Below are 144179 nucleotides of genomic sequence, written 5' to 3' on the forward strand. Positions count from 1 at the left end.
ACTAAGTCAGCTAGGACCTGGCCCTTTATAGAGGTCCGAGGCATGTATTTGATGTCAAAAGCTTCTAGAATTGTGCTTTATATGGCAATCCTTTCAGTGTAATTAGCGGTTCACAGTACAGACTTCAAGGGTAGTTGGGTTAAAACAACCACTGTGTGGGCTTGGAAATAATGGGGAAGTTTTTGCGTAGCGTGGACCATAGCCAGTATGGCTTTCTCTAGGGGTAGGTATCTGACCTCGGCTTTATGCAGCGACTTACTCACGTAATAGACTGACTTTTGGATGCCATTGTCATCCCGTATTAGCACCAAACTCACAGCATAGGGGGCTACAGCAATGTATGCATACAGAACTTCATCGGCCTCGGGACTGGACATGATAGGTGGCCGGGATAGGTAATCCTTGAGTTGCTGGAAGGCCACAACATAGTCCTCGGACCACTCAAACTCTTTCCACTTGTTGATCAAGAGATAAAACAACCTACATCTATCCGTCGACCTGGAAATGAATCGATTGAGGGCTGCGATCATCCCAATAAGCTTTTGGACCTCCTTCGCATTTTGTGGTGGTTTCAGGTCGTTTATGGCCTTAATCTGGTCGGGGTTAACCTCGATTCCCCTATGGGTAACCATATAACCTAAGAACTTGCCTGACCTCACGCCAAATGAGCATTTGGAAGCATTTAGGCACAGCTTATGTTTCCTCAAGATGCCAAAGGTGCTGTCGAGGTCCCCTAAATGCTCGGACACCACTTTGCTCTTCACCACCATGTCATCGACGTAAATTTTGATGTTCTTGCCCTACTGTGGTTCAAACATTCTTGTCATCATCCTTTGATAAGTGGATCTCGCATTCTTCAGACCGAATGACATTACCTTATAGTGGTAATTCCCAGTTGGTGTCATAAAGGTTGTTTTCTCCTGATCTTCCCGCGCTAGTGGTATTTAATGGTAGCCTTGAAAGGTATCTAAGAAGCTCATCTGAGGATGGCCTGCTGTCGCGTCCACCAGCTGATCTATCCGAGGCATTGGGAACGGGTCCTTAGGGCACGCCTTATTTAAGTCTGTGAAGTCTACTCAAACTCGTCATTTCTCACTTTTCTTCTTGACCACCACAATGTTGGCCAACCATTCGGGGTAGAAGACTTCTTTAATAGCCCCAGCACGCTTAAACTTCACCACTTCGTCCCTAATCACATCGGCATGCTCTTTTGACGAGCGATGGGGTGGTTGCTTCTTAGGAGTGATGGCCGGATTGACATTGAGGTAATGGCAAATGAAGGCTGGGTCGATTCCAGGGGCATCGCAGGCATCCCATGCAAACACGTCAATATTTCTTTTAAGGAACTCAAGCAGCTCCTCCTTCTCCTGAAGAGGCAGCTAAGCCCCTACTCGGAAGAATTTCTTTGGGTCGCTGCGAATAACCACCTTTTCCAGATCTTCGCATTTCGTCTCCTCGGCAGGATTGTTAGGGGGTGAAATCGGGGTCTGTAGTTGCTATAAGTTCTTCTCAACGGAGGCCGGGGACTCCGCATCGAGCTAATGTGAGACGGCCGCTACTACGCACTGCCTCGCCTTGGGTTGGCAATCGCGGATTTCAAAAACTTGGTTCCCCGACGAGAATTTCACCTTCTGGTGCAATGAGGAAGCAACAGCTCCTAAGGTGTAGAGCCAAGGCCTACCGACGATGGCTGTATAGGGGGAGTAGGTGTCCACCATGATGAAGTTCACCTCCACTATCTCTGGGCCGGTCTGAATAGGCAGTCTAATCATGCCCATTGGGATGACAAGCTTTCCGTTGAAGCTCATCAGAGGGGAGTTGTAAGGCATCAAATCCTCTAGTTTTAACCCCAGCCCCTTGTAGAGGTCAGGGTACATAACCTCGGCCGCGCTGCCGCAATCTACCATTACTCTTTTCACATCGTAGTCCCCAATTCTAAGGGTGATTAGCAGCGCATCGTCGTGGGGCTGAATGGTCCCGATCTTGTCTTCCTCTGAAAAACTCAAAACGGGATGAAAGTTCATTCTGGCTCTCTTCAGCCTTGGTTGGGACTCCTCGGCAAACAGTTGAGCCACCGATAACACTCGTGCAGGGCGCGTACCTATTCTCCCTAACGCGGCCATGATTATGTTGATCATTCCTGCGGGTGGCCTCAGGGCAGCATCCCTCCTGGCTTCTTGATGTCCTTGATAACCACTGGAATGATGTAGAAGGTGCTTCAGCTTTCCTTCCTAGACTAGCTGGTCCAGGTAGTTCCAGAGATTCTTGCTGTTCTCCGTGGTATGGCCATGGTCTTGGTGGTACTGGCAATAAAAGTTCTGATCGCGCCTCGAGGATTCCCCTGCCATCTTATTCGGCCACCTAAAGTATGGCTCGTTCTTGATCTTCTCCAAAACCCGATGTACTGGCTCTCGGAATACGACGTTGACAGTCTGCGTGTCGGTTATTCCGAGTGGCCCTACGAAGTCCTTCCTCGGACGATTGTTGTTATACCGATCTGACCTGAAATCCCTCCTCTCCTGAGGGATAACCTTCTCTTTTCCTCTTCCTTGCAACTAGTCTTCCTCCACTCGCTTATACTTGTCGATCCGATCCATCAGTTGGTGTATGCTGATGGCGGGTTTGCTAGTTAGAGACTTCCTCAGACTGTGATCAGCTGGGAGACTATTTTTGAAAGTGATGATGGCGACATCGTCGAAATTATCTTCCATCTCGTTGTATGTCTCCCAGTATCTGTCCGAGTAGGCCTTTAAGGTTTTTTCGTCATGCATGGATAACGATAACAAAGCGCTCAAGGGCTGAAGAGCTTTGCGGTTCATAACGAAGCGGGAGCCGAAAGCTTGGGTCAGCTGCCTATACGAATCTATGGAGTTTGTCTTTAGACCATTAAACCACCTCATCGCCACCGGTCCCAAGCTGGACGAAAAAACCCTGCACATCAGCGCCTCGTTCCTAGAATGGACAGCCATCATTTGGTTGAATTGGCTTTCATGCTCTACGGGGTCTGTTTTACTGTTGTAAAGGGCGAAGGTTGGCCGCTGGAACCATCGAGGAAGTATGGCCCCTTCTATGTGATGCGTAAAAGGAAACCTGGAGAGCTGATCCAACGCCCTGCTCATGGCATCGTTTCCCAAGCCCCTAAGAGATGGGCTTCTGTGTCTACGTCTCCGATAGTGTTCTTCTTCGTGGGAGAAGGTCTCACTTGGGGGAGTCCTCGATCTTTGTCTATAGTCATCGTCACTTTCATCGTCGGAGGGCGCGTCAAGCCTGGAACGAGATTGCCTTTGCTGTGCATGGTGTAGTTTTCTCTTCAGATCGTCTATTTCTCGTTGCATGGCCCGCTTATCATTCTGTTTCTGAGACATGTGACTCCTAACTTCTTCTTGTTGCGGGGCCCGGTTGTTATTTTGTCTCTGAAGCACGTGGCTGCCCGTGCGAGAATGGCTCCTGTTGGTTTGAGTGGTGTTTACGCTTCTCTCTCGAAACCTTCCATTCTCTTCATTTCGGTCACGTTTGGGGTTAGGGAAGTTACCCTGTTATTGGGATTTGGCTGGTTCGAGCTAATAGGAGCCTGCTTGATGAGGGCCTGATCCTACCATGTCGGATCGTTGTCCTTACTAACACACAAGTTCTTCCCACAGACGGCGCCAATTGTAGGGGGTGGGTTTGAGCTCTCCTTCTATTGGACGAAAGGTCTCAAGCCCAACTGGCCCAATACAATGAATTTTTAGAGAGTGGGTTTAAGAACTAGGTCCTAATTTGAACCACAATCATTGGACAAGGTTAGATGCGGGCTGGGCAATAAGGAAATGGATTAAAGTATGAAATTTTGTCCTTGAGCATTTCGTCCGAGGAACTTAGTGCTCTTCTTCTTCTACTTTCAGTACACAGTTACAATGGTTTTCAAGACCATGTAGATTGACACCGCTTTCTCCTTTTTCTCTCCTCCTACTCTCTTTTCCACGATCCCCCATTCTTGGAGGGTCTCTCACATTATATACTTCTTTCCAATCGATCTCGACCCTCCACTTGTTTATCGTGCAGGTCATCACTCAAGTGCTCATCCCATCAGCCACTTTCCCAAACCCTCTGTGAGTTGCGGCAACCAGGGCCACACTGTTCAGGGGTCCTTGCCTCATTAATGCAGCCAGAACGTTAGTTGGGTGCATTCAATGTGGAGGTGATAGCTTCTCCTTGAATTGCTCTCACACCATACCCCCGTGTATGTCCTTCTATGCTCGTTCTTTCTTCTGGGGGTGCTCTGGAAAGATGCCTTTGATGGCGTGCTGTCCTTTCCTTCTGGGGTCTGGAGTGTCGAGGATAAGATCGTCCTCGGCATCGTCTCTAGAACGTTTGGACTTTCTTCGTGCGTCCTCGAGTATTTTTCCCTCCTCGGCGCGGGCCTTGGGTCCAGTACAAAGTGGGCCAGGGTTGCTAAGTTCCTTAGCCCCACATAAGCGAATCCCAAACAGACCTATAATATTTGTAACATATTTTATTTAAAGAGTGACTCTAGAAGAAAAAAAATTCACAATCTTTTTCACAAATTTCTAAGGTGGCAAATTATATTTGGTATGTAACATCATTTCTCGCTAATGCTATTTTTATTGTGCACTAATTATAACATATTATATATATATATATATATATATATATATATATATATATATATATATAAATTTTTTGAATCATTTGACTTGGTGATATTTTAAAGCAATCACGTACTTCAGCAACCCAGCCAAATTCCAGCTCATCTCTAAACTTATCCTATTCTGCTTCAGCTAAATGAAGCCCAACCTTTTTAGCTAGCTAGGGTAAGACTTTCTGATTATTTGGATGGGCTTGCCACCATGAATTTTAAGCTTTTTGAAGACGACGTCTTTAATACAATAGCTTGGGCCTAAAGGGTACTCGTATTTTTTGACAGTTGATTTTTTTTGTTTTTTAATACCAAATTTTGTTTGCATAGTATTAGAGTATGATATGCAAACAAAATAAGTTAATATGCAAACAAAATTTGGTATAAGTGTATATATATATATATATATATATATATATAAAATTCACAATAGTTGGGGAGATTGGAGTTTAGGTAAGACTTTTTATGGTTTATCTTTTCATCTTCTTGCTTCACTTGTCTTGATGGATTTATTTATTTATTATTATTTTTTTTTTTGGAAAATGACTTGTTTTTGGGATTTTGGTTGGGATTTGAAAATGAGTGAGAAAAAAATTTTGTTGTTGAACTTACAATAAATCATTAACATTTCTTGCAATTTCAAATCTTTACATAAACAACTCCCATTCACAAACACATACTAATATTTACCTAAAAAAATGTCATTTAGGAGCCTCCAAAGAGAAAGCATAAAGATGGCACGAAAAGCAACAATGTGAGGAAAGAGTAGTAGAGAGGTGGATGAGGTCTAAGGGAAAATGAGGCAAATTAGAAAAAAAAAAAGAAAAAAAATAAAAGAGAGATAATATAAGGCTTTTTGTTTTTTGTTTTTTGTTTTTATGTTTTATTTTTTTTTCTTCAGAAGAAATAAAATTAGGCATTATTTATGGTTTTTTTTTTTTTTTTTTTTCAGAGAGGTTTAATCTATGGCGTCCGCTCCTAAACTAATGATAGCTCATTAGACGGGAATTAAACCTCAAATCTCTTATTTAATCATAAAAAACTTTACCAATTGAACTAATTGAAACTCATAGGATTTTGCTAATTATGAGGGGCATTAAGAGTATTTGGGCCAAATCTTCATTAATTACATTTCATCTTATATAAACTCCCAAATAAGTATATGAAAGGAATATTATTTAAAATTTCTTTTCAATCTATCATATTCTTTTATCCTAAACGAAATGCTATTTTATTTTAGTTTATGGTTTTATTAACAAGAGAGTAATAACCAAAAAGATTTTTTATTCACATCAAAAAAAAAAAAAGATTTTTTATTACACTCATTCTATTATTTTCCTTTATTCTTTTTTGAAACAATATTTTCAATATATTAAGTCAATTTTACGAACTCAATAGTCTAGATGGGTCATAACCACAGTAATCTTTTGAGTCAAATGAATAGGTGGGAAAAGTCATTGCCTTAATAAGTAGTAATTTAACCTTAAGTACCAATGCAATCATTCTAAAACCAAAATGGATTAGTTTGGAGCTATTTCTTCCAACACACTATATGACAATTTATAAGATTATTCATATGTACTATCTAAACAATTCATGAGATTTATTAAAAAAGTTATATAATTAAAACTACATATAGATGATTTTTTCAATTGTCATATAATAGGTTGAAGGAAAATAACTCTAAACCAGTTTAGAGCACAACTTTTTTAAATTAGAATTACCTTAAAGTCTTAAACTCAGTCCTAAATTTCCTCACAAGTATCTGAACTAAACAAACTAAATGCATAATCCCTCTTCTCACATGAAAGTGAGTAGACCTTGAATTTAATTAGTGAAAACTAACTATTTATATATATATATATATATATATATATATATAAAGAAGTGAGCACACATTTATTCCACAATCAAAGCTATTTTTTGCTAAATTTTGTGTATTTGCAAAAAAAATGTTAGTACATTTTAAATTAAATATGTTAAAACTCAAAATAACTGAAGATGAATAAAGAGATGAGTTATAATAAGAGTTGTGAAAGAAAGAGTTGTTAAAGAAAGAGTTACTTGTATGTAAGTTAGATTAAATAAATTAAGAGAAGTTTTCTAAATTAATAAATAACATGTAGGTTATGTGAAGGGTTGGAAGACTATATATACGGCTATGCTATGGACTAATTTCATATCAAGAGTGAATGAAGAAAATAGTTAAAAGAAAAGAGTATTGTGTGAGAGAGTGAATTCAATAATATTCCTAAATACTTGAGAGGTTTCGGGCCAAAGACAGGTGTTCTTCTGGTGGAGTTTTGGGCTTGAACACTTTGTGCAGAAGCTGTTCTAACCATACAACATTTGTTGGGTTGTTGTATCCTAGGGGAGACAAGTCAGAGAAGGTCTGCACTGATTACAAAGATTAACCAACCAAGGGCTTGAATCTCCTTAAAGAGAGCGAGTACAGCGTCTCAGTCCAAATAGTGTTGTGTAATTTTTCTCATTGAATTAATAATATTCAGAAATACTATTCAGTTTCTCATTGTGTTATTTCCATTATTATTTTGTTTTCACCAACAATTTTAAGGAGATTCAACACATGGAGCCTACACAAGAGAAACCAAATGAACCTGTTGGAGATCTCAACAAGCCCTTTCGCTTTAAGGGAGCCCACTTCAAGAGGTGGAAAGGAAAGGTCCTCTTCTACTTGATTCTTCTCAAAGTCTCCTACCTCCTCACTGACAAGAATCCATCAAAAGTTCCTACCGATGAGATGAGTGAGGAAGAATATAGTCTCCATCAAGAAAAAATAGATAAGTATACAAAAGATGAATATAATTGTCGCTCTTATCTTTTGAATTGTCTTGCCGATCATTTCTATGATTATTATGATACAACTTACAATTCTGCCAAGAAAATTTGGAAAGCTTTACAAAGCAAGTATAATACCGAGGAGGCTGGTGCAAAGAAGTATGCTGCTAGTAGATTTTTCCGTTACCAAATGGTTGATGGAAAATCGGTGGTGGATCAAGCACAAGACTTCCAAATGATCGTGGCAGAATTGAGATCCGAAGGCATAAAGATTGGAGACAATTTGGTGGTAGCTGGCATAATTGATAAACTACCACAATCTTGGAGGGAGTTCCAAAAGACTTTGTGACACAAACAAAAGGAGACATCCTTGGAGACTTTGATCACACGCATCCGTGTGGAAGAGGAGGCTAGAGGACAAGATGCACTCATGACACAAGAGAGCAATGGTAATTTCACCACAAAGGTAAACCTTATTTCAGCCAATAATAATATGCCCAAAAATCATTTTCCTAGAAATTTTCAATTGAAGCCTAAAAAAAGAGCCTTTAAAAATAATAATAGACCTCAACGAAGGGGAAACCCAAATAAAAATTACAATAAGAACCAAAGACCCCCTTCATAAGATCAATTTAATAGATCTTGTTTTGTCTGTGGCAAGAGTGGGCATATTGCTCGATTTTGCAAATTTCGGAAATGTGAATCTGTCCCGCAGGCTAACGTAACCGAAGAGTTTTTAGTGGCTATGATTACAGACATCAATATGGTGCAATATGTTGAAGGGTGGTGGGCAAACTTTGGTGCTAATAGGCACGTCTGTTATGACAAAAATTGGTTCAAATTGTACACTCCTTTTGAAGAAGAAAAAACTGTTATGCTTGGTGACTCTAGCAAAACCAAGGTTCTTGGGAGTGGTGAGGTTGAATTGAAATTCACTTCTGGACGCATGCTAACATTGAAAGATGTTCTTTACACTTCGTCCATAAGGAAGAATTTGTTGTCAAGTTTTTTGCTTAACAAGGCTGGCTTCAAGCAAACTATGGAATCTGATTATTATGTAATCTCTAAAAAGGAATTATTTGTGGGCAAGGGTTATGCTTGTGATGGAATGTTTAAATTGAATGTTGAGAATAATAAAGCATCCACCAGTTCAGTTTATATGCTTTCTTCTATTATGCTTGTGATGCAATGTTTAAATTGAATGTTGAGAATAATAAAGCATCCACCGGTTCAGTTTATATGCTTTCTTCTATTAATTTTTGGCATGCTCGTTTATGTCATATAAATAGTAGATATGTGGGAATCATGAGTAGTTTAGGATTAATTCCAAGATTGTCAAAAGATTTTGAAAAATGTGAAACTTGTAGTCAAGCTAAGATTACAAAAGAGCCTCATAAAAGTGTTGTAAGAAATACCGAATTGCTTGAGTTAATTCACTCTGATTTATGTGAATTTGAGGGAATTTTAACTCGTAGAGGAAATAGATATATTATCACTTTTATTAATGATTTCTCAAAATATACAACTATTTATTTGTTGAAAAATAAAAGTGATGCTTTTGAAAAATTTCAAGATTTTTTAAAAGAAGTTGAAAATCAATTCGGTAGAAAAATAAAAAGAATAAGAAGTGATAGAGGCCGTGAGTATGAATCAAATGCATTCAACTCATTTGTTTAGTCTTTGGGAATTATCCATGAAACTACTGCACCATATTCACCTGCTTCTAATAGTGTGGCTGAAAGAAAAAATAGAACTTTAATTGAGTTAACAAATGCTATGTTAATTGAATCTAATGCACCTTTACATTTTTGGGGTGAAGCTATTTTAACTGCATGTCATGTTTTGAATAGGGTGCCACATAAAAAGTCACATACCACACCTTTTGAGATGTGGAAAGGGCATAAGCCAAATTTGAGATATTTAAGAGTATGGGGTTGTCTTGCTTATGTAAGGCTTACTGACCCTAAAATACCTAAATTAGGTATAAGAGCTACTACCTGTGCTTTTCTTGGTTATGCGATTAATAGTGCAGCCTATAGATTTTTTGATCTTGAAAACAAAATAATTTTTGAATCTGGTGATGCAATTTTTCATAAAGAAAAATTTCCTTTTAAATTGAAAAATAGTGGGGGTGAAGAAAATATTTTGTCGCAACCTAGTTCTTCTACTTCACATTTGCAAAATCAAGAAAATTTTGAAATGGAACCTAGAAGGATTAAAAGAGCTAGAGTTGAAAAAGATTTTGGTCCTGATTATTATGTTTTTAACATTGAGGAAAATCCCCAAAATTTAAAAGAGGCTTTAACATCACCTGATGCTATATTTTGGAAAGAGGTTGTAAATGATGAGATGAAATCTCTAATTTCTAATAGAACTTGGAAATTAGTAGATCTTTCATCGGGTTGTAAGACCATAGGTTGTAAACGGGTCCTTAGAAAAAAGTTGAAACCAAATGGATCAATAGATAAGTTTAAAGCTAGACTTGTTGCAAAAAGCTTTAAACAAAAAGCTGATATTGATTTCTTTGATACATTTTCTCCGGTAACAAGAATTACATCTATTAGATTGTTAATTGCTATTGCTGCAATTTTTGATTTGAAAATTCATCAAATGGATGTAAAAACTGCTTTTCTAAATGGGAACCTAGAGGAAGAGATTTATATGGACCAACCTGAAGGCTTTGTAAAGCCTAGACAAGAAAGCAAGGTATGTAAGCTAACTAAATCCCTATATGGCTTAAAACAAGCACCTAAGCAGTGGTATGAAAAGTTTGATTCCTGCATGATTGAGAATGGTTATAAATCAAATGAATGTGATAAATGTATTTATTCTAAATCATGGAATAATCTACATGTTATTATTAGCCTCTATGTGGATGATATGTTGATTTTTGGTTCAAATATGCATGTTATAAATGAGACAAAAAATATGCTTAAAAGCCATTTTGATATGAAAGATCTTGGTGAGGCTAATTTTATTTTGGGCATGAAAATTACAAAAACATGTGATAGAATATATCTTGATTAATCACATTATGTTGAGAAAATATAATTTTCATGATCACAAAAGTGTATCTACTCCTTTTGATTCTAGTGTTCATTTATTTCCTGTGAATAATGATGATGAGATTTTTAATCAAAAGGATTATGCTAGTATCATTGGTAGTTTGCGTTATGCTACTGATTGTACTAGACCTGACATTGCATATGCAGTAGGAGTGCTTAGCAGATTTACTAGCAAGCCTAGTAAAGATCATTGGCTAGCTATTGAGCGAGTCATGAGATATTTAATTGGTACCAAAAACTATGACATATTTTATAAAAAGTACCCTACTGTGATTGAAACTTTTAGTGATGCCGATTGGAATACTTTGTCAGGTGATTCTCTCTCTACCACTGGTTATATTTTTACCTTAGGTAGTGGTGCTATTTGTTGGAAATCTAAAAAGCAAACAATAATTGCTAATTCAACAATGGAAGCTGAATTAATAGCATTAGCTTCAGCCAGTGAAGAAGCAAATTGGCTTAGAGATTTGTTATATGAAATTCCACTTTGAGAAAAGCCAATTCCACCTATATTAATTTATTGTGATAGCACTGCCGCAATTGGTAGAGTTAAAAACTGTTACTACAACGGTAAATCTAGACTTATAAGAAGAAAGCACAGTACCGTGTAATCTTATTTGAGTAGTGGCATCATAACTGTAGATTATATTAAATCTAATGATAATCTTGTAGATCCATTTACCAAGGTCTTGGCAAAAGATAGAGTCTGGAATACATCGAGGGGGATAGGACTAAAGTCCATAGAATCATGAGCCATGTATGAGGATACCCAACCTAAGGATCAGAGATCTTGAGAATTGGGTTCGATGGGAAAAACGAATCATACGATGGTCGTAAGAAATGCACTATTCATTTTTTTTAATTATTTATTCTGTAAATAATTTTTTAATTGTTCATCCCTATGATGTAAGTGCATTTATCCTGTAATGTAGAGAGGTTAAGTAAAAAACTCTTAATGAAATTTGTAACTCGTATGAGTGGGGTGTCAGAATTACAGGAGCACCCTTAACAAAATTTCACCTATGTGAATGTGGGGGTGGGGCCGCTCCCTATGAGATTTGGACTTAATCTCAAATACACTCATGAAACTGGGATCAGCACACGGCCATAAAGTGCTAGCTATAAAAGCTCAAGTCGGAGACTACTACTGACTCTGGAGTAGAGATTGTTGTTTCACTAAGTGAAGGTTCAATGCAGAGCACACCTTCATGATGCATAATAATCCCTCTTTGCCCGGTAATCTCTCATTTTCCAAATTTAATATTAAAATGAGTGGGGGAATGTTAGTACATTTTAAATTAAATATGTTAAAACTCAAAATAACTGAAGATGAATAAGGAGATGAGTTATAATAAAAGTTGTGAAAGAAAGAGTTGTTAAAGAAAGAGTTACTCGTATGTAAGTTAGATTAAATAAATTAAGAGAAGTTTTCTAAATTAATAAATAACATGTAGGTTATGTGAAGGGTTGGAAGACTATATATACGGCTATGCTATGGACTAATTTCATATCAAAAGTGAATGAAGAAAATAGTTAAAAGAAAAGAGTATTGTGTGAGAGAGTGAATTCAATAATATTCCTAAATACTTGAGAGATTTTGGACCAAAGAAATGTGTTCTTCTGGTGGAGCTTTGGGCTTGAACACTTTGTGCAGAAGCTATTCTAGCCATACAACATTTGTTGGGCTGTTGTATCCTAGGGGAGACAAGTCAGAGAAGGTCTGCACCGGTTCCAAAGATTAGCCAATCAAGGGCTTGAATCTTCTTAAAGAGAGCGAGTGCCGTGCTTCAGTCCAAATACTGTTGTGTAATTTTTCTCATTGAATTAATAATATTCAGAAGTACTATTCAGTTTCTCATTGTGTTATTTCCATTATTATTGTGTTTGCACCAACAAAATATATTACTAAAAAACCTCTACTCGAAGTTAGTTTGCTATATACCCTTTTTGGAACTTGAGATTAACTCGAGTTTCAAGCAGTGGCGAAGCCAGAATTTTAGTTTGGGGGGCAAGATTAAATATAAAGGTACATGTAAATTATATTTTGTTCTCGTATTTTTTCAATTTTTTTTCATGCCTAATGTAAGAGTTGAAATTTAATAGTCATTGTTATCCTTAAGGTATTCTAAATTCTAAGGTGATTATAAGTTTAAGTAAATATTTTAAACAAGTAAAACACATAAACATGAATGAAAAAAGGTAAATTAATAGAGATTTTTCATGCTAAATCTGTATTAGGGAACAAAAAATGGTGATCCAACTTTTTAAAATCTCTTATTTATTTTGCTACATTTACTTACAGCCTGCTTATGATTGGTATATCATAAAGGAAAGAAGCAATTTTGACTTAATAACGTTAGAAATATTATTAAAAAAGAAAAGAATACATCTAGGTGTACAATACAAAAAATAGTAGAGATAATAACTTATGTATGACAACAAATGCATAACTGAGTTTGATGTGGGGCTTAGGGTGGGGTAGGGGTAGGGGTGGGGGGGGGAGGGGGGGAAATTGCCCCCCTCGCCCCCTCTAACTCTGCCCCTAGTTTCAAGTCAAAATCGAGATTAGCAAATTCAAGTTCCAAACAGATAGATTCTCATGCGAATTGTCTGATGTGGTATTTTCAATTAGACAATCCATGCAAGTGGCTATCTACTTGAAACTCGAGCAAGCTAACAAAAGAGGCTAACTAACAAATTAACTTTGGGCGTAGGCTTTCCACTAATATATTCTTTTGCAAAAATTTAATATTTGGCAAACAATGCCCACTATCCAAGTATACAAACACAATAGTATACACCCTAAAAACGACGCCGCTTTAAGATATTCCATCGCCAGCTCCAAATAGGCAAATACCACAACGCAATACAATACATACAAGCAACATTCGCAAGAAAATTCGATTCCCTTCAAAACCCTTTTCTTTCTCTGACTTTTATTTTTTCAATTTCAAAATTTATTTTTATTCTTTCTCACAGTCCCTTCTCAGTTCTCACAGCTACACCAATTTCAACAGGTTCGAATTTCTTCTATTTATTTTAATCTTTTTTATTTAATATTTTTTGTGAATTATAACATATGTAGATGTATTATAAGTGAATTAGGGTTTTCAAAGATTGTGAATTTCGAATTTTTTGTTGTTGTTGTTGTTGGGTTGGTAAGTTTGTGTTTGGATACCGAGAAAACAGAGGGGAAAGTTTGCTCATTTATGTGCGTGTGTGTGTTTTTAGGGATCTTTAATTCAATGGAATCAAATAATTCGAATTCTATGAGAGCAGTAGTAGTTTGGATGGTGCTGAAATTAGTGGATTTTTTGGTCCTCTAGGTCACAAACTCAAGTGCTTTTGAGGGTTGGTAGCTAGAACCAGTAGATTCTCTTATGGATCTAGGTCTCTAATTCAAAGCGAATATGTATAATTATGTATGCATGTTTATGGGGGGTTTTTCATGATTTTAGGATTGGTAGCTTGAATCAGTAGGTTCTCTTATGGATCTAGGTCTCAAACTCAAATTGAATTTATATGTATGTATGTATGTTTAGGTTTTTCGTGCTTATAAGGATTGGTAGTTAGAATTGATAGATTCTTATGGGTATATTAAATTTTGAGCTTCCAACAGGATTAATTGGAGGTAGGTTGGTTTGGAAGTTCAATTGCAACCATAAGTTTGATGTGGGTTCTTTTAATGAGGTTTCCAGAGGTTCTCATTAGGTTTTAGTTGCGGTTTTTATGGAAGAGCATTTGGTATAGTAAAGTTCCTTAGAAAGTTGTCTTCTTTCTTTTTCTTGGATGTGCCTTGGGAAATATTTTTTTGGCGGATATGTGTGTGTTATGATGTAAATTCAATCGTGCGATTTATTTTAAGTGTGCTCGTAGTTAATTACATTCTTAGGGTGCATATATGATTGTGCAATTATAGAAAGACTCATTTTATTCAAGCTTGATTGAGAGTGGTAAATTTTGTAAATTGCTATAGCTGTATTATACCAGTATTTTGTAAACCTAAACATCCCCCTTTCCCCTTTTCTTTTTGGTGTTTTTTAGGTTAATTTGGTATGGCAGGAAGAAACCGTGGTCCCCGTGAAGCATTTAATGACCGTCGTGGTTACCCACCTGAAGGACCTTTCATCCGGGGTCCTCCAATGCCGAGGCCTCCTCCTCATCCTGCTTTATTGGAGGAAGAGCTTGAAATGCAGCACACTGAGATCCGAAGGCTCTTGGGTGATAATCGAAGGCTGGTTGAAGACCGTATGGCACTGCATCGTGAACTTGGCGCTACCAAGGAGGAACTTCACCGCATGAATCTCATCATTGCTGACATTCGTGCAGAACAAGAAATGCGCTCTAGGGAGCTTAGGGAGAAAACCATGAAGCTTGAGGCTGATCTTCGAGCTACTGAACCATTGAAAAATGAGGCTGTACAACTTCGCTCAGAAGTTCAAAAGCTGAATAGCCTTAGGCAGGAGCTTTCAGGGAAAGTTCAGAGCCTCACACAAGACCTTTCAAAATTGCAAGCTGATAATCAACATATTCCTCATTTAAGGGTAGAGATTGATGGGCTGCACCAGGAGGTTATGCATACTAGGTCTGTGCTTTAGGCTACCTATGAAGCTTTCTTTTCTCATCCTAAAGCCTATTGTAGCATGTAAACTTTTAGCTTGAACTTTGCATATTAATTGAAGACTTTTTTCTGTAGAGCTGCGCTTGATTATGAAAAAAAGGCAAACATTGAGCTGATGGAACAGAGACAGACAATGGAGAAGAACTTGGTTTCCATGGCCCGTGAAGTTGAGAAGCTACGTGCAGAACTTTCAAATGCTGATAGTAGGCCATGGGGTGCGGGTATGATCTTTCTATCTCACCTTTCTCTAGGGACAAGTTAGATTTTTCATTGGATCTTTGGAACTTTATTGTGATAATGTATTACATGCAGTGGTCTCTTTATGGACACCCATATCCTAGTAGATGCATTTCGCACCTATATTTATGGAGAGTCTCAGTTTTAGGCTTTTAGCCTTTTGTTGTTATTTTTTAGACTTACAAAATAGCCTAGTTGCAATTGACGAAAAAAAGAAAAGAAAAAAAAGGTCCACAGTCCACATTGTGTGGATGTTGGACCACTTGCTATAAAAAAGCTCTCTTGCTTTTCATCCTACCTATAAGCATGTATTTTTATAATTGTCTTGGCAATTTGACGTCTTCCTTGTTCACTTATAAAAAAAAGAAATGGTGTCTTCCTTGTTCAATCATTTGCTATTGTTGCACGCAACAAACCATCTCAGTAAAAACGTTAGCAGTTCTACTTGGAATACATAAATATGTTATAATTGAATATTCTTTCTCATGCAACAAATCAACCACTATCCAAGCATAAAAGTATGAAGGCATTCCATGTTTGAATTTATACATAAATATAGAAGGTACTGAGGAGTATAGAAACAATTACTTTTGTTATGTGAACTTCCAATTATATTCTCATTTATTATATGGGAAGAGACAAAGAGGGTTGGAAATATTGAAACATCTATAATGAGGAAAACAATGGAGAGTTTGTACATGTTACAGCTTGTAGAGGATAAGTTCTGCAGGAGGAATAATATTGTCTTGTTTCCTATCATGGATGGAGAACTTATTCTTATTACCATAGCCTGGGGTCTCTCTTTACATTTTTTTTTTTTTTTTTTTTGCACATTCTCTATGACTTTCCCAATTTCCAGGATCATTATCTTCTTCTATTTTCAGTAATTAACCTGCCTTCGTATATTAAGATTCTCCTTCATATGTGGAAACATCAGATTCCATGTCAGTGTAGCATTGGTTGGTTTAGGCCTCTCTCTCTCTCTCTAATGCACTTTTCTTTTTCTTTTTTTTCATTTGATTATAAGTCTCTCTTATGCACATACATGCCCAAAGAAATAGATGATGATCCTATTATCTTTCTGTCTTGGGAAGTAGAAATCCTTATAGATTTAGACCTGATGAACTGATTAGCAGTACTTCTCTACAGCCCTTGTATATGGTGGTACCATGCTCAATTTATGTTTGTTTACTCGTATGCTAAGATTGGTTTTTGAGCAGTTGAAGTTAGAGAAACTGGTGTCTTACTACTTGTTGGGAACAACTTTTGTCTATAATTTTTTCACTTTTCGAAGCCAAACTTTAATTGTTCTCTTGCTTGGTTGGTGTTTAGAATCATTATCCAGCTGTCATACAATTCAGAAATTTAGAAGAGCGGGCACATTATATCTGTGACTATTTGGAGTTTCATTGTTGTGTTACACTTTGCTTTCAATATCTTTAATGATTTATGGTTTTTGCAGGTGGACCATATGGGATGAAATTTAGCAGCTCAGATGGCGTTTTCCCTAATCCTTATGGGGATGGATATGGAGCTCATCTGGTATGTGTGTTCACATGATGAGGATTATATTTATTGGGTTTTGTGGTCATTTAATTACCTTATTAGGTTCTTAATGTTTATTTTGGTTTCTTTATGTTAACTGTTTTGTTTTCTAGGGTGCCGCTGACAAAGGTCCTCTGTATGGTCCGGGTCCAGCTGCATGGGGAGGACCTGAGAAGCCTCGCATGACTCGTCGTTGAGATTTGGGTGATTACTGTTCAAATGGAGCTATGCCTTATCTGTCTCTTTCGATCTCCGTTATCCGAATACATTGTTAGTTATGTGTGCATGCCACATCAATAGTAATTTATCTGAATACATTCGTAGTCATCCTGATCTAGCGTTTATAAGGTTTTAATGTTGCTTTAAAGTATAGTATTGGAATAACTGGTTCTATCTTTTGCTGATAGTTTCTGTCTTCTTATTACCATTATAACTTGTCTTGTTGAATTCTCTTCTTTTTTCTGGGCACTTTTTGTTGATTAATTTTATTTTTATTTGTTGTCTATAAGCTTATTATTTTGGAATTTTGTGGTATTGTATCACAAATACATGAATTTCAAATTTTGGCTGTATTTGGTGTGTCTGGAGGAGGAATTCTATTAGAATCATATGGAAATGGACAGGAAAGATACGTCATGTTGCCTGACTGCAGACAAATAATCTGATCTGCTGTTGTAGTTGATTCTTTGTTTTGAAGTTCTAATGTGATTTATGGTGTGCATCATGGACAATGCATTTGAGGTGTTATCAACTTGTGATTTGGTATTTGGTTTATTAGGTGTGATTTGTTTTTTTTCCTTGGAAGTCTGTACTGAAGATATTAAGTAATGCTTCCTGGACCTTGGAGGAGAGCGCCTGTTATATTGTTATGCATGTCATTCTCTTTGGGAAAATAGAATCCGGAGTTCATATTCATTTGGATATTATAGAGTTAGATTGACATTTTTTTCATTATAGAAAATGATGAACAGATCTTATTGCCATGGGATCAGATTATTGGAAACACTTTTTGCACTGGAAGTGCTCATGTACTGTGGCTTCCCATTAACAACTGCCTTTTCTAGATATGCAGTTCAAGCATGTGTTGAGCGTACTACACTAATCAGGAACAGTGATTTCAGAATGACATGTATCTCGCAGTGCAATGTTTATAAATAAACGTTTAACAAGCCCAGGAACAATCTTTTGGTTGGATTGCTAGGAAATAATGTTTTGGAGATATTCAGGCTTCTATCATCTGTAGATTTGGTGATTAGGAGTCAATTTCCATATGTTTTTGTGAAGTTTTGTTCCTTGGATGAAATTTGTAGCACTGTTTTAGTATCTTAAATATGTCACCGCAGTGGATTTTAGTGATTGCACAGCTAGGTAAACCAAACATCTCTCTTTTGTTTAGATTGTATATTGAATACAAAGTAATTGTCCCTTGCATTTATTGTTAGTCAAAACCCATTTACTTAAGGTAGCTTTAGAAGAATCAATGGTGGGAGTGTTTTCAGCTTATCTGTGGCAATCTTTTAGTAATTCTTTGGTGTAATGTTGGATTTCTGTTTTTGTCTTTTATGATTATCTGTCATCCATGGGGTGGTGTTGTGTGGTTAGCATGAGTTGACAGTGTACCAAAGGGCACTAAACTTTATGGTACTATGGTACTCAGTTCCATGGGATTTGATTAAAGCTGTTTTGGATGGAGAAGATATAATTCTACGTATGCTTTATACCGTTCTCTGTTATCAATCCTGACAGTTTAAATAGCCAAGTTAGGTTTTATACAATTCCAAAGATGAGTGAGGTTTAGCGAGATATGAAATTTTTTATGCCTGATCAAATTTAGTTTGGAAATGGAACTTTGTACCCAAAATGGAAGATGGAGCATGCTTCTAAATTTAGCTAGTTTTATTGGAAGCAGATTTTAAGGTTATGAAGGATTGGTTGGATCTGGATGATATTGGATGTAGGATGGCACAATGGAGGTTGAATATATATATCCATACAAAAGGAGGTAGATTTTCGTGGACAGCCTTCTCATGAATGTTCTTCTGTCATGGTATATTCCCTCTTTCCCTCTACAAACAGGTGTTGAAATCCAGGAGTTGCAGTTCAGCTATCTTGTGTCATTGCGAAGTTTCTCATTCTTTATTTGTATTGTAATCCTTTAAACTCTTTCAGTGGTCAAAATATTCTGGCCACTTCCATGATAAAGAAGTTGCTCCAACCATTGAAATGACCCTGGAATATCTGAAGAAATGATGGTGACCATGCCATGTGACAAGAAGCCATGCTGATTTGAACTTCATAGGCAAGTATTTTGTCTCTTTTCAATGGTTGTATGGGTCTGGAATTTTACATTTTGTTTTTCTAACTAGACTTTGTAACTGGCATTAAATAATGCTCATGGGTCCCTTTGATATCCTAAGTTTAAGGTTTATATGTTGCTTTATTCTAGAACTCTACTCTTAAGCAGGCTCTAGGTTTTTGTTCAATCTTTTGGTCTCTCTTAGTATGATATTTTAGCCTGTATAATTGCTATATACCTATTGAATCTCTCATGGAATGGGGATCAACCTTGTAATGAACTTCACCAACCATTTCATGCTACGTTCTGTGCTTGCTCCTCATCTTGCTATTTTTTAGCCTGTGTGGTCATCAGTTTCACTACGGACCTGTAAAGATAGCTTCTAGTTTGTTTTGTGCCATGTCATGAGATGAGACTAAGGCGATGTTATTAGGTTTTGAGAAGTTAGTCTTTAATCTATTAAGTAGTAGAATCGGAATAGCAGCTGACACATCGCTTCTTTAGAATAATATGATATATTGGTTGGTTGTGTAAATTGTTGGATTCTTAGATATTTAGAGATTTTAGTGATTGTTTGAACTCTTATAAAAGGGCTTTTTTATTATTGAACTTATTTCTGGGAGTTCGAAAAGTAGTGCATGTTTGAAGGAGAAATGTTGTGACTTTTCTGGGGTAGTCAGGAAGGTCATTGTCTTACAAGGACTCTTCTGGATGGGTATGGCACAGTGTAGATTCTGAGATTAAAATGGAAGACTAGGGTGACTTTGATGGTTTATATAATGGCCTTATGTTTCACATTGGTTCTCCTATTTCATTTAGATCCTTTAACAGTACTGTTGGAGTTATTGAAAATGGAAGATGTCTCTTTGAAGATGTCCATTGGATTTTTATCTTATTGGTGGAGACATCTCAGGTGAAGTTTCTCTCTCTAAGTTTGCATCAAGAATTAGCATTAAGTCCTTATATCTTGCACTGGTGATGGATAAGCTCACTAAATCAATTCAAGAGGAAGTTCCTTGGTATATGCTTTTTGTAGATGATATTGTTTTTGTAGATGAAACTAAACATGAAGTTAATGTTAAGTTAGAAATTTGACATGATGATTTAGAATCTGAAGGCGTCTGATTAAGTTGGATTAAAACAAAGTACATGGAGTGTAAATTAAATAAAAGTAGAAACAAGGACCAAGGGGCTATAAGACTTGATGATCAAGAGAAAGAAAAGAACAAGTACTTCAATATCTTGGACCATTTATTGATAAAGATGGAAAGATTGAATTATCGGACGAGCATGGTGGATGAAGTGGAGAAACACATTAGGAGTATGGTGTAATCCTAGAATACCTATTAAGTTAAAAGGAAAATTTTATAAGACTTCTATAAGATCAACTAGATTAAATTGCAATAAATGTTGGGCTGTTATGAAGCAAGAAGCAACATATTCATAAATGAGTACAGCTGAAATATTGGAAGGTGAACATTAGATAAATAAGTCAAAATACGAGGAAAAATAGGATTTGAAATGAGGAAATTCTCTTATAGATAGGGGTGGCCCCTATTGATAAAAAGATGAGCAAGACTCACTTGAAATGGGTTGATCATTTTATGACGAGAGTAAGTAAGAAAGTAACAAAGAGTATGACTTCAAATTGAATAGAATTGTGAAAAAGAATACGCATGGTTGACCCTGAGTAGTCTGTTCAAGATCATAGCTGACCCTAAAATTTTGGGATTAAGGCTTGGTTGTTGTTATTTTGGTGGCTGGAGAAAGCATCAATGAATTGCTCTAGTTGCCTGGAGTAAGCAGCTGCGATAGGAGCAGAAAACATTCTGTGCAAGTTTTTTTCACAGATGCCCTGAGATCGTTCCAGTTTTATCGAATGCATGAGCCTACTTTAATGAAAGAAATGACTGAATGTGGAAATTAAGATCATAATTTTTGTGTGGTACAGCTGTTGTTCAGCACACAGACCTTAAATATTGGTAAGAGAGTTCTTTCTGAGTATACATCCCCATTACATTGACTTGATCCCTTAGGTAGCTCAACTGTAACTTATAGCTTGTTATAGTTTGATTTTTTTTCCTGTTTGGAATGATGGTGTCATTGTTGCTTCCTAGTCTGCTGGCAATTTGCAATTCTTTTTCTGGTGTAATAAGTGCAATGTTGTTTAGAAGACAGAAATGCTTTTCTGAAGGGTAAATTAATAGGGGAGTGGCTTCATATGGTAACCATGTATTTGTCTCATCAATGTGATCTTAGTAAAATTATATGCATAAAGCAGTTTTTTCAATATACATCTTTCTTACTTATCAAAAAAAAAAGAACGAGGAAAAGTTAGCACTTGGTATTAGAAATATTGATGGGTCCTTGAGGCTCTTTGCATTGTTGGACACTTATGGCCTGCTGACATGATTCAGACAATTCAGTATAAATTTAAGCTGTTAATATTACTGCTGGTATGAAGCATGGGGTGTTGTGCGATTGTCTGGCTGCCAAGTCGGCTGCAATATCATTTGTTATATTGTACTTCTATAATATTTTTTTGTGAAATATATTTGATGGTTACATAAACTTGTAACATTTTTATTACATTTGTTCTCTTATATATGTATTTGTATATCTTGATATTGCCAATTTGTTGATTTTGACTAATTTTATTCATATTGTGTTCTGCAGATGGTATGTTGGTGCCTTTTGTGGATGATTAAAAAAGAGAGAGAGAAAAGGATGTCACATGAACTTATCCAGTGCCTAGTTAAAGGAAATTCATGTTTGGTGTTGCAGTTGGAGGGTTGAAAGCAATTTTCATGTGTTATTGCCCCCTTAAGGAGGTGTTCTGCAAGGTGCTGCAAACCCTTTTAGTGAGAAGCATTCCATTTTGACCACATTTCTGGAGAAGCAGCAATTAGCTGCTTCTGAAAATTGCTAGTCTTAATGAATTTTCTTGAGACCCCAGTTTCACCTTCGTCCTTTTTTGTTAAATGAAATCCCACACAATTACCTACACAATACCCTGTTCTTCCACCGTCCTGTATTTTTCCCCTTGCCAGCATCTTTTTTGTGCGTGCACCGTTACTGATCCCACCGCTTCATTTCTGGATTTCAATGCCATAGAATGAAAAACGCCTTTGCAAGAATATGTCAAACATTCTGAAGATTTGATTTCCTAGCTTGTTTGTGGAATCTATATTATTTCTGAATCCAATGTGATACTGGAGTTGATCATAAACATGAGTTGTTATTTTGTTCTGAAGTTAGAGATGCTTCAAGAAGGGAAGAGCACCGGTAGCAATAATATTGACTATTGAGCCAAAAAGACGACAATGGTGATACCAGCTAGTGCTGTTGTAAGTTGGGAGTGTTTTCAATTGGTATTTGAGGAGGTCAGGCCCTTGGGTGTGGTTTTGACGATGAGAGGTTTGCATGGGTGATCACTGATCAGGCTGTACAAGCACTTGGCTATGGTAGCTATGGTTCCTGACATTAATGTTCGCTTTTGTTGGGTTTAGTTTTTGCGGATCTTGAACTTAGCGGAGGGATTGGGAAGCTTGGGTTGAGGGGCTAATTTAAAAGAAAAGTGATGGGCTTCAGTGGTTACCATTGGCGGAGGAATATTGGTAAATGTTGTTTGTTTTATTAGTGGTTCACTCTTTAAAACTAATAGAGTCAATTTAGAATAAATAAATTATACAAATTCATGGTCTATTTTTTTAGCACATTTGTTTTTCAGTTGGAAAGACTTTATCTTATGAGATTGAGAGATTACAATAATGCTAATACCACACTTGGCCACAAATGTCCCACATAACAAACTATGATTAGTTGTCTATCATATCAAATGAACTTACCATTTTTTCTTTACCACTCATGGTTGTGGCATGTGTGGTAATTGAAGAGATTATGCTAAATTGTCAATAAGTTGAGTTAGAAGGGAATATTATTAGGGACGACAAAAGGACAAGATAAAGTCAGATCATCCACCCTTAGGGGTGTGTTTGTTTGGAGGTGAAATAGGGTGGATTGAAAACTTTTGAGAGAAAATGAAAAATAAAATTTTTTTGGAATGTCTTTGGTTGAGTGGAATGGAAGGAAAATAAATAGTAGGGCTTGGGTGTTTTTTCCTTGAGTCCACCAAAAAGTTTTCTACCCAAAATGGAGAGAAAACTAAAGGGAGAAAATGAGGCTGTTTAATAAACAAAAATGCTCATGTCCAGTTTTTTTTTTTCTTTTGGACATGTTGCCTCTTTTTTTTTTTTTTTTTTTTGGCTTGTAGGTAGGCATGTTCTTTTTTTTCTTTTTTCTTTTTTTTTTTCTAGACAATACTTTTTTTTTTCTTGGGTTGTGGGTGTGATAGTTGTTTTGTTTTTGTTGTTTGTTTGTTTTGTTTGTTTTTTTTTTTTTTTTTTTTTTTTTTTTTTTTTTGTGTTTAACTTGACATGAATTTTATTTTTTAATAAATTAGGTGATTGCATTTTTTTTTTTTTGGTTGTCTGTGACTTTTTTTGTTTTAATTGGCCATCATTTTTTAATAAGGGTGTATGAATAAATTTATACAAAATCACTTTTTTCATCCCTCTACTTTTCCACTCCCAACCAAACAAAAATGAGAGAAATTAAAATCTTTTTTAACCTTCCACTTTTTTTATCTTTCCACAATTTTCTATTTTTCTACTTTTTCACTCTTCCAACCAAACGGACCCTAAAAGGAAGTGATATTGTCTCAAACTTCTCTTGCCTCGTTGGTTGGGGAAACCTTTCTTGTCTAATTCTTGCCCTACAAGACTAAGACCCAGCAAGACCCAAAAAAAAAAAATCCTGGCTGCCCTGCATTTGATTTTACGTCAAAAAAATTCTCGTCACAACATCTTCCACTTCTTTGCTGTCATCACATATTCCATTGAGAGAGAGTACTTACAGTTTTGTGTGGAAAAAATATATTGAATGGGGAAAATGATATCAAATTTATACAAAATAAAATGGGTAGAAGAAGAGTCAAAATATAAGAAAGATGAATGAAGTGTAACGGTAAAGTAGAGGGAAGATAGAGAGGCAAAAAGGAAGAGAAAATATTGGAAGAAGTGTAGCAGTAGATGTGAACTGATAAGGAGAAGAAGAGTTTTTTTTTTTTTTTTTTTTTGAAGAATAGGGAGAAGAAAAGTTTAAATAGAGAAAAAAAATATAAAAAATAAATGGATGATGGGGCTGTTGATATGGCTCAATAAGATTGTAACAACAATAAATGATATGTTTCAGCTTTTAGATATACTAATCGCAGACCTGTGCAATGCATGAGAAAATTTGACGTCATATTCTTTTTTGCTAAGTAAAGAATGAGAATAGTAATTGAAAATTATAAGTAACAATCTCAAACTTATCTCACAATAATGTGATTACATTGTAAATATATAATATATTTTATGCAAGTAAAGAAGTCTATATCTTGATTTTTTGTATAAATATATTTTTTTTGGCAAGTAAACATGTTGCATTTTACTTTCAATTATTATATATGACAAAATATTTTGTAGTACGTTATAATAAAGTGAGATATGCATCAAAACACAACACAATTAATAAATGGAAAATGTATAATTTTTATTAGAACATAAAAATGAATCTTGATGGTTCCATATGAAAGTTAACATTATTTTGCATTTTTTGAGAAGTTAATGAGCAATTTATTCAAACTTTGTTTCCATTTTATCACATAAGAACTATTAAACAAAGTTATAACAATTAATATATTCATAATCACTAAACTCATATATGAGAATCAATTATTACAAAAAAATTTCTCCTCAAAACATATACTAATTTCTATTTGGCATAAATGCACTTTTAGTCCCTACATTTTACACCTTTTTCTATTTTGGTCCTTACATTTTATTTTTATTACTTTTAGTCCCAAAAACAATTAATGCCCCACATTTAAGTTCTTACCGTAAGCCAACTAATGGGGAAAGCTAATGTGGTTGATGGAGAACTGTAAATCATTTAAAAATATTAAAAATCCACCTCTGTCTTGCCACGTGGCCTTCCGCCTAACTTACTCACACGCGTCCCTCACGTGACCACCACTACCACGTTAATCTCCCAAATCAATACCAGAAAACCCAAAATCCCCAAAATCAGTACCAGAAACCCTAACAACAAAAACCATTCCTCACCTCCCCCAACATAGCTATTCCTCGAAGCCCAGACTAGAATGGAAGCAAGCTGTTCAACAAGTTCCGACGTGAGGAGGAGAGCACCAATAAGGTGCTACTGTAATAAAAAATCTGTCATAGTTGTGTCATGGACATTAGACAATCCTAGCAGAAGATTCTACGGCTGTCCAAACTACTAGGTAAATTGTTAGTTATTTTTAGTTAAAAGTGTTGATTCAAAATGTGATGGATCTAAGCTTATATGAATCTTCTTGGTGTAGTATTATATTTTGTGAAAAGAGCCGGCGTGAATTTAAGCGAAGAGTCAAGACTCAAGAATTTAGTCGAAATGTTACATGCCTATTACATTTTCATTGTATATTAAGTTCTAATTTGAAGTACAATGGAAAAGCAAATACAGATCCCATGGGTCAAATTTTAATTCAGTTTTGCCCTCTCCTTCAAACAAGAAATTTCTATTTGTGTACTAATAGACACTTGATATTCTTCATGATTTTTAGATGAGACTAACTATTTATGTCACTATGTTGTTGTGTCTATTTATGTCACTATGTCTGTTGTATCTGTGGATGTTCTTCATGAATAGCTTACTGAGTGAATAACCCCTGTTTGTATATTAGTAGCTCTGAATAAAACAAAAGGTTCAAGTACTTTGGTGCTTCCATGAATTCCATGTTATGTCTATATTTTGAACAGTGTATGCAAGGGTGAGACTGATATATTTGGATTTTTTGAATTTTTTATGTTTGACTCTTAGTTTCTTTTCTTGGGGTAAGGGGGTTAAGGAAAAATCATATGCATTGGTAGACAATCTACACTACATTGCATTGCTTGGTAAAGTGTCTTTAGTGTTACAGAATGCTAAAGGTTGCTTGAAATATGTGAAGATTCTCCTTGCACCCCATTTATCTACATTGCAGCCACTTGATTTAGTAATATTATTAGAGAATTATTGATTACTACATTAATTAATTTCAATATTTTGTTTCAATTTGTTGCTGCAATAGTTTATAGGTTTTCATTTTCTGAGCATTATTTGCATTTCAGGTGGGGCTTAAATGTAGGTTTTTCCAATGGCATGATGATGAGATATGTGCTCGTGGTAAGGTGCTTATCCCACAGCAAAGGCAAAGGATCATCACACTTGAGGCTGAGGTTGCAAGCTGCAAGAAGAAGGAGAAGTTTTTAGTTGTGGCTGTGGCATTGTTAGTGGTGATGTGTGTAGTTTTGTGTTTGGTTAGGTAATGTATGTAGTGTAGGGGTGAGTAAATTGTTGCTGTGTTTAAGCACCACTTGCTGTGTGCAAGCAACAAGTGCTGCTGCTAGTGTGTGCTGCTGCTGGTGTGTGCTGTTGCTGCTGATGCTGTGTGCTGTGTTTGAGCACCATCCTTTTCTTTTTCTGCCTTGAGGTTGGGTTGTTGCTGTTGGAGCTATGATGTGCACCTGACTGGTGTGCAAATTGAGTGGTTGACCCTATCCTGGATTGGGATGGAACACTTGGTCTAAACTGGTATGGTGCACTTGGAGTGGATGGGCTATGCATGGTGGCCTGGTGTGGTGCAAATGGTGTGGCTGAGGCTGTCCTGGTCTGTGATGGTGCACTTGTGGTTCTGTTGGTCTATAAACAATAAATTCACAAACAAGGTTAATAGTGAGTATTGAATAGCAACTGTTTCACCCTAATGTCCCTTTATTACCTTATTATATGTGCTGGTTATGTTTGTGGTGCCTGGCAATGAAGAGTTTCCTCTAATCTCACCCTTGCAACTTCTCCTATTGTGCCCTAACTTACCACATGCCTTACACTGCTTAGAGATGCCAGCTCTCTTACCACTTATTGGCTCATTAAGTGCCCTTGCTCTCTTCTTCTTAGACTTGCTAGGTGGTCTTCATTTGATAGGAAGCTGAATTAGGGTCACACCACTTAGTCTCCACATATTCTGCCCATTGATTGTTGCTATGATTGGCTCGTAGCATGCTCTGTATGTAGATACATGGTAATAGGGGTGAACATACTACTTAGCATCTTGTCTATTGAAAAATATGCAGGAGATTGCATGAGCACATGGTATGCCAATTATGTTCCACTTCCTACAATTGCAGTGTGCTGTGGCCAACTCAACATTGAAACTCTGTAGACCATTTTTCACTTCAAACTGTGTCCGCTTTGCCCAGTAAGCTAACCACTTATTGGCTGCCAGCTTTTCCTTATGCAACCTCTTCATCACCTTGATCCAAATATTTGACTCTAGCCTCACACCCTTCTCTCTGTTCTCTTGGAACCTAGTTATTAGATATAGTCTGATGCACTCAAGCTACAATCACATACAAGTACAATAAAACATTAGATATTAATTACAACAACTGCCATAAACAATACTAAACAATCACTATAATTATCTGTAGGTGATCATAAATACTCATACCATGCTAATTATGGGCTTACATCTGAATTTAAGAATCTTGTTGTTGAAGCTCTCACACATATTATTGAGTATGGTGTCAGTCAAGCCATCCTTACTAAACATGTGTCTAGCCCATTTTGTTGTTGAATGAGAATCCAACCACCTGTGTGCATCAGCATCAATCTCCTTCAGCTCATCCATCACCCTATCAAACTCTTGTTTGTAAGTTGCCTTGGCTACCCTACAAAATATATCTCTAATCAAAACACCAGGATGATTCTTCCTGAAGTTGTTATAGAGGTATCTTAGCAAATCCTGTGTTCATACTGTGGTCAGTTGTCAATGAATGTTTACACCAACCCTTGTCACAAACAGTATCACAGGCAAGTATGTGAAGTTAGTGGACCAAAAGTACAATGACTAAATACAAATTAAAACAACTAATGGAGAATTAACTACACACCTTTTGCTGGTCTGACATAAACACCCATCTCCTATTCTGGCCTATGTCTGCAAGTAACAAATTGATGAACCAAATCCAAGAGTCCTTGGTTTCAGCCTCTACCACTGCATATGCAAGTGGAAAATACTTTTCATTAGGATCTCTGCATACTGCAGTAATCAAGTGCCCCCCTGACTTGTTTTTCAAATGGCAGGCATTCAAACCAATGAATGGCTTGCATCCAGCCAGAAACCCCTTCTTGCATCCCTCCAAACATATGTATAGCCTCTCAAAATAAGGCACTTCACACACCAAGTCTATCTCAGCTGCTAAATCACCATTATTGAAGGTATGTACCTTCAAAAGTATTGTACTGACAGGACTAGACCTCCTTAATTCCTCACAGTACTCCCACAGCTAGTTGTACTGTTGTGTATAAGCCTCATCCACATATTCTCTAGCCTTATCTCTAGCCCTACTTACTTTTCCTACACTTATGTTTATGGTATACTTCTTATGGACAGCTTCTTGGATGTCTCTCAGCCTGATGTTAGGCTGTCTTTTCACATTCTTCATCAACTTCTTCTCAATGTATGATGAAGTACACTTATGGTTCTTAAAATTTCTAGAGCATGTATGTTCCAAATTCAATGTCCTTAGTTGGTAGCTCCTCTTACTTGGTACATTTGCTAGATAGACAACAAACTTGCAATTTTCCTAACAGACAGCTCTTACCCTTTAAAGGTCATTGTTTACAAATTTAATCCTCCATCCACCATGAACTGCATATTCTATTATAGCTTCCTTGAATTGCTTAGGTGTTGTAAACAACATATCTTTTTCAAAAGAAATATGCGTTGCCTTAGCCACTGACTTAAACACAGGGAACTTCTTCACTTCCTTATTTTTTTGTCCCTTACCATTTCCCAGATGTGTACTTCTATCATCCTCAGCATCATCATCACTGTCATACCCAAGCTCATCATCAGATGATGATTCCACCAAACTGTGCAATTCCTCACTCTCTTAATCAGAGTTCATTACACTAGCACCCATTTGGTCTGGTTCAACAACATCATCATCATCATCCTTACCATCCCAACCGTCACTATTGTCTTCAACAAAGTCCCTAACACCATGGTCAACTCTACCTCATCATCTAGCCCACTTCGCACACTTCCATTATCACTGCCATCACTTATAATAAAGACCTGAAGTGGGTGCTCAATAATAGGTTCTTTACCTACTCTTCTTGAACTCACCTGGGAAGCAACAACCTCAATGAGAACATCAGCATTAAAAGTTTGATCAATAGCATCCACCTCAGTTGGCTCATCCTCATTGTTAAAAGTTTGATCATTAGCATACATGTCATCACTATCATAAAAACTGTAAAATTCACCCCCATCATAGTCATCATCATCACTGCCATCACTATAATAACTCATAGGGCCTTGCTCCACTGCCAATGGCTGCACACCCTCACTAACATCCTCTCTTTCATCAACTAGATAGCTCTTATCCTTTGCAAGTCATTTTTTACAAATTTGATCCCCCATCCACCATGAACTGCATATTTTGTTATAGCTCCCTTGAATTGCTTAGGTGTTGTAAACAACATATTTTTTTCAAAAGAAATATGCTTTACCTTAGCCACTAGCTTAAACACAGGGAACTTCTTCACTTCCTCATTTTTCTATCCCTTACCATTATCCACATGTCTACTTCTAACACAGCACCTAATAAAATATTTCATTCTGCATGCACAGAACACAACACAACACAACACTCAATAAAGTATTTACCAACACAACACTAATCAAATAATTTTTCACAACACAACACTGACTTCAATAGTTCTGTTATACGAAAATATACATGCATAGTTATCAAATTACACAAAAAACCCTCATACAATATTGTTAGGCTTACTTAACTCTCTTCAACAGGGGCACATAGGGAGCACAAAGAATATAGGAAACATATGGACCACAATCAAAAGTAAAATACAAAAGCATACAAAAAGCAAACAAAAACATTGTGGCCCCTACTACCAGAACCAACCAACAAGCATATTGTCAAGTTATAAATAAGGACATAGATAGAGAGAGCAAATACCTTTTCACATACAGAGAGAGAGAGAGAGAGAGAGAGAGAGAGAGAGAGATACTGCCTTCAAATGGCAGAGATGGATTTTGATGGTATGGTGGTTTCAAGTGACAGAGCTGGATGATGGTTGATAATGGTGGTTTCAGAGAAAGGCTAAAAACAAAGCAGAAGAGACTGTAGAGTCTGCTAAGGACACCATTAAATAAAGTAGCTGGTAGAGGTTGTGGTCGTGATGAGGAACTCTGAGGTAATCTAGGGATTAAAGATCAAAGATAAAATAGCTGATTTCAAGTGACAGAGCTAATTTGGGGATTTTCAGTGATAAAGTAGCAATGAATAGTGGGTGATTGACTCACGTGAGGGATGCATGTGAGTAAGTTGGGAGGGAAGGCCACGTGGCAAGGCAGAGGTGGATTTTTAATATTTTTAAATGATTTATAGTTCTCTCCATCAGCCACATCAGCTTTCCTCGTTAATTGGCTAACAGTAAGGACTTAAATGTGGGGCATTAATTGTTTTTGGAACTAAAAGTGGTAAAAATAAAAAGTAAGGGCCAAAATAGAAAAAAGGTGCAAAATGTAGGGATCAAAAGTGTATTTACACCTTTCTATTTTTCCCTTCCATAAAATTAAAAAAAAAAATGTGAAAAACTAAAAAAGCTAAATGTATAGTTGACCTTAGTCAATCAATAAATAACATAAAAGGGGTAGGGGAAAGTAAACGTATTCATGGTATAATTGTTTATATATGTCCATATTTGTTTCTGTATATATTAATACTCTTGATTTCTATAATTTTTATGTAGCAACTGTGTCTTGTTTGATCTCTCCCAAGTCTTCAGCTTTAACCCAAATCACAATATATAAACCAATGATCATGAAAAAGAACCTAGCATGATGAAGTCAAACACAATATCTAAATTTTCTAAATTTTTACGAATAGAAGATCAAGATTTTAGAGAGATCGATATGAGAGAGAGAGAGAGAGAGAGAGAGAGAGAGAGGTACCTTTGATAGTAGATATCAAAAACAAACATGTAGTGATAATTAAAAAGTTTTCCATCACAAATACTATACTTATTGGTTTTAAGAGAGATTAAAAGAGAACATATATAAATATAAAAATTATGTGAAGGGGAAAAGGTATATACAATACGTAAGTATTGAGGGAGTGGAAGGTTGGGGAAGAGGAAGAGACTTTATATGTTTTGGTAATTGAAAAATGTAATTATAACTTATATATACTCCCTCCGTCCCACTTTGTTTGTCCTGTTTGAAAAGTCAAACTTTTTAAGGGAACATCATTTATTATCTTGTCTACCTTTTAAAAATGTATAAGTTTCCAAAACTACCCTTAAATAAATTTATAAAAAAATTGAATTAGTAAATTAATAGGGGTATAATAGGAACATTAGTAAATTAATAACTTTTATTTTTAGAAACAGGACAATATTTTGGGACATCCCAAAATGGAATAGAAGACAAACAAAGTGGGACGGATGGAGTATATATATCCTTATATATAAATAATAAAAAAATTATCAAATCCAATGTGGTAATATAATAATAAGTCTAAATAAAGGACTTTTGGGCTACCATATAAGTTTATGAAAAATTTGAGACTTTCCATATTCTTTATTTTTTTTCCCAAAACTTTTTATCAGAGAAAATAATTTCCTTCATAAATAAGAATTATATAAATATAAATATATATTTATATTTATATATATATTTTTTCAATTAGATAGAAGAAATATATAGCTAGGAAACGACTTTTTCCCCCCAATTATATCAGAAGAGAAATTGTATGTAAAAATTAATTGTTTTAACTCTTGAATTTTAGGTTACTTCCACCCCCCTCCCCTCCTCTCCCAAAGAAAAAAAGATTATAACCATATAAAACTAAGTTATAATCCCAAATACAAAGAAAAAGAGAAACATCATACCATCCATACCTATTGATCATAATATTATGTTTCCTCTTCCAAGTTATCCTAAGAACTAAGAAGTTAGAAATTAGCATAGATTTAGATGAGATTAAAATAACATTAGCAAGAATTTATGTAGTATTTAGTTTAAAAATTATAAAGCCATTTAGAAAATAAAATAAACAAATGGGAGGAAAATGATCATGTACTAAATCAATAAAACGCATTCCAATTCTTAATCTTGATGTTATAACTAAATAATATATCAATAAAAATAAAAATATTGTCTATACATATTCATCTTGGGCGGTTTAATTTTAATAGTTGATAGATGCAATTATGTAAAGAAAAATTGTAAACATGAATACAAAGAAATAGACTATCAATTGAAAAAGAAAAAAAAAGGAAAAAGAAAAAAGAAAAATAAAAAAAGATACATGGTATTTACTACCCTGGAAAAGAAAATCTAGTACAAACCTTTACATTGTAATTTTTCAAAAAAAAAAAAAATGAAAATAACTATATAAAGCTAAGTTATAATCCCAAATACAAAGAAAAAGAGGACCATATGGTCCATACCTATCAATCATAATATTTTGTTTCCTCTTCCAAGTTATCCTAAGAAGTTAAAAATTAGCATAAATTTAGATAAGGTTAAAAGAAAATTAGCAAGAATTTATGTAGTATTTAATTAAAAAAAATTACAAAGCCATTTAGAAAATAAAATTAAAAAATTGGAGGCAAATGGTCATGTACTAAAACAATAAAATGCATTCCAATTCTTTAGATACAAACAATTTTAATGGGTAAAACACAATTATTTAAAGCAAAATTGCAAAGGTGAATACAAAGAAATAGACTATCAATTGAAAATTGAAAAAGAGAAAAAATAAACATGGTATTTACAACCTTGGAATAGAAAATCTAATACAAACTACAAAACATAAAAATTGCAGCAAAAAAGCAAAAAAGTTCAAAGGAAGAAAAAGAAAAACTGACCTCAAATAGACTTTCCAATTCTAGTTGTAATTTTGTGACTTATGGGGTGGAAAGAAAGCAATTCAAAATCTATATAGAGATCGAGCTATCAACCTCAAATCGATCAACACCGAGATGCTCCTCAAGTAGTGCCTGAGATCGAGCTATTAAGGTTGTTCTTGAAAATGACATCGATCTCTTTAGGATCATCATCGCCAAACCGATCACTTCCTTCATTTCCTTCGTTATGTCAAACAGTGATGATAAAGTTACAAATTCTAAAGTGAATTATACTTTGCCAAACCGATCTCTAAATAGTTCTAGGAATAAATCAAAAAAAAAAAAAAATCACTCCTAATTCTCCAATGTTTCATTTTGTTAAATTCATTTTATTTTTTCTTTTAAAAATCATTCTATTTTTTCAATGTTCTAACGTGGATTTTATTATGTGGATGTCTTTTAAAATAACAATTAAAACATTTTATTATTATTTTAGTAGCCATGTAGGCATAAAGTGTGCCAATTGTGTAATCCGTTAACCATGTAAACATTTTCTGTTAATAAGTTAACGTTAGATATCAAATTGACTGCTACCAAAATGTAAGAACCAAATTGATTATAACCCTAAAATATAAGAACCAAAATGGTATTTTTACCAAAAAAATTAAATCACTGGGTTTTAAATCAAAGAGAGACAATTGAATGTTTTGATGGGGAGATGGTGAGTTGAGAGGGAGAAAATGGGATTGATTAAAGAGAATGTGTGAAGTGGAAATGCTAAGCTAGGCTCTTCTTCAACTGCTAATAACAGTAGCAAATATCTGGTGCATCTAATTTAGTTCCTCAATATTCCACATTAAATTCAGTGTTTTAGGTGGACAGCTTGCCATCAAATCCTACCTACACGGACAAACTCTTTGAAATAGGCATTATTTCCACCTATTTAGTGTCGACGTGTTCAGGGGATCCAGAAATTGAGCATCATTTACTGTGAAGCTGCACTTTTGGGAGATTGGTGTGGCCATTACTTGATGAATTGAGAGATATGCAACTTGGAGAAGATTTATTATTAACTTACATTTAATCAATCTATTAGCTGTATCAGCACTTTTCATATATTAGATGACAACTATATTGACCACCGCATACCTTTGGTGCGATGGTCACTCCATAGGTATAAGTGCTTGTAAGGTGTGGGGGGCAAGGGCCGGGGTTCAAATCTCCATGAGGGAGTTTCACACACATATATATTTAGATTAGGCTAGAGTAGAATTCTATCTTGTTAAAAAAAAAATAATAAATAAATAAAAAAATAAAATGACAACTACATTGAAACGCATTAAAAAAAAGCAGGAACTAATTGACATAAAATATTTACGGATGACCCAAATGGAACGGTCAAAAGTGCATTTAAATTTAAAATTAAAATGTGTTACATAATAATAATAAAAAAAAAAACTTTTCTAAAGACTTTTTTTTAAAAAAATAATATCTGTTCTACCAAATTATTGTTTAATCAATTAACATACGACATATCAATCGGTATGAAACGGGCATTGCAGTTTTGTGCTGAAGCTGTGGCTTTCGCTCAGTGGAGATGGAGGCCTCTGTTCCGGGCTGATGCCTTTGTTTTTCCCAAATATATATCTAAGAGTGCTAATGACTTGATTGAGGATATTCAACCTATAGCACTAGTTTTTAACCAATTCAAGTTTTGTCATTGCCTCAAGTCTTGTAATCAAGGGGCTGTTGGCTATTGTCCCATGGAAAGGTTGAGAGTTTAGATGGGGAAGAAGATTCTGGGAACTCTAGGTGGATTGCTTTGTTGAAGTTGTATGGAAATATGGATTACTAGACAACTACTATTAAGAATGCAAAGAAGTGTTGCATATCTCAAGCCACGCAGCTAGCTAGTGGTGCAGCTGGTACTGATGAAGGAAGCACTAGCTCAGCCACAAGAGCAGCAGCCAATGCAGCATTTGCTGATGAGGTGTGCACTGATCAGACTATCAAGCTAGCATCAAAGAACAAGATTAACTCAGCAATCTTGGAAATGGTTGAGTCCATGCCACATCATGAGTTCTTCATCCAGGATCATTGAAGAAGTTAGTTCCACAAATCTAGGAGTTAGTTACTTAGCCTTGCCACGTGTACAGCCACCAGAAAGTTCGAATAACTGATTTTGGCGCCAATAGTTGAGTTAGTTATTTTACTGTGTATATAAACAGAGTAATGGTAGATGTTTATTCATTCAATTCATTTTTCATTGTAATTCATTCTCAATCAATGAAATCTCCCAATTCTATTTAGTCTCTCTGTTTTTTGATATGGTATCAGAGCCCTAGCGTGTGCTAGCTTCGCTTCTTGTTACAAATCTTTCTTGCTTGCCAAACAGAGATTACTTCAAGAGTTTCCTTGAATTCTGATTTACAAGATCTTAATCTTGTCTTTCACTTCCATTTCCAATTTCATTAGAAGTTTCATTCAAGCTTCGTGAAAACCATCAATGGCTTCTGCTGAAGGAAGTGACTCTGATCCTCCGCACAATCAATCCACACACCAAGTTCCTCAGTCTAACACAGAAATCAATTCTACCAATCGTTTTTTTCTTAGTGCAAGTGAGAATCCTGGAAATATCCTAGTCACTCAACCACTCTTGGGGATGAGGAACTATCAATCTTGGTCTAGGGCTATGGTTCTAGCATTGACTGCCAAGAAAAAGATAGGATTCGTGAATGGCAAGATTGCAAAGCCTGAAGATGATTCTCCTCTGTATGAAGATTGGGAAAGTTGTAACACAATGGTGCTTTCTTGGTTGATCAACTCTATGCATGTTGATGTTTCAGGTAGCATTATGTACTGTGAGACTGCAAGGGAGATGTGGCTGGAGTTACAGCGTGTGTTTTCACAAGGAAATGGACCAAAGGTTTATAATCTTCAGCAAGAGATTTCACAGATAACTCAGGGGCAATTATCAGTGACTGAGTACTATTCTAAATTCAAGAAGCTTTGGGATCAATTGATTCATTATGAACCTTTACCAGCCTGCTCTTGTGGAGCAATGAAAATTCTGAGCATTGCACATGAAAAATCCTATGTGATGAGGTTCTTGATGGGACTCAGTGAGAGTTTCGAGACAGTGAGGAGTCACATTCTCATGCTTGAACCATTTCCTTCAATGAGCAAGGTATATGCTCTGGTTCTTCAAGAAGAATCTCACAAAGGCATTGGCCATGGCTCTACCTTCACACCTAAGCCTGATTCAGTGGCAATGTATGCCAATACCAGGGGATATTCAGGCAATAAAGGTGGCTTCAAGAAGGAGAGACCTTTGTGTACCCATTGTAACATGCTTGGACATACTGTGGACAAGTGTTACAAGCTCCACGGGTATCCACCAGGTTACAAGCACAAAGGGAAGCCTAATTCCAATGCTAACCAAGTTTCATATCCTCAAGGTCCAGCTGTTGAGGTTCCTTCTAATGCATCTGTTCAGTGTCCTATTTCTAAGGCACAGTGTGAACAATTACTTGCTCTTTTCAATTCTGGAACTGATCAAGGTGCTAATCACCATGTTGCAAGTGTTAGTACAAGTGCTGCTGTCTCTAGCATGCTTTCTGGAGCTACTGGTTTGCCTGCTGCAACTGGTGTGCCTTCCAACTCTATGACATCTTCAGACTATGCTCAATCTACCTTTGTTGACACCATGTCAGGTATCAATCCATTGCTTCATTTTTCCCCTTCCTTGAAGCATTCAATTTTTTCTGCTAAAGTAGTTGATAGGGAAGTTTTTTGTGCCACTGATTGGGTCATAGACACAGGGGCTACAGATCATATGGTCCATTCTATTGCATATTTCACCACTATCACTGCTACCCTAAACACCTTTGTCAATTTACCTAATGGGGAAGTTGCTTCTGTTACTCATGTTGGCATAGTGAAGATATCAGAACACCTTATACTTCACAATGTTCTTTGTGTCCCATCTTTTAGTTTCAATCTCATCTCTGTCAGTCAGTTAGTTAAGTCCACTGCTTGTTGCCTTATTTTCTTTGGACATTCATGCTTTCTCCAGGACCTTGCTCATTGGAGCACACTTGGTCTGGGTAGAGAAAGCAATGGGCTTTACTTGCTGGACAAAAGCTACACTTCTCAACCAACTATTGCTGCTTCTGTACATAGTCCTCAGGTTCACATCTGGCACTCCAGATTGGGTCACTTGTCAAATGCCAAATTGGCTTCAATAAAACCAAGTGATGTACCTAGTTTCATTTCTGTTGAGAAGCTTGATTGTAACATTTGCCCCCTTGCAAAACAAAAACGTTTACCATTTAATAAAAGCTCTCATTTGTCTAAATCTTGCTTTGAGTTGATTCATTGTGATTTGTGGGGACCCTTCTCGGTTTCTACCATTGATCATTGCAAGTATTTTCTAACCATTGTTGATGATTATTCTAGAACCACTTGGGTTTATCTGTTAAAGCATAAGTCTCAAACACAATCTGTTTTAGAGCAATTTTGCACTATGGTGGAGACCCAATTTTGTAAGAAAATTAAAACTCTAAGGTCTGACAATGGGACTGAATTCATCATGAAAGATTTTTTTGCAAAAAGGGGCATCTTGCATCATTTAAGTTGTGTTGAAACCCCTCAACAAAATGCTATTGTTGAGAGGAAGCACCAACACATCTTAAATGTGGCAAGAGCTCTAATGTTTCAATCCCATTTACCTTTGCATTTGTGGGGTCATGCTATACTAGCTGCTGTGTACTTAATCAACAGAATCCCTTCATCTGTTTTGTCAAATCAGATTCCTTATGAAGTTTTATTTGGGCATCCACCTAGCTATGCACATCTTAAAGTGTTTGGTTGCTTATGCTTTGCTTCCACTCTTTCAAACCATAGGTCTAAATTTGCCCCTAGAGCTGTTAGGTGTGTCTTCTTGGGATATCCTTTTGGGGTTAAAGGATATAAGGTTCTTGATTTGTCTACTCACAAAGTGTTCCTTTCTAGAGATGTGGTTTTCCATGAAAATTCTTTCCCTTTTGCTTCCATTACACCTAACATTGCAGATCCTTTCCTATCATCTGATGTGGAGGCTTCTTGTTCAGCTGGTGTTGCTGATTTTGTTACTCCTGTCAGCATTTCTGAACCCTCTTCCATGGACTTTACTGATCCACCTTCTTCTTCTCATCAGCATGTTCCACTTGACTTACCTTCTAATCCTATTTCTTCTTCTAGTCCTATACAGATGTGTCATTCTGATGCAGTACCTTCTTCATCAACACCTGTTGCTTCAGTGCCTCCAGTGCCTCTAAGGAAGTCAACTAGGGATGTCAGACCTCCTGCTTATTTGCAGGACTATGCTTGTACTGCTATTGCACCTGGTGCTCCTTATGCTCTTGATCAGTGTCTTACATACTCTCACTTGGAGCCATGCTACCATTCTTACTTGCTGGCAGTTAGTTCTAGTCCTAAAGAGCCTACAAATTTTTCCCAAGCTGTTCAGGATCCACTCTGGAGGGCTGCCATGGATAAAGAAATCCAGGCCCTTGAACAGAATCATACTTGGAATGTGACTACTTTGCCTCCTGGTAAGCTCCCCATTGGCTGCAAATGGGTTTATAAAGTCAAGCTTAAACCTGATGGTAGTGTTGAAAGGTTCAAAGCTAGGCTGGTTGCTAAGGGGTATACTCAAAGGGAAGGTCTTGATTTTCTCGAAACCTTCTCTCCTGTTGCTAAAACAGTTTCAGTAAGGGTCTTGCTTGCCCTTGCTGCTGCCAAGCAATGGCCTTTGCACCAATTGGACATCAACAATGCCTTTTTGCATGGAGATTTGGATGAAGAGGTTTACATGACATTGCCACCTGGTTTTCACAGTAAGGGGGAGTGTGTTTCAGCTTCTTCCACTGCTCCTAGGGTGTGCAAATTAGTTAAATCTCTTTATGGGTTGAGACAAGCTTCAAGGCAATGGTACACTAAGCTGTCAACAACAATAAAGGAGCTTGGTTTTGTTCAATCTCAGGCTGATCACTCCTTATTTGTGCACAGCAAAGGCTCCTTGTTCACTGCTCTATTGGTCTATGTTGATGATATGGTGATCACTGGTAATGATCATGCTTGTGTTGTCTCTCTCAAGTCTATTCTTGATCAAAAGTTTGGTATTAAGGACTTGGGATCACTCAAGTACTTCTTGGGTTTAGAGATTGCAAGAAACAAGAGTGGGATCAGTTTAACACAGAGGAAGTATGCCTTGGAAGTGCTTGAAGAAACTGGTATGACAGGGTGTAAACCAGTCCAAACCCCAATGGAACAGCAGCTGAAGTTGTCTAAAGGCAGTGGGGACTTACTTACCAACCCAGGACAGTATAGAAGGCTTATTGGGAAGCTTATGTACTTGACCTTGAGCAGACCGGATATCACATATGCAGTTCATAGACTCAGCCAGTTCTTAGCACAGCCTAGAGCACCACATATGAAAGCAGCCTCTAGAATACTTCAATACATAAAAGGAACACCTGGTCAAGGTGTTTTCTTCCCCACTGAATCTGATCTACACCTGAAAGCATACTGTGATGCTGATTGGGCAGGGTGCCCTGACACAAGAAAATCACTAACAGGCTATTGTGTGTTTCTTGGTGATGCCTTAGTGTCTTGGAGGTCTAAGAAGCAAAGCATAGTGTCTAGGTCTAGTGCAGAAGCTGAATATAGAGCTATGGCTAACACCACCTGTGAATTGACTTGGATTTTGCATCTGCTACAAGATTTACATGTCAAGCATGATCAGCCTGTGTTGATGTACTGTGACAACCAGGCAGCAATCCATATAGCAGCTAATCCAGTGTTCCATGAGAGGTCAAAACACATAGAAGCTGATTGCCATATTGTAAGGAATAAGATTCTTGAAGGTGCACTTAAAACCTTCCATGTTTCAACTAAGAATCAGCTGGCAGATGTGTTTACCAAGGCCTTGGGAGTGGAGAGTTTTTTAAGGCTAATTAGAAGGCTAGGTGTCATTAATATTTTTGCTTCTCAGGTGGAATATCCCCATACTGGTATGGAAGATCAAAAGGCAAGAGCTGTACTCTTGAGGGGGAGTATTAAGAATGCAAAGAAGTGTTGCATATCTCAAGCCACGCAGCTAGCTAGTGGTGCAGCTGGTACTGATGAAGGAAGCACTAGCTCAGCCACAAGAGCAGCAGCCAATGCAGCATTTGCTGATGAGGTGTGCACTGATCAGACTATCAAGCTAGCATCAAAGAACAAGATTAACTCAGCAATCTTGGAAATGGTTGAGTCCATGCCACATCATGAGTTCTTCATCCAGGATCATTGAAGAAGTTAGTTCCACAAATCTAGGAGTTAGTTACTTAGCCTTGCCACGTGTACAGCCACCAGAAAGTTCGAATAACTGATTTTGGCGCCAATAGTTGAGTTAGTTATTTTACTGTGTATATAAACAGAGTAATGGTAGATGTTTATTCATTCAATTCATTTTTCATTGTAATTCATTCTCAATCAATGAAATCTCCCAATTCTATTTAGTCTCTCTGTTTTTTGATAACTACTTTTAAACTTAAATGGATATCTGATTGATGTGGAAGAAAGGCTTAGATGAAATCTTGATCAGAAATAGTTTATGCATCAGATACAACAACCACTGATCAAACACAAATTTAAGTGTCACAATGCACATAAATCATTCATACATGATACATGCATTTCATTTGCAAACACAATAAAAAAAAAACTATTAAGCGATTGAATACTTACGTTTATCTGCAAAGGTGGTATATTTCATAGGGTCACATGTTCCTGAAAACATTGAGACACAAGTTTACTAGGCACTTGGAAGTGGCAGTACTCTTCTTTATGTTTCATCAGCGACAAATAAGGCAATAGCATATTAGAGCAAGCTCATTGTAGCACTATGAAAAAAAAAAAAGAAAAGAAAAAAAAAGAAGTCAAACTGCAATGCATGTATGTGTCCTATTCTGTTGAAGCTTCTCTTGCAGCCTTAGACTTCTCTTATGCATCTTCGTTAGCCAGTTGTTCCAGGCGTGCCTATAAAAGGGAAATAGTATACCGAAAACGTCAAAATCATGGACGGGTAAGAAGGTAACTATATGAAAAACCTTTAAAAAAAAACAGCACAGAGAATCTAACACAAACCAGCATGAATGACTTCAGCAGGGGCACCATAATTAATCGGTGGTCATAAGCAGCTATCGTAACAATTTTCGTCCCTGTCTGCTCCATAGCAATAGTAGTCGTCCTGATTATAGCATCAAATTTGTAAAGCTGCAACAACAAACATACCAGGGTTCAATCATCTAATGGAATATAGCAGTCCATCAAGCAACATCTTTAATATCACACACCACACTACACAGGGAGACATTGAGTTTCACATTAAACGAATTAGACAATTTGATGAGTTCATACTTTGGCTATAACATACCCTTAAAATTATGTTATCAGTCTGCTTCTTGATCGCTAATTTTATTTTATTGTCCACACGAGTTCCTTCAAAAATATTCCATATGATATCTGATTCGAAAATATCACCATTTGTCCTCTCAATCTGTCTTCGCCGCTCTGACAAGAGATACTCGTAACTCACTGGTTTGTACCCAGAATCTTCTCTTCTCTTATCTTCTTTAACACATATACTCTCCAAATTTCGCCATACATTAAGGTCTCTCAAATACTGTTCCTTTTTCTCACAAATGTTCTGTATCCGATCAAATTCAGCCTCATAGATCTTGAAAAACTCTTCCCCAGACTAATACTAGTTTCTCCCAAACTTGTCCACAGCTTTAATTGCTCCCCAATACCAGTACTTCCCTTTAATAACCAATTCACAAAAGCGTCTTTACATTCATCATCGTTTAATTCGATTTCTGCATCAGCACTAGAAGTAACAGCAGCTCCATCATTCGTCACAACAAGCTCTCCACGCAACATTCTCTTGTCGAAAACTACACAAGAGAAGTCCTCATTAAAACCAATCTTCTCATGATAAGCATCACAAAGCTCACCTCTAACCACATCCTTATTAACACTCTTGTAGATCCTCTGTAACCCGCAAGTATTATCGAGATCATCCAACAACTCGAGCACACGATAGAGCTCTGAGATGTCAAGGAGGCACACTGAGAGTGGCGTTTGGTTCATGCAATGTTCCTTAAGCAGCTGTTCCGGGATTCGCTTCTTCAGCATTTGCATTATCAAGTACATAAACGCCCGAAAATGATTCAAAACAAAACATCTAATCTTCAAGAACACATGTAAGCTTGCTCGAATTTTATCAATGACCGCGCCACGCCAGCTATTTTGGCAATAAGGCCAATCTTTCTGGTTCACGAAAAATTTAGACTCGTGTAGGCCCTCACCTTCATGCTTATTTCTTGACAAATCTTCCATCATTTTCTTCGCAGCAACCACGTCCACGGGTTTCCATTCTCTTGATTCAGTGGTGTTGAGTAAATCAATTACAATTTCAGGCTCGAGCAATCGTAACTGATCGGATAAAGTCCTTAAATGCACACGCTTCATGTGCTCTGCAAACCATTCCTCGTTGAAAATCCTCACGTCGCAAAGACAACACGTCGAAAACTTCCAATTCTGTGAGATCTTCACATACTCCACGGCCTGCATCACCTCCTCCGCCACAGCCACAGCCTCAGCCGCCGGTGATTTATTCTTCGCAAAATGCAGTTTCAGGTCTTCTATCCGAATCCTCAACAAATCCTTCTTTAGCTCCATACTCATCGTGTTGTTCCAATAGGCCTTGACTTGTGTCTCCATCGTGTCTTTCTTGGGGTTCTTGAGCTTTCTTGAGCCCATTTCGAAGTTCTTCCTCGCCACAATAGCACTCTGTTCGATCTCGTCCTTTCTGTCTTGTACTTCTTGAATCTCATTCTTCACATTTTCCACGTATTCAGCGTCTATGATATGCCTGCTATGCATTTTGAAGAGTCTGAGTATAGTTCTGAGTTCTTCAATTTGAGACTCTCTGGTCCGCTCTTCATTTTCCAAGAAACCTTCCATGAGGATGGGGTCTTCCATGGCTAAAGCGGCATCACAAGCTTCGATCACGGGTTCAAACCTGGCATTGGCGTTGTCGTAATCAGCTAAGTCGAAGAGTGCATTGACATGGTATGACCGGAAGTAGAGGGAGTCGGGGCATAACTCCACGGCTCGCTTGGATGATTCGACAGAAATCTTGACATGTTCGAGCGTTTCGGCGAGGCTGAGGTGAGCGTCAGAAGAGTTGTTTCTGACTGAAAGGACGATTTTCATGTGACAGAAGCAGCGGAGGCCGTGAGCGACAGCGGAGTTTGGGTGGCGGAGAAGGATGTCCTCGGCAAGATTCAAGGCTTCACTGTGGTTCCCTTTTTGGAATTCATTCATGGCGTGGGTTACTTCATCGTTGATGGTATTTGGAGGTTGAGGTTGAGGTTGAAAGGGAGAAGCTTGGGTTGCATTGTGTTTCTTGCTGCTCATTTTTGGAGGGAAATGGAGAATGGAGAAAGAGTAGTTTGAATGAAATATTGCTTTTGTGAAAAAAGCTGAAATGGGTGAACCCAATGTATATATATTTGAAAGAAAAACAGAGGCCTGAAATGCCCAATTGGGGAAAAAACTATATAGGGATTAACCAATCACAAAAAAAAAGGGGGGCATTATGCCCTCTTATTTCCCCCATTATTTATTGGGTTTTAACTCTTGAGATATTTGGCAAAAATACGATCCCTATATTTTGATTTAATTTTTCATTTTGATCTTCAAGTATTCACAGCTCTCGTTTTAGTTTTTATATACTTTTTTTTTTTTACACAAGTTTTTATATACTTAAAACTTGTTATTTTGATCTTTATCGTCATGTTACTTATGAAAAACTTCTACGTGGCTAATAGACTATAGATTGCACGGCTAATTTAAATTTAAAAACAAAATTTTTTCGCAAGTGAGATGAAGATATAAAGTATAAACCAAAAAGTCTACATTTATAGTTGCATAAAGTAGAAACTGTCTCAATACTTAAAATCAATTTTGTCTTACTTAAAATCAATTTTGTCATCCATAGGAGCGTGAGGATGGAAGACACCGAGTGGACGAACAAACTCCTCAAAATCAATGACCCCATTTTTCTTGTCATCAAAATGATCAAATACCTAGGTAAGAAAGGGCAGCCATTGAAAGAATTCACTGAATCACAAATCATATCAGCAACACAACTCATCAGTTTAATCAAGTCAAGAAAATCAAGCATAAAAGTCAAAGCAAAATTACTCTGTCCAGAAAAAGATTCTCGCCTGCTGGCATTCTAAACAGTGCCAATTGGAATGACAAGCAAACAGAAGGATTATAAATTTAGAATCTGGTTACTTCTAGGACAGTAGTTCTAAAACTGCAACAAAACTCATTCATTTGAGCCAACGCAAGATTCATAGGGCACAGATGAGTAATTAATCTTTGGAAGAAAGTAAGGAAGGCAAAAAAATAAATTTCTTTTTCATATATTATAGAATTGCCTCAGAGGGTGTCTTAGTTAATCTCTCACATATGTGAATACTCTCTGTCCTATCCCCAAATAGGCTAATAATTACCACAGATCGCATGTAAATACAAAGAAAATCAATCTCAAAAGAGTAATGCAATGCATCAGAAATTCTGATCCTTACTAATATGGCTCATTAGATTTATTTTCATTTTAGCAAGATTGGTCATGACAAACAATAGGGTTACCCTCCTAACAGTGATAAGAAGGATTGTATGCACTCTCAATAAACTAGAGAAGATAGAGAAGAAAAGAAAACATACATCATCATCATATATATTAATAAGCTCAATGTATGTAAAATGATTTAAAAACCAAAAAATACATGAATAGTGAGATAAACCTATACTATACATCAAAATCCTCACTACATCCCTCAAAACTACCTAACTCTCCCCCTGTCAACTAGGTCTAACTACTCTCAAGACTACTTCCCCTTTTTGTCACAATGGACAAAGGGTTAATCATGGTGAGGTAGTCATCTCATCATTGTTGGAAGAGCTAGAAGCATCATCATTATCATCACCACTAGCTGAAGGAGCATCCAATGACTCATGCTCTGGAGAATGTGCAAACCCACCAATTCGAGACTAAGGGCTAGCTATGCGTCCAATCCTAGTGTTCATTTGACTCATATTATCAAAAAGAAGGTCAAGACGATCACCATGAGCAGCCTGAGTATCTCGAATTTCTCCAAGATCATCACGAATGAGCTGGAGCTGATCAAGGATGGTAGCTAAGGTAGCCTCAACTCCAGAAGAGGAAGAAGAAGATGGAGCAGATGAAGAGGGACGGCGAGCATAGGCAGCATCCTCTGTGGCACGTAACTCTTTCTCCTCCCGTTGAGCAGGCGTAGCATCATCTTGAGGTCGCTTGGACTTAGCGACCATCTGTAAAGAACTCCTAGCCATAGATTCCTTTCCAATAGCACCCATAAGAATGAAGTGTGAAGAGGAAGGAATAGAAACATTTTCCTGCTGCTCCTTGCTACTTCCAGTTACCTGTGTTAACTGAATGTATATTTTTGGGACATTAGTTTGCATAATCAATTCTCATTGTTTTGTGGGAATTGGGAACACTACGCAAATCTTATATCTTTCTTTCTTTCTTTTTATTTCAAAAAGGTATGTGTTTTCTCAGCCTTAATTAAACCCAATCTCAGCTGCTTTGCTATCTCTAGTTCTTAATTTATTAGTCATATCCAATTTTTCCATTCCAAAATTTAAAGAAAAAAATATTAAATTTTGTTACATTGTTGTGCAACTGCAGAGTTTATTCGCAATTAAATTGCTGCTGTGATAATCTGTTTCAGGAAGTGCTTGTTTATAATGTCTGTTGTATGTCATATGTATTAGATTGCTCCATTTATTACTCTCTCAAAGTAAAGATCCTTAATTACTACTATTCTTGTAAACTTGATCAACATTTTTATGACTTTTCTGCCTCTGAAATACCCATTTTTTTAACACTATCTTACAGTTTTTTTTCACCTTTTAAAACTCTAGCGACTACATATCTTAAGTCTTTTGCATCCAATTCAAGTATATTTCTCCAATTTCTGCCATCTTATGTTAATATTTAACATGTTACATGCTCTTATTTTCCCACTTTTAGTTCCTGCCCCTTCTCAATTTTTTCAGATGAATTTATGCGTGTGTAGCTTTAGACAAGTGTAACTACCATAAAAAAGAAACTGAACAATAACCAGTATAAAAGACTTTTAATTCCTTTGGCTTTCTTTTATCCTTTTTCTTCTTTTTTACCTTCAATTTTCTCGGTCCTTGTCTTGCATCACCACCTTCTTTGTTAGTGTTCTTCTTGTCATCAGGATCAAGTTCTGATAACGAAGCTTCTCTTGCAGCCTTAGACTTCTCTTCTGCATCTTCATTGGCCAGTTCTTCCAGGCGAGCCTATAAAAGGGGAATAGTATACCGAAACATCAAATCATAGACGGGTATGAAGGTAACTATATGAAAAACCTTTTTTTTTTTAAAACAGCAGAGAGAAACTAACACAAACCTGCATGAATGACTTCAGAAGGGGCACCATAATCAATCGGTGATCATCAGCAGCTATCGTAACAATTTTCTCCCGTGTCTGCTCCATAGCAATAGTAGTTGTCCTCATTATAGCATCAAATTTGTAAAGCTGCAACAACAAACATACCAAGATTCAATCATCCTTTGGAATATAGCAGTTCATCAAGCAACGGCTTAAATGTCACACACCACAATACACATAGAGACATTGAGTTTCACATTAAACAACTTACAGTTTGACATGTTCATAATTTGGCTATAACATACCTTTATAACTATCTCATAAATCAGCTTCTTGATCCCTGATTTTATTTTATTGTCCTCATGATTTCCTCTCAAAATAATCCATATGACAGCCAACTCGAAAATATCACCATTTGTCCTCTCAATCTGTCTCTGCCGCTCTAACAAGAGATACTCATAACTCACTGGTTTGTACCCAGAATCTTCTCTTCTCTTATCTTCTTCAACACATATACTGTCCAGATTCTCACATACATTAAGGTCTCTCAAATACTGTACTTTTATCTCACAAATGTTCTGTATACGTTCCAATTCAGCCTCATAAATCTTGAAAAACTCTTTCCCCTGACTAATACTAGTTTCTCTCAAACTTGTCCACTGCTTTAATTGCTCCCCAATATTAGTACTTCCCTCTAATAACCAATCTACAAAAGCGTCTTTACATTCATTATCGTTTAATTCGATTTCCTCATCAGCATTAGAAGTAACAGCAGCTCCATCATTCGTCACAACAAGTTCTCCACGCAACATTCTCTTGTCGAAAACTACACAAGAGAAGTCCTCATTAAAAACAATCTTCTCAAGATTAGCATCACAAGGCTCACCTCTAACCACATCCTTATCAACAACACTCTTGTAGATCCTCCGTAACCCGCAAGTATTAACGAGTTCATCCAAGAACTCGAACACAAAGCTAAGCTCTGAGGTGTCAAGGAGGCACACCGAGAGCAGCGTCTGGTCCATGCGATGTTCCTTAAGCAGCTGTTCCGGAATTTTCTTCTCCAGCATTTGCATAATCAAGTACATAAACGCCTGAAAATGATTCCAAGCAAAACATCTAATCTTCAAGAACACATGTAACCTTGCTTGAATTTTATCAATGACCGCACCACGCCTGCTATTTTTGCAAAAAGGCCACTCTTTCTGGTTCACGAAAAATTTAGACTCGTGTAGGCCCTCATCTCCATGCTTATTTCTTGACAAATATTCCATCATTTTCTTCGCGGCAACCACGTCCACGGGTTTCCATACTCTTGATTCGAAGGTCTCGACCAAATCAATTACAATTTCAGGCTCGACCAATATTCGTAACTCATTGGATAAAGTCCTTAAATGCACACGCTTCATGTGCTCTGCGAACCCTTCCATGTCGAGAATCCTCTCTCCGCAACAACAACACGTCGAAAACTTCCAATTCTGTGAGACCTTCACATACTCCACGGCCTGCATCACCTCCTCCGCCACAGCCACAGCCGCCGGTGATTCATTCTTCGCGAAATGCAGTTTCAGGTCTTCGATCCGAATCCTCAACAAATCCTTCTTTAGCTCCGTACTCATCGTGTTGTTCCAATAGGCCTTGACTCGTGTCTCCACCGTGTCTTTCTTGGGGTTCTTGAGCTTTCTTTCGAAGATCTTTCTCGCCATAATAGCACTCTTTTCGATCTCGTCCTTTCTGTCTTGCACTTCTTGAATCTCATTCTTTATATTTTTCATGTATGTAGCGTCTATGATAGACTTGCTAATTAGTTTGAAGGCTCCGAGTATAGTTCTGAGTTCTTGAATTTGAGACTCTCTGGCCAGCTCTTCACATTTGAAGATGGTACCTTCCATGAGGATGGGGTCTTCCATGGCTAAAGCGGCATCACATGCTTCGATCACGGGTTCAAACCCGGCATTGGCGCTGTCGTAATCAGCTAAGTCGAAGAGTGCATTGACATGGTATGACCGGAAGTAGAGGGAGTCGGGGCATAACTCCACGGCTCGCTTGGATGATTCGACAGAAATCTTGACATGTTCGAGCGTTTCGGCGAGGCTGAGGTGAGCGTCGGAAGAGTTGTTTCTGACTGAAAGGACGATTTTCATGTGACAGAAGCCGCGGAAGCCGTGAGCGACGGCGGAGTTTGGGTGGTGGAGAAGGATGGCCTCGGCAAGATTCAAGGCTTCACTGTGGTTCCCTTTTTGGAATTCATTCGTGGCGTGGATTACTTCATCGTCGATGGTATTTGGAGGTTGAGGTTGAGAGGGAGAAGCTTGGGTTGCATTGTGTTTCTTGCTGCTCATTTTTGGAGGGAAATGGAGAATGGAGAAACAGTGGTTTGAATGGAAATATTGCTTTTGTGAAAGAAAGCTGAAATTGGTGGACCCAATGTATATATATGAAAGAAAAACAGAGGCCTGAAAAGCCCAATTGGGAAAAAAAACTAGGGATTAAGTGATTAACCAATCAAAAAATAAAAAATAAAAAGAACGCACCAATCAACCAAAAAAAAAAAAAAAAATCCATTATTTATTTGGTTTAAACTTTTTAACTCTTTAGAAGGAGATATTAGGCAAAAAACATGATCCCTATATTATGATTTAATTTTTCGTTTTGATCTTCAAGTATTCACGGCTTTTGTTTTAGTTTTTATATACTTAAAACTTTTGTCATTTTGATCTTTATCGTCATGTTACATATGAAAAACTTTTATGTGGCTAATAGACTAATAGATTGCACGGCTAGTATAAATTTAAAAAACAAATTTTTTCGCAAGTGAGATGAAGATGTAAAGTATAAACAAAAATGAAAACAAATTTAAAAATATAAAAACTAAAATAAATATTGGGAAAACTTGATGTTCAAATTGAGAATAAAGTCAAAACTCTGAAACCATAATGGTGTAATTTTAAGAATATATTATTATTCCTTTTTTATTTTTAATAGAAAGGTTATCAATTTAATTGAAAGAAGAAGGAATTACATCATAGGAATTATATCATCACCAAAACAGAAGAGAATTATAAAGATAAATCCTCTAACTGCACCAAATGAAATATTTGTCTTAGTAACACAAAGCTCGCCTCTACTATTTTTGGAAAAAAACATTAATTCCTTTTTATAAGTAATTCTTCTTGGTTTCAGATAGAGGTGACAATTCATGTTTGCGTGTCGGGTTTGTGTCGTATCAACTCATGAGTATTCAACCATATAGGTCATCACTAACCCGACATGTTTATTAAAGATTCCTCAACCCTAACACAACCCATTTATTAAATGGGTTTATGTTTTTAAATATTTTTTTGTGAAATATGGCAATTTGATGGTTACATAAACTTGTAACATGCTTATTACATTTGTTCTCTTATATATGTATTTGTATATCTTGATATTGCCAATTTGTTAATTTTGACTAGTTTTATTCATATTATGTTCTTCAGATGGTATGTTAGTGCTTTTTGTGGAAGACCAAAAAAAAGGATGTCACATGAACTTACGCAATGCCTGGCTACAGGAAATTCAAGTTTGGTGTTGCGGTTGGAGGGTTGAAAGCAATTTTCATGTGTTATTGCCCCTAGCGGAGGTGCTTTGCAAGGTGCCGAAAACCCTTTTAGCGAGAAGCATTCCATTTTGACCACATTTCTGGAGAAGCAACAAACATTGCTAGTCTTAATGAATTTTCTTGAGACCCCAATTTCACCTTCATCCTTTTTCATTCAATCCCACACACTTACCTATATATAATACCCTGTTCTTTCACCGTCCCTCATTTTTCCTATCCCCAACATCTTTTTTGTGTGCACGCTATTACTGATCCCACCTGTTCATTTCTGGATTTCAATGCCATAGAATGGAAAACTCCTTTGCAAGAATATGTCAAACATTCTGAAGATTTGATTTCCTAGCTTGTTAGTGGAATATGTATTATTTCTGAATCCAATGTGATACTGGAGTTGATCATAAACATGAGTTGTTATTTTGTTCTGAAGTTAGATCTGGTTCAAGAAGGGAAAAGAGCACCGGTAGCAATAGTATGGAGCCAAAAAGACAACAATGGTGATACCAGCTAGTGGTGTTGTAAGTTGGGAGTTACCAATTGGTATTGAGAAGGTCAGGCCATTTGGGGTGTGGTTTTGACGATGAAAGGTTTGCATGGGTGGTTGGGTTATTCAAGCCTGACCTTGATGTTTGCTTTTGTTGGACTTGGGTTTTGCGGATCTTGGCCTTAGCAGCAAGGGGATTGAGAAGGTTGGGTTGAGGGGCTAATTTAGAAGAAAAGAGATGGGCTTCAATGGTTACCATTGGCGGAAGAACATTCCTAAATGTTGTTTGTTTTATAAGTGGTTCACTCTTTAAAACTAACCGAGTCAATTTAGGACAAATAAATTATACAAATTCATGGTCTATTTTTTAGCACATTTGTTTTTCAATTGGAAATACTTTTATCCCATTAGACTGAGAGATTACAATAATGCCAGTATCACACATTTTGTCACAACTATCCTACGTGACAGATTATGATTAGTTGTCTATCAGTATCACATAAATTAAACATACCATTGTTTCTCTACCACTCACAACTTGTCACGTAAGATGGTTGTGGCATGTGTGATAATTGGAGAGATTATGCTAAATTGTTAGTAAGTTGAGCTAGAAGGGAATATTATTAAGGATGACAACATGACAAGATAAAATTGGATCATCCACCCCTAAAGAGGAGTGATTTTGTCTCAAACATGTCATGTCTCACTGGTTGGCTGGCCAACCTTTCTTGTCCTCTCCCCACCCTGAAAGACCAAACCCAAGCTCTGGAAAAAAAAAATCTCTTACTGCTCTGCATTTGATTTTATGTCAAAAAATCTCTTGCCAAAACAACAACTTCCATTTCTTCGCTGCCATCACATATTCCTCCATGTCCATCACCGTGTCAACGACGTTCAATGAGAGGGAGAGGGAGAGTAGGGAGCATCCCTTCTACTCATTTTGGAGGGAAGTATGGATGATAGAGAAAAACAGTGTTTTTGAATTGAAGAATATTGTTGACTAGTGATTGCCTCTTAACTATGAACATATATAGGTGAATAAATGAAAATGATGAAGAGATCTTAACTACTTATGAGTTACGAGTTTGCCTCTTGAAAAAAAAAAAACTAAAAATTAAACTGTGAAAAAACGAATTAATCCAAATTCTTATGTGAGTGAGCTAATTAGAATTATGCTAGAGACACAACTTTTGGCATAATTTTGTGCCATAACTCGTCACATGGCGAGTTGTGATTGGTAAGCATGTGTCTCCACATGGTCCACTGACATACCTTTACCAATCACAACTTGTCATGTGATGAGTTGTAACACAAAGTTGTGCCAAAAGTTATGTCCCTAACATAATTCAGCTAATTAACCCAGGTTCACATTGTTGGAGAGCGGATTTAATTGAACGAATTTTCATGCCCTATGAAGCTAGTCAGATTAAAAGCATCCCTTTGAGTTCAAATTGAAGGGAAGATAGCATTTTATTTTTACAATAAAGAGTGCATACAAATTGTAGCAAATGGAGTTTCATAATGCTAAGCTAGGCTCTTCTTCAACTGCCAATAACGGTAGCAAATATCTGGGGCATCTAATTTAGTCCCTCAAATGTTCCACATAAAAGTCAGTGTTTTACGTGGACAGCTTGCCATCAAATCCTACCTACACGAACAAAGCATTGTTTCCACCTATCAGCGTGGGATGTGTTCAGGGGATCCAGAAATTGAGTATCATTTATGTGAAGCTGCACTTTTGGGAGATTGGCGTGATCATTACTTGATGGATTGAGAGATATGCAACTTGGAGAAGATTTATTATTAACTTACATTTAATTAATCTATTAGCTGTATCAGCATTTTTCATATGTTAGACGACAACAACAATTCAGCAAAAAAAAAAAGCTGACAACAACAATTACATTAAAATGTATTTAAAAAAAAAAAAAAAAAAAAAAAGAGAAAGTACTAGTTGACATAAAATATTTGCAAATGACCCAAACGGAACTGTCAAAAGTGCATTTAAATTTAAAATTAAATGTGCTACATCGAAAAACTATATAACTAGACTATGTTTTTCTAAAGATTTTTTTAGACTTTGTAACTTGTCTTCAAAACTGAAATACTAAACAAAATACATCTAGGCATCATGTGTGAAAAATAGACAAGTTATTTAAATAAAGAAACGTGTAAAAGGTGAGAAAAGAAATAACATGTGAGAAATAAAGATGAAAAGAAAACATACATCATCATCAAAATCCTCACTACATCTCTCAAATTACCTAACTCTCCCCCTATCAATTAGGTTTAACTACTTTCAAAACTACTCCCCATTTTTGTCATGATGGACAAAAGGTGAATCATAATGGAGTAGTCATCTCATCATTGTCAAAAGAGCTAAAAGCATCATCATCATTATCATCACCACCACCACCACCAAGTTAAGACTGATGGCAAGCTATGTGTTCAATCCTTGTGTTTATTCGACTCATCTCATCATAAAGAAAGTCAAGAAAATCACCATGAGCAGCCTGAGTATCTCGAACCTCTCCAAGATCATCACAAAAATCACAAAATCCCCCATAGACTCACACGTGGCAGGCAAACCCACAAAGGGCAGGGAGAAACCAAGAACAGTGGCAGCGTTAGACCTACATAAGGGCAGAAAGAACCCACGCAAGGGTAGAAAAAGACCCACGACGGGTAGAGACTAGTCCTCGTGACTTCAAAACTATTGATTAATGTCAAGGGTGTTGTGTACATGAATGATTCATTTTTTTTTTCTTTTTCTTTTTTAAGTCACGGATGGACTTTTGACAAAAATTATTTCCAAAATCTAAATTAATAAAAAATAAAAAATTGAAGCCCGAAGAGACAACTCCAGATACATTGACTTGTATCCCCGGACTGGGGAAAAAAAAGGAAAAAAGAAAAAGAAAAAAGAAAGCTTTAAATTCAAATTGTATCTTGAATAATTGTTCCACAAGATTAGGTATCCGTATTACATCCAGTTGAAGCCTTTCCCTCATAAATTCTACAATATTATTTCTTTTTTCTTTCGATTTCCTTTCCATGTGGGCCTCCAATCTGATTTTATAATTTTTTCCCAAGGGCTTCAAAGAATTCAAAAGAGCATTCCGTGAGCTACATCTTCGAACACAATCACTTTTCGATTCAATATTCATCGTTACCATTATCATAGTTATAGTCATCAAAATCCTCTCCATTTTCATAGTGCAATCCATTGCTATATATTCCCGTGTCATCTTCCTGCTCCATGTCTTCAAACCCTTGTCCCGGTTCATCATAGTTGTCTGTGATGTCCCCATCATGCTCTTTCTCACCGTCACTTTGCCCTGTGGCATCACCATCACCATCATCATTTGATGCTTTGGCTTTTTTATTTGAATCAGATGGTGGCTGCCAGGATTAATTATAAAAAAAATTATAATAAGTTGGACTAATGTATTTAATTGGTAACTACACGCGCATGCACACACTTCCAGAATCTTGACATTAAAGTTTGTACAATTAAAATAAGAGAAAACAAACATACATCGTTGGTGAAGAGTGTCTCCAACACATCATAGTTGATTTTCGAACTGAGTCTCTGTTAACAACACAATCAACACCAGAGGAAAAATAACACATTAGTAGCAAGGATGAGAGAAGCAAAAAAGCAATGAAATTAATAATAGACTTTATACTGGTAAAAAAGGATTCAAAAAGATTATATGGTTGTCAGGGAAGCTGATAGGACAATACAATTGACAAAGATGATACAGAAAAAAATAAAAATAAAAAAACCATATTAATTCAGTTGAGCAGAATACCAACATACCGAGTGATTTACACACACACACACAAACACAGTTGTGGTCATCAGTGAAGCTCATGGGAAAACACAATTGACAAAGATGATACAGAAAATGATTTTTTTTTTAATTAAAATTTTAAAAAATATCATATTAATTCAGTTGAGCTGAATAGCAACATACCATGAGATTAAATAACGCACACACACAGCTATTTACAATATTTAGTCAATACTCATTTGCTTCAAGACTGATCTTTTCATGACTTACCTTCTTGATTAGCATTTGATGAGCTGCTTCTGCAGCTGTTTGAGCAGGATTGGCATTCGAATCTTGTGTTCGTTTTCGCTCCTAGTTTAATATGAAACCAAAGATATAAAAGTATTACTAGATAATAAATGTTTCAAATGAGAATAACTAGGGAAACAAAATTATAATTTCAAAACAATCATAACCTAAATGAAGAAAACATTTTCTCTTATAACTGCAAGCAGTGCCTTTTTTTTTTTTTGGTGTTGGGGGGGGGGGGGGGGGCGCAAGCAAAAAAGCTAAATTTAACAATAGTCAAAACAAGTGCATAAGTTTGAGTCTTTTTATTTCTCATTTAAAGAGCAGAGTTAGGAGTGTATTGGAATATAACATTTTCCGGGACCCGATAGCGTGATCAACACTAGGTAGAGGTTTATCTAAACTCGAAAAAATATATAGGCTACAAATTAAAGCCAAAAACATATCACAAACAAGAATTGATCCCAGCAATAGTATTTGGATTTTGGAAGATGAAACCTTTACTACAAGGCATGAAATTTGTACATAAATAACTAATGAAATCCTTTAGACAAATTTTACTTGACTCCCTCTGCCATTTAAATAGCCAACACCCATATTTTTCCCACAAAAAGGTTCTTGTCCTCCTTGCATCTGAAAGTCCAGGTTTTCACTGATATAACTTATAAGTTACCTTTAAAAATATAAAATATAAAATTTATTTTAAAATAAAAATAAAACAAAAACAAAGTGCAATAAGTTGCATGTAAATGACACCTTTCTTGACTTGGCCACAGCTGCTGCAGCTGCTGCAGCAAATTCATGCGCAGCTCGTAATTCATCAGAACAATTCTCTAAGTCTACCTGACTAGCTTCCATCTTAGCAGCAGCTGCTGCTGCTTGTTCCTAAAAAGCATACCGATGCAGTATATTATATAAACCTTTATGGGCAAAATATTGTCAGAATATGTATATTTTCTGTTCACCAAAAACTCAATTCAAAGTTGCAATGAAATCTTAACCTCAAGATACTCTTTGTTCATTTCTTCCCATATAATTGTCTTATAACGTGTCTCCTCATCATTATTCAGGTAGCCATCAACCTAGCAACACACAAATCAAGTAACAAACACAGTTAAAATTAAATGAATGAAAATAAAGTATTATCATGCATAGTATAGAGCTTTATAAGAATGCAACCTGAACCAACCCAATGAATTCAGTTGTTGAGAATTTCAAATATTGAGATTTGCCAATTCTTGGAAGTTCAAACTCACAACAATTAAAATTCCCAAGAATGATATGCGATTTTTTGTATGTGTCGAAAATTACAAAGCAGGCTTATACACTTACAAAAGCCCTCCTGGAAAAGCCCAAGTCTGCAGAACCCCAGAAATATTGAATCTAAGTCTCCATATACCTAGCAATGGGCCACTATTATTTTATTTTTTTTAAAAGTCACTTTTTTTTTTTTTTTTTTTGGATAGGTAACAAAAAAAAATTTTATTAATAAAGAAACCAACCCGAGTACATTGGGGATGCATTATGGGGGCATAAATCAAGAGCCAAAATTACAACAATAAAGAAAAATGCAACAGAGCCACACTCCAAGCAAGGAGAGTATGTAGGAAAGAAGACTTAATCTCTAGCAAAGACCGTTCACATCTCTCAAAACATCTAGCCTCCAAATACACCACATCAAGCAGTGCGGCACAAGTCTCCACAAGTCTATATTGCAATGTCGCCTGAACTTACCTTGCCATGTCTCAAACAACTCAATTACCTTTATGTGGCATAACTCAGTGAATTCCAAACAAACAAAACACCAAAGACAATGACTCAAATGCAACGGGGCAATGAAGAAGAAGATGATCCACCAACTCCCCACACCTCTTACACATATAACACCAGTCAAGAACAATAATACGCCTTTTGCGAAAGTTATCTGTTGTAAGGATCTTACCTAAGGAAGCAGACCATGAAAAGAAAGCTACCCTTGGAGGAACCTTCAATTGCCACACCATTCTCCAAGGGAAAGAAGGAAGAGTAGGATGGTAGAAAGAAATATAAAAAGTCAATCTATTATTATCTCTACAACCCCATTCAACAAAAAATTAGAATCAAGATGAGCTTGCATAAATCCTCAAGAGTCCATCAGGAGATGCATCATATCTCACCCATCTTTCTTGAACAAATTGACATCCCTTCTGTTCATTTTTTTATTTATTGATAAGTATCCTTTCTATCACTAATTTAGCATCACCTTCTATTAGACCCTGCTTGCAGCCCATGTTAAGCACCAACTCCAGAGCCCATCTCACTGCCAGGGCCATGGCAGCGGCTGAATACAATATAGTGTTCTCCAACCAAGTTTTTAAACCTTCCCCTGTGCTATTCCTTGCTACAACTGCTACACAAGCAATACCTTCATCACAAGCAGCATCCACATTAAAATTTAGCCACTGTTCAGGAAGGCATTGCATTCTTAACTTGGTATCACTTGACTAAGAATCACCATCTCTGGTTTTTGGTACTTCCTGGCACTCATGGTAAAAGTATGATGTAAACTCTAAGCAAAACCTCTGGTCAACCTAACCTCCTCCAAATAAAACTGAATTACTCAGCTTCCACAGAACATCAATGGTAACAGCAGTAATCAAGGAAGAATGATCTGCAGTCATTTGGTCCTGCCACAAATCATCAGGAGCATAATTACTGAACATTGATCCCAAGAAGATCTGAACACCATCCAACTTCAAAGCCGAATCTGAACCAAACCAAGGTGGCCTCACTTCTTAAAACCTCAAAAACAAATGAGTTTTTTTTTCCATTCCACACAAACCTCACACCTCTCCTTCACCAATCAAGTTTCTAGCCAATCTGCTTGCTAATGGTAAAAAAACCAGCTGCAACCCTCCACAAAAACATTATGCATAATTTTAAAATGACAAAAAAAACCTGGAACGGTGAAACATATTTTTGGCCAAACTATCACCCCTTTTTGCTTTCTAGAATTCACTCAATGCACATGTTTGTTCAATGAAAATTCAAATTTTTGATAAGTAATGAGAAAATTTTATTAGAATTATCAATGAAAATTCAAATTTACATGTACTATTTGTAATTTAGCAATTCTCACAAAGATTTAGATATACCAGAATTGGCAATTCATATCTAAGTGATGGGAGTTAGAATTCTCATGTTTCATGAGAAATAAAATGCTAATTGGAATTGTAATTGTTGGCAATTTTGTCAAATGTATAACTAAACTTTCACAACTTCCTAAGAATTGAAAATTCCCCTTCTAAATTCAACATACCCTTACAAAATATTTATTACGTCACTACCAATGAGCTCTATCTTAAATGCCAATTGTAAAAACAAGGTAAAGGATAAGTTCTTCGTTGAAAACCCTCTAAATGCATACATAATTACCAATAAAAAAATATTTTCCTCTCCTACAGCTAGTTAAAATATCATAGAAGGCATGTATTGAAGAGGTATTATTATTTTTGTAAGTATTAAAAACTTTACTGAAGAATCAGTGGAAAAGTAACTTCCAGAAAATTATAATATACAGGTCAAAAAGGATAATAAAAGTGCAGCTCTCCTTCCCCCCACACATAAGACAAAGAAGTACAGCATTTAAAATCTGACCAGTTCCAATGCACCCCAAATAATGACAATTGACAACACTGACAAGAAGGTGCAGACACCAAATATAGACTCTTGATCACACTTGTTTTTGGGCACTGAAACAAGGATATGGTCCACCTGGTAACTTTGTCAATGGACAATGGAGGCCTACAGCCAATTAGATCCGATTGATTTATTAGATCATATTTCATTTTTTGAAATTACATCTATTTCCTTTCATTTTTGTATTTAATGAAATTGGTTGAGTTATTTCCTTTCCTTCCTTGATGTAACTGGGGAACCCTATTTAAAGACCTCAGAATTCAGTATTGGTACATTTTGACTTGAGTAACAAAGCTTTTATTGTAATTTTCTTTCAATGGCTTGGTGCTGAGTCTGCTGACTCTGGGCAACCCCAAGCCTCAGAATTTAGTACCCTTAATTTTTTTTTTTTTTTTTTGGTAGTTCTCTCTTTTTAATAAGTAATAAAATTTATTGATATAAAAAAAGGGACGCCCTAGTACACAGGAAGTGTACAGGGGTCAACAAATCAAGAACAAAAATTACATAAATCAAGTAAATCAAGAAAAGAAAAAAAATGATTGGTTTCGCAAAGTTGACAACCAATCCAATAAGGTTCTAAAGAAAAATAACTTGATAATTTACCTCCAACTGAGAATGGAGACCGTATGAGATGGAAATTAACAAAGAATGGGGATTTTGATATCCGCTCGTTTTATAATAAACTATGAGCTCCCTTGCCTATTATCTTTCCTTGGAAAGGTATTTGGAAGGTTAAAGCTCCTTGGCGTGTTTCTTTCTTTGTTTGGACCGCCATATGGGACAAGATTCTTACAAACGACAATCTGCGGGGTAGAGGGTTTGATTTTGTTGACTGGAGCATTACGTGTCGTTGTAATGGGGAGACGGTGGATCATTTGCTACTTCATTGTGAAAAGGCTTATCGGTTGTGGAGTTTAGTTTTTAGATCTTTTGGGATTTCATGGGTCTTACCAAGATTGATTGCAGATACTCTTTTTGGTTGGTGGAATTGGTTGGGAAAGCATTTGTCTAGCGTTTGGAATTTGGTTCCGTTGTGCTTAATGTGGTGTATTTAGAGGGAGCGAAATTGGCGGATGTTTGAGGACATGGAAAGCACTGACGACTAGTTGCTTGCTTCTTTTAGTGGCTCCCTTTTCGACTGGTCTAGGGCTTGGGGACTCACCTCTAGTGTTTCTCTCCCCATGTTTCCTAGTTCTCTCTTTTGTAATTAGTATTCTCTTTGTTTTTTCTTTTCTCTTTCTGTAATATTTGATATGCCTTATGCCATTATGCATGAGGTAGTTTTTTGAATATACATATTTATTACTTATCAAAAAAGAAAAATAACTTGAGGTCTGGCATGGATCTCTCATTATCTGTTCCCCCCAGGCAGCCTCCTTGAAATTGCTATGGGCTGCATCACCACACCTCCTTCAACAAACCACAGTGCAAAAGATGGATATCTACAATCTCACCACCATTTTTACACATGCAACGCCAAACTACAATAAATTCTCTCCCCCTAAGGTTGTTAACTGTCAAAATACTACCCAAAGTGTATGTCCACCAAAAGGTTCCTCATATGGCAACTGCTGAAAGTACATAAAAGGAAAATATTTGTCTAATATTCAGATCTCATTTGATAAGCTTTTGTGAAGTATGTGCACCTCCCATGAGACCAAAATATTCTTATAATAAAGCACAAAAATAAATGGCTGATGCAATATTCATACCTCAACATCATCAATATCAGAAAGACCATCTGATTCATCATCTGTGATGGAACTCGCTTCCTTAGATTTCTGAAATTTATCAGAAACACCATCTACTTCAATCTGATCTCCAGTGGCAGCTGCTGAAATTGAGTATTAATACGATTGCTTGCAGATATATTGTATAAAAATACAGGAATAAAACCTTTCCTGTAACAATATTTTCAAATAACACTTACAATTACTTCCATTCTCCCTTTGGTTCAATTGTTCATTCTCATTTTCCTTTTGGCTGCTTTCAGTGAAATCCCTTTGGTTCAATTGTTCATTCTCAATTGCCTTTTGACTGTTTTCAGTGAAGGACTTGACTTTCTCAACCTAAAGAATACCAGACAAAAAAGAAACAAAACTTAAATATACATGGGAATACTAGGCAAAGAAGTTGACAAATCCTGGGAATCAGCAATACACTAGAAGAAACGACAGATAAAAATACACCAATACTGCTTACTTTTCTTTTCTACTTTCGTTTTTTTATTTTTTTATTTTTTATTATTATTATTGAACCAAACTAGGGATCACAGTAAATATCCATGCCCTTGCTTCTTTCTAATAAAAAATTACCTCCTAACTTCAATACTTGTCAAGAGAAAAATACAAACACAAATACAAACCAATAAGGAAGTTTTTTTAGAGGAAGTTGGCATGCTGAAATAGGACTGACATTCAGTTACCTGTTCAATGTTTTCACTCTCTTGCTGAGGCACAGTTGATTCATCTGCATTATTAGTAGATTCCATGGCTATTCTCTCTTTTTCAGCACGCTGGAAAGCAGGAGGTTCTGACCCACCATGTAGTCCCCCGGAAAGTTTAACAAACTATAGCAACCAAAAACAACCATGAACACCGAAGTAAAACACATTGAAGAAAATAGCCAAATGAAAAAAAGAAAAAGAGAGAGAGAGAGAAGTTACAGCGTCATAGCAAGTTCTACAAAGTCCATGGGCAAAATGAGGTGCCCCACTATTTTTATGTTCACAAAGCACTTCCCCCGACTTTTGGGACACACCAACTGATGGTACGCTCTCCTTAAGCTCTACAGCATTCTTGGTTAACTCCTCAATCTATTTAAAAAGAAATTTACAAGACAAGCTATCAACATCATATCATAAGAGAATCAAGTTCTTGATTTCACAACATTGTATCTAAATAATGTTGTTAGACCCAACTTCTTGTTCTAGCTTTAATATAATCTTAAATCAATTTATTGTCATTACAAAGAATTAAATGTGTGCTAGTTAATGCATTTAACATTAACACCAATCAAGTATTTGAGGGAATATGAACAACTTACTAACCATGTTAAAAGAATTTATTAAGCAGTTGAGTACATTGATATTAACTAACAAAAGGAAGAACAAAAAGCACATTATTTAAAGAAAGTAGCCACAAAGTATCAGCCATGAACTGAAATAAGTTATCGATAGCTTCAAACAAGCACTTTATTTGAAAGTGAAGAATAAATATCACACAGAAGTTTAGGATATATATTGGCAAAGCATTATTACTTAATGTATCAAATGAGTGGAACAAAACCAAATGGAAATGAAGTTTACGAATTGCATTCTACTTTTTTTTTATAAATAAGTAATAGGAATTTTATTGAAATAGATGAATTTTTTTTTTAGGTGATAGGAATTTTATTGAAATAGATGAATTTTTTTTTTTAGGTGATAGGAATTTTATTGAAATAGATGAACATTGTGTTCACAATAATAAACACTCTGAAATGAAACAAATACATATAACTCAAGAACTAAAGCTTGCAAATTGTAGAAAATCATAAATGGAGACACATTGAGTAAAACCCCATATACGAGCCCATTAAAACAAAGTCCCAAATAGAAGAAACTTTAAGAGATCTAGAGGTCTCTCATTATCTTCAAAGGTATATAGGTAATGTGTTCCTGCCAAAGTAACCACATACGACATGCTCAAATCCTAGAACCATATTTAAGATATTTGACAGGTATTTCCCAAACCAATTCCTCCATGCTAAAAGAAGAGAAGCCACTGTCTTTGGCATCACCCACTGGATCCCAAAAACCAAAAAACCTTCGCTCCATAAAACATGAGATAACTCACAGTGGATCAATAGATGGTCCACAGTTTCCCCCTTGCAATGACACAAGCAACACCAATTAACTAAGGGCCAACCTTTCTTAACCATATTATTAATCATAAGTATCACACCCCAAGCTGCTGTCCATAAAAAGAAAAACACCATTTTAGTCACCTTTACACACTAAATGCTCTTCCTAGGAAAAACATCAGTAAGAGGACTAGACAACAAATAATAATAAGAGCCCACATAACACACCATACCGAGTCAACTTCCAAGTCAGGTTATCATTCCCCTCACTCCTCGGCATATTAGAATAAAGAAGCTCAAAAAAAGAACATACACCCTCCACTTCTCAATCATAAAAACTAAATGAAATTGTAAATTTCAGCTCCTACTTCTCCCTTCTGATGCAAGCTTCTTTAGACAGAGAACATGCAAATAGATCTAGAAAGATCCTTTAGAGGAACATGCCTGCTCCAAGGATCATGCCAGATTTGAATACGATGACCCTCTCCTGCAACATACACTACCTGTAGAAACTCTCTGCACCTGCCCTAATACCCTTCCACATCCCACACCCATAAGTCCCTCTTACACCTCTAGAGCACCAGCCTCCATTAGCCATACCATATTTGGTTGCTATAACCTGACACCATAATTTGTCACTTTCCTTCCTGAAGCGCCATAACCACTTTCCAAGGAGAGCTTGGTTAAACAACCCAATCCTCCGAATCCCCAACCCACCTACCTCCACCGGCAAACTAACCTTATTCCAAGCCACTAAATGATATTTAAAAACTTCCTCAAAAGTCCCCTAAAGGAAATTCCTTTGAATCCTTTCTAGTCTAGCTACCAAAGCTTGAGGGATAATGAACAAGGATAATAAAAAAAATAAAAAAAAAAGGTAGTAAGGTACAAATTAGATTCATAGTTGAACATATTAAATATAAACTGAGAAGTTTATGCAATTATATACATCAACAAATAGTCAGTATTATGATAATTTCTTTTAATTGATAAGTATTACACCAGCCAATGGATTTTGAATCAAGACCTAATTATCCACCCAATCATATCATTACATCTCATAGCACATGTCAAAAGTAACAACTGCAAAAGTATAACAACTACAGAAGTAACAGACACATTTTAATCATGAGTTTAACAAAGTGTGCATGCATCACATCCTAATAGAAATGGAACATACCGTCAAGCTCCCCGAATCTGTATTCTCAAATTCAATCAATCGTTTTGTCAACGTCATTTCACAAATATGTACAATTTTTACCTAGTGAAAAGAGAATCCATCAGACATTGTATGAAAAGTGGTTCACACATCAAGAAAATTGTTGACATAGATTATTTAATGCCATATAGAAGTGGGCAATATCTAATTAAAGATAAGTGGAAAAGACTTTTAAGAATGAAGTAATTCATTATTCATTATAATCAAGTTTTTCAATGTTAACTAATAACAAATTGCACATAACTTCCAGAAAATCAAGATAGTTTTTTTTTTGATAATGTATGGAACCTTTCTAAAGAAGAGCCCTTTGGACTCACCTCTAGCCATTCAGTTAAGCTAAAAATAACATTCTAATGAAATAAAATCGTTAAAAATAATGCTTCTAAAAATATTAGAAGTACAAGAAGAATGTAGCTTAACAATGTTTAAGAATTTACAATATAACATAGATAGTGAAATGGTTATCACAAAAATCTAGACATATGACATGGTTAAAAGTGTACCTTAGTGATGTTATTATCACATACATTACAAATTGTTAGGCACATTTGGTACACCAGAAAGATGATTACATAGGCATAAGAATGAGCATTGCCGGGAATACAAGATGTAGAGATAGTAAACAATTCTTATTTATTTGTTTAGTGATAACATACGAATACAACCTTGAATCTGTATTTCACAATTTAGTAAAACATGATAAGAATGTGAAATAAAATCATATTCTAGTCAAATTTCCTAAAATACCTATAAAAGAAAATTTTTAAACATAGTGGAAAAGAAGTTTGGACAACAATGGATGTCCTAAGCATATATCATGGAAATTCTTGCTAGGAATAGCATCATACAAATCAAAGATGGGTGGACTTACAGAAAAGAAACCCAAAAATCTAAACACTTGGATTTGAATTATGCAGAAAGATCACTTATAGTGCTGACAAACAGTTTACATGGTTTAGCATTTGGCTTACTTGCTAACAGAAAATTTAGTAACAATACTGATGGCTACTTCACCAGTATAAACCTAAGTCCCATTGCACCCAATTTGGTCTTTTGTTCTCTGTTCTCTTTTAAATATAAAACATCAAGTAAAACTATCAGTCACAAAAGAAACAAACTCTTTCTTCCATTGACAAAAAACAGGGATTTTACTATCTGCTCATATTATCATAAGTTTCATGACTCTTCTTCTGTTGGTTTTCCATGGAAAGGTATTTGGAAGGTTAAGGCACCCCGACATCTCTTTCTTTGTTTGGCAGCCGCATGGGATAGGATCCTCACGGGAGATAACTTGCAGCTTAGGGGCTTTAACTTCGTTAACTGGTGCATTATGTGTTGCTGCTGTGGTGAGACAGTAGATCATTTGTTGTTACATTGTGAAAAGGCTTATCGGTTATGGTGCTTTGTCTTTAGGATTTTTGGGATTTCATGGGTCCCCTCACGTACTGTATCAGATTTTCTATTTAGTTGGTGGAATTGGTTGGGGAAGCATTCATCTTACATTTAGAACTTAGTTTCGTTGTGTTTGATGTGGTGTATTTGGAGGGAACGCAATCGACGGGTGTTTGAGGATTTAGATAGATCCGAGGACCAACTGCTTGCTCTCTTTTCTAGTTCCCTTTTTGATTGGGCTAGGGCTAGGGCTTAGGGACTCACATCTAGTGACTCTCTTCCTCTATTCCTTAGCTCTCTTCTTCTTTGTAATTAATGCCTTTTTATGTTTTTGCTTTTCCATCTTTTTTGTACTTTTGATATGCCGGTGCTAATTTGCATCTAGCAGTTTTTTTAATATACTTTTTTCTTACCTATCAAAAAAAAAAAGAAAAAAAAACACTCTTATAAAACCTCTGATCAACTTAATTCAACTCAAGTAGTAGCAGTAGCAGTTGTAGTAATTGTTATGAGCAATATTGTATTGTGGGGTAATTACACTCCCCTCCCTTGAGGTTTGGGTGAATGACACTCCACCCCAAACCTAAAGGGAAAAAAAACACTTTCCTCTCTTGAGGTTTGAAGAAATTAACACTCTTCTCTATTTTGTTTATATTAGTAATGAAATATTCTAAATTTTTATAAGAATCTCTTTACAAAAATTTAATCATGGTTAGTTAAAAAATAACTAATAAATTTAGAATAAAAATTCAAAAATTATCAAGCACCAAAACACTTGCAACAGCAAATCTCTCCATAACCCATTTAAAATAAAATAAAATAAAAAATAAGCAAGATTATTATCATATAGTTGTCCATTAACAATTTTTTTCAATTTTACTATATAAAAATTTTAAGAAATTGAAATAAATTCTATAAAATTTGAACTTACAAATTGTACAATTGCAATATCTACTTTAGCTAATAAGCAAAATAAATTACTATTTTGAGTTTATTAACTTTAATTTATTATATGTTATGTAAATTTTATTAGAAATCATAATATTATTATATTTGAAAAATGAGCACTTCACTGTAGTCAGGCGTGCACTAGAGCTTTGCGCCTAGGCTCCAAGAGGCTTGTGCACTTAAGTGCACTTGACACTTTTACCAACACTGTCTAGCACAGATATCATTACTTATTCTTCTGATTGGTCTGCTTTGATTGCCACAGCTACAAGTCATGTTAACACTTAAAACAAAGACTGGAGGTCAAGGTAATAGAGGCTTTGATCACCAGGGAGGCCAAGGTAGATGAGAGGGACCCACTCACAAATGTTTTCATTGTCAGGGGGTGAAAATCAAACTGTTGATTCATTGGATTCTCCCTTTCACTATCAATATCATCTTGATCATCATTCTCTTAAAACTTTGAAGTCATTAGTACACCATCCTCATCAAATTGAGACCTTGCTATCTAATGCTTGTCAGTTAAGTAAGCATCATAGGGCATCCTTATCTAGGCAAGAGAATCTACTTCCCCTTCCAACATAGCGTTCCATGAGTGAAGCAAACATATAGAGTTGGATTGTCATCTTGTTCAAGCAAGTGTGAAAAAGTGTAGTTGCTACTTTGCATGTCTCTATAGGGATCCAAGCTACTGATATGTTCACATGACCACTGTGCAAGGCTGGTTTAGATTTATTATGTAACAAGCCGGGATTGGGGAAGATAAGAGATGTTGGCTACCTTGTAAGAGTAAGGGGTTTATGGTTAGTGCGTACTACCATCTTCTAGTTGGCCGTAGTGAGCAGTTTTTCCCTTGGAATAGCATTTGAAAGCAGAAGATTCCTTCTAGAGTGGCTTTCTTTGTATGGACTGCTGCCTTGGGGAAATTTTTTTTTTTTTTATAAGTAAGAATGATATATATACAAAAGGCTACTCTATGCATGAAGAACATAGAGCAAACCTAGAAAATACAAGAAGAGGAAAATAGAGAAAAACATAAAAGAAACCCAAACAACAGAAAAATTACAAAAGAGAAAGGAAGCAAAGAAAAGAAGGGAGGGAATCACTAGATGTGAGTCCCCACGCCCGAAACCAATCAAAAAGAGTTCCACAAAAAGAGTTCCACTAAAAGAAGCAAGCATCTGATCACTGGAACTATCCAAATCCTCAAAAGTCAATGGCGACACATAATGCACCAATCCACAAAATTTAATCTCCTTAATCTCAAGTTATCACCTATTAGGATCTTATTCCAAACTACACACCAAACAAAAAAAGAAACTTGCCTAGGGGCCTTTGCTCTCCAAATAGCTTTCCAAGGAAAGAAAATTGAGGGAGAATCCCTTAATTTGTTATAATATGACCGGATATCAAAAACCCCATTAGGCTTCAATTTCCATCTCATCCGATCTCCAACATCCATAGGAGGAGTATTGGCTCCCAATATACGAAGAAAATGCAGCCCTTCATCCATCTCCCAATCATTAAAATCTCTAATAAAACATACATCCCAAATTGACAATCTAAGGAAAAGAAAGGTATGCCATTTGGATTGGTGTTATATGTGCAAGTGTAATAGTGAAATTGTTGACAATTGACAATTGAACATCTAAGGAAAAGAAAGGTATGCATTTTGGATTGGTGTTATATGTGCAAGTGTAATAGTGAAACTGTTGACCATCTATTCCTTCATTGTTGGGTTGTTTTGGAGTTGTGGGATATGGTTTTTGGTTTATTTGGAGTTTGTTGGGTTATACCAATGTCTATGTTGAGCTTCTTGCTTGCTGGCAAGGTCGATTTGGTCGCCATCGTAATGGAGATATATGGATTGTTGTTCCTCATTGTTTGGTGTGGTGTATTTGGAAGGAAAGAAATAGTAGGTGTTTTGAAAACAACGAGCTTTCTATGCCTGATCTCAAGTTTCTATTTTCAGAACCTTATTGGACTGGTTCTCAATGTGGAGAAACCAACCTTTTTCTTCAAGTTTGGATTTACTTGATTCATGTAATTTTAGTATTTGATATATACACCCCTGAATACACCCTGTGTACTTGGGTTTCTCTTTTTTTTTATATCAATAAATCTTTATTACTTATCAAAAAAATAAAAATTATGTAACAAGCCAAGACTATATGATTTATATGTTCCAACTTGAAGGAAAGTGTTACAAGTAATATCGTATTAGTAGTGAGGGAACTTTAGCCATTTTGTATTTTATCATTAATACTATAAATGATACATGTGTACTATGGTTAACAAATGAATTAACCCTAAGCATTTTATTTCCATGACGGATCCATGGAGGCTACCACACGCTTATAAACCCAAGTCCCATTACACCCAAATTGATCTTATGTTATCACCTCTCTTTTGTATAAATGTCAGTTACAAAAGAATAAAACTCTAATTAAAATTTGATTACAATACACTTATGCAAGCAAAACTAGATCTCTAACTAACAATGCATCAATTTGCACACAAGAGAGCAAATTACAGAAGTAGGAGTAGGTAAGTTGGACTCACAATGTCAGTCTTCGAAAAGCTGTACCCATGTGAAAGAGCAGAGATATATAATGCTGCACCACAGAGCCCACTAGGTTTTCTGCCAGTCTGTAAATGATATAAAGTTTTTTTTTTTTATTGTTGAAGTAAATGATATAAAGATAAAGTAAGTTTCCCGGTAATTAATATATATATATATATATATATATATATATTACCTGCATCCAGTCTCTTTTCATTCTGGCAATAAGGTATAATGCAGTTTGAGACACCTTCATATTTCTTTGCTTTAATAATTCTACAAGGAAAAAAACATGCTACATCAGTTAATAGCTTCATCAACTCCAACCATTCTTTATAATGTCCATTTCTCAATATCCTCCAATTTCTGTTTCCATCTTTCCGCAAGTGACTCATCAACAGAATTTTTTTTTTTTTTTTTTTTAATTTATCACACGAGTATTAGAGAATTCTGGCAGCCAACTGATATTCGTATAATTCCGTCAGAACAATTATATATTTATATTTAAAAGCACCCTATCTCTCTTTTTTATCCTTATAGAGAGAGAGAGAGAGAGAAATATATACTTTGTTTATTTTGATTCACAAATACAACTCACAAACCCATGAAAGGACCCATGATCCCACCCTCCTCTCCCTGTTTATGGAGAGGAAAGACCCATCTCTTTTTTCCTTTTTTTTTTAATCAAGTACTCCCTCCGACCCAAATTATTGGTCCTCTATTCCATTTTGGGATGTCCCAAAATGTAGTCCTCTTTGAAATATCAATAAATATCTTAACCATTACTTTATTTAAAAAGTCAATGCCATTCTTCTCTAGAATTTAAATTAATGAGGGTAGTTTTGGAAACTTATATCTTTTTGAGTAACAGACAATGCATTAAATGATGTTCCCTTAAAGAGTTGGATTTTCTAAACATGACACAAAATTTGGGACAAATGTAGTAGAATGAAATAAATATCATGGCCACAGCACTTTCAACAAAATTGCCGGTTCCTCACTGTTCTCAAATGAACTAGAATTTGTTGTACTACATTGAACGTAGCACCACTCTTAGGAACGATGATGTGCAATACCATATGGCATGACTCCTCTAATTAAGTATCTTTTTTTTTTTTTTTTGCATTTGCTACTATTCATTCATGTCAGATGTATTTGTTGTGTATGTTTCTTTCTTTTAAATTCAAGGGTAACAAATGGAGCTGTGTACTCTTCTTTCATCATTTCTACACTCTTGGTATATTCAACGTTCATAATTCTAAAATTCAATAATCGAGTTTGCTCTTTAAAAAAAATAGAAGAAAACAAAGTTGCATCAACCCAGAAGGTTAAACATGCAGATTTTCAAACATAAAATAATTAAATAAAAGATTGAAGTATCAATTATATGAAATCCATTTTTTTACTAGGCAGAGAATTCATACATCTGTTTGGAAATTTGTTTCCAAAAACAGAAAACTGGCTCGCTGAACAAAAACATTTTTGGCATATTCTTAAAACAATTTTTGGAAAACATCTAAAAGATATTTTCAGAAACTTGATCCCAAGAACAAATATTTTCCACACTAGTGAACAATTCACTTGAGTGCACAGTAAAAGGATGGTTTTGTTCTCTCTCTCTCTCTCTCTCTCTCTCACATTGTCTGATGCCAACTGCAGTAGGGATTCATAGGGATGGAGGGTAGGTTTTGCAGGGGTTGATGGGAGGTGGGGTTGGCTTTCCAGAGGTGGGGGGGAGATTTGTAGGGTTGGTCACTGGGATGGGCGGATGAGGAAGGGTCTATGGGGTGAGTCACAGGAGGGGGACAGGTGGGTACATAAAAACAAATTTTTGAATTTTTTTTCTAAAAATTGTTTTTATTAATCACTTCCCAGATATATTTTTCATTTGAAAACAGAAAACCTGCGGGGATGGAGGTTAGATCAAAGAGGATTGGGCCTAGATTGAAACCAAATAGGGCCCAATTGTGTATTAATGAAAGAGAAATGGGCTCAAACCAAGCATTTTGGCCCAAAGCTAAAGGATTCAGCCTAGAGAGGACTTGTCCAAAAACAGACCACCCTCTAGTATTTCGAGAAGACCCACCCAAGGAAGGTTGAATCAAGAACCCGGGCCAAGGAGAAGGGCAACCTTGAAAGCATAGACAGACAATTGAAGAGTGAAGACTAGTAGGCTACACCTAGGATATTATCTGGCAGAGGAACAATGGTTCACCCACATGAAGGTTGGAGGAAGCTTCTTGATAAAGCAACTATCTCCTCCACATAAAATGCACTGCACAAACTAGCCATGCCACATTTGTGGCTGAATGACTCTCCTGAACAGTGCTCCAACAGCCTATTACCTTCACATCTCAGCCTCAAAAGGAGGGGAGGGGGAAGATGGGACAAGAGTCCCACCTGAAGAATCATCCGCCCTATAAGTGGACAGCTAAGATGGAAGCAACCAACCTATAAATAGGAAAAGACCCATTATGTGAGGGGATCTGAAAAAGATTAAGTCTAGAGAGAGAAATTATTGTAAACACTTGAATTTTATATTGTACTATGGTTATCCTTGTGTATTAGTCTTCCTCAAACAGACCAAGGAGAGTTTATAAAAGAAGAGCATTGTTCATTTCTCACATCTCCCAGCCTTTAAGTCTTTTTACTTTGATTTTCTTTTCACTATTTTAAAGTTAGCTTTTAAGCCCATCTCTACAAATTAGTTGTTTTGGTTAAGGGCCCAACCCGAGAGGGTTATTCAGTTTCTACCCCATACAAAACCAATAAAAAAAATGGTTCCTATCCTTTAAAAACAAGATTTTCTGAGAACAATTTTTAGAAAACATTCCCAAACAGGGCCTATGGATCCTCTACTTTTATCATATTCCCTATAATCATGCTCAGTCTACTAAGCCTTTAAATATGCAATGCAAGCGAAATGGACGCAGGCAATACACACTTGTGAATTCTAACTCAAAGAACACAGCCAAAAGAATAACTAAACAAAGCAGTGAATTCTAACTCAAAGAACACAGCCAAATGAATAAATAAACAAAGCAAAGACAGCAATACAAATTCTTGTAATGACTTATCAAAAACAAATTCTTGCAATATAATTATAAACAATGAACATTAGGTCCTTACTTTCTGTAAATCTAGAAATATAAAGGGAAGGATCAACAGGTTTTATAATGGTAGGATGCTCTCCAAGGCTTAGAAGTTGGCACAGCTGCAAAAATACAGCACCTAGCACATAACTGCATTATTTTAGAAAAGAAGATGTCAATAGTACAAGAAAAAAAGTGGCAGTGTATCATACTGTTTAATGTTAATATAGGTTGCACATAAAAGAATTAAAATTTGATATTGAAGTAGGTTCTCTCTTACACATTTATGGACAAATACTCGGAAAAATCGATAAGAAGAAATGGTTTTGGGTCTTTAGCTACACTGCAAAACATAAAAAGCTAATTTCAATTATTGAGTCCCATTAATAAATGCCTAACAATTAACAGAAGATATTATCACAGGTACCTGCACATTAACATGCCATCCAAGGCCACAAAATGAAATTAAAAGAAATATGAAACAATCCATAAGTAAATTTAAAAGCATTACTGTTTGATTCATTAGTATTCCCAAGTACAAAACTATTTCTCAAGTCGAGTAAATGACTAAATGGTAGCAATGTCAATTTTGGAACATTAGGTCAGCCACTCGGCTCTTAAGCATTTATTTTTTATATAATGTTAAATATACATCGATTTAAGAGCAATAATGGGTAATAAAGTGAATTTGTGACTATTAAAGGATGTTTAGAAATTAGAATACAAACCAAAAATAAGAATATTAATTAATGTTCAAATGCACTGTTACTATTAGAGCATGAATATTCTCTTTGTTTTGTGAAAGTGTATTCATTTCCTCTTGTTCCTGTGTCCCACAAATACAATTTTTTTTTTTTAAAATAAAAATAAAAACAAAACTGGGACACACGCATACAAAAGTGTCCTAGGCGTGTCCTGTGTCCGAAAAGGGTACAAAACTGGTACAACACCCCAAATGAAGTGTTTGTGCTTCATAGGTTGTCAAACAAGTACAAGATGACCAATAAAACGTACAACAAAATAAAGAGTATAAGGTCTTCCAACTATAACTGTAATTTCAAGTTTTAAGGAATCCTATATAAATTTGCTTACCGACATGCAATATAAAGGCAAGCAGCTGCAACTTGATCTGTTTTACGCCCCCTAGTAAAATTCCGTTCAACAGCTATCTGCAAAGTCATACCTAAATCAGATGTTTGAAAATAGTATTCAACTGATGAGGACACCATAGGAAAAATAAAGAAAAAAATATAATAAAATAATAATAAAAACACCATACCTGATAAAATGCACAGGCTGGATTAACTATAGAGTCACCACCACTTATATTAAATGTTGTAACGATACTTTCTATCATATCTCTCCCTATGAAAAAAATAACTATTTCTGATTAGAAGTGAAATTACTATTCCGGACTAGAAATGAAATTATTATATCTAATTCCATCTTTATGTATGCATGACTTCTAAAACATGAAAATGGTATATGAGATTATCAGGGCTTGATTATCTTGTGAAGAATATGGTAGGACAGACTTGTATTTTTCTTTGCCTCATTCATTTTACTGGATTCGTGTAAAACTTCCAAAGTTTGAAACTTGTGGGGCCAAGAAGATTTGTTACTTGAACATTGGCAATTGTTTTTGCAAAAAAATAAACAATAAGGCAAACCATCCAACTATGGGGGTAGTTTCTATTTGGTCCCTAAAACTTTAATTTAATCGATGTTAAGCCACAGTCTAATCTGTGTCAGATTCAATCAAGGTACATTATTAAATTGACAAGTAGCTTCATGAGTGAAAGCCTGAGTGCTTTCAGATACAACCCGCTGTGTTGTGACACAGTAACTACTGCCCCTGCACCACTGGGTTCTGCTGTACTAACCGGTGGCTCTCTCTCTCTCTCTCTCTCTCTCTCTCTCTCTCTCTCTCTCTCTCTCTCTCTCAACAACTGCCTAAATTTTTTTACATCTGGGTGGTTTCAAATAAACCTTAAATTTTAAAACGTTACAGTTAAAATAGTTAGAATAATAGTTAAGTGATTAAAATTCACCATTTCTTGTCAACATAAACATTCTGGACAACAGGACAAGTGGTAATTTATCATGGTTTCAAAATGATGGTCATGAGTTCCAATCATGTCTCCATTCTACCCCCCAGTTTTAAAAAGAAAGAAACCTAGCAAGATGGACCCCACCCATTAAGGCAGCTTAGGCCTACTTACAATAGGATGAGTACTTCATAAATCCAATTTGGTCACTCTGAGCCTATCTGTATCCATGTCCCTGCATAGCTCGAGAAAATTGTTCAACCTTGCTCTAAGATATTGCTTCAAAACATACAAAAAAAATTTTATTCTCTATACCTTCCCTTGTGTAAAGGAATTCCTGAAACCTGAAAGAACATCCATATAAACCTCTTCTTCTAAATTACCATGAAGAAAAGCATTTTTTTACCTCAAGCTAATTCACAATCCAATTCAAACTAATTGCTAGGGATGGGATTACTCGTATGAAATTCATGTTCTCTATTGAGGCAAGTCCCTTGATAGTCAATCCCATAGGTCTAAGTGAATCCCTCTGCAACCAATCTGGCCTAGTACCTCTCTATGGAGCCATCTGCCTTATGCTTAACTATGAAAACCCACTTGCAGCCAGCTGTCTTTTTTCCATTTAGGCAAGAGAACTAATTCCTAAAAAAAAAATTATTCAAAGTTGTTGTTTCTTCAATCATAGCTTTTTCTTTATATAGGTAATTAGGAACTTTATTAAAAAAACTATGAAAAGGATCCAGGCTGACCTCCGCGTACACAGGCCGTGTGTACTAAGGAAGGTTAGCAATCAACAATAAGTACATAAATCTAAGAACTCTACAAGAGAAGAGAAGGATAGACCACTCATGGCATATTTCTACCATGGATCATGTGAAGGGAAATAAGAGCATCTAATCATCATTCTTCTCAGGGCTAAGAGTATGAATATAGCTAGAGGTCTAAAAATACCTAGACCCCCAAGTAAGCTGACATGTAGACAGCAGATTGGTCTTTAGATTCTGTGTTTGAAATACTTCAAGGTGACATCCTTAGTGAGAAGGAGAGCTCTATCACCACTTGAGACTGTTAATGTTGTTCCACCACAAGAGGTTGTTGGGGGGGGGGGGGGGGGGGGAGGTTCTTCGTGCCTCATCGGATCAACATAATTAACAGTGGAAGGGTGAAGGGGTAATCATATGCAACACATGAACACCAAAATGGGGCTCTTCTTCACTAATGTCCTGCCCTTGAAGAGGAGTGTTCAAACTAGAAATGTAAGCACCGGACTCGAAGTACTTACAAGAATGACAATGGTGACACTATCCTTTGTGGCCAAATAGCCAAGAAATATATACTTAAGAGCACGAGGATCCAACAAACCACCTTTGAGATGATGAATGTGAAACATATATAGCGCACACAAAGAGTGAGAGGAAATAATTCTGAAGACAAGGGAGGAGACAATAATTCTATAGGAGTTTTGAAAATCAAGACACGTGATGGCATCCGATTGATAAAATATGTTGCCCTGAAAACAACATCTACTTGGTAATGCCAAAAAGAGGATAGTGTCAAAATGCCGTTAATCTTTATTTGGATGGAAGAATTGGTTTGGCAAACACTTTTTTTGTTATTTAGCCCCATTATGCTTGGTGTGGACACTATGGCGAATGAGAAATCATCGTACATTTGAAGATTTGTATGACTCAATAGTTCAGCTAAGCCTATTGACAAAATGGTCTTTCATGAAAACATTGTTTAAATAGTCCCATATTTTGCAACCTAAGGGACCTAATGATATCCATTCTCTTGTAGATTTCATTGATTCTCTCTTTTTTTCTTTTGTAATTCTTTAGGCTATCTTATCCACCGGACTAGATGAGATAGTTCCTATTTTTCAATAAAATAGTTTTAATTATCAAACAATATTTACAAACCATTTCAAAGTTACTTATCAAATAAACAAATAAAACCATTTTAAGCTTTACTAAAATGATTTTTCTTTATGAACAACATTAACACATTGAATATTGAAATTTAAACTCCTAATAGGACAACCTAACTTAGTAATACATAAAAGTAAACAGTTACAAAGCACAATTACATACCTTTATCTAAAGTCCTCCTAAATGATTCTGAATAGCCACTTTGAATGGATCTTACCACGCTACCTGACAATTTGCTCTGCAGATAAAAGAGTTCCACCATTAAAAAATCAAAACATGTGGCCATAAAATGCAAAATAAAGCACAATGTACACTACAATTTATTTGAAGCATTTGAAAAATAATGCAAAGTTGCAAACTATCAGAGTTATAAATCCCATAAACATTGGTCTAAATTTCATTACAAAAGATAGTTTACTCAGGCCTAAAGATTAAAATAAATATATATTAAAAGGAAAGATGGTGACATTGACCTAAATATATATTTTGACTAAGTATTATCTATACACTTAAAAATAAACTAACAATGTCTAAGAAGAAAAATCTAAGCATGTACATTTCAATTCATCACAAGCATTAGAAAAACAAAGCAACGACATCAGAGCACAAAATATTTTTTTTTCTGGTAACATAGGGAACCTTTTAAAAGAAAAGCCCTTTGGACTTGCCTCTAGCCAGTAAACCTACAAGCAACTAACCCCACCCTCCAAAATCAATTATAGGGTAACGCATTCACAGTTTATGATCATGCCTAGGAGAATTAGAATACAAAATTCTCACACACACTAATCTAATTTTTTATTACAAATGGCTGTTTACTAACATATAAATATTTGAAAAAAATTTCAAAAATAACATGTTTTTTTATAGGTAAGTAGTGCAATTAATCAGAGAAAAAAAATAAAATTTTTCACGATGATGATCACAAAGGAACAAAAGAAAATACAAAAATATTATAAGGCAGGTCTAAGTGAAGCAAGGAACTCAAAAACAAATGAACAATCAGAAAAATCCCAACACCATGCCCAAAGAGTGTGTTGAAACACCGATTTTAATTGGTCCAACGAAATTACATTGTCCTCAAATAGGTGACCATTCCACTCCTTCCGCACAATCCACATTAAACAACCCAGTACCATATTCCATATTACAGAGCCATGCTTCCCAAACCAGTTCCTCCAACAAAATAATAAAGTCGCAGCAATCCCCAGCATAACCCAATTAATCCCAAATATCAAAAACACATCCCCCACAGAGCATGGGCAACATCACAATGCAGTAAAACATGATAAACTGACTTCCCATTACTTCGACACATACAACACCAATTCACCAAAGGCAACCTTTCTCATAAGATTATCCAAAGTAAGGATCCGACCTAAAGCCGCTATCCACATAAAGAACAGAACCCTTTTAGGAACCTTAACGAACCAAATACCCTTCCATGGAAATGGAGACTTAGTAGCAGCCCGAATCACCTGATAAAAAGGCTATCAAACTGGCCACTACCTTTAAGGCACCAATGCATCCTGTCAATCCCCTCACCCCTTGGAAATCGAGAATAAATGTGCTCAAGAAAAGAGAAGACTGCCTCTAGTTTCCAATCATGAAAATCTCTATGTAATCTCAAATTTCAACTCCTAAAAACCCAATCCACCTGGTGAACCATAACATCAAAGATAAAAGCTTCCTTATCACCCAAACACGCAAAAAGATCAGGGTACAAAAGCTTAAGGGCAATATCCCCAGCCCACCAATAAGCCAAAAGAGAATAAGATTACCTTCTCCAACTACAAATGCCATATGTTGGGAGAATCTATCTCATCCTACTCTTATACAACTCCATAACCCACACCCATGCACCCTCCTACTAGCTTTAATACTCCACCCCCCGCAATCCTCCCCATACTTGGTGGCAATAACTCTTCCATAAATGAGATGTATTAATTCCCAAAACTCCATAACCATTTCCCTAACAATGCTTGATTAAAATGAACAACTCTCCTAAGCCCCAATCCACCCACCACAACGGGTGAACAAACCTTGTCCGTAGCCACCAAGGAGTATTTAAACTCCTCCTCTAAAGCACCTCAAAAGAAATTTCTTTGAATTTTTTCCAACCTATCAGCCATTGATTTAGGGATGGTGAATAAAGATAAATAGTATGTTGAATGGCTTGACAGATTCAAAAAAGTGAGTCTACTTCCCTTTGATAAGTAGAGTCACTTCCAACCCGGAAGTTTCCTCTCCATCTTCTCTATAATGGGATTCCAAATAGAAGTTGCCTTAAACGGAGCACCCAAAGGCATACCCAAATATTTCATTGGTAGACCACTCACCTCCCCAATAGAAACAATTTTTCACTTTTCCCCACATTAATCAAACCAGTAACTGCTTCAAAGCATCTCAATGCCAACCTAATGTAAAGTAATTGCTCCCTAGAAGCATCACAAAATAAAAGTGCCATCAACAAAAAGAATATGTGAAATACTCACTCCTACTAAAGTATTGCATCCCACATGAAAACCACATAGTAAACCACTTTCCTCAATTTTCTTCAAAATCCAGCTCAATACCTCCATGACCAAAAGAAACAAAAGAGGTGACAAAGGGTCACCTTATCTCAAACCCCATGAGCTGCCCAAAAACCCAACAGGAGATCCATTCACCAATACTGAAAAGCAAATAGTAGTGACACGAGCCTCTCCTCCATCTCTCCTCAAAAACCATTCCGCCCAAAAGACAAAATAGAGAATCCAATTCACATGCTTTTTCTATATCCAGCTTGCATATCACACTTGGGACACAGCTCTTCAATCTGCTATACAAGCACTCATTAGCTATGAGGACTGAATCTAAAATCTGCCTACATCAAAAGAATTTTGTACAAAGTTTTCCTCCAAATCAATCTAAAGGAATCTCTCCAACCCATTACAAGGCCATTTCAAAAAATACAACACATAGTCAAAAAAAAAATCTTAATAAAAATCTATGGGGTACATAACTACAAATACAACCCTTTTTTTATTACGTATGGAATCTTTCTAAAGAAGATCCCCGTGGACACATCTCCAACTAGTAAAACCTATAGGCAACTGACCTCACCCACTAAAGCCAATTGTTGGGTAATCCATAGTCAAAATTATCTTTTCAACCCTTTCCATCACATTTGATGGATGAAAGAACCTAAATACAACCCTTTGAACTATTCAAGAGATTGATTACATCTTATAGACTTAAAGAGCCAAAATGAAACTCTTATAATTTTCAAGAACTAAAATAGGTGTTTGCCCTAAAATACTTATACATGAGAAGCATTTTCAAGACAAGCCACATCAATATTCTTATTCAAAACAGATATCCCAGGTCTGAATATTTATTTAATCAACCTAATTTGATCTATACTCTTTGCGTCTTTGCCATTAACGTTAAGGCTTGGATCTTCTTTTAATTCTCTTTTCTTATATTTTGCTTCGCTTTAGCTTTGTATACTTCCAATATAAACTTTCTTTTTCCCCAAGAATAAAAACTCACACGCATCAAATGAAGGCAAATTGTTAAGTAATAGAGCATCAAGCTCTGAGTAACCTCATACCACCATAAAAAGACAGTCATTTTAAGTATGTAAGCTGCAATAACAAACTCTTACTAGCCTATTTCATTCTTTTTTATTGATAAGTTACATATGCACCCAATGGATCTTGAACCCATGAGCTAAAGCTCATTGGCGGTTTAGATCATTCGTTGGAGCATATAATTTGGTGAAACAATCAAGTCAAATCTTTTTTTTTTTTTTTTGATAAGTAACAATCAAGCCAAATCTGTCAAATAAGCTTCCCTGAAAAACACATAATTGATGCACTTGCTCCAAACCCAATTACCCAAAGTAGGCAGGAGAAATAGTGCTTGAGCCAATGTCCTAATAATCACTTTGCAGCAACACCAACATGTGCCAATTAGTACTCAAGTACACAACAGTGTGTTCCTACCATATAACTGAAACCAATACATACGGGAATTTCTACCAAAGAAACAAGCATCAACCTCAACAAAATGGAGTTTTTTCTCAATCAATAAGGAGCCCAGGATGATAAATCAAACCAACCTAACAATATAGCTTCAATATTCTCTCTCAGATAGCGCACTTTACACCCTACTGACCAACAATTCTGTAGCAATCCCATTCACTAACATACAAGCGCCAAAAAAAAGTTTCAAAGTAGCCATCGGCCAATGCAGCAGACTTATCATTTCAGATTGTTTTGTATCATACGAACAAGACATGGTCTAAGGTACGCATTAATGTGTGTATTGGGTCCATTTGGTTAGGCATTTTGGGAGATTAAGAGAGCATTTTAAAACCCAAAACTCTGTTTTGCAACCAAAACTCCTTTTCTAACAGTTTATACAAACACATCCATTATCAAAATCATGGCCAGTAAAAACATAAATAAAGTTTTCCCAAGTTCAATAAGTCTGTATTGAATCTCCGAAGCTAATTTTATTGACTGTTTTATCAATAAGCAATCAAATGTCAAATCTTTACAATCACTATTACAGTTTCTCATTTCATACAGATACAACACTAATATAAAAAAAGCAGTGACATTGATTACATACCTCTCCTCCCGCACCCTTAACAAACGAAGGTTCGTCAGTGTACAAATCTTCATGGAGAACTTTCCCACAAATGTCACAACACCTATTGGTTAAAATAAATTAATTAATATATAAAGCATAACAGTTTTGCACATAATTTTTGAAAAGAGTAAAAATCTACAAGGTACTTACACCAAGCCATTGGCATAAGACGAAGTAGGCCGATGGTTACCGTTAGCACAACTCAAGAATAGAGCCATACTTTATTGAATTCGAATTCGAATTCGAAGCCAATCTATTTCACAATAACAAAATATATTAAAAAAAATTATCGTAAGAAAGAATTAATTTTGAGGGGTAAAATGATTGGGGAAGCATACCTTAATTGGCCTCGAAAGGTTGAAGAATTACAGAGCAGTGCCACGTTAGAAAGAGAAAATAGCTTAGCTTAGCTTAGCTTGGGGTTTTAGAGCAGAGGTCTTGTTGTTCAGGTTATTCAAAGTTCACGAACGCCGAAACCCACCACGAACGCCGGCCACGGTGAACACCGCGACGCGAGTGAGAGATAGCAGAGAGAAAGGGGCAAAGATCGAAGAGAGAGAGAGAGCCAACAATATTTGGTTTTTTTTGCGCTTATTTGAGGTTTTAGCACCGGATACGTACAAATTTTGCTTTATTTGTTGTTGGCTCAATTAATTAAGATATTAGTACGCATTCAATACCATAAGTTTCCCACGCTCAATTGAAAGAAATATTTAGGGATCCTAAATATAAAATTGGTTGTTAGTTAATATATATATATATATATATATATATTTTTTAGATGAGTATTTTGATAAATTTATTATTGGATTATATATCCTTTTTATATCTTTTAAACTTGTAAAATTTTCAAAAAATTAAAGATAAATTGCTATGTTATCATTAAATTATTTAAGTTGTAAATTTTTGTAATTTAAAATTATGCATAAAATATAAGGTAATAGGTCATATTGTAAATAATATTTGATTGACACAAAATTTGTCATTATTATTATTATTAGAGAAATGATATGTCTACAACATTTTTATAACATTTTTACAACAAATTCTAAGTGGCAAGTTGTTATTGTTGGGACAAAAAAGTAATCTTAACGTTAGTTTGAAATTTGATCCAATAACAACTAACCACCTATGATTTGTTGTAAAAATGTTGTAGACATAACATCTCTCTTATTATTATTATGTGTATTAAGTGAATAAAGAATATGCAATATAATAGTTAGATTTTCAAAATATGTTGTAATATCTGTATATATTAAGAGGATTCAGAAAGTTAGTTATTACTTTTTTTCCTGTCAAAAATACCCCTAAATTAATTAACCAACAACTCAAAAATGGGGATAAAATAGTAAATGGGCAAAAGGAACTTAGTTATTGTTTTTTTTTATTATCAAAAATACCCCTACCTAAAACTTAAAAATGGGGTTAAAATAGTAAATTGACAAAAATAATAAATTCTTACTTCTACGTTAAAATGTCTTCCTGCTTCTAATAAGCTCCTACTTTTATGTTAATTTAAATTTCTACTTCTATTCTCTAACTCTCTACAAAATAGGATCACTCTTTTGTTAGTTTTAAAACTCCTCCAATCTACAAAACTCACCCCACGTATTTTATTTTATTTTATTTTTGTAATTGAAAAAAGTAGAAATCCCAAATTATAGTAAATGCAAATTATTAATTTTTACCTAAAAAATAAAAGAGCCTCACGCACGTGCTTTTATTTTATTAGCAAGATTGTAGTCTAAGGTTACAAGTTACCACTAATTTTGTAACTAAACTTTCTCCCCAATAAATTTACATTAATTATGGAGGATCGTTGGATGAGATTATGAATAATAGTAAATATCTTCTTTTTTTTCTTTGGCTAAGGTTTGCTGGATGAGATAATTGTAAATCATAGTTTAAGATAGTCAGCTGCATATTCGCTTATTAAGCATGCTTTTATTCATAAAAGGATTTAGATGCTGGGATAGGTTAACTTAGACCTATCCCCCCACCCAATTAATGTAATATATATATATATATATATATCCCCATAAAAAAAAAAAAATATATATATATATATATATATATATATATGATGGGAGTCTAGGACTGTTATGTTTGAATAATATTTATTAGCTGCATTAATTCTTCCTATGGTTAGACTTGGTCATTGCACATGATAGGTGCTGCTTTGTGTTTATAAGCTAACTGCAGAAAATTGAACATATAAATAATATTAGTCCAAATAATTTATCCAAATCTATTTATTGAATTTATTAAATTTGAGTGACTTATTTTGTGAATATGTATATGTTAGTGCAAGTGATATCAATGTATTAATGCTTCTTTGCAGCCTTTTTGTTACTCTAATTTTTTTTCCCCTTTGCAGCCTGATATCAATGTGTATGTGCATTTGTATACAGCTACTGGTAATTAATAAAATCTACTGGTGGGTATAAGTATAACCTCTTTATCAAGGCGCTGTCTTTGATAATTAACAACTTTTGGAACTCATTGAAGTGTCATCACTTTTTGTCTTATCATTGTAGTAAGCAATTTATAGCCTTTTTTACTTTAGAATTCCATGAGCTAAAATAGGGCCAAATTATCCAGTATGCTACACCAACTATCAAAATTGAGATTTTTAATATGCTTTGAGCTTTAAAGAAAGATCACAAGGAGCTTTTAGTTTGCTATTACGTATGAGTACTTAAATCAATAAGATTAGATTTATTTTTTATTTTTAGATGGTTTTATTGCAAGTTTTGAATGAATATTGGAAAAATATCACTATCGTTCTTTTTTTTCTTTTTCTTTTAGGTTCCTCATGCGTGTTACATTTCCACTGGTAATGAATTAGTTTTGCTTGTTTAGTTTGGATATTCTTACTAAAAGATAACATATAAGTGTATTTTTTTAAATGCATGCAGTGGCTTAACAATTTGTGGTGGAGCATGGTAGGGACTAGAGATATAATGGCATGCTCTATTTGAAAATGTAAATTATAGACTTTAGATTTTGCTTTTAGCAATCACTTGACAAAAAGCTCTTTAAAGAAATTTTGTTGTTAATAAATTATTGTTTCTAATTTTAAATGATAAGGAGAAAGTTAGACTTTAATTAAAGTAAAATATGATTGAATTCAATATTGTTTGTTATGAATAATTTTTTATAATTATTTTTTACTTGCGTCAAAACTAGTTATCAAGAAAAGGGAAAGAGGATTTGTTTTTAACTATGTAAATGGGTTTTTGGACTACTGGTATCTTGCCCACTCTCTCCTTTACCCAATGTGGAGACATGAAAAATTGACAATTCACAAAGAAATAGTAGGTAGTAGTGTGATTTTAAAACCTAGACCATTCAAAGAACTGTAAAATAGAGAGGTTTAAAATTTTTGAGGTTGGATCGGGTTCAAACCAAGGTCAAATCACAATGACTCATAATCAATTTAATAATTATTTAAAATAAATAAATACATTAAATTAACAAAAATTGACTAAAAAGAGTTATTCAAAGAAATTTAAAAAATAATGAAATATAAATGAGCATTAAAAAAAAAAATTGTGCTTGGTAATCTTTCAAATAAAAAACATTTTAATCTAAAATAAAATTATATATTGCACAATTGTATGTAATGATGTCAAAGTATAATTCTTAAACACAAAAATAAATTTAGCAAATAATAATTTATTGAAAGAGAAGTGATGCAATAAAATGGAAACCATGTAAAAGTAAGTTAAATATAATACGAATTTAACTAAAGACCACAATCACCAAATTAATAGTCTCCGTAATAGATAATAATTTTAGTAGAAATATAAAAAATAAAATAATAAGACAACTCCTACGAGAGTAAGGCCGAGTCGGAGAATCCCATTCATTGGGCGTCCATTTGTTGAAGGGCTCCCACTATCTTCAACTTATTATTGATGATTCTTTGATATTTTGTCGGGCTACCCAAAATGAAACTGGTGTTATAAATGAGTTGCTTACTTTTATGAGGAAGCTTGTAGAAAATGCATTAATATGGAGAAATCTTATGTCTTCTTTAGCAAGAATACTTCTCCTCTTCAAAGGGAATTGGTTAAGGCTGCCCTTGGCATGAGAGAAGTGGATTGTTTTGAATCCTATTTGGGGCTCCCTACACTTATTGGTTGTGCTAAGTATCAGACTTTCTCTTTTCTAAAGGATAGAGTTTGGAATAAGATGTATGGCTAGAAGGGTAACATGCTATCTAAAGCGGGTAAGGAAGTCTTGATCAAAGCAGTCATCCAAGTTATTCCTACTTATACGATGGGGGTCTTTCTTTTGCCTATGAAATTGCATAATGAGTTGAACTCTATGTGTGCCCGGTTTTGGTGGGGTAATATTGGCCATGATCACAAAATCCATTGGATGAGATGGGAGAAGCTTACTTTGCCCAAGTCGGAGGGGAGTATGGGTTTTCAAGATTTTCGATCTTTTAATTTGGTTATGCTTGCTAAACAAGGATGTCAATTGTCACAGGAGCCTAACTCTCTTCTTTTTATGTGTTTCGAAGCTCGGTATTTCCCTCGTGGTCATTTTTTGGATGCTCAGGATTGCCCAAACAGCTCTTACACTTGGAAGAGTATGATGGCAGCTAAACCTATTCTTGCTGTTTGTTGGCATGTGGGGAATGGTGTGAGCATTCGTGCTCTTCATGATCCTTGGATTCCAAACCAGCCCTCTTGGAAGATTATACACGAGCTTGATTTGTTGGAGTTGGAAGATTATACACCAGCCTATTTTGTTGGAGTTGGAAGATTATACACCAACCTAATTTGTTGGAGTTTAATTATCGTGTCCATGAGTTGATTGATTACTCTGTCCATGGCTGGGATCGGATCCTCATATCCTACTTGTTCCACTTTGAGGATGCTCTAGCCACCCTCTAGATTCTATTAGGCCGGATTTCCTCCCCTGATGTGTTGTTTTGGCTTCACATAAAGCTTGGTGACTATGCGTCCCTTTACTAGCTTTAGTACTCCACCCCCCGCAATCCTCCCCATACTTGGTGGCAACAACACGCTTCCATAAATGAGATGTATCAATTCCCAAAACTCCATAATCATTTCCCTAACAATGCTTGATTAAAATGAACAACTCTCCTAAGCCCCAAATCCACCCACCACAACAGGGGAACAAACCTTGTCCATAGCCACCAAGGAGTATTTAAACTCCTCCTCTAAAGCACTTCAAAAGAAATTCTTTGAATTTTTTCCAACCTATCAGCCATTGATTTAGGGATGGAGAATAAAGATAAATAGTATGTTGAAAGGCTTGATAGATTCAACAAAGTGAGTCTACCTCCCTTTGATAAGAAATTTCTTTGTATTTTTTTTTTTTCAAAATCTTATGTAACATTGGGGGTTTGGAAATTTTAAACTCTAGGAAGCAAAATCCAAATTACCCCAAACATTTAAGGGTGTAAATTGCAATATTTCTCTTAGCATATATAAGAATACACAAACTATTGGTACCCTTCATCTCTCTCCACAAAATTAAAACAATCATGTTTATTCCTTTTCACTTTTTCTCACGCCCTCTCATTTTGATATACTACGTTTTGAGGGTGATATGTAATTATGGAAGTTCTCATTATACAGTCCCACCAACAAAGTTAATCGTCACATACATATGTAGTGGGACAAATTGTTGATACCGTATTTTGTCTAACTCTAATTCACGCATCAAAACAAAGACCAAAAAAATCAAAAAAAATTGAAAATTGGGCAAAAACCATGATTTTCAAAGCCAAAAAGGGTAAAAATAAGTACAACATGTTTGAATGGTCAATCAAAAAGTCACCACATTTGAAAAATCCATTTTACAATAATTAAGACCAAAACCCTAACCGCAAAAAGTTGACTTTTTGATCCGATTGTTAGATTGTGTCAAATTTTGGATCATCTCATAGGGCATATTTTTCCCTATGAAACGATAGTTTACAGGCCAAATTGGAGTTAAAACGGACGAGATATCACAAAAATACCAAAACCTTAATAAAATCTTTACTGTATTTTTTAGGGAAACTGATAGTTTTTTACCTAACTTCATGCAATAAACTGTACCGATTGGTCAAGAACTGGAACAAGCGGGCTAGACCATCTTGAAGAGCCAGATCTTTGCTAATTTTCACCAAAAGAGCTTGATGATATTTGCTTTGGATTGGAAGATAGGAATTTTTCAAGAAAAAACATCCAGAATTTTTTAGCTTTGCATCACCTTCCTTCTAAGCTATATATCTCGACAACTGTAACTCCAAATTGAACGAAGACATCACCTTGGAAACTAGAAATCCATACCTTTCTGTGAATATAAAATTTGAAGAAAATGGAGCTCAGAAAGGCCTCCAAACAACTACAGGAAGATCAGGTTAAAAATTAGAAAAAGACAAAAAGGACCGATGACATGGCAAAAAGAGAAGGCTAGCATTAGTGTATCAGGATACACCAATGCTAGTGATAATAGCTTAATTTTCAATATTTATATCATTATTAGAAAGCATGATCATACTTATTCTGAGTTAATTTATGCATTTTATATTTGGTTTTTGAATAATGTTAAATAATTAATTTTGTGCTTAGTTATATTTTAATGCGTGAATTTGTATTTTGTATGAGGAATGAATTAAATAAATAGATTTGTGCAAAGAAGAAGGTTAATGAACTTTAATTTTACAAGGGCCATAATAAAATTAAAGAATGACAACCCAATTAATTTTGAGTCCAATTAGAGTAAGGAATCAAAGGAAATTTGCATCAAATCCAAGTCTAATTCGGACTAGGATTCCAGCTTGCACACTAGTTAGTATTCTAGGCATAACTTTCAGCTCAGATGTCAAATCGAGATGATTCAAGTTGGGCTAAAAAGTTAACTTAATGAGCTACAATTGTGTAGTTTACCAAAAGTCCAAATTCCGAATTTAAATGGGTGATGTGCATGAAATTTATATAATAAAATACTCTCATATTTGCATTTTTGGCCATACTTTTAAGCTATCTCGTGACTGATTATAAAGAATCCTTGTTTTATAGGTGATAAAGGTTTTACATGATAAAGGGAATTAATGAAAGAGAAGGAATAGAAAAATCATTGAAGAAGCAATTCACGTGGAAGTTAAATGCTACAAGATGGGCCCAGAGTCAAGCCAAACTTTGAAGAGATCCAGGGAAGTAAAGAACAAAAGAAAAGAGAAGAATGAAAGAAGGCCCAATCCAGGCGTGATGTGTAGAAAGAATAAAAGAAAAGAAAGATTGAAAGTTAGAGAATGAGAAGTGAAGCCCAATTCTAATGTCCTAGACGTGTGGCCTACAACTAATAATAAATAAAGTCATTGTCCGACTTGTACTAGGAATGTGTCAGGCGGCTTCTCTCTTTTAAGTGGTATAGGTCGGTCTTTGTGTGATATAAATTGAGAGCAAAATAGAAAAATAAGGGGACTGAACATATAGAGGTTGCAGCTAGGACCGGTGCGTAGGAGCAGACCGTGTTCTTTTTGTCAATGGCTTTTTTCTAGCATTGTGATTATTTCTTTCTCTATTTTATTTGTTTAGTTTAATGGTTAGTATTTTATTTTTATGTTTTCTTTCAATTACTATAAGTAGCTAAATTTATAATTAGGATTGAGGATGAAACCTTGTTAAGAATTATTAGTAATATTTATGTGATTTGATTTTTCCCACAATAATTGTTCTTTAATGATTTAAATTATTCTTACTTCATATCAATTGACTAAGATGGGATTCTAGATATAAGTTCAATCATGTTTTTCTCATGATTTAGGATTTATCTTAATTAATTGAATGCTTGGTTTATTAATTCTTGATTATAAAATCGGATATATCTTGTGATTTGTTTGACTACGGATACAATTTATGATTTGATTTTATACTTAAGAAGTGAAGAAGAACATCCTTTAGATTTTTAAACATAAGTTTTAATGATGATATTTTCCATGATAGCAAGATTGATTTCTAGATTATCATGTAGTGAGTTGGGAAAAATTAATGATCATAAATATATGCTAATATGACTTACAAGGCGGATTCTAAAACCTTAATTCCTTTCCCTTAATTGTTTACATCTTTTTATTGCTTTTATATCTTTTCCTTAGTTTAACTATTTGCTTAATTTTATTATTTGCTTAGTTTATTTAATCTCAGAACAACTAATTTTTATTAAACTAGATTAGGATTAATTTGGTTAAGGTTTAATTAATTTTCCTACATTCTTACAAGTCCCTATGGGTTCGACCTCGTTCTTGTCCAACTATACTTCGGTACGGTTCGTACACTTGCGAGTACTTTAAAATTTCACAACAATGGGCCAAAACGTCAATTAAATAAAGCCTAAAAACCTGGGATTTTTTCCAAACGGGAATTCAACTTGTAATAGGATTCTTTGACCTAGTTAAAGGCTATTTATGGAAAAATTCAGGGGGGAGCTGTTGTAGAACATAATTCAAGTTTTCTTAAAGTTTCTTTACAGTTTTCAGAGTTTTATTTGTGTTATGGCTTGTTAGAAGCCTTATTAAGGCAAAAAGTGAAACCCAACCGTTTATTGGTATATTCTTAACAATTATTTATTGGTTTTAATTCTTATGTTTTTATGTTTTTGATTGATTTACTCATCTAGAAAAGTATTTAGTTATGTATAATTCTTTGATTTATCGTAAACTTTGAGCACGTTAAATGCTTAGTATTCCCTGCAAACTAATTTACTAGTTTTGTTTTACCTAAAATCAATCAATATCATAAAACTACCTTAGACAATTAATTCTTAAGTTCTTATTGTTAAATCATTTGACTAAGATCATCCTTCGTATGAATTTTAGTTGTATCATAAAATAAATATTGTTAAGCCTACCAATAGATGTGTTGTGTGTGGATCCTAAACCTTAGCACCCTCATATATTGTTATTTTCTCTCAATTTAAATTACCTTTACTAAACTATCAAAATGTCGTCAATTAAACTTTATTATTTTAGTTTTATTATCTTGTGGTTTGCTAATCAATTCCCTTTTCCCTGTGGATTCGACCTCAAACTTATCGAGTTATTACTTTGCGACAATCCTGCACTTGGGAGCATTATTTAAGTCGCAACAAGTTTTTGGCATCATTGTCAGGATTAGGCGATTAAAGAAGTGTTCCACTTCATTTGGAGAGGTTTTCGGCATTAAATTTCTTCACATATTTGGTAATATCTCTCCAAATTTTTTCTTTTTAAGTGATTTAGTTTCCTTTAGTGTTTTTCTTTTCTTTTTACTTCTTTTTTATTGTTCAAGGTATTTGTTTTATTTTCTTTTCTTTTTCTTTTTCTTTCTTGCTTTACTATTGCATTTGTGTTTGGTGTCATGATAGTGATAATCGCTTGGTTAGAATTGAGTCTAATAATTTGTTTGGCAATTTATCTGATTCTTTCACAAATTCTCACACACTTGATGTCATGGCGGACTTAGAGAGTAATCATGGCGATGAGAATAATCTAAATAATGAAGACTTCCATGATCACCAACCCATTAGAACTCTCAAGGATTATTTGCAACCTACTAGGAGTAGTGCACCATCATGCATCATTTTTCCGACTAATGCAAATAATTTTAATTTTAAACCTGGTATGATTTCATTGCTTCCTAAATTTCATGGCTAAGATTTTGAAAATCCTTACCTACACTTTAAGGAATTTGAGGAGGTATGTTCTACCTTCCATGGCCAACCATGTAATGAAGAGACCATTAGGTTGAAGTTGTTCCCTTTTTCTCTTAAAGACAAGACAAAAACTTGGCTTAATTCTTTGAGACCTAGGTCAATTGGTACTTGGCAAGAGATGCAAATTGGTTTTTTTAAGAAATTTTTTCTAATTCATAAGACTAATGCACTTAAAAGACAAATAATGAATTTTTCACAAAAAGATAATGAGACATTTTATCAATGTTGGGAAAGATTTAAAGATTTGATTAAACTTTCTTAGAAAAAACTAATTATACGCCAAGTTTCATAGCCATGATGTGGACAAGCATTAAACAAACCTTTAAATCTTCCCCAACATTGATAAAATGTCTCATTATCTTTTGGTGAAAAATTCATTATTTGTCTTTTAAGTGCATTAGACCTATGAATTGGAAGATTTTTCTTTAAAAACTTAGTTTGCATCTCTTGCCAAGTGCCAGTTGACCTAGATCTCAAAGAATTAAGCCAAGTTTTTGCCTTGTCTTTAAGAGAAAAAGGGAACAACTTCAACCTAATGGTCTCTTCATTACATGATTGGTCATGGAAGGTAGAACATACCTCCTTAAATTCCTTAAAGTGTAGGTAAGGATTTTTAGAATTTAAGCCATGAAATGTAGGAAGCAATGAAATCATACCATGCTTAAAATTAATATTTTTTGCATTAATCGGAAAAATGATGCATGATGGTGCACTACTCCTAGTAGGTTGCAAATAATCCCTAAGAGTTCTAATGGGTTGGTGATTACGGAAGTCTTCGTTATTTAGATTATTCTCATCACCATGATTACTCTCTAAGTCCGCCATGATATCAAGTGTGTGAGAATTTGTGAAAGAATTAGATAAATTGCCAAACAAATTATTAGACTCAATTCTAACCAAGCGAATATCATTATCATGACACCAAACACGCATGCAATAGTAAAGCAAGAAAGAAAAAGAAAAACAAAATAAAATAAAACAAATACCTTGAACAATAAAAAAGAAGTAAAAAGAAAAGAAAAACTCTAAAAGAAACTAAATCACTTAAAAAGAAAAGAGTTGGAGAGATACTACCAAATATGTGAAGAAATTTAATGTCAAAAACCTCTCCAAACAAAGTGGAACGCTTCTTTAATTGACTAATCCCTAACAACGACACCAAAAACTAGCTGCAACTTAAATAATGCTCCCAAGTGCAGGATTGTCACGAAGTAATAACTCAGTAAGTCTGAGGTCAAATCTACAGGAAAAAAGGAATTTATTAGCAAACCACAAGAAAATAAAACTAAAGTAATAAAGTTTAATTGAAGAGATTTTGATGGTTTACTAAAGGTAATTTAAATTGAGAGGAAATAAGAATATATTAGGGTCCTAAGGTTTAAGAATCCACACACAACACATCTATTGGTAGTCTTAACAATATTTATTTTATAACACAACTAAAATTCATACGAAGGATAATCTTAGTCAGATGATTTGACAATCAGAACTCAAGAATTAATTGTCTAAGGTAGTTTTATGAAATTGATTGATTTTAGGCAAAACAAAACTAGTGAATTAGTTCGCAGGGAGTATTAAGCATTTAAAGTGCCCAAAGTTTACAATAAATCAAAGAATTATACAGAACTAAACACTTTTCTAGATGAGTAAATCAATCAAAAACATAAGCATTAAAATCAATAAATAATTGTTAAGAACATACCAATAAACGGTTGGGTTTCACCCCTTGCCTTAGCAAGACATAACACAAATAAAACTCTAAAAACTGTAAGGAAACTTTAAGAAAACCTAAATTATGTTCTACAGCAGCTCTCCCTGAATTTTGCCCTAAAGAGCCTTTAAATAAGTTAAGGAATTCTATTACAAGTTGAATTCTCGTTTGGAGAAAATCCCAGGTTTTTAGGCTTCACTTAACCGACGTTGTTGGCCCATTTAACTTCATAATTTGGACTTTTGGTAAACTACGAAGTTGTAGCCCTTTAAGTTAAATTTCTACGCCAACTAAATCATCTTGATTGGACATCTAAGCCGAAAGTTATGCCCAAAATACTAACTAGTGCGCAAGTTGGACTTGGATTTAATGCAAATTTCCTTTGATTCCTTGCTCCAATTGGACTCAAATTTAATTGGGTTGTCCTTCTTTAATTTTATTATGGCCCTTGTAAAATTAAAGTTCATTAGCCTTCTTCTTTGCACAAATATACTTATTTAATTCCATTCTCCTACAAAAGACAAATTCATGCATTAAAATATAATTAAGCACAAAATTAATTATTCAATATTATTCCAAAACCAAATATAAAATGCATGAATTAACTCAAAATAAGTATGATAATGCTTTCTAATAATGATATAAATATGCAAAATTAAGCTATTATTAGCTAGCCGCTCCTTTGAATAAGGGGCTAGCACTAGTGTATCCTGATACACTAATGCTAACCCCCCATTTTCCACCTGTCCTTATAAATACCCCCCTCCCCCATTTTTTGTGAAAAATATGAAGAAGAATATAAGAAAAATAGGGGAAAAAATGGGGAAAAAATAGGAAAAAGTGTAGAAAAGAAATAGAGAAATAGCAAGGAAGATCAGAAGAAAAAAAAAAGCTTTAGAAAATCACAAAAAAAAAAAAAAAATTCCTCTCTCTCTCTAGGAAACCCTAGACAAAAAAGCCTCATCTTTTTTCCTTGTTGTAATTTTTGTGGGTAAGGCTCTTGGGATGGGTTAGTTTCTTAATAACCAAACCCATCCTGCCCCTTTTACTATATTGTAATCATCCTTTCATATATATAAAAATATTTTCTTTATTTTGTTTGTGTATATAGTTGCTTTATTTTTACTATGCTCTTGTACATATTGTGTTTATATCTAACCCTTTATTACAATGTTCATAATATTGTTGTTGGTTATTATTATTGTGTTGGTTATCCTACATGGGTATTGGACCATCTCCTAGGCTATGTATAGGAAGTACCCTTAGGGGGAAGAAATCTCATCCCACCTAGGCATCTAGGGATTTTATTATTGATTTTAATTTCTTGTCATCCCATTTTATTTCTTGCACATCCCCTTTCCCCCTTTATTCTATTGCACTTAATATATATATATATATATATATATATACACCCTAAAAAAAATGATTTTCTACTATCTCCCTTAAATTGTTTTTAAACCTCCATTAGAGCACAATATAGGTATGTCTCACAACTACAAGAATGGTGATGGCTTAGAACTCCCATTTCCTTATGTTGAAAGATCCATAAAGTTTGAAAGAGATTAAAATCTATTTAAGTGAGAAAAAAAAATCCTCTTTAATCAACCTTACAATATTTCAAGTCTTTACTTTTTATGTCATTTTAAATTCCAAGCCTTTAAATTCTTGTCATTTAAATTTTAAGCTCTTTAATTTTCAAGCTATTTATTTTTCTGCACTTTATTTTATTGTTGTCCCTTTACTTTTCTTGTTAATAACATGCCATAAAATAAATATGCTTGGGGAAAACGTTTCCCCTACACCCTATTCTAAGATTTTTTTTTTTTTAAAATCTTTTCCCACCTCTTCCTCTAAAGATCAAGTCTTTTTAAAAAAAAAAAAATAAAATAAAATAAAATGTATAAAGGGGGGCCCAAGTGTGTGTATATATATATTACTGAAAATTTACCTACTATTTTTTTTTTTTGGCCATTGGGGGCCTAGGCCCCCACCTGGGTCCTCCCTGGTTGCATTGTGTTTCTTGCTGCTCATTTTTGGAGGGAAATGGAGAATGAAGAAACAATAGTTTGAATGAAATATTGCTTTTGTGAAGAGAGCTGAAATTGGTGAACCCAATGTATATATATGATTCATGAAAGAAAAACAGAGGATTGAAAAGCCCAATAGGGGAAAAACTATAAAGGGATTGAGCTATCACAAAATGGGCCTTATGCCCTCACATTTCTCACCTTATTTATTATATTTTAACTTTTTATAAGGGGATCTTAGGCAAAAACACAATTTTATATTTTGATTTAATTTTTCATTTGATCTTCTTTCGTTTTAGTTTTTATACTTCTTGTAATTTTGGCCTCTAATGTTATCTTACTTAAAAAAAACACATGTCACTAATAGATTGCATGGCTAGTTTAAATTTTAAAACAATTTTTTTCACGAGTTGGGTGAAGATATAAAGTATATACCAAAATGACAACAAGTTTAAAAGTATAAAGACTAAAATAAAAACTATGAAAACTTGATGACCAAATTGAAAATAAAGCCAAATTGTTGAAACCATAATGGTGTTTTTACGGAGATATTATTATTCCTTTTTTTCTTTTCAATAGAAAGTTTATAAATTTAATTGAAAGAAGAAGGAATTATATCATAGAAATCATATCATCGACCAGAACAGAAGAAAACTGTAAAGGTAAATCCTCTAACCACACGGGTGAAATATTCGCCTTAATAACACAAAGATTGCCTATACTACTTTTGGAAAAAAACATTAATTCCATTTTATTAGTAATTCTTCATGGTTTGAGGTACCATCTAAGATTTATTTATTTAGGTTTTTTTTTTTTTTTTTTTTTTTTTTTGACAAAATGATAAGCAGTGGTGAGATTGTGAAAATGATGATGCTAGTTTTTCTGTCGTTTAAAAAACCATACTGGATTGCCCGCTTCAACTGGGAATCGGAAGTAAAAACTAGGGCCTTTTTTTGGTTTTTTGATCGTTCCGATTTTTAAAGCCATGTAATTTTCTTTGTTCAAGGATATCTTAGTCTATTTTATTGTTCTCCTCTATATAAGATAATTATAAATTCAAATTACTCTTATAGGGTTGACAAATCAAGGATTGAAACGAGTTCCATACATGCTTCTTGTTGGATACACACAAAATATTTAGGGGAGTAAAATAAGAGGACTTTGGAAGATTTTACTTGCAATTCTAGATTTTAATGCAATGGTGCTAAGGAATGCAGCCCTTGTGCATCAAATCTGAAAATCGAAGTTGGATACGAATTAAGAGTGTAGCAAAGGGTAGGAAAGGGGGAAAAATATTTATACACCCCATATCAACTCTTCTCCTTTTTGTTCAATCATTCAAGATGCGTTTTTTCTCTTGTAATGTTGTAGATTGCTACAGGCTAAAGCTATACCACTAATTGGTTGATGCAATTTTGTATTTCTGCCGTTCAGATAAAAAATTTCCATTTGGTAGGCAGTCAGTATATATTGATGTGATAAATTTATGGGGTTAATTAAGCAATCAAGATCAAGAATGTCTTAATCAAAAAGGTTAGATGGAAATTTGGTGAATGTGACTATGTGAGTCAGAGAATGCTTTTCCTGTCATTCAACGCAGGAAAGTTGTACAAGCTTAATCTCAAAAACCAGGAAGAACCTAGTTTCCTATCAAAATCCTTAACATTGTGTCACATACAAAAGTACATTGCGACCCCTAATTATTATAAAGTAGTGATAAATGTTGGAAGTGGGTGAAGAAAGCGACTCTGTGAAAAGTACATCTTTATTTCACAACACTTTGCATGACCATGATTGTAAAACCAAATATAAGTAATTACAAAAAGAAAAATTTTGCCATCTTTTCTCAATGAAATCAACTTGTAATAAATGTATACTGATCCAACAAAAAACTGCTTAAGAGATTCTTGCTTGCCAACTATAAATGCATAAATTTGGGGCTTTTAGAGCATTTGCATAAACTTGTGCAAAAATTATTGTCTATTTTAGCATAAAAACCTACTTTTTCATTTTATATACTCACTTTTTAAAACACCTCACATCTTATTATCTATTTTACACTATATTTCCTTAAGATATCAATTTTTTATTATTATTTATCTTTCTTCACACACAATAACCATCGCCCACTTTCTTCATTCATCCTCAAAGTACATAAAAAAATGAATAAAAAACTAAATCCAAACTGAATAATATCAGTATCAATTTACACGGTTACTATAGTAACTACGTATTTTCAAACATTTTTTCATGGATTGATGTGAGTGAATTTTGGATTTGGTTTACTAAAATGTGGTACCTTTTTCTATTTTACACGCACTAATATGAAGTGCTCTTAACCCAACTATATTTCAAAGGCTTGCATTACTTGAAGCTTCTTCTTACTAGAAGTGGGAAATGAAGGGTGGTGTTTTGTTCTGGGGGAGCCACCTTGAGTAGCTCTTCACTCCCCACCCTTGTTGCATATGGAAAATCCTTTATTGTCAGGAGAGCATCATAGCAGCCCCTTCCACGTTGTAAATTGTAATTAACTCTGGTTCTTAAGACAAATCTGGCTCAAGGCTTGAGTAAAGAATACATCCTCTTTCTTTACTTTTTACTTAAAAAGATATGCTTGTATGAATACATAACCAAATAGGCTTTACACACGCAACAACACAGTGAATTGAGGCTATAAAATTTAAATAAGAGAGAAGTTTGGAAAACGAGACGATGTCTCCTGGTGCCTATGATTCATCCCATGGAGCGCACCACTCACAAGCTAAGTCCTCCAAGTACATTGGAGTATTGGACCCGCATCATGTGAGAGGCCTGCTCCACAGAGCTGGCATAGGAAATAGTTATTGATGGGTGACAGGACAGAGGATGATGGCAATGGCAAAATTATTTGGCGTGGGGGAGGGGACCAAGACAGCAAAACAGGACTATGCTTCCAGATCACTTTTAATACAATAGGAGTATTTTGATCAATGTACATGAAAGACTAGGGATATTTGTTGCCAATGAGGTTTCTAGTGAAAGAATGGATAGATCATAGATAGATGCAATGGGTTTGGCCAGCCTTGTGTTTGTACCAGTTGGAGCAAGTGACTCTTGAAGCAACATAAACAAAAATAGTCCCAACTTCTTTGGAAGATTAAAACAGTCTGATGCAGTAGAAGCTCCTCTCTTCATTTTCAACATTTAGCCATACCAAACTATTGCCAAGATGTTTTCATCAACTTCAGTGTTGAAAATAAAACTTGGAAACACAGTTGTAATGTCCCTAGCAAATCTGCAAAATATAAACAAAGTAGCAGGTTTAGAGTTTTGAGAGCAACCAGTGTCATACAAATAGTTGTTGACATCATGAATCAGAGAAAGTTTGATGCCTAAATAACAAATATGCTAGTTTAGCTCTTTACATAACTCCAAGTCATGTATATAATAACTCAACATCTACTAGCAGTGACTCATACAACAGTGGCAAGTGCAACATAAAATCAGTGACACCTTCCTAGATTATGCTCCAACCCAAAATAGAATTTTCTAACAAGTAATTTTTTTTGGAAAAGAAAAGCAGAAGTCTTACAGTCACAATAAACTCTCAGTAGTTGGATAATAATGATAGTAACGAAGTTAACAATAAAGTGAATGGAGAGAGTGAGATACTTTAAATAAGCAAGTGTCATGTTCTTCAGAAGTGCTGTTGGGTGCCCAACAGCAAAAGCCTTCCATTCTTCTTTGTTAATCTTGCCATCCTTATCGGCGTCAATATCAGTGAATGTCTAAGTAAAGAAAGAAGTCACTGTTAGTGCACAAAACTTCAAAGATGAGTATCACAAGGAAGACTATTGACATGGAATCCTTTGCTTATTATTTATTAATGATAACTTCAAGACTTTCATCTGACAGTTGTATATTAGATTTTGAAAGAATGGCAACAACCATCTGCCTAACCTGGGACCTCAACAATGGCTCAACAGTAAAATTGCATGGGATATCGGCTAGTATAAACTAAACGCGGGAATGAGTATGCAAAGCTCAAAGAGCTTCAGTAATAGATAGGAACAAGATCCCTTAATTCCTATTCAAAACTAAGGTGGGCTACTCTTGGGCCACCTCAAGTTGGTCTCCGAGAACTGAAAACCTACCACAACAGCAACAGAGAGATTTTCTTGGTAAGGCGACCAACGACAAGGAGATCTCCAAAACCAGAGAGAGAGAAAGAGAGAGGGTGGGGGTGGCGGTCGTAGTTGAAGAGTGAATAAGGATAGAATAGATTGAGGAAGTATACCCTATTTTGGGTGTATCATATAGGGCTGTAAATGAACCAAATCGTTCATAAAGGGTTTGATTCAATAAAAAGCTCGTTTATATTTGTTTGTTTATAAACAAGCTCAGTTTAAGCTTTAATTTTAGGCTTGTTTAATAAACGAGTTGAGCCCAAGTAAAAAATATTGTTCAAGAACAAGCTTGTGAACAACAAGGATCGAAACAAAAGTAACAACACAAGTTGAGCCTAGGCTTATTTATGAGTTTGGTAATAAAATTGAAATGAGTTTGACAAGTAAACTTATATCCTTCTAAGACTTTAATTAATTATAAGTTGAGACCACTCATCCAAACCAAATAGGCTAAATTATAAACTTGATATAGACTTGATAATATACTTGTGTTGGATCACAAGCTCAAAAACATAATATTGAGCATGAGTTTGGGCATGATATCGAGCTCGAGTTTGGCTTGACTAATGAATTAAGCCAAGCCAAGCCGAGCTAAAGCTTTTATATTTTATAACAAGCTCAAACTTGAATATTATTTGTAGACTCGTATCAAACTCAAGCCAAGCTTGAACATTCTATTTTTGCTGTCGAGCCGAGCTTGAACATTTACTACTCGACAAAACTCGGCTCGTTTACAGCCCTAGGTGTATGCTTCCTCCCTCTCACAAGCTGGTTGGATCCATCAGCTGTGGGTCCCACCAACTGTGAGGAAGGAGAAACATACACCCGAAACAAGATGTATTTTCTCAAATAGATTCAATTAAAATGGAAAAAAAAAAAAATTTCCAAGGGTATTTTTGAAATGACATAAATATAAGGGTATTTTAGGAAAAATGTTTAGGACGGTCAAGGTGGGATGACCAAATTTGTATCTGCCCCAGCCCAGGGGCTGAGGTAAAAAAATTTCTCCGCCCCGTCCTATCATCCATTTGTGTCAAGACAAGATGAGGTGAGTTAGGGTAAAATTGCAATCCCTAATTATTATAAAGTAGTGATAAATGTTGGAAAAAGAATAGAGGTACGGTGAAGAAAGCAATGCTGTGTAAAGTACATCTTTATTTCACAACATCATATTGCAATGATGACCATGATTGTAAAACCAAATATAAGTAATTACAAACAAAATTGACATCAACAAGTAATATATACTGATCCAACAAAAAACTGCTTAAGAGTAAAGATATTCTTGCTTGCCAACTATAGATGCATAAATCTAGGGCCTTCAACCCAACTATATATATTTCGAAGGCAGGCATTTCTTGAAGCTGCTTTTTACTGAAGGAGGGAAATGAAGGGCGGGGTTTTGTTCTGTGGGCAGCCACCTTGAGTGGCTCTTCACTCCCCACCCTTGTTGCATATAGCAAATTCTTATTGTCAAGAGAGCATCATATATATAGCAGCCCCTTCCACGTTGTAATTAGCTCTGTGGTTCTTAAGACAAATCTGGCTCAAGGCTTAAGGATAAATCCTCTTTTTCTTACTTTTTACTTAAAAAGATATGCTTATATGAATATATAGCCAAACAGGCTTACACACACAACAACAAAGAGTCAATTGGGGCTATAAAATATTAAAAAGAGAGAGGTGTGGAAGACAAGAAGGTATCTCCTAGTTCCCAAGACCAGTCCCATGGAGTACACCACTCACAAGCTAAGTCCTACAGGTGCATTGGACCCACATCATGTGAGAGGCCTGCTCCATAGAGCTGGCATAGGATATAATTATTGGGGGATGACAGGACAGACAACGAGGGCAATGATAAAATTACATATCACTTCGCTACACAATAGGAGTATTTTGATCAATATACATAAACAACTAGGGATATTTGTTGCCAATGAGGTTTCGAGTGGAAGAATGGATTGATCATAGATAGATGCAATGGTTTGAGCCAGCCTTGTGTTTGTACTGGTTGGAGGCAACATATATAAACCAAAATAGTCCAACTTCTTTGGCAGTTCCTCTCTTCCTTTTCAACAATTAGCCTTATCGTATTGTTGCCAAAATGTTTTCATCAACTTCAGTGTTGAAAATAAAACTTGGAAATACGGTTGTAATGTCCCTGGCAAATGGCAAAATCATAAACAAAGTAGGTTAGAGTATTGAGAGTATTCAGTGTGATACAAATAGTGGTTGACATCATGTGTCAGAGAAAGCTCAATGCCTAAATACCAAAGAATGCTAGTTTAGTTCTTTACATTGCCCCAACCCAAGTATGTAATAACCCAATCATCTACTAGCAATGCATAATGCAACAGTCACAAGTGCAACACAAAATCTGTGACATTCCTATATTATGTCCCCAACCCAAAATAGAAAATATAACAAAGTTCACAGGCAGGTAACCACGCAAGAGCAGAACCAAATGTAATAGACACTCAATTCAAAAATAGCATTGAGAAGTTGATCTGGCATTTATTAATTTATGCTACAGTAGATTGCTAAGATGTTAAATGCATAAAAGGAATTTCCCATTTTACCATACCATCCGAACTTCAACAAAGTTAAGAACCCAATTTTCCATATTCTTTCCCATGTTTCTCAGAAATCAGAGGCAAATAAATAAAAACAATATCTTGACACAAGTTCCATGAGAAAACAAACCATGCTTCTAAAGACAAAAGATAAAACGAACAGCAAGGGCAATTCAATGTCAAAAAGTCTGGCGTATGATCTTACAAAGTATTCATATTTGCCTTTTTTCTTTTTTTTTTTTCTTTTTTAAGTATCATATTTGGCTATCTTTTTCAATCACTCAAGTGTAAACAAAGGAACCGAATACCGGGTTCAGAAACAGAACTTGAATAATAGAAATTTTAAAACAAGTAATTTTTTTGGACAGGAAAAGCAGAATATATAGTCACAATAATCTATCAGCAGTTGTAATGGTAGTAACGATAATGATAGTAATAAATTTAACAATAAAGTGAATGGAGAAAGTGAGATACTTTAAATAAGCAAGTGTCATGTTCTTCAGAAGTGTTGGATGCCCAACAGCAAAAGCCTTCCATTCTTCTTTGCTAATCTTGCCATCCATATCGGCATCAATATCAGCAAATGTCTAAGTAAAGAAAGAAGTCACTGTCAGTGCACAAAACTTCAAAAATGGGGTATCAGAAGAAAGAATTTTGACATGGAATCCTTACCTTATCAAGGATAGCTTCAAGACTTTCATCTGACAGCTGTATACCAGATTCTGAAAGAATGGCAACAACCATCTGCCTAACCTGAGATCTCACCAATGGCTCAACAGTAAAATTGATGGTTGGGAAATTTTAGGGATACCAATAAATGAAAACAATAAGGAATTAACATGCTACAATCTCATCTTTTCCAATTAGAAGCACATAATGGACCAATTATTTGAATGGGAATAGGAGCTGTACTATTAAAAAAAATGAAAAGTTCCATTTTGAACTCCAAATGAATTTGATTTTAACATTTTATGTTTTACAACATTGTCTGTTAGCAGAATAGTCTTTATGAGTCAAGGATACACATGAACCTCTTCTTTATCAATGTCCTTTGGATGAAAAGAAGTAATAGATAAGATTTACACTATGTTTTAGAGTTCACAAAGGAAAGTGATCAAATGGAATGGCAAATTACAAGTAAATGGATTGGAATATGGAGGAATTTATTTTTTATTTTTTTGATAGGTAGATACTGGATGAAAGGAGAGGTGGAGCTCAAATTACAGACATAGAACACCACAAAGGATGCTGCTACCACTAGGCTATCTCTTAAACCCTGGTTTATCTTTTTTTAGTATGTTTCAGAGTTTATAACAGAATGAATTGAAAGGAAAGGGATACATCTTTTACTATTATGTCCCTTTATATTTTATTTCTATTCTTTTCAAATAGAGGCAAAGATGCCATTTTTCCTCAACTATAATGACAATAATGAAGCATTCCACCCAATATGAGCAGGATACAAAAATGGCTGTTGGAGAAGAATGGAACGGCCCATTCCATCATCCCATCCCCTTAAAAAGTCACAAATGGAGAAATGGTAGGGTTTCATCATTTCTTTCTCCTTTTCTTCCGACCCAAAACAAGCTCGTAGTAAAGATACAAACAACTTTGACATCCAAGTTTTACATACATATTAAAAATATACCAACTTAGAATTACTCACTTCTTCCTTTTCAATATATCCAGTCTCTCTCAAATCATACAGCCTAAATGCAACTGCATAAAAACCAATGGAGAAAACAAAATCAATAGCTTAAACCGAGTGAAAAGTCTGCATTTATAGTTGCATAAAGTAGAAACTGCTTCAACACTTACAATCAATTTTGTCATCCATAGGAGCATGAGGATGGAAAACACCGAGTGCACGAACAAACCCCTCAAAATCAATGACCCCATTTTTCTTGTCATCAAAAAGATCAAATACCTAGGTAAGAAAGGGTAGCAATTGAAAGAATTAACTGAATCACAAATCATATCAGCAACACAAGTCATCAATTTAATCAAGTTTTGAAAAGTATATCCAGATTATTAGAGTCAAGCATAAAAGTCAAAGCAAAATTACCCTGTCCAGAAAAAGATTCTCGCCCGCTGGCATTCTAAACAGTGCCAATTGGAGCTCTTCCTTCAAATGACAAGCAAACATAAGGATTACAAATTTAGAATCTGGTTACTTCTAGGACAGTATTTCTAAAACTGCAACAAAACTCAATCATTTGAGCCAACCCAAGATGCATAGTGTACAGATGAATAATTAATTATTGGATGAAAATAAGGACAGCAAACAAATAAATTTCTTATTCATATATTATAGAATTGCCTCGAGGTTGTCTTAGTTAATCTCTCGCATATGTAAATATAACACATCTATGTCCTATCCCCAAATAGGCTAGTAATTACTACAGATTGCATGTAAATACAAAGCAAATCAATCTCAGAAGAGTAATGCAATGCATCAGAAATTCTGATCCTGACTAATATGGTTCATTAGTTTTATTTTTCATTTTAGAAAGATTGGTCATCACAAACAATAGGACTACCCTCCTGACAGTGATAGGAAGGATTGTCTGCGCTCTCAATATGATTTCTCTTGACCTAGACACACACAAAATCAATAAAATCTGGATGTTTATACAATTCATCTGATTATTCTTCGCGGTAAATACTCAAGTAGATGTCGCCTTATAAAAAAGTTTAATTTTAATGTAAGTTTATGAAATTTCAATAAAAATAAGGAGCCATTACTGTTGCATTAATATCCACTAATCAAGTTATCATAACAATTCAGTTTTTTCCTATCTTAAAAATTAAGAACAACCCCCCTTCCCCCTTACCTGATGGAAATTGCCAAAAAATAAAAAATAAAGCATAAGTTGAAAAGACAAAAGATAAACACACAGAATTCCAGCTACCTTGTGTATGAGACCATCATCAACAAGCAATTGACTCAACTTTTTATACAACTCGCGCAATGCCTCAATTTCATTGACTGTAACTGTAAACAGATAAGCACAAAAACACCAAAAAATCTCATCCCAATCACTCATTCAGACATTCACCATCACCAATTATTTAAAAAAAAAAATTCCAAAACACAACAGCAACAAAGCATTGGACTCACATGGGGTTACATTAGCAAGTCGGACGATGTCATCAAAGGAGTAATACAAGTGCTTTGGTGTAAAGCACCGAGGAAGGCAGCGAGAAAAGCTGAGGACTAGGACTTCAATATAGCCTATGAAGGGCGCAAAGAATACACATAAACTGCCTCCTTCCATCCGAGTGCTTGAACTCTGATCATTTCAAAGATCAACCCAGATAATCAAATCCAAATTCATACACATAACTATTAACTACAACTTTTCTCTGAGTTTGTCATTAAGAAAATAAACACACACACAAACACAAACATAAATATATGAACTTCGTAGAATGTAAGGTGAGAAAAGCTTGAGTCATTGAAACCAAAACATGTTTGTAGTCGGTGAAACCAGAACGTGTTTCTCGCCAACCAAGCGGAAATGAGAGAGAGAGAGAGAGTACCTGAGAGCTTTGAGTACAACCCATTTCTGTACGACACAGTACATTAGAGATGACAAATCCTTTTCCTGTCTTCTCTCTGTTTTGATCTTGAGCTTTAACAGCACACACAGAGAGATCTCTGTTTTGGTCTTGAGCTTTAAAAAGCAGAGAGATACAGAGACTTGCAGTAACAGCTAACTAGAAAGAAAGAAGAATCGTCTAAGTACTTAGCCATTATTTATTTATAAGTATTTAGCCATTTTTTATTAGGACAGGATAATTACAAGGTATCTTTTTTTCTAATAAAAGAAGAATCATAAGGTATCTTGTTCTTAATATTCACACCCAAAATAAATAAATAAGGCCTGTTTGGTGAGTGAGTTCAAACTAACATTTTCACATTTTAAACAACATTACATACATTTTAATATATTTTTTCAATTACATGTATTTCAAAAAACTCCAAACAACAATTCTCAAATTACTCTACCAAACAACCCAATATATTGACAACATTGATTAATTTTTTTTTTTATGAATAAAAAAATTTAATCAGTAATGTATAATATAATATTCACCCCAATATATATACATACATATATATATATATAGAGAGAGAGAGAGTGCACCATAAGTTACATTTAAGTTCTGCAATGTTATGAGTTCTAGTTAGTTCAATTGGTAAAATCTGAGGTTCAATTCTCACCTACATCAAAAACCGATTAGTGTCTTGGTCTGATGATAAAGAGCTATCATCAGGAGCAGACAAATAACTTCATTCACCCTATTATACACTATTTAATTATATAGCACAAATTTAGACTCTATTACTATTACACATATATATGTCAAGAGTTTTGTAATTCAATTTGTTAACATCTCTTGATCTTTCGAAGAGATCCAGAGTTTAAATACCACCCCCTCGTTGTAACTATCAAATTATCAAAATATATATGTGGGGGGACGAAGACTCGAGACAATTGATAGAAGGGGTGAAGGCATTTCCGAGGAGGTAGACCTCGAGGAATATTGGTGGGGTGTCCTTAGAAAGTACTTCCCTGATTCGTGTAGAGGTTGAATGACCACAATTGGCCAAGGCACTAAGGAAGCCCACCTAACCTCGGAAAGTCGAGGGGCAGAATTAAAAGGGGCACGATGCAACCCAAAAGTGGAAAAGGGTAACTTGGCATTGAACAAGGAAGAGAAGAAAAAGGAAGGACAAAGTAATCATCCCCTCCGCATTAAATGCACTACAACCACTTAACTGGCCGCATTAATGAGGAAATGACCATGAACAGTACCCATACAGCTCACATCTTAGTGCAAGACCTTCTAGCAAGATCTTGATGGGATAAGTATCAAGGAGATCTAATCCTAACCCTCAAAATGTAGAGTCTAGATGCATTCTAGCTAACTATATAAAGCCAAGAAGCACCTGGATTTGGGGAGGATTTTTTGGGAGAAAAAAAGAGAAAACAGAGAGAAATTATCCAATTGTAACTTCTTCCTCGGATCAAATCCGAGGACGAACACTTAACAATTTCAGGGCTTTTTCTAATTGAATATTTCTAATATACGCCTAAGATTGGTCAGACTATCAGTTTTTGTCACGGAATGGGTATTTAAAGGTTGACCTTGCACTCCACCTCTAAAAATGAATTGTGTGAGCAAATAGTAATACAATTATAACTTGCTTAATTTCCTCATTTTTACTTTTTGCCCGCCACAATATACATACATACATATAAATATATATATATATATATATATATATATTACATGTCATTAAAATAATTTTAAGAAATGTAAATTCTTAAGATTAATATAAAATATGGAAATATTACTTTAGTGAATTCACAAATATTTAATTATTTCAATCAATTTTAAGTTAGGGGATGGATGATTGAACTCTAGATGTTAGGGTTGGAAACACAAATAGATACCAATTGAACCAATGGGTTATTGGTGAATTTTACCTTAGTTTACAATACTTGTTCTAAAATAGATGATAATTTATAAATAAATTGCATTTAAACGAAACCTGTGTGGGACAAAAACCAAACGCGAAAGGCCCATGTAGGATAAATGGGTTTTGGATGTGAACCCACTACAATTAATTTATAGAGATGAGAATAATGGACCAACACTTGGACTTCTTATCTAATAGGTTGAATTTTCAAAAAGGGTCCAAATGGAAAGAAGTAAAAATTGGACAAATAAAACGTGCAAAAGAATATATTGATCTTTCTTTGGTCAGCCGAGGAAGCTTGTTACACTTAAAGGTTTACGAGTTTGAGTGATTTCTCTCTCTAATCTCCAAATTCTGATCCCTGTTCACTAGGATCACTCATCCTTTTATAATGGTCTTCTTTTAATCTTGAACATCCACTTGGAGGGTGGTTGATCTCCCCTAGATACTTGTCCCATACCACCTTTGAAGGAGATGCAAAGTGAACTACAGGCTATCTTGATACTATTTAGGTGTTATTCAACCATTAATGTGATTGACATAATTGGTGCAGGGTATTCAATGTAGAGGTGATGGGTGCTTCCTTGGGAAGTTTCCCCCTCTCTCTCTACCTATATTGGCTACTCTTGCTTTCCTCAGTTCATGCTTCCCAGCCAATGGCAAGATCCATTTTCGTTCATTTTGGGAGGTTCACATCCAAGGGACTTCCTCGGGTTGTTAAGGGCCCTTGTCCAAGCCCCTTTTCAAGCTATATCAGGTTTTCCAGCCAAGGGCTCGTTTGCTGGACTTGCACACTCCTTGAACATAGTTTGGTAGAGGTGCTACTCTCGGATCCCCCACAAAACCTAATGAACATATGGATAAGAAACAAAAGTAGTTTGTATATATATGATCAATGACATTATTAGTATGTCATTTGAATAATTATATTATTTTTAATAATTTAAGTTTCTTTTTTTTTCTTATTCTTTTTTATTGTAATTTGATAGTTAGGGTGGGGGAATTTGAACCCTTGATTTCTCCATTGAAAACACCAGAAGGTACCAACTAATTGAGCAACAAGCCTCTTGGCTTTTTTTCTTAATCATGATGAATGATAACGAGTAATACAATTGATAAAACTAACTCTTCAAATGTTAAGAACATCATATATCATAAAACGAGTGTTACAAATGCATCATGTAAAAAAGTCCTATAAATTTTTTTAGAACAAAACTAGATTATACTCATGTATTGCACAAAATATCAGTTAGTTTATGAACACTCATATGTGTTGAGGGAGACTATAAAGAAAAGAATCATATATATTTCAAGATAATTAAAGTCATAAAACGAATAGTTTAACTCAAAACCTAAATTACGAAATTTATTTTATTTATTTAAATTAAAGTCCTTTATTTCAGGTTGAGCAAAGCAGCAAAGTTTATTTCTTTTCTACGTTAATAATTAAAAGAACCAACAACCTGATTGAAAAAGTAGCTATTAAGACTGAGGCTAAAATATTTACTTTTTTTTTTTTAAGAAAAAATTTGAGATTGATTATAAATCAGTCAGTTAACTATGAAAAGTTATAAAATTAATTATTCTAACATGAAACACTTGATATTACAATAATATCAATGCTCATTCCATAAATTTCTGTAACAATAACCCACACAAAATGACATCATTTTGGATAGAAATATAGAAAAGTATAATTTTTTTTTTTAGAAGTATAATTTCTTTTAGGTAGGTAAATGACAAAGATATAACAGACGGCCAAAATTAGGAATTAATCTTGTTTGCCAAACAATATAATTAATAGGCACTATTTCGAAACTATATTTTTTACTAACATCTCGAGTTTCTAAAACTCAATTTAGGGGTTATAAATCGAGTCTCAAAGACTCAATTTCAGTGTTCTGATCACATCTGATTTGGCATATTTTCCATGTGGTGTCCACTTGGAAATTGAGTCTCTAAGACTTGATTTATAAGCCAAAAAAGATTTAGTCTAACTGTACAAGCCATTCCCAGAAATACCCAAAAAAAAAAATTTTAAGAAATCACTGCCAACCATTCAAAAGACAACCATCAAAACCACCACCAGCCACCACCAAAGATTCAAAAAAACACCACCAACTACCAAAAAAACAACCACAGCCACCCAAAAAACAACCACCAACAACCCAAAAATCCATATTAGAAAGGCAAAAATACCCACAAAACTAGATCAAAAACCTGAAAAGAAAACCCACGAACAAATAATCTAATCTAAAAATCCAACAACCCAGCAAATCTAGCAGCGACAAGATCAGAACAGTCACCAGTAAGATTAGAGCAACCACCAAAAACCCAAGCCGCTTCTCAGCATCTAAATCCCGATGGATTTTGTGAGAGAGATGAGAGGAAGGAGGGGGTGGCGTCGCTGGTGGGTGGTGCCGGTCTGTGGGTGGCATCGCTAGTGTCTAGCACCGATTTGTGGGTGGCGCCGATGGGTTTTGGAGAATCTTGTAGTAATCGACGCCCATGCCTTTTTGGCTTTCTTTTCTTCTTCGGCTTTTTTTTTTTTTTTTTCCTGATTTCTTTGTTGTTGCTATTGTTCTTTTTTATCTTTGATTCTTTTTTTGGGTTTCTAGAGAGATCGGCATTTCTTTAGCTGAAACCTGCAGTTTCGGCCGGAGTTTCTTTGCGATTGGTATGAATGGTGAGGTTCCACGTGTTATCCAACTAGATTTGGAATGGGCTTGGACTGTTATTAATTATAATCCTTTTGCATTTGGGTCTGGGCTTATAAATCGAGTCTTAGAGACTCGATTTCCAGGTGGACGCCACAAGGAAAAAATGCCACATCAAACGTGGTTAGACCATGGAAACTAAGTCTTTGAGACTCAATTTATAGGTCCTAAATCGAGTCTTTTAGACTCGATATGCTAGTAAAAAATATAGTTTGAATACAATGCTTACTAATTATATTGTTTGAAAATCAATATTAATTCCCAATTTTTGCCTATAACAGACCATTATAATGATAATAATTGATGGTATGTGGGTTTCAGTTAACTCAACTGGTAAAGTTTCTGATGGTTGAATAAGAGATCTAGGGTTCAATCCTCGCTTACACTAAAAACCGACTGGTATCTTGGTCTAATGATAAAAGAGCTATCATCAGGAGCGGACGCTATAAATTGAAATTCTCTATAAAAAAAATTGATGGTGTAAATTATAAGTTTTGAAAGTCAAATGACTATTTTATAAAGTAACCAAAACTTAAAGAGCATAAAATAAATTTTAGCCTAAGATTTATGAAAACTTAATTCTTGTTTATTTTAACATTTCTTTTTGTAGCTGGATTATTTGAGTTCTTTGACAATTGTAATGGTATAAATTATAAGTTTTGAAAGTCAAATGACTATTTTATAAAGTAACCTAAACTTAAAGAGCATAAAATAAATTTTAGCCTAAGATTTATGAAAACTTAATTCTTGTTTATTTAAACATTTCTTTTTGTAGCTGGACTGTTTGAGTTCTTTGACAATTGTATTGCGTAATGATGCATAATTAATAATAGAGTGTCCTGTGATCTTGATGTACCTCTTGGGTCTCCTCTACAAAGCCATTGGTGTGTCTCCGCCACGGGACTTTGTCATTATCCAACTACAAGAGCTATTAGGTGGTGGATGCATTATTGGATCTTATCTTATATATAATACATTGCATCCAAGTTATTTGGATCGGCTGGCACTGGGCACACTTATGAGTTATGACATTTTTTGACAAGCAAAAGTAGCCATTGTTTACAATGATGGGTTAGAATAATAATCCTTAAAAAAAGCTAATTATTGAGAGATTTCTACTATTACTTTTTCCAACTTCTTTCTGGTGTGGGAGTTTGATGGAACTACCTAGTGGCTCTGGTGAATTCTCTTGTCGTTGTCCATTGCAGTATCTTCAGAAAAGTATTGAAAGAATATGATTTGGCATTAGAATAATTGATGTTAAATAATTGAAGTTTGGGTCAACAATTTTTTATTTTTTTTTATATATATTATATATGGAGCCTACATAAGTATACATTATGCTTAAAAGGCCAAACTGTTCAGTGATTTTGAGATGAGCTTGAACCTTAGGGGATGTTTGATAGGTGTATTTATTGTTTAAACAACATAACACGGATTTTCACAATATTTTTTTACCCATATATATTTCTAAAAAATTTTAACAATATTATTAAAACAACATTACCAAACGGGCCCTTAATGTCTATATGGTGATCATGCATTATGTATTGGAGAAAGTTTAGCTATAAAATTTGTTACAATCTTACTCAATAAAATAAATATTACTACATATTTTGAAAGTCTAAACATTGAATTGCATATTCTTTACACTCTTAATACACATATCAAATTTTGTATCAATTGGATATCATTTATTTTATGATTTATAAGCTTATATTTTATGCATAATTTTAAACTACCAAAACTTGTCATTTAAACAATTTATTGATGATATAGATGTAAGGACCTGATTTGAACTTTTAGCCTAACAAATGTATGGACTTAAGCCCAAAAAGCCCAAAACAATAAATTTGTAGAAAATGAGTTGGAAAATTGGGTTTTAGTGAATTAAGTAACCGGCCAATAGGTTTTGATGACAAAAAAAGAAAGATAATAGATGTTCACTAAAGAAAAAAGTACATGGCCAAGTCCAAGGAGACTGATTCTTAAATATTATACTAAAAACTTTGCTACAAGTCTGGTTCTAGATTGCTACAGTGTTTCTTCCCTTTTCTTTTCTTTTTTTTTCCTCCCCCTTCTCATGGAGGATTTCTCACATTATATAGCCCCCTTTGAGCTATCTTGATCCCACACTTGTTGATCATCTAAACTCTTACTTGAGTATATGTCCCATCAGACACCTACTTTGGCTTTCTATGAGTTGCAGTTGCCAAAACAGCATTGTTCAGGGGTCTTCTCCACATAAATGTGACCAGAAAAGTAGTTGCAGTTCATTTAATGCGATGGTAGTAACTTTCCCTTAAATATTTTCTTTGGGGTTTCCTTCTCTCTTGTACATTTCTGGGGTTCGTCCTTGTCATTGAGGCTTCCTAGAAGGTTGCCTTGATCATTAGGATCTGTGTTTGACCTATTCTTAGCCGGTCTGAGGAGACACTACTCCTCGAACCACCTTCCCATCCATGCTCTATAAGTAAAGTCTAGCTCAAACCATTTTGTACTGCTTGCTCATCTTCGGATTACTTACCTCCTCGAATAGGACCCAAGGCCCAGTATATGATTTGGGCCCTTAACCCCACAATAGCTATTAATCTTTAATTTCCTAGAAATTTTGCAAACATGAAAGATATAAAAAGAAGATGTAATCTAATGGTGGATTTATCAAAATTCACCTCTAATAAAAAGATATTGAATAAGATTGTAATTTTAGACTACTAACAATTTTATAGTTAAACTTTGTCAGTTATTAAAAAAATTTAGCTACAAACTTGATTGTAGCTTAAGGCTACAACTTCTTTTAAAATATTTAATTTGTTCACTTATTTAACAAAATCTAACCATTGGATTGTATGTTTTATATGTTTTTAACACACATGTCAAATTTTGTGTTAATAGGATGTTATTTACTCTATGATTGACCAATTTTTTTTTTTATGCATAATTTTAGAGTAGAAAATTTTGCAATTTAAACAATTCATTGATGATATAGTTATTAATTTTTGATTTTCTTGAAATTTTGCATGTAAAGAGGATATAAAAAGAAAGTGTAATCCAATATTGAATTTGACAAAGGACAAAATTTGACAAAGCGTTTATTAAATTTTGCATATTCTTTATACTCTTAATACACATGTCAAATTTGGTATCAATCGGATATTATTTATTATATGATCTATAAGCGTATATTTTATACATAATTTTAAACTACAAAAACTTACAATTTAAATAATTTATTGATGACATAGCTATTGATCTTTAAATTTCTAAAAATTTTGCAAGTATGGAGGATATAAGAATAAAATGTAATCTAATAGTGGATTTGTCAAAATTCACCTCCAATAAAAAGATATTTAGTAAAATTGTAGCCTAAGGCTACAACTAATTTTGTAACTAAATTTTGTCATTTGCGAAAATTCACATCCAATAAAAAGATATTAAGTGATGTTGTAGATTTAGACTACAACCTAGTTTGTAGCCAAATTTTGTTCGTAATAAAATATTAATAAAACAAATAATAAATTAACTCACAATCAAATATGGATATGGTAAAGTAACAATGAATTAACTTGCGTTCAATAGTTAAAACAATTACAAATTCAAAGGTTGTAACTTATATGGTAGTCTACCTTTGCAGTATTAAAAATATATATATATATTATATGGTAGTAAAAAACAATTTTAAGAGTTTAGTGGTAATGAAGCAATAAAGTAAAACAAATTTAGCTGTAAAAATGGTTTGAGTTCAGCAATAAAACAATAGTAAAATACTAAAATGTTACGAGTCCAACAATAAGAACAATCGTCAATCCAACCATTAGAGAAATAGTATACTGCCAGGAGTTCAACCATAAAACTTTAAGGTTAAAATGCAAAACTTACCCTCTAAGTTTCTCCAGAATTCAGTTCAATCCTCTAACTTCACTTTTGTTCATTTTGGCCCTCTATTAAGTTTCAAATTTATTCAATTAAGCCTTTTTGTCAACTTTTGTTAAAATTCTTTGAAAAAAAAAAATCTGGAAAATATTTTTTAATCAGTAATTGAATTTTCCTAATTTAAAAAAATTTGAAGAAAAATTTAAAAAAAATAAAAAATTAACGACAACATATAACAAAAGTTGATGAAAAAATTTTAATTAAATAAACTTAAAAGTTAGATGACTGAAATGGATGAAATTAAAGTTAGAAAACTGAAATGAATTTTGGTAAAACATAAAGAATAAGTTTTGCATTTTAGCCAAACTTCTAGAAAATGAGAGTAAATTTGAATATGATCGATGAAAGGATCATAGATGACATGATCAATGTTGTCCAAAGGGAAATGGGCCCTTCCTTCGTTAAACCTTTCAGTGCATGAAAGATATTTGAGTGAAGTGTAATAAAATGAAGTACAGAGAAGATATTTTTTTCTTTGTTCCTCTCTTGTGCATTTGAGTCAAGAAAGAATTATGATAGTAAGCAATAATTTGAGTGTGATGTGAAAGGCGATTGTATGTTTGTATTAGTGCTTGAATGTCATCCATTTTGTTGTTTCCCTCGTCTTCCTTAAATAAGGATAAAAGGGTCTTCTTTGAAAAAAAAAAAAAAAAGAAGAAGAAAGAAGAAGAAGAAGAAAGAAGTGACATCTGGGGAAGGTTGATTTATTTTAAATAGTGAACCTGGCTTGTTGCTGACCTTGTTCTTTGGCTTAAGAGAGACAAGTTAACAAATTTTGGTTAGCTTGGTCCAACTTCTGAAAGAGTTAAAAAAAATTGACGAATGCTTGGATAGTTGTCTTGTTTCTATGGAAGAGATCTAAGGTTTCAAATAACGCATGGAATATCAATTGGACATGAGGGACCTATTCTTCCCAAGGCTCATTGGTGATTGAGGAATTTGACCAATGAAATCTTTGTATTGCAACTACTCATCCAGAAATTCACATGACCACTTGTGACATGCCAAATTCATGTATATGGCTTTTTCATGGACTATTAAGAGCCACTGAATTAAACATATATCTTTTGCCCTCCAAACTACAAAGCACAAGTTGGCCTTAAAAGACTTTATGGTATTGGACTATGATATTCAAAGCTTAAAACAACAATTCATGTGGCCTGTGGGTAAAGAGTTCTGGCTAGGTACCCACGCTTTGGTCTTGTTCTCTCAGAGACCTTGCTGAGGCAATGTGCCAAAACTGTTTTTAGTGAGTTGACAAATTTGCATTTTTAAGTGGAAAAGGCTAAACCTTAAGTTTTTGTTCTGTCTAGAAATGGAGAAAGTATTTGGTATCGAATGATACCATGTTAGCGGTATTAAAATTCAATAAATGTAAGATATGTCAGTAAAAAATAATTACTCCACTAACAATTGAAAGACATGTGTTAGTGGGTAGTTATTTTTATACACATGTCTCTCATTTATTGGGTTTTAATATTAATGACGTGATATCATTTTATACAAAATACTTTTTGCTAGAAATGACCTATTGATTGCCTACTTGCTTCAAATTCATTATTTTACTCATTAAGGCTTGGGCCTTCATGAAATATTAATGGGCTTCATGATTGATGTAGGTAGCACTATATAACCAATGACTATTTATTTATTTATCATCATCATCATCATTATTATTATTTTTTTGTGGAGGAAAGACCCAATGATTTTTTTTTCTTTTTCTTTTTTTAGGAAAAAAAAAACCCAATGACTTAATTAGCTTGAAATTGGCATTTATTCTCCAAGAACCACTTTGTGTAAATATAGTCTTTATTGGAAAGCCCATACTATGAGAGATAAGAAATAATGCTACTCTTTTAAGCATTGATCCATTAAGGAGAAAAATATGAGTCTTGAGCCCAATCGCAATGGAAGAAAAACGTGAATTTTGAGCTCATCTTATGATGTCGAGAAAATACAAGCCATGATTTTTGTCTATGAAATATAAAAATGTGAGCCATAAGCCCAAACCATTAGGCATTATGAATTTTATGCAAAGCCCAATGAAATTTGGGCATTTCTGACTCTAAATGAACTTTTCCCAACACTTCATTCTTTTTTCTTAGCGAACTTAGCAAGATAGGTAAAAGAATTTCCACATCTCATCATTGCAAGATAGACAACTGAGGATAAAATAAAGATAGATAGTTAAGGACTCTCATAATTGCAAAAAGAAATATAGGCACCTATTGACAGAATAAGCACAGAAATAAAATAGAAAGTAGAAAGAAAGTAAGAAACAACAAAGCCTTATAATTGCAAGAAGACAGAATAAGAACAGAAAGAAAATAGAAAGTAGAAAGGAAAGAAGGAACGGCAAAGCCTTGTAATTGCAAGAAGATAGAATAAGGATAGAAAGAAGAAAGAAAGAAGGAACGACAAAGCCTTATAATTGCAAGAAGACCGAATAAGAACAAAAATAAGATAGAAAGTAGAAAAGAAGGAAGGAACTACAAAGCCTTATATTATATCTGTTCTATGAAATATAAAAATATGTGCCATAAGCCCAAACCATGAGGCATAAAGAATTTTATGCAAAGCCCAATGCAATTTGGGCATTTCTGGCTTTAAATGAACTTAGCTCAATACTTCATTCTTTTTTGTTTTTTCTTTATAAAAAGGGGAAAACTTATGATACGTGTAATAAACATTGTCCTTATAAAAATACGAAGATGTGGCATGAGTTAACTAATGGGGTGGTGGCTGAACCAAAAAAAGAGACATCCACAATTGCATTGTTACAAAAGTTTATTGATAAGCTTATCTCCCACTTATTTGTCTTTTTTTTTTTTGGTAAAGCTCCCACTTATTTGTCATTCCCTCGATTAAGGTTCCCAAAAAAAAAAGTTTTAATTAGATATAGATGGTTTGTTTTTAAGAAAAGAAAATAGAGTACACATGGTTGAGACTGATTTTCATTTTTCTTCTCAAATTTGAGAGGGATCATGAACAAAGAGACTACTAGCTTCTGGTGTATACAAAGCTTGATTAACTTTTTACGCCTGGGTTATTGTTAAATCTTTGCTTTTAAGAATCTTTGCACCATAAACAAGTGTGCATAATTACTTGGACTGAAATGGAAGTTATTACATCTTAAAGTTTGCACCAAAAAAAAATATTCATCTTAAGTTGCAAAAAAGACGTACAATGCAAGATAAAAGAAAACGATAAACTTTTGCATGTTCTTCACAAAAATTGGAGTGGATAAAGGCAAGCAAAAGCAATGATGCAAGGTGAAACATTTGTTTTATTTCTTTTCTCTTTCTTTTCTTTTTTTTCTTGCTCTGTAAAATTGTTTACACACATATACAAACAAATGAAATAATTTCAAAAAATTGAAAAAATTAGACATGTACACAAGCCAATTCTATAATCTTTACATCAATGGGTAACAATAAGTTAAGGTGATTTTCTGTATAAAAGGAAAAAAAAAATTAATAAAGAATGGGTTTTTTTTTTTTTTTTTTTTTTGGGTTACTGACTGAGTAGACTTGGGTTAATAATCTTATGTGGTAAAAACAGGTGGTAGCAACATTGATCTCTTTCCCTTAACTTGTGTTCTTGTGTCAGGAAAATTGCCCCCATTATCTGTTAGATCCTCCACGGTACCATCTTGTGTCACATTCATAGGGTATGTTACCAAGTGCACACCTTCCATGTCTACCAAATCTTCACCAGTGTAAATCTTCCACATTTGGTCACCTATGGAACACATCTTCTGCACACATTCCAGACTTTGTGGCTCTTGAAACAGTTCCTGATCAGCACATTTAGTATGCTCATACCACAGTGACAGACGGTATGCATGAATATCGCCGCGACTCATTTTGTCTTTGTCACTTTTGGACTGGTAGCACCCTATAGCAATCTCAGTGTCACGTTGTCCATCCATGGATCGCTGGTTCACATTTGCTGATCCAATCAAAATGTACAGGTCGTCCACTGAAATATAAATAGCAACAATGGAGGAACAGGTTGTTAATATGTAAATCACTATTATGTTATCATATTCATTGTGGAAAGTAGAGGAAAACAAAATGGAGGGAAATGTAAAGTTTTTCTTCATGCATTTAGTATTTTCTACTGGTGAAATCCATTTACTTAGAAACTAATTCAAAGAAAACCAAAGCAAAACCTGCAAAAACCCATTAGGTCTATATCCTCACCCAACCCACAGGATAGTTATAGGTCTATATCCATCCAAATAGTCTCTACTCTTTTTTGTTTTTTGATTTTTTTTTTTTTTTTTTTTTTTTTTTTTTTGGCATGGTAAAAGAAGCATAATCAACCTATATAAGTTATTGGCAACATGAAATATAATCTTTTGGGCAAAACTTAGGTATAGCAATGACGCTAGCTTAAATGCTATCTCTTAGGTTTTCTAATTAAATTCAACTATGTGGTTGTATTGACTAATGTAATACAAAATGTACTATCTTATCTCAAAGATAATTAAATTCAAACTATGTAGCTCATAGACCCATGCAGCAACATGATTAAATTTAATTGAGGAATATGAGATAAAACACCCAAGAAATTGTACCTAAGTTTTGTACCAATCATTAAGGTAAATTTTGACTAGGCCATTAGGGCAGTACTCCTATAACAATAAAAATAAAATCAAAAGTAGAAGGAACTCTATTTAAGTACTGTAAATGAAGAATTGACACACATACCTATCATGAGCTTGGAGTGTACATAAACCATGAACCTCCTATTCTTTTGAGCATTCCAATATTGTGTTTCAGGGTGAGGAGACTCTGGAGGAATAACTTCCTCTTTACCCATCTCTTCTCTATTTGCTAGGCAGAAGAAATTCAAGTAGTCTTTAGGGTGCCCTGGCTCACCACTTTCTTGTATTGCCTCTCCTATCAACTTATACATCATTGACATTGTTCTTCTAGTCCAATGCAATATATCTTGAACTACATCACTCTCAATCACTCCTTCTGGCCACATTGGTATTAGTATATACACTGCAAACCTCTCCTTTGCTTTAATCTTGTTGACCACCTTGAGTGCTATCTCAATAGGAATCAAATTTCTGCAGCCACTATGTTGATCTTTCTCCCACAAATGGCACCCTCCAATAAAATACTGGTTCTCAATATAAATAAACCTCTCAGCTTTCCTTATTGCTTGTATGTAGGCTTCCTGGATGCTTTGCTCCACAGTAAAGTTTCTAAACATTTGGCTAGCTGACACATGGTCAATGGACCTAAAAACTTGTACGTTCCAATTCCTCCCAGAGGGAATGCTTGAATAACTTTGGCAGCTGAGATTTGACAAGGTACTAATGGGAACTAGTAAAGAAGGATCACATTGTTTACTCCATCGTTGCTCGAAATTGGTTAGTACATCCCAAGCAGCTTCACCCTTGATACAAGCATGAGCATCATGCCATGGCTGTCTTGGCCCCCCCTTCTCAAGGCTAGCTCCTGCGATACTTGTCTGATAAAAATCATGACAATGCGGTTCCATATTGAGATTGTGAAACAATGAATGTTGTTCTGTATCGTAGCGACCATCACAAAGATCTATTCCACCAACAAAACTCATAATTTCTCTATTGCTTGAATTTATTTGCGACTTAGTGTCTAAGGTTATGGTTTTCTGATGGTGAGAGAAGAGTGGGGCGGACATTGGGTGTAATCTTGGGCACAATCTGCATACTACTTTGGTGCCTTCAAAGTAGGCTGAGGCATATTCATCATGTGTTCTCATTATTCCTTCATTCTTGAAGAATGGTAAGGATGTTTCATCATCCCATAACATAATCCTTACAGCCACACCTTCCTCTGCCTTCTGCTTCAACAAATCACCAAGCTTTACTCCTTTTGCATGTGGGATTTGAGTTTGAAAATCCCTAACCTATTCAAAAGCGTATCGGGATTGACAGAACATGAGACAAAAGTAAAAAGTCGATTCCCAGAACATGAGACAAAAGTGAATTTGGTAAATTTGTAATTAGTTTTCATGACTTACCAGCACCATATTGGGATTGACAGACCAGCCTGCAATGTAAATCAAGTGTTTTGCACCCTCAATGGCATTGTATACATCCTCCCATAATCTTCTTGGAGCACCACAAGAATAGAATGGAGGATGAAAAGTAGAGAGATGGTGAGCGTCTTGATAAAGTGTGACATGACAATTTGATCGTTGTGGAAATGTTGCATTCCTCAACCCCTGGAATTCTCCGTTACTTAGCATCTTTCTCCAGCTTGGTTCAAACACTGCTGGTTTAAACCATAACATGAATTGTAGCTTCAGTTCTGGATTTGGTGTTCCATTTTCCTTGAGGAGAGGAAATAGCCCATTAATCAAACTTGATTCATTAAGAATCTGATCAGCCTGGATGTTTATCTTTCCCAAGAAGCAAGACCATGCTGTTTTCATTGTGATGGTAATAGTTGAATTGGATGGATGAGCACAGAGAATTTGAAAGGTCTCATTCCAAACTCGGTCACGTTCATGGCTGGTCTCTGCTACCTTCATGTCATCTATCTCTATGGTTACATAGGCAGGCTTTCCTCTTACAAATATACACTGCAAAACATTTAGTAGACAGCATGATTCTCCTTGTAAGTCAGATACTAATAAATTACCACTAGTCCCAAAATCTTAAGCTATTAGGAAATATTTAATTAAATTTTTTCATTGTTCTAACAAATACAAAGATATTGCAAATGTTTTCAATGCTTAGTTAACAAGTAAAGGGTTATACATATATTTATGAGACTTTGAAGTTTAAATAAATTGTTGGAACTCAGCAAATTTCATTGAATTGTATACTTAACTTCTAGTACATACATTGAAAGGAGATAGCGGTGTATAAGGCGTGGCATAGAAGATGGTAGCTTCAAGTGTTCCATGGAGAAATTTGTGCTTTCTCTCCATTGCACTAGCTTTCAAAACAATCCCACAGAGAGAGAGAGAGAGAGAGAGAGAGAGAGAGAGGTGGGAGTATAGATTTTTTATTTTTTTTCAAGTGTGGCTTTGATTTGTTTGGACATGTAAGGGAATTGTGCTATGTTATTGGTCGCTTATAAAGGTAGATAATCTCGTTGTTGCATTTGAAGAAGCAACATAAACTTGGAATGCAATTCGAATGCATAAGCGGTTGGAAAAACTTGTAGTACTTTCCATCTCAATTCTTAGAAAGCACCTCCAAGTCTATCAAAGTATATACTTCAAGCAGAAGTTTCTTAAAATGAAATTAGTCACATTTTTCCTTGTCAAAAGAATAAGACCAAGCACTTGTATAGCTATTAGCTATACACTTCCAATTTTTTGTAGCTGTCCCTGGTCAATTAGTTAGCTGACTTTTTCATTATCGTTTCATGTCTGATTAGATGACATTATCAAATTTTGACAACGCATAAACAAATGTTAAGGATGTTGCATGGCTCAGACATTGTTAGAGTCAATTGGTTTTCATTTCAATAAGACAAGCGTAGAGGTAACAAACTTGTAGCTACTATTGTACCATAATGCCAAGTCACAAATTTTTATTAGCAATGATTGAAAAAAGTTTTACTTCCTAATACGTATCTGACTAGACTAATTCCCACAGCTGCCAAAAGAAACCCTTTTGTTTTACTCAAACAACGCGGCTGGACTTAATTTTCAGTCATCAAAAGCTGGTTAAGAATAAGCCATGATTTATTGAAGACTAATTTGAAGCTTTTGAGTTTGTTTCTTGGAGAAATTTTTTATTTATCAGTCACTTACGCAGCTACGCTACCTATTGATTCCCAGTACCGAAAATCATATTCCTACATTTTTGTTTATAATATTCACGTATTTGGGTGATCATGGGCTATATTACATGTCCATATATACACGAATCTATTTGGTTTATCCAAATCTTTAGTAAGATTAAGGAAGCTGTTTTTTTTTAATAGAAACAAAGTCAAGGAAGCTTAAGTGGCTTTATTGGTGACCATCATCTTAACAAGCATGTTTTTGTAATGAAATACCAAAGATTAGCCTATTTCGATACCGTATTTGTTATCATCTCTCGGGATCATATACCACGTATATACCACTTCTGGGACCTTTGAGTGTTTTGTTTAAGGACTTTTTGGCTCTTAATGCAAGTAAAATCAATCAAGGCTAGTAAATTCCGCCCAATGATGAGTTTTCCGAGATGAGTTTGACTATAAATATATAATGGAAAATTTAGAGAGAAGCCCTTCAAATTTTTAATATATATATATATATATATATTATTAAATGTAAATTTTGAAAATCTTTTTTTTTTTTTTTTTTTTTTTTGGTAAACAAGGATGTAGCATAAAATTAATCAAAAGCCAAAGAGGTCCGTGAGGGCCTGTTTACATAAGTAGAGTCATAATCTAGAGCCTCCAACACAGCAAAAGGAGGATTAACAAAAGAAATAAACTGCACATCTTGATTGCGCCCCATGTTAGCAAGCAAGTCTGCTGCTCTATTGGTTTCCCTGTAACAGTGTTGCACGCGGTACTCCTGGAAAACTTGGAGAATGCTCCTGCAGTCAGTCACAATTGGCTGGGTTAGCCGGTTAGTGCTAGAAGGCTTTGAGAGAAGATTAACAACTTCAGATGCATCCACATGAATAATAAGTTTCTCAATGTTAAGGTTAGAGGCCATAATTAATCCGTCCCTTAACGCCCATAGTTCCGCAAGGAGGACATTAGAGGAACCAATAAGCCTAGAGAAGCCTTGAACCCAAGCACCATTAGAGTCCCTAAGAAGACCGCCCCCACCAGCACGGCCAGAGGAGGGAAGAACAGAGGCGTCTGTGTTCAGTTTGAACCAGCCCACACTCGGCTTAGTCCAAAGAGCAGCACGCTGGATTTTCTGGGCATGCAGCCTTGTACCTTGAACTAGGAAGTGAAACTCAGCTGCTTTCGCAATGCAAAGCTTCACAATATCAGGACTAACATGCTTACCCCGGAAAGCCATAGAGTTTCTATTTAGCCAAAGAGTCCATATCCCAAATCCATATCCCAAAAATAAAGACAATTTTCCAGGGCAACCCAAAAGACTTCGAAGTAAAGCTACATGTGCAATTAAAATGAAGCCAATCCATAAAAGGCAGGCCAAAAGATTGAATAACTTTAGAGTGCAGCCCAAGCTGGTTCCAGAAGCTGACAGAACTTTGGCATTCCCTAAAGATGTGAATAATTGATTCAGAGTGATTGTTGCATAGGGGGCAAGAATGATCAATGGTTAAACCTCTTGAACCCAATACTTCTCTAACCGGAATGCTGTTGTAGGAACACAGCCAAAGGAAAATAAGAATTTTTTAAGGAGCATTCAGCTTCCAGATCCAGCAAGCCGAAAAAGTGGGAGGGTTCAAGACATTTAACCCTTTAGCTAGCAAATAGGCAGAGTTGAGAGAGAAACAACCATCCTTAGATGGCTTCCAAGCAATAAGGTCCTCACTAGGAGAGGAGCTGCTAATAGGGGTAGCAATAATTGCATCCAAAATAGATTGGGGTAGGACAAAGGAGAGATTATGCCATGACCAATTTCCATTATCATCAATAAAATCTGCAACCAAAATTTGATCTTCCAGCAGATTAAGGGGACCAGAAATGGCGGACCTAAGAGCACCAAAAGTGGTCCAGGAGTCATACCAGAAAGAGGTGGAGATGCCCGACGAGATAACTTTCCGCAAACCGGAATCAAGAGTGGGCTTGGCAGCCTTACAGGCAGCCCAGGTACGAGAGCAGGCGCCTTTAGAGAGCCAAGGGGAGCAAGTGGTGCGGCTGGAAATGTACTTAGCACGCAAAACCATAGCCCATGGCAAGTTCTCACCGGTGGAGAGTTTCCAATCCAGTTTAGCAAGGAGAGCTAAATTCCTTGGCCGGGCAGCATGAATGCCAAGCCCGTCATGGTCAATAGGCAAGGTGATAGTATTCCAGTTTACCAAATGGAGTTTCCTTTTATCAGGGGTGGAGCCCCATAGGAAATTACAATTCGCACGATCAATCTCTTGGCAGACCCTCCTAGGAAGCAAAGCACCTTGAAAATCTAACTATTGGATTACATATTCTTATTATATCCTTTATGTTTACAAAATTTCAAAAACCAATAATTATATCATCAATAAAATGTTTAAATTTCAAGTTTTTATAATTTAAATTTAGGGTTATACTAACGAGTGCGCTTAGGATAATGGTTAACAATCTATTTTAAGGAATTTTTGACACAACTTTTATAGAAAATGAAAAAAAACTATCAAAACATTAATTTTTTTTCTTTTCCCATAAAAATTTTCTTTAAATGGATTGTTAAACATTGCCTTAAGGGCTATTGAGGACAAATTTTTCACACCATACGGCTTCATTTCATTGGCGACCCGCACCACGTCAACACTATCATGGATTTTGAGAAAATCTCTTCTAAAGCCCAAAAGAGACTATATTTACACAAAAATGTGTCAAAGCCCATGGTTTAAGCTCATAGCACATCATCTCATTTTTTGGCTCATGATCCAAGCTCATGAGTCTCATCGGGGGAATTTTGAGAGTCGTGATTTGGAGGGTCAAGAAGTATGTTCAGTAAAACTACAGTGGTTCAAAGTTGATAACGGGAAGCATGTTACTTGGCATGTCTTCCCCAATTCGCTGAACTTTGACAAGTCAGTGTACAATAGGTAACATTTGATAAGCCTCTCATATCACATAACAATTAAAATGATAAAACTCCCCATGCTCTTTACATAAAAATTAATGTAAAAAACCGCCCTTGACATGATAAAAGACTTTGTGCTTCATCTATTTTGTAGGCTTAAAAATACACCGAAAGTCATTGGTCTATGCAACCCAATGTCGAGTTCCGAGTTAAACTCCCTAAAACAAATCCGGGCTTAGCAAAGTCACACTTCTAGCAGAGACAAAAAAGTAATTTTAATGATATATTCAAATTAGAACTAATAACAATTAACCATCTATGATTTGTTATGAAAGTATTGTGAAAATATTGTGAATGTAGCACCTCTCTTATCGGCATAATCCCCCTCCCAACCAAAAAATACATGGTTATATAATGATGCTCCAAATATACTATGACATTATTAGGCTAGCCCAACAAAGTCCATCGCTTTTCACATTAGAGTGGCCTTCATTTGTAGGTCTTATACATGACTTCTAATCTTTCACCCTCATGTGAAAGGGAGCAAAAGTCAATCGGGTGCAGCTTTACATATGGAACCTTCTAAACCAATCTAATTAATTGTTAGCATAATAAAAAATGATTCAAAGTGAAAACAGTATTGAAGCTTCGTGGAAAGAATTGAACTCCAAATCTTTGGCACAGCAAATGAGTCAGCATCTTCAATTTGTGGTTTGTGTTGGATTAGAAATTTAGAATCACACGCATTGGAGAAAAAACCACATTCTGTGGCTTTGTGTTGGTCTAGGCTCTAGAATCACACGCTATGGAGAAAGAATACCAATATTAGTGTAGGGACTTGGTGGAAAAAACAAATGTGGAGGAGAAAAAGTGCACTGAATGAATAATTCAACACCCAATTATAGCTATCAAAACAAAGTTTTTTTCTAGGTTAGTCCTACAAAAACAAAAGGACTAGATCATGTTATGAGGAAATTTTAGAAATGTTAAGAAGAAATTGAACCCAAATATTGTCATGTTAAAGAGCTTGGGATTTGTCTGCCACATTTTGAGTTGGGCTTTTCTTTGGGCCCATATGATTGCACAGCAAAGGGAAGGGTCCACCAACAAAAATGGTTTATGCTAAAGTGCTAATCAAAACTCCAAACCATCCAACAATGGCCCTTTTCTTTTTCATTCTTCTTTTCTAGGGAAATGGAATCTAAGCTGTCTCGGAACAAATGAAAGCAACAAAACAAAGCCCTTTCTTTGCTTTTTTATGTAATAGTAGTAGAATCCCATATTAGTATAATTAATTTTTGAATATAATAGTTAAAATAAAAAATAAAAACCGTTTGAGTCTAACTAGACTCATAACAACTTGATAGTCTATCCATATTTTACATTATAACTTACCTTTTACACTCAAAATTATATAATAAAAAGGAAAATCATTGTAGGCAAAATTTTATATCATGAATATTTTTTTTTTCTTTTCCAGTTATAAACATTCCATATTAGTCATTTCCAAGTTCCAACCACCTAGAGTTGTGACCTAATGATTAGGATCTTGATATAAAATAGGTCTTGAGTTCGAACCTTCAAATATGACAATATGACACTAATTCAATTTAAGTACTATGTATTTCCTCCTAACATTTGCAATACTAGTCTATATTATTTATAAGAGGATTCCCCTCTTTAGACTAAACTTTTATGTAATTCAAAATTACCCCCAAACCTTTCGTTTAAGGGAAAAAACTTGAGGACGGTAAAAATATATCTCCAATTCCATTTAAAATGCCTATAAAATAGAACATTTGCCTACTAATACATATCTTCAAAACAAACTTATCCAAAATTTATCCACAAAAAAAAAATTCTCATTGCACAAGCAAAACGTGTGTAATGAGACCAGTATTTTATGTGGGTTTAAGATCTATATATGGTTCAACTCACATGAGGGAGTGTTTACAAGTTATGATCCCATATCACTATTTAAACCCCTCAAACATCAATTATAAAATAACTAAGCTACTATGATTATAAAAACCCCTTGAACTTGACGTCTCTTCTTCTCCTTCTTCTTTCTATTTTTGTCTACCTTAGGGGAGTGGGGGTATTGGTTGAATAAAATTTCTATATTTTACTTTAAAATTTATTTATTATGATATGTTACATGCCTGATTTTTTTTTTCTATTTTAAACTTTAATTATTTTATAAGAAAAGTAAAAGGAAAAATATGTAACAATTAAATATAGTATAAAATAGAATATAAAAAGTGAGATAAAAAATTTATACTCGGATCTCAAATATAAACTTTAAGAAATGAAAAACTAGGCATAGAACAATAATCACTCATATGACTTCCACGTGTTATGGAATGAAGAAGCTTCACATCATCTATTAGATTGTGGCACTTTCAAAATTTGAATTGATTTGATGATTTTTTTTTTTTTTTTTGAAACCGACTTGATGATTTAGATAGGAAGTGCTTCTTCAAGCAAATGGTTACTATTCTGCTTTCGTGGCAATCTCTTATCGGTCAGATTTACCAATCCATTTCTCTTAATTCACTATCTTCCTGCCACGTTTGCATATAAAATAAATCTTTTCCCGATTTTAAAATCAACAAAACATTTTAATTGAGATTTCTTTGCTTGTAAAGGTTTCCACAGTATTTTTCTCGTAGCTTCCAACATGCCACGTGGGCAATCAAGCCGGTTCTCGTTGGAACCTTGCCGTCGTTTTATCATTGCCGCCCCTACAACGCTTTAGTGTGGTCTTGTCCACATAAGAGTCCAACCCATTCCGTGTTGGAAGATTAGTTGAAAATGTTGGGTCCTTGTACAACTACCATAATTTTAAGAAATTAAGAAAGAGGCATCAATATGTGGGTACACTTGATCACATTCCATGTACCTCATCAATCTCAATCATTCATTTGCCACATTTAAATTATCACTTTCCTCTCCATTGAGAGAAATTATTAGATCCACCAGAGGACTGCTGACGTGGTTATTCTTGACCTCTCAATCAATAAAATGTTGTTATTTATGCAAATGTAATATCATCTGATAATTTTTATTTTTTATTCTATGTGCTAATTATGAAGCTCATGCATACATTTACATAGATGACATTATTTCATTGGTTAGAGAGGACCATATTAGCAGTCCTTTCAGTGTAAATAATAATTTCTCCTTCTTTTGGGCATCTAAATTGTGACATGACAATTGCAGTTATCAATTAAAAAATCCTCCATGATCTATAAGATTCTAATTTAGTAACTGATATTTCTTAAAGTCAAGAATTCAATTAAAATCTCCTATTAAAAAGGAAAAATAATTTAGTTAAATCCAAATTTAGAGTAAACTTGTCTTTTTTTTGGTAAATGTAAACTTATCTTTTAAATTAAGACTTTTAGAGTGAAATTTAGAAGCAAATCTAATTGCTTAGAGTGAATTAAGATTAGTTTGTTTAGCCTTCTAATTCAAGACTTGTATGGTAAAAATAGAAGCAATCATAAAAATTCAAGTTAAGAAATAAAAAAATATAAAAAAATTTGATGAGCTTCATTTCATTGAATTGTTATATAATTTAGGGAAAATTGCTCCTGAAACACGGTAATATAGTGCTCCTTCATTTCACATTTATGGTAAATCTTATCACAAATTTACTGCTAGAATTTACTATGAATATAAGAGAATAGATCTCCACATTATCGTGCTTCGAGAACTCTTAATAATTACTCATTATTCAATCCAATAACAAGTATATATATTTAAATTTTACTTTTACTATTTGTCCGAAGTTTATTGGATTGATTCCGTAATTCGAACAATGTTTTGACAATAGATCGCTCATCTTTCTATATCTTCCTAATCTCCTTTTTTTGGTTTGTGGAGCCCAAAATCTCTTTAAGTTACAAATTAATTACAGATTGATTGATTACAATTATCCTACCAATTTCATTTCAAGTCCATCAATTATACAATTCATATATTCCCCTCCATGCATAGTAAAATCTAATAATGGAATTGACAATCATACTTTTTCATCCTCATCAAACTTGTCCTACATTACTTGGTCATTTACCCGTTGTCCTAACCCAATTTGGGGTTTAATCATAATTGATATTCTCTTCTATTTTTTTTGCTTGTTGGGTATATCATAATTGACACTCAACCAAAATTTCACAAACACCCCCCATCACAAAATATCACACGCACACCTCACGGCCCCTACACTTCAAACAATGCACCTCACACCCATCTTATTATAAGCCCCAATACACCCTCTCTATTTTATTACTCCCTACACCTCCTTTCAGGTTCCCCTTTCACAATCCCCATTTTCACCTTCATTCTCTCCAACTCTTCAAAGTTCAAACTCTCCAAAGGGTCAAACACCCAAAAGTCTCAAACCCTCAAAACTCACCAAAACAAAACCAAAAACATAAACAAAAAGCAAAATACAACATGACCACCTATGGTACTATACCAGCTTCATCACCAGCACAAGCCAACCTTGAATACATCTCACGTGCAAAAGAGAGAATCAAGTCAGGCCTTGGCACTCGTAGACCATGGAAGCTCATGTTCCATTTCCACAGTTTTGGCTTCCCTTCAAACTTTGGCGATGCAGTCTCAAGTATAAAAATAAACGTGGGGTATTTTCGCATGAACTATGCCATCGTAGCGCTTCTAATTCTTTTCCTCAGCCTTCTATGGCACCCCGTATCGCTCATAGTGTTTATAGTAATGATGGCAGCGTGGTTGTTCTTGTACTTCTTGCGTGATGAGCCACTCATGGTTTTTGGCCGCGTGATTGATGATCGGGTGGTGATGATTGCGTTGGCTGTGTTGACCGTGGTGTTCTTGTTGTTGACAAAGGCCACGTTGAACATCTTGGTGGCGCTGTTGATTGGGGTGGTGTTGGTGGTGGTGCACGCCGCAGTGAGAAGGACTGATGATTTGTTCTTGGATGAAGAAGCTTCTGGGTTGATGACTGGTACTAGCTCTGGTGGTGGTGTTGTTGGTTCTGGATCTAGTTCTTAATTAATCAAAATTTGTGTTTGTTGCCATGAATTTTTGATTTGTTTTGTTTTGGGTTTTGTAATTCTCCCCCCCAATTTGGTGATTTAGTACAGAGGAAATGAGATTTGTTTCTTTGGTTTCTTTTTCAATTTTGGGGTTTTGCTCTTTTTGGCATCTGGGTCTTTCATATGGGATAAAACTTAGAATCTTAGATTCATTTCTTAGTTGCCAATCAAATACAACTATCTATTTACATCGGTCAATAGTTACGTAATTGAATTTAATTACACTCGACACATAACATACTGTACCTGAATTTGAGAGAGATGGATTTATGATTACAGCTAAAAGAATATATACTGCTTATAAAAAATTGACCTAAATTTTGTCGTTTGTTTATTCAGATCTTTGTTTGGTTATGGTTGTGTTTGTGTTATTGTTAATATCGTTGGTCATTGTCCTACTTTTATGGTGGGAGCTTTAAGGGTTCTTCGGCCCCTTGGTGGTCCAAATCTTTCCGACATTGTTTTGGGGACCCTAAAGGGCTCCATTGGCAAACATGTTCGTTTTTACAGCAAAAACAAGGGCAGTGTTATCCGCAGGAAAATCAGAAAATCGAGACAATCTCAACGTGCAAGACGCGAGATTGAAGGTGCCTTTACAGAAGGATGTGGTTGTGAATGATGAAATTTTGTCAAGTGGAATGGCCCAAAAATCATGTGACTGCTTTTAATGCTCATATTCTCAACCAAACCAATATCTTTCGCGCCAAATATGACCTGGGATTACTACTCTTTAATTCAATTTTTGAGCAATGAACTTTGAAATTTCTTGCAAGGTTTTTGTAATTGGTTACTTTTGTGCCATTGTATCATTGGTTATATTCTTTTCTTGTGAGCTTTTGAGGCCTCAGCTGCTGGTGGTTCAAATCATTGTGAGTGACATTGATTCGGGCCCGCCAAGGGGCAATATCATCAACAGGAAGTCTGGAAATTATATCATGAGTTGTGAGGTTGGTCTAATTATTTGATTTAAGTTGTAAATCTTTTGATAAACAGAGACTAACACACACACACACACACACAGAGGGAGTGGGAACCTAGGCTTAAGAACACACAACTCACAACATACAAAAGTTAGTAACTCTTGAATTAACTTGTAAATCTAATATATAAAAATTTGGATCTTCATCAAGTTTTATCTAAATTTCCTTCTAAATAAACAAAAAAAAAAAACCTTCAAACTTTTATGTATCTTTTTGGACAAAATTTAGATACAACCGTACAGTACCTTAGGTATTATTCTTTAGATTTCTTTCTTAAAATTCAGTCATGTGATTACTTAACTAAAAACACTCTTCTATCCCATGAGAAAAAAGCTATACAGCTGAATTTTAAGAGAATAACTTAAGTAACAGTACTTAAAGTACTATACCTAACTTAAAAAAAAAAAAAAAAATATATATATATATATATATATACCTTTAAAATATTGAATTTTAAATTAAAACAAAATTTAACTACAAAACTTGTCATAACTTAAGGCTACAATCATACTCAATAAAATAAATATTACTACATAATTTGAAAATCTAACTGTTGAATTGCATGATCTTTACGCTCTTAATACACATGTCAAATTTTGTGTCAATCAGATATTATATATTATATGATCTATAAGCTTATATATTATATATAATTTTAAACTACAAAAGTTTGCAATTTAAACAATTTATTAATGACATAACTATTAATATTTAATTTTCTAAAAATTTTGCAAGCGTGAAGGATATAAGAAGAAAATGTAATCCAATGGTAGGTTTGTCAAAATTTACCTCCAATAAAAAGATATTAAGTAAGGTTGTAGCTTTAGGCTACAACCAATTTTGTAGTTAAACTCTATCCTTTAAATTAATACAGGTCTTTGACCACCCTAAAAAATAATAATAATAAAAAATAAATAAAAGAGAGAGAAGAGAGAACCTTGAACACCCTAAATAACAATTTGAGCCCATTAAAACTAAAATTCAAACCCTCCAAAATTTTGGTCCGTTGAATGTTGAACCAAAAATTTGCGTACAAAATTTGCAAAAAATGCTATGTTCACAGCATTTTCGTAACAAATCTTATGTAGCAAGTTGTTACTACTGAACAAAAAAATAATTTCAACGGTAAGTTCAAATTAGAACCAATAAAAACTTATCATCTAGTCTTTGTTGTGAAAGTGTTGCAAAAATATTGTGGATGTAGCACTTCTCAAAAATTGTCCAAACAAACAAATTAGTCTAAAAACTCAAATCAAACGTTTAATTGTGTTTTCAAATGGTGTATTTTAAAATCACTTTTTTTTTTAATTTAAAAAATGCACACTTTTCAAATAGCTAGTCTGTTAGTGTTTGTTTTAGTCTTTAATTGAATTTGTTGGATTTATGTGATACATTTTTTCAAAAAGATAATTTGGATATATTATCACTTATTTAGGCAATATGTTAGTAATTGAATGAGAGATCTGTAGGTTAATGATTGTTTAGTTGTGTACATTGAGAAATATGTACCTGATAACATTAATATTGAAACTATAATATCATATAACGATTTCAAAATACAAAAACTTGTGAAAGAAAATTTGAAAACTTTATATATTTGCAAGTTTTTTTTTTTTTTTTGTGATGTTAATATATTCAAGTTTTATTTTTATTAAAAAAAATTAATTTAATTTTTTTTAATGACCACCCTCCCTAAAAAAATTCATTGAGCCACCACTGTTCTACCCTATCTTTTTATTAGGTGTGAATTTTGAAATTTAATTACATGTTTTTCATGTTCTTAACATGTATGTCAAAATTTATTTAAATCAAATGTCATTTACTATTTGATTAACAAACTTATTTTTTATGCATAATTTTAGACCACATAAACTTGAAATTATACGTTTGATTGATGACATAGCAATTGATCTTTGATCTTTTTAAAATTTTGCAAGCATGAAGGATATAATAAGAACATGAAATCTAATAATTAAATTTTCAAAATTTACATCAAATAAAAGATATAAGGGGAGTTTAAAGTGTTTTTGGAGAGAGACATTTTCCCCTGTTCAAAATGTAGGTCTATATCAGGGGTTTATGCAGTGCACTGTTTCTCAAAATGTGGTTTTTTGAAGGCCAGATATATAGATTCATTTATGGACTTCATAGGATTAGTTAGAAACTGCTGTTTTTAATTCAATGACCAATATATAGCGTATGACAGGAATCTTTAATGATTATCCTCAACCAAAGACCACCCCTGGATGTTCTAACAGCGACCACTTGTGAGTTTCCCCATTACACGGTTTGCTGCTCCTGCTCCTACTTTTCAGCCTATTAAATTTGATGGAAATATTGAGTTGGGTGATGTTATGCTACCATGCACGGACACCTATATGGATACAGGTATGGATACGAATACGATACGGCAACACAAGTAATTTTTGAAAATTTATAACATAATATGAAATATTGGACACCGTTATAACACGGGTACGGCACCTCAAATGAAGTATCCGTGCATCCTAAATGATATGTATAACTTGATGATAATCATTGGTGGCTCCAGATGCAACCCAGGGTGGTCACAGGACCACCCTGACTTGCACCTGACTTGCACCTGACTTGTAAAAAAGTGTGTATATACACTTCCTAAAAAAATATTATATGCTAAACTAACTTATTGCGACCACCCTAATAAAAAATGTTGAACACTCTGACTTGAGAATTACAAAAATTTGGGTTCAACAAAAATAAGAATAATGTTACATTCACAATATTTTTACAATAATTTCACAATAAATTCAATATAGTAAGCTGTTACTAATTCTAATTTGACTCAAATACCAATATTATTTTTTTACCTACCAATAACAGTTTTTTGCATAAAATTTATTATAAAAATGTTGTGAACGTAGTATTACTCCAAAATTAATTTTGCCACCCAAACATAATCCTTAATCCCTTTTATAATTTTTTTTTAAAAAAAAAAATCTTAAATAATAACAATAAATATTAGCCCAAATAACAACAAACATAAACCAAACAAGACAAGACCAAACAACAACAAGTGAACAAATTGTTCAACAAAAATCCTATTATAAAATAAAAAGGTAAAAGTCGCTAATCATTTAAATGTGTAGATCGTTCAACCTCTTTAATAAAATAATCTCTAATTTTATTTTTCCTTAAAAAATGGTACTAAGAAAATATTGTGGTTGTGAGTTCTTTTTTATGGTAACGACAGTTATACCCTTTTTGGCTTTGCAATCGCAAAAATTTTGCTCTCTTTAGTGACTTGATTTGCAATTGTAACAAATATTCAAGTTATCGCTTTATTAAATTTTGTATAATTTAAATTTCTTAGTGACAACCCTAAAAAAAATTCCTAAAGCTGTCACTGATGATAATGTTGTCGACAGGTTATTTAAAAATAGTGATCTAGATCACGTTAAATTGCAATTAAAGGCATGGATGATGTGAGTATAGTATGGAACATATATGAGACTGAATGGATAGAACCAGGAATTGAAAGAGATATAGGGGATTACGAAAAAGTAGCTTTCAAGGAATTGGTTGTCAAACTTAGCAAAGAAGTTGTGTAGCTTTGCCGACACTCTAATCTCATTTTCACTATTTCATGGCCTCCTAACCCTCCTCGATAGAGCCCAAATATATACTACCATCGTTGCATTAGTATCTCGAAGGTTGCTAGTATATTGAGGACAATCAGATATAATTTCCATGTTCCGAAGTGAGGAGGTTGTTCCTGCAATTAGGCATGTCTAACCAAACCTTCGTAGTGAACAGTTTGCTCAAGCGATCTCTTACCCTTTAGTTGTTGTTATGTTGCATTATTTTGTATTTTCTTTTGTGTGTTTAATTTCTAAAATAATTTCTTTACACCAAGGGAATGTCATGTTGGTGAGAAAAACAAAATTATAAGAAAAGAAAAAATATAATTAAGTTTGAAAAAAAAAAAACCAAAGGGCTTTGCTTCTCTTTCTTATTCCTCACTCTTAATAGTTTCGGAAAGAGGGTTTAGATTGTATTTGGTTGGGTGGTTGCCCCTTTCTAAACCCAATGATTTCATCAACTTGCCCTTCAAATCAACCACTTGTCACTTTTCTTCTAAACCCAAAACCCAAAAGAAAAAGAAAAGAATATCTCATAATTATACTCAGGGTCCGTTTGGAAATAGTTTGTTTAGCTGAAATTGAAAATTTATTACTGAAAGTACAGTAAAAAAAAAGATTAAAAAATAACTAAATAGTACAATAGAACCCATGAATAGTATCAAAAAGTACAAAAAGACTCATGAATAGTAGCAAAAATAAGTTAAAAACTCTAATAAGCTATGAGTTTCATCACTTCCTAAACATACTCTTAATATTACAAGTAAAAACCACCTTTTGGCCATTTTAAACCACACACACAAGCCGGAACAATGTTTTTGAAATTATTAAAAGAAAGAACCTCAAAAGGACCATAAATACAAAAGTGATGTAAAAGGGCTTATTAAATCGAAATAAAGTCACTCTAAGACATATCATCTTAACCAAACTAGGAATAGTAATTACATATTCATTTCGCATAAAATTGAATCTCACTAAATAATTATGAAATTGATCACGATAAAACTAACCATTCATGTGAAAAGGAAGAAAACACACATTTATAGTAACTAGTAAGTTGTCCGTGTGATGCACAGATAATGTTGTAATGTTTTATGTAAATTTTTTTTTTGGAAAATATAATACATATATTATAGCATATTTATTTTAAAACTTTGTTAGTAATGAGTTCATCATAGAAAGTAACAATTATAAATTACACACATATATCTATTATAATTATTTCCTTCAAGTAATGAGTAAAAATTAAAACAACTTTGGAGTAATATTGTATAATAAAAGTTAATAAAAGCATATTATTTCATTCTATGTTATTGATTTTTATTGTGTGATGTAATAAAAAACTTCATTAAGAAATCCTTTTTTTTTTTTTTTTTATGGGTTGTTTCTTCAATGCTTTGTTATTGCAGTATGGTGATTCTTGTTATCATCATCAGTTTCTCCATCTTCAATTTGAAGTTTAGTCCGTCCATACTTGTTTAATTTTTGAGCTTTCAACACTTTTCCTTTTGTTGCATCATTTGTGTTAATCACTAATGAATTGACACTAGGAGATTCTTGATTAGATCTTATAAAGTTTGGACTTTGTCGCTAAGATTTTGCGTAGGTATTTGCATTTATATTAAATTTCAATGATGTGACAGTTTTTTGTAAATGTTTTTATTTTTTATTTTCCTTAATTTTGGAATAGTATAAAGTATTAATTTAGCATATTGGATTGTGTATATATTTTTTTTCTTCCATACCTTTTTGTCATTTGAAGGTGCATCAAAAATCTTAGCAACTATGTAATTTTCAAAACTATCCTTTAGATTGAATTCATTCAAATGAAGTAGGAAAATCTATTTTTTTTCCTTTTTTTTTTTCCTTTTTTTTTTTCTTTTTTCAAATCACGTGGGATTCTTTCTCCAATATCAATAGTTTCATAATAATTTAAATAAGTTGTACCTCAGTTTATTTTTTAGCAAGATCTCTTGTAGATTTATTTAGGATTTTATCGGCATCTTGATCAAATATCACAAAATTCGTTTTGTCAGTTGCATAAAAAAATTCAATTTGAATCTTGTATCTGAAGTAGTTTGCAATTGTATGTATGTATATATATATATATATATATATATATATATAGTTATAGTGAGATAAATATATTATAAATATTTGGAGAGTATGTAGTTAATGTTGTTCTTGTTTCACATTTTGCACACCTAGATGATCCTGTTTGTGGTTTGACATTCCTTTCACAAAGTACGCACAAAATGTAATACCAACCCATTGTTGTATCAATGTTACTTATTGTTGCAATACCCTAGCAGTTCACATCTTACAATGAACTTTGGAATTAATATGTATTATTTTTTTAATGTAAATAATATGATGTGTTATTATTTTTTTACGTAAATGATGAGTATAATTTGAAATGATTAACAAACTTGTTTCGTAGGACCTCATTCAATGCATTTTATCTTTACTATTGTCTTCAAATTATTTAAGATAAATCCTCCTATAAAAATTGTTTTGCATGTATTTTTGGTATTTCTTGTATAGGATCATGTTTTTTACCATTCCTATCATTGAATTTTTTTAAAGAAAATATTAATTTAATGGCATTTTGTGAGATAGTATATGCTATTTATTAGACTTTTTGTTATTATAAATTTTAGAAATATGCACTTGTCAATTATATCAACAACCTCAGGGATCTCAAGATTTATATATATTTTTGTTGCACTGGTTGATGACAAAATTTGTCTGCATAAATTGCATAGAACATTATTAATAGACAAAAGCATATTGAATTGAAATTGAGGAAAAATGGAGACATGATTTCATAAGAATGAGATTTTCTAGAAGTATCATCTACACGTAAGGGAGGAAGAAGAGAGTTTATAAGAGGGTAAGAGTTTTTGTTTTGATTTACATGTGGGAAGGGTCAAACTTTGGCCATAATGTGTAAGATAATAACTGGGCTTAAGTTTTTCATAAGGTTTGGTCTACTTTTAAAAGGTAGTCCATTTTGTAATGAATAACTTTTGGTCTAATTGTCAAGAATAGCTCATATTTGATATAATAGTAAAAAAAAGTTACTATGATCTATTGGGTAACAGTAAAAAATTCTTAATGAAAAGAGGTAAAAAATACTAAATGCAATATTAGAGTAAAAAATACTAACGTGACAGAATTTCATGCACTCTTACATGAGGTCTCTACTTTTATATTGATATTGATTGTAGAGTATTCTATAGCTTTTTCATGACGAAATAACAAAGACGACAATTATCAGAGTACAAAAACAGTCACTTGCCTCAATTGGGAACAACTTATTTAGTTTTTTGTTGAAAAGATTTTCGTTGAAAGTGTGTTAAAGTTTACTTGTACTTCGACAAAGTGAGAAAATGTGGGGTTCTAAAAAACCATGCATAAAAACTAAAAGCTAAAAACTTAGCAAATAATTTCAGGCCAAACAAACTAAATTATAAGCTAACTTTTTTTATTTTTAACTTTTATGTACAGATTTTGAAATTCCTCAAAAAAAATGTATAGATTTTGAAAATCTCACTTTTTTTTCCCTCAATTTATAAAATATACCCCTTTTTTTTTAATGAAAGCAAAAGGTTAAATACGTTATTATCAAACTAGACATTTATTAAGACAACGTCTCTCTTTCAAGAAATTCTATTAAAAAAAAAAAAAAAAAACATTTTATAACACTCTTCTCTTTCGCCGTTATAACAAATAAACTCGTGTTAACATTTTCGTGACTATAGCTTCTCTTCTCGTTGTTTCGTTGAAACCTCTCTAGAATCTCTCTACTCCTCAGTCCTCTCCACCACCACCACAACCACCACTCTCCCCAAACCCATCATCAAATCACAGCCGTCCAATTCAAAGAATGGCTCATCCGCAGCCGTACGATCCCTACTACCTCCTCCAACAACCACCGCAGCCACCACCGCAAGAATACAACAACAGCAACAACAAGGACCGGAGTGGAATCAACACGCTCTTCGTCTCCGGACTCCCGGACGATATCAAGGCGCGTGAGATTCACAACCTCTTCCGCCGCCGCCCCGGTTTCGACTCTTGCCAGCTCAAGTACACCGGCCGTGGCAACCAGGTCAATTTTTTTTTCTTTACTAATCTCTGTTTGGTTGCCGAGAAAATATTTCAAATCCCTAGCTAAAACAATTTTTGAACGTTGTGTTGCTTTGGAACTTTAAGAGTGGAGATTTTAATTGTGATTTTTATGTGTTTGTGAATTACTCTATGTTTGGTTCCCGAGAAAATGTACAATGCTGAGTAAAATTCAACCAAACAAGAAGGATTGAAAAGAGCAAAACCAAAATAATAATAATTCAAATGTTGTGTTGCTTTGGACTTTGATGGTGAATTTTGAGATTCATTAGTTCTCTGTTTGGTTTCCAAGAAAAAATACAGGACAGGAAAAGTTAGGAACTTTAAAAATAATAAGGTTTCATGCAATCTGGTTCCTGAAAAGATTTTCATTACTCTCTGTTTTGGTTCCTGAGAAAATGTGGTACTCCTCGCATACCACATCACAGTAGGGGGGTGGAGAAAAAATTCAAATGTTGTGTTGCTTTAGAATTTTTATTTTTTTACTATACACTGGTGTTTGTGGATTTGTTTGCATTGGATTGTATGCGCGTGTGCTGTGTGCGGGTGTGCGCTGAGTCCTGCATTGGTTGTTTACTAGGTGGATTTTGGGTATATATATGATTACAAGGAACCCCAATTCTAACTTGACTAGTCCTTTGGGTATGCCACAAATTTCACTTGTGCTTTCCTAAGGTCGTGAGTCATGCTAAAAACTTAGTTTTTTCTTCTCTCTAAACACAGAAATTCAAATTATTCTAGTTTTGTTCCCAACAATAGATAGGAAATATAAATAATAAAGTTTCATGCAACCAGGTTCTTTTGAAAATTTCATTACTCTCTGTTTTGGTTCCTAAGAAAATGTAGAACCCTAGCATAGCACTTCAAAATATTTTCAAATGTCGTGTTGCTTAGGATTTTGATGATAAAGAAACAATTTGTTGAGTGGAAGTTGTTGGTTTGGAGTTTGAGAATTTAAAGCTTCTTTTGCCTTCTGTTTGGTTTCTTAAAAGAATAGAGGATGAGAAAAAAAAAAAAAAAATTCTCTCTAGACCTGGAGAAGTGTTCTCCGATTGTTTCCGGAGGACAACTTAGGAACTTAAATAAAAACAAAGCTTCATGAATTGTTGAATGTAGAAAGCTATGTTTAGAGAAACGTGGAGTATGAGAAAATAAAAAATTGTGTATTATGGTTTTTTTTGTTTCTCCATACTCGGAGAAATTATTCCCTGTTTGATTCATGACAGAAGCTAGGTCATAAAAACAAAGCATCATGTGTTACGTTGAACATAGAAAGTCATGTTTTGAGAAATGTGGAGAATTAGAAAATAACCTCTTCATTTCATTAGTATTATGGTTTTTTTTTAATCTATACCCAGAGAAGTTATTCTTTAGTGGTCCTTGAGAAAATTTTGGCAAATTTAATTATTAATAAAATATAATAATTAAAACATAAACCCTTGCATCATGTATTGTGTTGAATGTAGAAAGCTAAATTTTTAGTTAAAACCAAGGAAGAAGTCTAATATATACACACACACACACATATATATCCTTTTTTGCATTCTCTCAAAAACCAAACCAAGAATGAAGGTTTGCGTTGCTTGTAGAATGTTAAGGCCTGATTACTGGTTGCAATTTTTAATTTGTTAGTCTTCCAAGCATCTTTTACTTTTTGATGATAATTTGAGTGGGATAGATAACACTTTGAAGACTTCCTATTTTTTTTGCAGGTTGTGGCATTCGCTACCTTTTTCAATCATCAATCAGCAATAGCAGCAATGCACTCTTTAAATGTGAGAACTTGTCTCCACGACCACATGTAATTGTTTATTTTAATATGTGTATCAATATAGCGTTGAACAAATATTTTTTGGCAGTGTTCTATGTAATCCAATATTCAAGGCCAGCAAGACTGAATTTAACATAATTATAGAATTCTCCTATTTAAATTGTCAATATTTTTAAAGTCATTGAGTATCAGGTCTTGAGTTCCGAATGTGTTTCTAATTCAATTTTTTTGTTGGATGGCCTGATAGGAAATGAACCAAAAGTAAAAAGTTTTTTCCTCTTTGTTCTTTTTTAATCTCCTCTGACAATAACTTTTGAAGTTTTCCTCTGACAATAACTTTTGAAGTTTTGGAAATTGGTATTGTATCTAATATTGATGTTCTGATGATTATCATGTTCAGGGTGTAAAATTTGATCCTCAAACTGGATCCATTCTACATATTGAACTAGCCAGATCAAACTCCAGGAGAAAACGTAAACCAGGTCTGTATTGGTTTCTCATACTCATTCAAGTGATAATTCCATAAAGATTCTTGTATCAGTGTACAAGATTCTGCCTTATTTTAATATTGATCTCCACTTACATTTTGTTAGATTTTCAATTAACTTTTTCCTTGTACAGGTAGTGGAGCCTATGTTGTCATAGATAAAAGAACTAAAGCAGACACTAATGTCCAAGAAACATCAAGTGACGAAGGTAATATTCCATTTCAATTGAAAAGTTTCAATATAAAACATATTATAGCCAACATTCATTCCCTCTCCGGCAGATTTTCTTCTTTTGCAAGCTTGTGACTTAGGTTGTTATTTTAGTTTTATTAGCCTTTCTAATGCAACTTCTGTATATACTTTTCCCCCTCTCCTGTAATCACTCCATTTGAAGGAGAAATAATTTGCTGTTATAATCTACTATTTCACTTGAGGGAGGCACTGCCACCTGAACTTGATTCTGTGGCTCACTTGCACTTTTGGCACCTCTTTGCACATTCAGGAGACAGTGAATCTGATGAACCTGATTCGGAAGCCGACAATCCTGATTCTGGCAAGAATGATGATTTAGCAGCCTCAAAAAGGTTGAAAGCACTCATAAAGTACACTAGTCATTTTATATGAAAGTTCAACATTATGAACTTCATAATCACTAGTACTAGCATCTGTACTTCAGAAAGCTCTTTTTTATTTTCTGCTATATCTTCATGTAAATCACTAAGACTGTATTTCCATTTGATACGGTGCAGTGGTGAGACGGCAGTTGGTCCTGACAATGCTACAGCTTCCACAAGCGTAAGTCATGATAGCATTTTCACAAAATTGTGGGATCCTTATGTATATTTGATCAAAGACAAATAGATTACCTTCACCTTTTTTTTTTTTTATTCAATTCATTTTGGTCTAAATTCTAACTTTTTTTTGGGGGGGTGGGGAAGGGGGGAAGGATTGTTTGAGTTTCAAGTGTGAGAGAACCGTTATAGCAACAAGATAGTGAATTTATATTCTACGCTAGATTGGAATATGCAGATGTTTTGCATCCTCTTGCTTGTTCTCTTTCTGCTTCCAGTCTTCCACATAGTTAATTCTCTCAGGGGTTTGAATTAGGATTTTGTTAATACAATATGTATGTTTCCTATGCAAGACAGTAGTATTATTCATCAGAGGATCCAATGTCTAATGTAGAACTTATGAAAGATGATAAGGATTTCAAGAAAGTCTTAGATGCTGTAACAAAATCCCTATTGGAGGTTAAATTTAACTTTTCCATTACTACACAAAAAAATTGGTAGTTCCATCTGACAATTAATTTGATGCCAGTACATCTCATTCAAATTTATATCAATGTGTTTTTCACTGATCTTGATATTGATTGGCTTCTGCAGGAGCATCCAGAAAAGACTGGTGATGGAGGTCAATGTTCGACTCTATTTATTGCAAATCTAGGTCCAAATTGCACTGAAGATGAACTGAAGCAAGTTTTTGCTGAGTAAGTTGTAGTTCTTTTCTCTCTCTCTCTTCCCCTAAGGGAGGGTGAGGGAGAGTCTTTTCTCTATATCCACATGCCTATTGTTTTCATCAACCAGTGAATCTTTAATCAGAAGACTTGATGGCTACAATCTTTCTTTTTTATTTTTTATTTTTCAGTCGTCCTGGATTCAATATGCTCAAAATGCGTGCAAGAGGTGGAATGCCAGTTGCATTTGCTGACTTTGAGGTATCCCATACTTGATGCAAGAAATTATAGTAATTGTTTTTATAAATAAAATATACCCCTATTCATGCTGTAAAACATTATTGTCATCATAAAAAAAACAAAACAAAAAAGAAGTGCCCGATTAGCTCTACCAAACCTTAGTATCAATGCAATGTCTCTAAATTGGAAAAACCCTTTTAAGGTTGTCTTTCAATCTAGCCAGAAGGATAGAAGTTTAATTTTTTTGGCTTAATAAGGATAGAAGTAATTCTTCTACCGCCATCCTTTAAGGTTAAAATTGCAACTGAGAACAAGCTGTGAGTAGCCTGATTCCTGACTGACAGTTTTTAATCTTAAAATCCGAGGAAAATGGAAATTGGAAAGTGCAATTTACTAGCAAATTGGTAATACAATCTTTTGAGTTTGTTCTGAAGCTATGAATTCAACCACATCATCTGTACTATAGTGAATTTTCTAATTGGTAACATGATCTTTTGCAAATTAGTAACACGGTCATGGATTACTATTGATTGTTGATCTCAGTGTTGATTCTGTTGAACACCGTGTATTTGCATGAAGTTGCTATTAATAGGCCTACTCTTTCTTGTTTTGCACCAGTAATGAGTTGTGAGATTATTGTTTGATTATCAATTACACGAGAAGACTTATATAGTGTTAGGTGTTATTTTCTCATGATAGCTTATATATATGTGTGTGTGTGTGTGTGTGTATGTATATGTATATGTATGTACAAGTCAATTCGCAATTTACAGACTCCTCTGATTGATTAACCATACCAAGGGAAACAAAGAGACAAGTTTCTTTCAAGTTCTGAGAAGAAAAGGTCCCAAACTGTTGGTAGTTAAATAGTTTATAGGTTTGATATTTCCCTTGTTGAAAAACATCAAGTTATCATGTTATTAAAATTCAATATTATTTGTGTTTTTTTTTTTTTTTTTAATAAAAAAAAAAATGACCTTTTTTGGCAGGAAATCGAGCAAGCAAATAAGACCATGGAGGAACTTCAGGGCAGCCTGCTACCATCATCAGATCGGGGTGGCATGCATATAGAGTATTTCCTTGTTCTCAAACATTCATATGCCTTTATCTAAAAAAATTGCATTTGATTTTGATTGTGGTATTCTTTGATTGCTGCTTTATAGGTATGCAAGGTCAAAAATGAGGAAGTCTTAGAAGAAGAGGGGCACAAGTTGACACCTTTCAAACAGTTTTCTATTGAAATTTAATTGACCATAGTTAGTAATTGCTCCTCTTACTCTTTAAGTTTAAATTATGAGTTTTCAAAACTCGAATGTGTAAAAAAATTGCAGATTTAGGAACTATTACAAGATAGTGGTTAAACTGTTCGAGTTTGAATAGGATTGTATTGGTTGTAATTTTTCATTTTTTTCATCTTCAATTTCTCTTCACACATCTTAGTGAGTCATCACTATCCGTGTCACAACTCACAACAAAATTAAGCTCTAGATTTTTTAGGGTAATTTCACCATAGAGTTCAAAATTCTTTTTGAAAAAAGTGGACTTCATCTATAATTTAGGTGATAGAAAAATGATGATAATCAATATTTGTTTAAATATTGATGATGTGGCAAAATACAATTCACTCCTTCAAAATAGATGATAGGCTAGGATTTTAAGAATTCTAGAGCATCTTAATTCATCAAAACAATAAGTCTCTCATTAGTCATTAGTAACTAAGAATTTTTCAAATACATTGTTCGATTCACTTGTAGAAATTACTTAGTGATTCCCTCTGGCTACTATAAAACGTTTGCTTCATATTAAAAGACTTGTGGTTAGGAATTGGGATAAAGGAACTTTGTAATGACAAGAAAAGGAATTGGAAACTGGGAACTTAGTGAGAACTATTATTTACATGAACAGCTTGCTTTTAAAGGCATAATTTGTTGTTGAGGACATTACTACATGACATTATACCATTGACCATGGCGATGTAAACGACTGAATGTTCATCCAGGCTGGTGTAATATGTTAGTCCCAATTCCAGCTACGCACAACTCTGATTTATCTAGTTTGTTAATGTTTTATAGAGATTAATACTTATTATTCAACAAAATAGGTCAATGTTACACTAAACCAACAAAATAAAATAAACTAATTGTCATAGTATACAATCCGGACCAACAGTGACAAAAAAATGAGCAATTAGCCATGGACCAGTATTTGGGTTGATATCTGGATTCTGGAGGGGAGTGGGTCCAGCAAGCCTATAATTGAAGTTGGGCCTGTCAGGCCCAAGAGGGAGCCCCAAATAGCTCCTAAGCAGGACACCAGTACTGGCCCATGAGCCATGACGCTGGACCCAGATTGAACACCATTATAATATCTGAAACTACCTTACTGGTGCTCAGCCTCTAATACCCTCTCAACCGACCGGCCACATCACCTCATGACGAAATATATGACCTGAAAAACTCAACACAGTGCTCAAAGAAATCTTCCTCTCAATCGGTCTATAGTCAATACAAGTTTTCTTAAAAAGAGAGTATGCTTAGTGTTATTGACTTTCTTTCACATCAGTATTTATTGCGCTTCACCAACTCTCAATCACATTAAATGCGATCGAACGTATCCCCTATTTGCAACGTTGGACACATCACCTTGAAATACATCCCATCAAGGCATCAACCAAACAAAGAAGGCAACCTTGGGCACACTTGAAATCTTGATTTTCGGGCATCATTCCCACCAAAATCAATCCCATACTATCTTTAAAAATGCAATCAAACCTAATGGCTAAGGTACACCATGTTTGATCACCATTACTTTGAACAATCAAAGCACCATTTTTCAACCCCATCTTGAGTTGGCCTAGGTTGCACGAACATTGCTCCCCTATAAGTGGGAAGGTAATATTTCGGTAGAAATTAATGTTGTTCAATTGACTTCTACAATTCCCTACAGTTCCTCCTTCGTTAATGTGCCTGCAAAGCATGTTTCAACTTTGACAACAATGACTATGAAAAGGTTAAGAGTTTGCAAAAAAGAAAAATAAATCAATAACAATAGTAGATAAATGAAAAAAAAAAAAAAAAACCCACACACACA

At 34.6% G+C, this 144179-nt stretch overlaps 10 protein-coding genes and 1 non-coding gene across 16 annotated transcripts; 4 read left to right on the forward strand and 7 right to left on the reverse strand.

Annotated features, from left to right (window-relative positions):
- Window positions 1-1085: 1085 nt before the first annotated feature.
- Window positions 1086-2123, reverse strand: LOC115990023. Its single transcript, XM_031113884.1, has 2 exons — window positions 1629-2123; window positions 1086-1367 (listed from the first exon to the last, which is right to left on the reverse strand). Exons 1-2 carry the CDS (start codon window positions 2121-2123, stop codon window positions 1086-1088), a joined length of 777 nt encoding a protein of 258 aa, XP_030969744.1.
- An 11204-nt stretch (window positions 2124-13327) lies between these two features.
- On the forward strand, window positions 13328-22907 carry LOC115992832 (protein FLX-like 3). 2 transcript variants are annotated; one of them, XR_004092682.1, is made up of 6 exons: window positions 13328-13520; window positions 14548-15088; window positions 15200-15345; window positions 16824-16903; window positions 17020-17176; window positions 21879-22907. XR_004092682.1 is itself a non-coding variant. In XM_031117069.1 (5 exons), the coding sequence occupies exons 2-5, from the start codon at window positions 14559-14561 to the stop codon at window positions 17101-17103; spliced, it is 840 nt and encodes a 279-aa protein (XP_030972929.1). In that variant the 5' UTR covers window positions 13329-13520; window positions 14548-14558; the 3' UTR covers window positions 17104-17409. The 2 variants fall into 2 exon arrangements, 1 of the variants encoding a protein (XP_030972929.1); XM_031117069.1 differs by lacking the exon at window positions 21879-22907 and having other exon boundaries at window positions 13329-13520; window positions 17020-17409.
- An 18115-nt stretch (window positions 22908-41022) lies between these two features.
- LOC115993052 lies at window positions 41023-43845 on the reverse strand. Its single transcript, XM_031117325.1, has 3 exons — window positions 41692-43845; window positions 41403-41531; window positions 41023-41294 (listed from the first exon to the last, which is right to left on the reverse strand). Exon 1 carries the CDS (start codon window positions 43737-43739, stop codon window positions 41934-41936), a length of 1806 nt encoding a protein of 601 aa, XP_030973185.1. The 5' UTR covers window positions 43740-43845; the 3' UTR covers window positions 41023-41294; window positions 41403-41531; window positions 41692-41933.
- A 1234-nt stretch (window positions 43846-45079) lies between these two features.
- On the reverse strand, window positions 45080-49180 carry LOC115992747. The gene is made up of 4 exons (XM_031116969.1): window positions 47103-49180; window positions 46816-46944; window positions 46560-46706; window positions 45080-45806 (listed from the first exon to the last, which is right to left on the reverse strand). Exons 1-4 carry the CDS (start codon window positions 49137-49139, stop codon window positions 45387-45389), a joined length of 2733 nt encoding a protein of 910 aa, XP_030972829.1. The 5' UTR covers window positions 49140-49180; the 3' UTR covers window positions 45080-45386.
- Window positions 49181-53684: 4504 nt separating this feature from the next.
- Window positions 53685-80922, reverse strand: LOC115991795 (transcription factor IIIB 60 kDa subunit-like). Of its 4 annotated transcripts, none has more exons than XM_031115721.1 (20): window positions 80655-80921; window positions 80467-80569; window positions 80296-80377; window positions 75838-75913; window positions 72979-73064; window positions 72792-72868; window positions 71980-72042; window positions 71737-71849; window positions 68804-68883; window positions 68607-68693; window positions 63666-63746; window positions 61308-61457; window positions 61068-61211; window positions 60573-60711; window positions 60355-60473; window positions 55966-56046; window positions 55721-55849; window positions 54947-55027; window positions 54418-54471; window positions 53685-54281 (listed from the first exon to the last, which is right to left on the reverse strand). In XM_031115721.1, the coding sequence occupies exons 2-20, from the start codon at window positions 80532-80534 to the stop codon at window positions 54036-54038; spliced, it is 1956 nt and encodes a 651-aa protein (XP_030971581.1). In that variant the 5' UTR covers window positions 80535-80569; window positions 80655-80921; the 3' UTR covers window positions 53685-54035. The 4 variants fall into 4 exon arrangements, with proteins under 4 accessions (XP_030971581.1, XP_030971579.1, XP_030971580.1 ...); XM_031115719.1 differs by having other exon boundaries at window positions 53791-54281; window positions 60355-60476; XM_031115720.1 differs by having other exon boundaries at window positions 53791-54281; window positions 60355-60476; window positions 80467-80571; window positions 80652-80921.
- A 9406-nt stretch (window positions 80923-90328) lies between these two features.
- Window positions 90329-90435, forward strand: LOC115993407. Its single transcript, XR_004092948.1, has one exon. It is a non-coding gene; the product is annotated as a small nucleolar RNA R71 (small nucleolar RNA).
- Window positions 90436-96571: 6136 nt separating this feature from the next.
- LOC115990024 (calcineurin B-like protein 9) lies at window positions 96572-99673 on the reverse strand. The gene is made up of 4 exons (XM_031113886.1): window positions 99665-99673; window positions 97911-98054; window positions 97429-97544; window positions 96572-97042 (listed from the first exon to the last, which is right to left on the reverse strand). The coding sequence occupies exons 1-4, from the start codon at window positions 99671-99673 to the stop codon at window positions 96961-96963; spliced, it is 351 nt and encodes a 116-aa protein (XP_030969746.1). The 3' UTR covers window positions 96572-96960.
- LOC115992217 (calcineurin B-like protein 10) lies at window positions 99585-104268 on the reverse strand. Of its 2 annotated transcripts, none has more exons than XM_031116312.1 (9): window positions 104060-104268; window positions 103638-103809; window positions 103429-103511; window positions 102582-102641; window positions 102335-102419; window positions 102183-102235; window positions 101189-101269; window positions 100991-101103; window positions 99585-100104 (listed from the first exon to the last, which is right to left on the reverse strand). In XM_031116312.1, exons 1-9 carry the CDS (start codon window positions 104081-104083, stop codon window positions 100029-100031), a joined length of 747 nt encoding a protein of 248 aa, XP_030972172.1. In that variant the 5' UTR covers window positions 104084-104268; the 3' UTR covers window positions 99585-100028. The 2 variants fall into 2 exon arrangements, with proteins under 2 accessions (XP_030972172.1, XP_030972171.1); XM_031116311.1 differs by having other exon boundaries at window positions 102335-102443; window positions 104060-104267.
- Window positions 104269-116153: 11885 nt separating this feature from the next.
- On the reverse strand, window positions 116154-119647 carry LOC115992313 (phospholipase D alpha 4). Its single transcript, XM_031116465.1, has 4 exons — window positions 119510-119647; window positions 118682-119245; window positions 117373-118567; window positions 116154-116638 (listed from the first exon to the last, which is right to left on the reverse strand). Exons 1-4 carry the CDS (start codon window positions 119594-119596, stop codon window positions 116202-116204), a joined length of 2283 nt encoding a protein of 760 aa, XP_030972325.1. The 5' UTR covers window positions 119597-119647; the 3' UTR covers window positions 116154-116201.
- A 7924-nt stretch (window positions 119648-127571) lies between these two features.
- Window positions 127572-128490, forward strand: LOC115991865 (PRA1 family protein F2). The gene has a single exon (XM_031115818.1). The coding sequence runs from the start codon at window positions 127784-127786 to the stop codon at window positions 128360-128362; it is 579 nt and encodes a 192-aa protein (XP_030971678.1). The 5' UTR covers window positions 127572-127783; the 3' UTR covers window positions 128363-128490.
- Window positions 128491-136764: 8274 nt separating this feature from the next.
- On the forward strand, window positions 136765-142486 carry LOC115988865 (protein WHI4). Its single transcript, XM_031112491.1, has 10 exons — window positions 136765-137117; window positions 138847-138909; window positions 139306-139387; window positions 139527-139601; window positions 139896-139977; window positions 140143-140188; window positions 140779-140882; window positions 141041-141110; window positions 142079-142161; window positions 142253-142486. Exons 1-10 carry the CDS (start codon window positions 136893-136895, stop codon window positions 142281-142283), a joined length of 861 nt encoding a protein of 286 aa, XP_030968351.1. The 5' UTR covers window positions 136765-136892; the 3' UTR covers window positions 142284-142486.
- The last annotated feature ends 1693 nt before the right edge of the window (window positions 142487-144179 follow it).

This window comes from Quercus lobata, chromosome 5 (genome assembly GCF_001633185.2).
Source record: "Quercus lobata isolate SW786 chromosome 5, ValleyOak3.0 Primary Assembly, whole genome shotgun sequence".
Classification (NCBI taxonomy): domain Eukaryota; kingdom Viridiplantae; phylum Streptophyta; class Magnoliopsida; order Fagales; family Fagaceae; genus Quercus; species Quercus lobata.

Coding starts and splice junctions, on each gene's coding strand:
- LOC115988865 (XM_031112491.1), top strand. CDS start 136,893: ATGGCTCATCCGCAGCCGTACGATCCCTACTACCTCCTCCAACAACCA. Junction 138,910..139,305: donor CAGCAATGCACTCTTTAAAT/GTGAGAACTTGT, acceptor TATCATGTTCAG/GGTGTAAAATTTGATCCTCA. Junction 139,388..139,526: donor CAGGAGAAAACGTAAACCAG/GTCTGTATTGGT, acceptor TTCCTTGTACAG/GTAGTGGAGCCTATGTTGTC.
- LOC115990023 (XM_031113884.1), bottom strand. CDS start 2,123: ATGGCCGCGTTAGGGAGAATAGGTACGCGCCCTGCACGAGTGTTATCG. Junction 1,368..1,628: donor CTTCCTCATTGCACCAGAAG/GTGAAATTCTCG, acceptor CTGCCTCTTCAG/GAGAAGGAGGAGCTGCTTGA.
- LOC115992747 (XM_031116969.1), bottom strand. CDS start 49,139: ATGAGCAGCAAGAAACACAATGCAACCCAAGCTTCTCCCTCTCAACCT. Junction 46,707..46,815: donor TTCTGAAGTCATTCATGCAG/GTTTGTGTTAGT, acceptor CCCCTTTTATAG/GCTCGCCTGGAAGAACTGGC. Junction 45,807..46,559: donor AAGGACCGAGAAAATTGAAG/GTAAAAAAGAAG, acceptor ATATACATTCAG/TTAACACAGGTAACTGGAAG.
- LOC115990024 (XM_031113886.1), bottom strand. Junction 97,545..97,910: donor ATCTCTCTGTTGCTGTTGTG/GTAGGTTTTCAG, acceptor TTCTTTACTTAG/ACATTCACTGATATTGACGC. Junction 97,043..97,428: donor ATGACACTTGCTTATTTAAA/GTATCTCACTCT, acceptor CAGATTTGCTAG/GGACATTACAACTGTGTTTC.
- LOC115992832 (XM_031117069.1), top strand. CDS start 14,559: ATGGCAGGAAGAAACCGTGGTCCCCGTGAAGCATTTAATGACCGTCGT. Junction 15,089..15,199: donor CAGGAGGTTATGCATACTAG/GTCTGTGCTTTA, acceptor TTTTTTCTGTAG/AGCTGCGCTTGATTATGAAA. Junction 15,346..16,823: donor TAGTAGGCCATGGGGTGCGG/GTATGATCTTTC, acceptor TGGTTTTTGCAG/GTGGACCATATGGGATGAAA.
- LOC115993052 (XM_031117325.1), bottom strand. CDS start 43,739: ATGAGCAGCAAGAAACACAATGCAACCCAAGCTTCTCCCTTTCAACCT.
- LOC115992313 (XM_031116465.1), bottom strand. CDS start 119,596: ATGGAGAGAAAGCACAAATTTCTCCATGGAACACTTGAAGCTACCATC. Junction 119,246..119,509: donor CACCGCTATCTCCTTTCAAT/GTATGTACTAGA, acceptor AATGTTTTGCAG/TGTATATTTGTAAGAGGAAA. Junction 118,568..118,681: donor TCAATCCCAATATGGTGCTG/GTAAGTCATGAA, acceptor GCTTTTGAATAG/GTTAGGGATTTTCAAACTCA.
- LOC115992217 (XM_031116311.1), bottom strand. CDS start 104,083: ATGGGTTGTACTCAAAGCTCTCAG. Junction 102,236..102,334: donor TATGGATGACAAAATTGATT/GTAAGTGTTGAA, acceptor GTTTTTATGCAG/TTGCATTTAGGCTGTATGAT. Junction 101,270..102,182: donor GATATATTGAAAAGGAAGAA/GTGAGTAATTCT, acceptor GTGAGATCTCAG/GTTAGGCAGATGGTTGTTGC.
- LOC115991865 (XM_031115818.1), top strand. CDS start 127,784: ATGACCACCTATGGTACTATACCAGCTTCATCACCAGCACAAGCCAAC.
- LOC115991795 (XM_031115719.1), bottom strand. CDS start 80,534: ATGGCTCTATTCTTGAGTTGTGCTAACGGTAACCATCGGCCTACTTCG. Junction 72,043..72,791: donor TGCCTTTATATTGCATGTCG/GTAAGCAAATTT, acceptor TATGTTTTGCAG/TGTAGCTAAAGACCCAAAAC. Junction 63,747..68,606: donor GCTTTTCGAAGACTGACATT/GTGAGTCCAACT, acceptor TCTTTTCACTAG/GTAAAAATTGTACATATTTG.